This window comes from Pituophis catenifer, unplaced genomic scaffold (genome assembly GCF_029215685.1).
Source record: "Pituophis catenifer annectens isolate HBS135680 unplaced genomic scaffold, rPitCat1.0.hap2 SCAF_1, whole genome shotgun sequence".
In the NCBI taxonomy this organism is placed as follows: Eukaryota; Metazoa; Chordata; class Lepidosauria; order Squamata; family Colubridae; genus Pituophis; species Pituophis catenifer.
Window position 1 is genome coordinate 320,047,233 of NW_027256881.1, and position 144,179 is coordinate 320,191,411.

Consider the following 144,179-nt stretch of genomic DNA (forward strand, 5'->3'; position numbering starts at 1 on the left):
ATCATCTTGGGTGCTTCAACTACTGGGAAGGCAGCATATTCATCAAATCAACTATATTAAAATAAATAAATAGGTGCAGCATGTTCTACGAATGCAGCCACAAAATTATCATCTCCAATTACAAACTTGAATCATGGGTTTTTTTGTTGGGAGGGGGGTGTTGCATGACCTCTTGCATTCTGGTTTTCTTGGTCTTCTTTTTTATCGTGACTGCAGTTGTGGCATTCTCCCTGGTGGTCAATCTCTCATGCAAGCAGAGAAAGGTCAGTCTTTTCAAAAAAAATATATACCACAGAATCTGGCTCCAATGCTTAACCTTCAGATGTCATACTTTCAACCACAATTTCCAGACAATCTTCCTGAAATTTCACTGTCGTTTAAGGGACTGCCCCAAGGCAACTTGTGGTTTGGAGATTACAGTTTTACATCATATCTTTCAAATGACTCTAGTTCAAGTATAGGTGACTAAACCACTCCTCTTTTAACTCTTACTGGACTCTCCTTAGGTTGCCAGGATAGCTTTTTAGTCTTCTGTATATTTTACAACTATATTTAGTAAATTACAGCTCTGCTGAAAATGCCTGCCAATTAACCATTAATTTATACAGGAATGTCAGGAAGTGGAGTCTCTTTCTGAAGAGTCCTACTTCACAAAACAAGCAGGTCAGCTCTGTAAAGTCCTATACTACAGGCTTGTTTCTTAAGCACACAAGTTGAGTGTCTTTTGAAAGAGGGTTAGATTTGTGTTCAAAAAAATAATCTGACTGACAAATCACAGAGGAGGGAGTGTAAGGAGTGATATCAGAGGTGCTTCCTCTCAGTTCACCTAGCATCCCTCTTCTGCGCCTTGTGTCACTGACAGCAATGTGCATGAGTACTTGCAACACTCGGCTTATTCTGCAGTGCACTGTAACTGCGGTTTGCTGCAAATGAATGGCAGTGCTGTCACTGGGTGATCAGTGACTCCAATTCTGACTTTGTGGTTGGCAACAGTTGGACATAGCTTATGGAAATAGCCTATGGGGTATGCAAAATGTCACTGCTGTTCCCCATCCCATTAAAAACAGTCAAACATATGGTATGCAAAATTCATTGTCAACAGAAGCACCGAAAACTGGTATGGTTGAGGATATAGAAAATATTAACTGAATTCATGGATTACAAAGATAGGGAGAACAACAAACTTCCTAGAGGGAAGTCTCAAGATTCATGATGAATCCCCATGACCCTACATTTTGAAACAAAATAAAAAATCAAAGGCCTGGATGTAGGATGGGGGAGCATCTTGTGCATCAATACATGTGAAAAATGTTCTGGAGATCTTGGTGGATCACTGACAGCACAAGAGCCAATAGTGATGAAGTTACCAAAATAAAGGGTGCGGGGAGGAACTGTAATTGTGGGTTACAATAACAAACATCCATGTTCTCTATTCTCTGATCACAGCTAGAATATTTCATTCAATTCTGGAAGTCACGTTTTAGGAAAGATATTGATAAATTAAAATGTGTCCAGAAGAGACCCATAAACATGATAAGGGGCTTGAAAAGAAAATTGTATAAACACTGGTTATAAGCACAGGCTGTGTTTATTTGGAGAAAAGAAAACTTCAGGAGACATAGAAGTACCTAAAAGGCTGTCATGTGGAAGATAGGGCATTCCTTCTCAGATTTTCTCCAGAATACAGGACAAGAGGCAATAGGATTGAACTGAAAGATCCAGATGTCAGTTGAACATCTTAAAAAATAACTCCGTATGGTAAAAGCTGTTCAACCATGGAATTATCTATTCCATGGTTGAACAGCTTTTACCATAAGGCAGTGAGTCAGAGGTCGGTTTCAGCAGGTTCTGACCAGTTCTGGAGAGCCAGTAGTGGAAATTTTGAGTAGTTCGGAGAACCAGTAAATACCACCTCTGACTGGCCCCGCCCCCATCTATTCTCTGCCTCCCGAGTCCCAGTTGATCGGGAGGAAATGGGGATTTTGCAGTAACCTTCTCCTGCCATGCCCACCAAGCCACACCCACAGAACCGATAGTAAAAAAAATTGAAACCCACCACTGCAGTAAGTTAAACAAAGTATGGATGGCCACCTATCATGGTAGATTCCTGCAATGGACAAGTTTGGACTAAAGGATTTCCAAGATCACTTCCAACCTTACATTTTATGATTGTATAAAAATGTATAATGCACTCATTTGGGTGACAACACTCAGATGGTCAAACTCAGTTTTCTTTTAAAACAGCTTTCTGAGCAACCTGGAATAACACTGTCCAGGGGTGGGTTCTAAATTTTTTTACTACCGGTTCTGTGGGCGTGGCTTATTTTGTGGGTGTGGCTTGATGGTCATGTGACAATTCTTTAGGATTTAGCAGAGGTACCACCACTGACACTGTCCTGTTTTTATAAAAAATACAGCTTCCCAGCATTATACCCATGTTTAAAAAACAGGCCAAGTATTGTTTCATCAGAATACTAAATCTGCATATAGAAGAAGCCCATGTAATGCCTAATCTAATCTGTGCTTCCAAAAGTGGTGATCAGTCACTAGCAGGCAGATCCCTCTGGAAAAACCAGGTTTCCAGATTATCCTACAAACCAAGATAGTGCCCAGGGAGCAACAGTGGAGCATGCTCACAACAGTCTAATGTAGCCAGTAGAAACTGGGCAGATCTCATCACTCTGTCATCAAGCACACTGTCAAGGAAGTATGCAAGAGAGTAACCATAGCAAAAAAAAGTATGGGGAGGAAAGTGAAAACAGTACTCTAAAACAGGAATCGTTACATATAAATTTAAGCTGCCTTCACTTTGCCTCACAGAAATGAGACAAAGGTTACACCTTTCATCACGTTATTTAAAAATGATTCATGGGCCATCTTCATATTGTGATTCAAGGGATATGAAGTTGAGCCCCAGCTGTTGCTTCATCTTTCTGAAGGTGTGGAGAGATACGTGGAAGCAAGTTTATTGCTGACTTCATTTATATTTATAAGAACCGTTGTGAAAATTAATCTTAAATAAAATTTATTTCCAAAACTTTATATTCATCATTTATTTCTTATTTTTGACCTTCTTATCTGTAGATTCTAATAATGTGGACTTTCTTTTCTCTAGTCTCCCTAGTAACAGTAAATATGGTTTTACTTTTGGGAAATTAAATTAAAGAGTCAGAAAAATTGCTGAATTGCAAATAAGATTTCTTCATTTTTCTAAATTATTTTCTAATATCTCTGGAGGAGGGTTCTTTTATGGAAGACATAATAGCATTTTGCTATTATGCATAAAAGCAACTTTTTCAGATTTTGAATTTAACTTTTATTATGGACTTTTTATTCAAGAAAGAGTTTTAACTTTTTAATATCTTCTCTTTTGTTTTTGATATTGCCTTTATCAGGACAAGTTTAAACTGAAGACTTATCTAAGTTATTCTGAGAAGTATTTATTTTATTACTTCCAACAGCAAAATAAGTTGATTAATAGTTGATATAATCAGGGGTGGGCTGCTGGGGGTTCACAGGAGTTTGGAAGAACCTCTAGCTAAGATTCTGTGCAGTTTGGAGAACCCCCAAATCCCACTCCTGGCTGGCCCCGCCCACCCTGCCCTGCCCCCAAGAGTTCCCACGCGGCCTGTTTTGGATGCAGGTAAGAGCAGGGCATGCACGGAGGCTCAGGGAGGGTGAAAAACGGGCCTAGTTTGGGAAGCTCCAGAGGGCTTCTGGAGTCTGGGGAGGCCGTTTTCACCCTCCTGGAGGCTCGAGGAAAGCCTCTGGAGCCCAGGGAGGGCAAAAATGCCCCCCCCACTCTGGTGCAGGAAGCTGACTAGGCCACACCCACCATGGCCACGCCCACCCAGAAACTAGGCAGAGAACCCCTTGCTAAAATTTTTGAAGCCCGCCCCTGGTTATAATGCAAATCCCCTGACTTCAATACCAGCAAAATTTATTAGCTTATTGTCTCCTGAATCCTGTCCTACTTTACTTCTTAATTTATTACCTATCCTGATACATATTGATACAATAAGATTTGAAAAAGAAAAATCCAAAGACTGACATTAATATTTTATTGTGTTTTTTTTAATCTAGGTGAAATGTTAATATATATTGCAAGTCCATGTATGATATGCCATATGCTAAATAAATAATTAAAGTGGGGGGAAAGGGCATTTTTGCCATTTTTTATTTTACAGCTGTTATGTCAGCAGCAGAGAAATTTCTGCAATGGGAGGAAAGTTACACCAACTTAAGGAGTTCTGTCCTGTTCTAGATCCAGTAAATGTAGAGGCAAGGATAGGTTCCGTAATCAGATTACTGAAGTATCATATTAGTCCTGGGCAGGGATGTAATCAGGAGATAACCCAAAAATAGAATAGAATAGAATAGAATAGAATAGAATAGAATAGAATAGAATAGAATAGAATAGAATAGAATAGAATAGAATAACAGAGTTGGAAGGGACCTTGGAGGTCTTCTAGTCCAACCCCCTGCTTAGGCAGGAAACCCTACACCACTTCAGACAAATGGTTATCCAACATCTTCTTAAAATTTTCCAGTGTTGGAGCATTCACAACTTTTGCAGGCAAGTTGTTCCACTTATTAATTGTTCTAACTGTCAGGAAATTTCTCCTTAGTTCTAAGTTGCTTCTCTCCTTGATTAGTTTCCACCCATTGCTTCTTGTTCTACCCTCAGGTGCTTTGGAGAATAGCTTGACTCCCTCTTCTTGGTGGCAACCCCTGAGATATTGGAACACTGCTATCATGTCACCCCAAGTCCTTCTTTTCATTAAACTAGACATATCCAGTTCAGTGGTGGGTTCCTCCCGGTTCGGTCCGGTTCGGCCGAGCCGGTAGCGGTGATGATATGATGTCACCGAACCAGTTCTCCCCCCCCCGCCCCCCCGCCCCCTCACGTTATTCTTACCTTTTATTTGGTCCCACCCCCAATCTATTGCTGCCTCCTGAGTCCCAGCTGATGACTAGAGGGAAAAAAACTGTTTAAACTCTTGCCGGGGGGCTTCAAAGGGCTGTCCTACAGCTGATCAGTGTTAAAAGCAAACAAATGAGTCGGGTCATAAATGTGAGGACTGATCGTAAGTGCGAGGACTGATCGTAAGTGCGAGGACCTTCCAGAAATGACTCTGACCAGCTAGCCACGCCCACCTAGTCACATGACCTCCAAGTCACACCCACAAAATAAGCCACGCTCACAGAACCGGTAGTAAAAAAATTTAGAACCCACCCGATCCAGTTCCTGCAACCGTTCTTCATGTTTTAGCCTCCAGTCCCCTAATCATCTTTGTTGCTCTTCTCTGCACTCTTTCTAGAGTCTCAACATCTTTCTTACATTGTGGCAAGCAAAACTGAATGCAATATTCCAAGTGTGGCCTTACCAAGGCATTATAAAGTGGTATTAACACTTCACGTGATCTTGATTCTATCCCTCTGTTTATGCATAATAAGTAACGCAACACTCAAAGCAAATAGACTATGATCACATACACATAGTTTGAATCAGATATAAAGAGGTTCAAGGCAAGGAACCAGATAGCAATAGCACTTAGACTTATATACCACTTTACAGTGCTTTACAGCCCCCTCTAAGCGGTTTACAGAGTCAGCATATATTGCCCCCAACAATCTGGGTCCTCATTTTACCTACCTAGGAAGGATGGATGGCTGAGTCAACCTTGAGCCTGCTGAGATTTGAATGGCCAAATTGCAGGCAGCTGGCAGGCAGCAGAAGTAACCTGCAGTACTGCACTCTAACCACTGCACCACCATGGCTCATGATGAGCAGTATACAATGCAAATGGGATGGAGATGTTGCCCCAATTGCTGGCTTGTGGCCATCCTAAAGACTTTTATATCTCTGTGACTGGATCCTATTGTTCATTAGATTTTCTTCTCAGGAGATCCATTTGTTCCAAAGAATCTCTCCTTTTCTCCCTTTTGGATCTTGAACTCCCTAGGTTCTTGGCTGGGGTCTGAGCCTCTGACACAAATACTGCTACCAGGACCCAGGCATTGAAGAAACCCAGTTTATGGTTCCTTGGGTTCTGCCTCATCTTTGGATCAGAATTTTAACAGGGTGTCACGTCAACATGCAACATCTGAGCAAGAGCACGTAAACTGTTAGTACCGCTTTATAATGCCTTCGTAAGACCACACTTGGAATATTGCATCCAGTTTTGGTCCTGCGATATTAAAAAAAATGTTGAGACTCTACAAAGAGTGCAGAGCAGAGCAACAAAGATGATTAAGAGACTGCAAGCTAAAACATCTGAAGAACAATTGCAGGAATTGGTTATGACTAGTCTAATAAAAAAAGAACTAGGGGTGACTTAATAGCAGTGTTCCAATAGCTAAAGGGCTGCCAGAAAAAAGAGGGAGGTCAACCTATTCTCTAAAGCATCTGAAGGCAAGACAAGAATGCAATGAATTGAAATTAATCAAGGAGAAAACTCACCTAGAAGTAAGGAGAAATTTCTTGACAGTAAAACCAATTTACCAGTGGAACAGTTTGTCTTCAGAATCACTGAAGGTTGCTAAGAATCAAATGTGCAGCCATTTGTCTCAAATGATGTAGGATCTCCTGCTTGAGCAGGGGGTTGGACTAAAAGACCTCCAAGGTCCCTTACAAATCTGTTATTCTATTAATTCTCATGCTAGCAATGAAATAAGAAAAAAAACAACCCTGTCTTTCTGGATACATAGATCCCAATCTTGCCTAGGGTAATGTGTTCTAGAAGTGTTGGATTACAGCTCCCACCAATTTAAAATAACTGGCAATGATGATTCATAATCCAATTCATTTAGAGCAGGGGAGTCAAACTCAAGGCCCAGGGACCGGATCCAGCCCACGGGGTGCTTAGATCTGGCCCACAGGGCCGCCCTGGAAACAGTGAAGGACCAGTGTCAAACTCGATTTCATTGAGGACCGCATCAGGGTTGCATTTGACCTGGGGAGCTGGGATGTGCCTGGTAGGAATGGCCAGCTCGACATCACTCATCGAGGCTCTGTTTTCAGCCGTGACAGCCTCCTGCAACTGTCTGCCAGTGAAAATGGAGCTCGGGAGGGCCGCACTTGGCTCGCCTGGGCTCTGTTCTTATTTTTTATTTTATTAATTTAATTTAATTTATATGCCGCCCTATCTCCAATGGACTCAGGGTGGCTCACCACAATAAAATCCTCAATAACCACAGTACAAAGTTAAAATACCCAATTAATTATCTGGTATAAAAATTAAAAACCCATATAAAACCATTTTGGCCATGATGGCTTCCTGCAGCCCTCTGCCAGCAAAAATGTAGCCTGGGGAAGCCACTCGCAGCCTCCTTAAGCTCCATTTTTGCTGGCAGAGGGATGCAGGAGGCCATTGCAGCTAAAAACAGAGCCTCAATGAGTGATGTTGAGCTGGCCACGTCCATCCTGGAATTGGACCCCCCCCAGGCACACACACCCAGCCCCCCGGGTCAAACACAACCCTGATGAGGCCCTCAATGAAATTGAGTTTGATATCCCTGATTTAGAGAGTGCCAGAGTTGGAAAATTCTGAGCACAGGACTGGATGATTCACAGGCCTGTCTTTCCTGTTTCAGCTAGAGTTCTGGGACCCCTCCTGCCATTAAAGCATGATAATAATGCGTGGAAATATGCAAGGAGCAAGGAAAGAACCCAAAACTTATAAAAGTGATGGGGAATTTAGTTCATAGTGACAAAAAGTGCTAACAGGCATAGTTCTGAGCTTGAAAGATTAAATTCAGGGTATGGTAGATAAATGCACTGCCTGGAACTGAACTTAAAACACTGACTCATTGTTAGCTGCAATGTTTACTCAACTTTTACTGCTCTCAAACCACACAGTGTGCGACATCAGATAATATGCTTGGTGAGAGGAGGTGTTGTAATATTTATGGCAAGATTCAGTAAGAGCTGGTCTGATGACTCTTCTGAGCTTGCAATTTGGAATAAGGGTCACCGAAGTCTCCTTTGAGTTGTATGCTGTTAAGAAAATGGGCAGTTCCTGCTGCCCTTTGGATTGAGCAAGTATTAGCATAGATATAGTGCTTAGGCCAAGTCACGTGAACAAGTATTCCAAAAGCAACAGCCATGAGAGCCCTTGCTTCACAGCTAACAGGAAATTTACTCAATCAGGAGAGAGCAGACCAAGGAAATAAGGAACAGCTTTCAATGCAATAAAAAATAAGATTCTGCCATGCTGCTGTAACCCATATCCTCAGATGGTAGAAATAATATTTGATCATTAATCAAGCAGTAATATATAATGGATGTGTTTAAGGATGTAGCCTGGTGGTACAGTGTTTAGAATGCAATATTGCAGGCTAACTCTGCCCAGAGCCTGGAGTTCAATCCTGATTGACTCAAGGTTGACTCAGCCTTCCAACTTGCTGGGGCAATGTGCTGACATTTGTAAATCACTCAGAGAGTGCTGTAAAGCACTATGGAGCAGTATATAAGTGCTATTGCTATTTAACCATATCGGAAGCTGATCCTGCAAACAAAATATGGATAGCCATAAACTGCCTGAAAAGGAGACGTACCTATGGAGGAATGAATTGAGTTATAGACAAAGTCTGCAGAAGGCAACAGTTTGTTCCAAATGTTCTGGGGTTAAGAGACATAGATGGTTGTTTCATGTTCTGCAGTTACCCAATGCTGCCTAGCTAGTGACAGTGACAAATTGATCCAACAGAACCGGAGGTGGTCCTCGCAAAACCTGGATGTAAGTTGAGAGCCATCATCCAAGTCCCTGTACTCAAAACATACTAGAGAAAGAGTTGTATAGTTTTCTGAGTAAAAGGGAAGTCTTTGCCAAAAATGAAACGAGCATTTTAGTAATGCTACAGCCAAAATGGTCTATACACTTTTTATATGTAGAAGATTGGTAGTAAAAATCCATGGATATTGTGTCTCAGGGCCCAAGAGGGGGAGGGGAGGGTCCTAAATTAAACTGTTTGATTTCATCAGGCCCCCTTGGCCCATCGACAGACATGGCAGTGTGAAACATGGACCTTGACTTCTGCTCTAACCCTTGACCTCCAGACTCTGTCAACACCCATGGCAGTTTCAAACACTTCCTCTTGTCCAGCATTTCTATTGTCATAGCAAAGTTGCAATATTTCTTCCCTTATACAAAGGAGAACATATAAAATGCCATTATGAAACAATTGTCTGTCAGTTATAGAAAAAGGGAACAAATCATTCTGTAAGTTGCCCTGGAGATGGTACCTCTAAGTCCTGACGTGTAGATCCTATTGTTGCAATCTAACCCAGGGGTCTCCAACCGTGGTCACTTTAAGACTTGTGGACTTCAACTCTCAGAGTTTGCTGGCTGAGGAACTCTGGGAGTTGAAGTCCACAAGTCTTAAAGTGACTACGGTTGGAGACCCCTGATCTAACTCCATCCTGCCTTCCTGGCCCCAACTTTTCTGGAAGGTGTATAGTTAGAAGAGAGACAAAGTTGTTCAGGTTCAAGATTATGAAAAAGATGGTTTTTATTCAAGTTTACATGATAGTGCATCTGGTACTGGTAGCTTCCTCTGTGACCCTGGAATATAGGCGATACGAACGACCGAAATGGAAGAAAAATTGCATTGATCTGATCTGACAGGGTGTGAGCACTTGTGCTTTTGGGAAGTACCCTAAATTTTTGAGATCTGTGTGCACTTGAGTACTTACATTGGGTAGATGCTCCTTCCAACAGACATCTCCATTCATGGAATGCTGCTTTTATCTCAAGCAGTTCTCTTAAAAATGCCACAGTTACTTTTACCTGGAATCGGGTATAAAAGCTGGAATAAAATACACAAGGCAAGATATTCTGTCTTCCCTTTGCTGAAACTTGAAGGAGATTAACCCTAAGATAGCCTGAGGCATCTGTTTGCACATCAAAGGGACAAGAGGGATCCAAATGTCTGAGCAGTGGCTTGAGGAGAGAAGATTTATTTTAAAAATCCTGATAAATTGCTTGCTGTTCAGTAGATAATTTAAATTTATGTCCTTTCTTTAGAAGTTGAGAGTGTGGTCTTGTGTATTCAGCAAAATTGGGGCTAATTCTATAGATATCGCAAAGACCAGAAAGATTTGGACACCCTTCACATTTCTAGATGGACCTGGAAAAGATGGACCTTATTTCTGTAGAATCCATTTGTATTCCATCTGTACATATTCAGTAACCCAAATAATCCAATTCGGGAAAATCAACCAATCATGTTTCCAACTTAGTAAAACGTTTGGGAAGATATTTGTGACATGAGTCTCGTGCAAAGATGGGACTTTCGTAGGAAAAAAATCAGTTTGTACTGATCATCAGTACACTTCTACTTATTTGTCCAAAGTACCAGAAAAGATTTAATTCATGAACCTGGAGAAGACTCCAGGACAATTAGTCAATCCAAACTCCATTCCTGTCCATTTGAATTTGCCATATTGGGTGTCAACGTCTGTTAAATATTCATAACAGAGGTGGGTTTCAGCAGGTTCTGACCAGTTCTAGAGAACCGGTAGCAGAAATTTTGAGTAGTTTGGAGAATCGGTAGTAAAAAATTCTGACTGGCCCCACCATCTATTCTCTGCCTCCCAAATCCCAGCTGATCGGGAGCAAATGGGGATATTGCAGTAACCTTCCCCTGGAATGGGATTGGAATGGCGATTTTACAGTATCCTTTTCCTAGAGTGGGATGGGAATGGAGATTTTACAGTATCCTTCCCCTGCCACGCCCAAGGCATGCCCACCAAGCCACACCCACAGAACCGGTAGAAAAATTTTTTGAAACCCACCACTGATTCATAACCCCCTTTCATTTTGATCAAATAATATGTACTTCTCAAGGTTAGTTAACTAAGTATCTATTGAAGGTGGACCATTTCTTTACAATACATTAAGCTGAAGGTTTACTATAATTTCATCTCCTCTCAAAAATGCTAGCTATTGGATTTTCCCCCCGTTAAGCAGGAAGTCTCTACATCCTCCTCCTGTAGCCTGAATTGGTACATTCCAGGAAACAGTCATTTTTGTAAATTAAATCAGCCAAGTGATGGTGGTTAGAGACCTATAATCAGTCAGATATCTGAGGAAATAAGGGAGCCAACAGCTCTCATCTCACCATTTACTTGGAATGTGGTATAAGTTGACCAAATATAATGAATTAACTAAACTTTACACTTTAACTGTAGATTTTCATAAGCTCACCCTTGAGAAATGGCTGCTATAATTGATTTGGGTACAGAGGTCACCAACAACAGATCATTACAGGTGACAATTTATAAAGAAATAACTTACTGAACTGAACATGCAAGACCATTTAAGGAGAGTCCTAATATTAGACAGAATGAAACAATTTCCTCATATTGTTGATTTTGGGTGCTTTCATGCTTCCCATTTCAGTAATGTTCAGGGCAGACATGGGACATGTATTGTGGGAAGTAGAAAGTAATGGGGAATCTCATTGAGAAGACAAAGTATTCTCAATTAAAGTTGGATATAACCCTATATTTTATTCCCCAAGATTGGTCCTTATGATTGGGGGGGGGGGCAGGGATTTCATAATACTCTAAGAGAAATTTTGAATATCTTTAAATATAATCCGATTTGAGGATTTCAGTAGTATCATCTTGCTGCATGCTATATGCTAAGTTACTATATGTTTGCTTTCTGCAGAAATTTGTGAACCCTGTTCTACATTATTTCTTGTATTTTACCCAGCTTCAAACTTCCACTCATCTTTTCAATATTTTGATGAATTCATTGTGATTACTTTACAGTTCAAATTGATTTATGAATAAAGTTGACATCTGGTTTAATTAAAGTTGGATTGATGTGCAGTAATTAAAGTGTGGATCGGAGAGGTATAAAGCAGAATCTGGTAACACCAGGATACTTGGATTATTACATGCTTTGAAAATGGATATAGATCAGAGGTCTCCAACCTTGGCAACTTTAAGACTTCTGGACTTCAACTTCCAGAATTCCTCAGTCCAGCTTTGCTCAGCCAGGTTGGAGACCCCTGATATGGATAGATTAAATTTCCTGACTTGACCATGAGTCTCTTAGCTCCATGTTACTATTGAGGCAAAGACATCACATGTTTACAATATATCAAACATTCTGTGGGTTCTCTTAATTCAGTTTTAGTATATGAATTAAGTTACAAATAGCTTCAGTGCATTGTCCTTCATATATGTGGACAAATAATTTAACCGCTACATTTTTAAATTTCAATGTTTTAGAAAAACGAGCAGCTAAGAGTCAGAAATGCCATCAGTTTGTAAAGGGAATCGAAGTAAAATTGTCTTTGAATAAAAGACAGAATCAGTTGCACTTTGTTCTGCAAAATCCAGGAGAAAAGAATAAAAGTCATAAAAAAGAAGAAACCCCTAAAAACTAAATTAGCCAAAATATACAAAACCTCAGTATTTTACAAATTTGCAGATAATATTTCCCTCATTCTAATGCAGAGGTAGCAGGTGGATTGATTCTCCCATTCCTTCACATGGACACATATCTTTAACATGACAGTGCACTGTGGTGTTTCCCTTTTTACCTGATTGTCAGTATCTGGTGGATAATGATAAAGATAGATGATCCATCCTTCCTTCCTTCCTTCCTTCCTTCCTTCCTTCCTTCCTTCCTTCCTTCCTTCCTTCCCTCCCTCCCTCCCTCCCTCCCCTTTTTCTTTCTTTCCTGTCAATGTGTATAATTACATATATTTGTAAATGGAAGTCCAAAATGTTTCAAACAGATGTGTACTCACTCAGATTTGAGGAAACCTGAACCTATAACTTCTAAGCAAAGTAGTAGCACATGTAACCGTTCCCTAATACAGTTCAAACCAGTCAGCCCTATTCCCTTTTTGCTTCCTTGATTGCAGAAAGTAGTTCAACTGAGTTATTTTGTGGGAAAACAGTACTGCAAAAAGGTAGTTTTGGCTCAGAGTTGATTTTGTCTTTCTAGAAATTCCCCACAGTTACTACAAAGTTACTTTAGTAGCCATTCAGAGCTAACAAGCTCTACCCATTCCTCTTTTGTGCATCATTCATTTACTTGTTCCTGCTGACTCCTCACTTTCATTTTTCTCCTCTTTACTCTGATGCATTGTATAAGTCTGCCTGTTGGATGGTTCAATTGAACAAATGTCTAGGCAATCCCGTATTCCAATCCTTCTTTGTTGCTGAATGGAGTCCAGTCAACATGGAGCTAAGACTCTAATTCTGGATCTGTATAAGAAAAGTTTCTAAATTCCTCTTGGTTGATCATGGATAGTATTCCTTCTTCAATGGGAGTCAAGATTGGCTCTTCCTTTAAAAATTCAGGATCAAAGTTACTCACATCTTCCTTTGATTTCTGGCAAATGAAAATAAAATAAATATTAGATGACACTATTACTTGAAGGATACTGTGTTGGCAGAAGCTAGAAGGACACACAGTTTGAACTATAGATAATAGCTTCTTATCTCCCCACTGGAGTTGGGAAATATGACCCAACACACAAATGTGAAGAGTTCTTATTGCTGACAGTATATTCTATGGAATATGTTCTGAATTGATGAAGTGCCTAAAATATTGGTCTAGGACCAGGGAAATCCAGATGCCTCACCTATAAATTTTGCTGGGACTTTGGGCCTATTACTCTCTCATAGCACAATCTACCTCACAATCTTGCTGTTGCCATAAAAGAAAATTGGAGAAGGAACTGCTCTGTAGGCTGCCTTGAATTTCCGGCAGAAAGGCAAGATATAAATTTAACTCTGAAGAACTGACCTGTCCCTTGACAACTAACAAATAAATAAAATAAATGTTTCCTCATTTGGTTAAATTCTGGTGGTCAGGCAGACCAATGCAAACCTGGTATTTCTCAGATTGGAAGTAGCCAATAAGAGTTCTGAATGTGGGCAGCATCTTAGCAAAAGCACATAAGCACAATTTGGGCAATGTCCATATTCATTAAAAACAGAAAGAAAGAAAGAAAGAAAGAAAGAAAGAAAGAAAGAAAGAAAGAAAGAAAGAAAGAAAGAAAGAAAGAAAGAAAGAAAGAAAGAAAGAAAGAAAGAAAAAGAAATGTCCAAGGAAGTCACCTTAGATCAAGTATGTACTAGTCCATTTCTCTACTATATTAGCTGGACCCAGATTGAACCATTATATATTTTGCATGTAATGCATGTATTCCTTTATTGGATGTGATCTGTCCTTGCATGGATCAATACACACACACCTCACAGTTTTAAACACTTACGATTCGAGGTCGGAAAGGTGGCTCAATCTGGCGCTGGTTTAGCAGATCCCAATCCAGTTCCTTAAAGTATGGATGCAGGAGAATTGCCTTCTCTCCCCCCAAGGCACTACTGCCGAGTCGCATTTTAGGGTTCTTTGTCATGAACTATTAAAAAAGAAGGGGGAAAGGGGAAGAGATTAACTCTCAGCCATGCAATGTCAGTTTAATGACTGTCCTCACAGTCACTCATGCCCTTGCCACCTCACGGTTAGACTATTGCAACATGCTCTACATGGGGCTACCCTTGAAGAGTGTTTGGAGACTACACTTGGTCCAGAATGCAGCTGCGCGAGCTGTTGTGGGTGCACCTAGATACACCCACATTACACCAATTCTCCGCGAGCTGCACTGGCTCCCTATTGGTCTCTGGGCACAATTCAAGATGTTGGTTATTACCTTTAAAGCCCTACATGGCTCAGGGCCAGGCTATCTTTGAGACCACCTTCTACTGCATACCTCCCAGCGACCGGTAAGATCCCACAGAGTTGGTCTCCTCCTGGTCCCGTACGCTAAACAATGCCGGCTGGCAGGCCCACAGGGGAGGGCCTTCTCTGTGGCTGCCCCAGCTCTCTGGAACCAGTTACCTCCTGAGATCCGGACTACCCCCACCCTATTGGCCTTCTGGAAAGCGGTGAAGACCTGGCTTTTCCGGCAGGCCTGGGGCTGTTGATCTCGCTGTTGCAATCTTGCGAGATCCGACCATGAATGGTGTGCATGGGCTTTTGATGTTTTAAACTGTTTTTACAATGTTTTTAAACAATTTTTCTATGTTCGCATTATTTTTGCTGTAAGCCACCCAGAGTTCCTTGGGAGTTGGGCGGCATAGAAATGCGATAAATTAAATTAAATTAAATTAAATTAAATTAAATTAAATTAAATTAAATTAAATTAAATTAAATTAAATTAAATTAAATTAAATTAAATTAAATTAAATTAAATTAAATTAAATTAAATTAAATTAAATTAAATTAAATTAAATTAAATTAAATTTTAAATTAAATTAATTAAATTAAATTAATATTCACCCAATATCTGAATGCAACTGGTCCTCGATTTACAATCACAGTTGAGCCCAACATTTATGTTGTTAAGTGAAACTTTTGTTAAGGGAGTTTTTCCCCATTTTACGATCTTTCTTGCCACTGTTGTTGAGTGAATCACTGCAGCTGATAAATTGTTAATCCGGTTGCTGAGAGCAAATCAGCTGATAGTCAGGAGGCCGATCCAATCAATTTGTGCTAATGAGGCTGTGCTGAAGCTGAAAGGAGCTGTTTTTTCTTGCTGTTTGCTTGCAAGGAGGTAACTGCTGCGAGGCAGAGGCCAAAGGATGAGGGCCAGTGGGCGGGTGGGGCTACATTCAGTGTATAAGTTGCACCTAAATTTTCACTCCCTTTTAGGGGGGAAAAAGGTGTGTCTTATACTCTGAAAAATACGGTATCTACCCATACATAACACACATATACACATGCTACGCATACACACACACACATATACAGTCCATTTTAAATACATAGTGGAAAGAGGAAACTTGAGAGCTCACAAGGTTGATGCTATGTGGAACAAAACTGATTGAATCTGGATGTTCTGCTTTGGATACCATGAAGCCTCCTCCCAGAAGGTAACAAAGAAAACAGGCCATGAAGAGGATGTGTAGCGTCTCAGACAATACGGCAGACCCTGCTCAAGCATCGCTTATATGCTACGTCCTGGATAGTAGGAACTACCAATAATCTTTTCTGCCAACCTCGCTAATCTCTGCACTGCCTTCCTGTCTGAAGCCGTAATGCTTCCAAACCAGACAGTAATGCAATACAACAGGATGCTCTCAATCGTCCCTCTAAGAGGGGTTGGAGGGGGACGGTGGCTCCGGCGGTGGTGCGAACGGCCGTGGGGCGATGCCCCCCCCTCCTCCCCTCCCCCCCACTCAAAGCAACAGAGCCAAAGCGGTGCTGGCGGTGGAGGCCAGTTGGCGGCGCTGGTTGCCCCCCCCCATGCATCTGTTATGGTGCTGGGGTGGGGGGTGACACTGGCTCCGGTGCGACGTCTGCCACAGAATGCTGCAGTGGTAGTTTGCTGAGAGCGGAGAGGAGAAGCTGAAGTGAGGAGGCCTGGACTTATAGATCGGCAGAGGAAGAGATGTTACCCTCCTCTGGGGATATTGTTTCCCCCCCCCCTCCTTCCCCCTGCCTTCCCGCCCCCCCCTTTTTTATGGGGGGAGGGGCTTACGAACTACTACGCTCTGGACATTCTGGACGACCCCCCCCACTATGTTCCACTCATGCCCTCGCTGGTAGGAGAGACTGAACACCATTTGAAAGAACTGAGAGATTTTTGTATCCCAACGGGGAGGATAGAACACTGTTCCCGTTAACCCTTGTAACGGGACCGGCCGTCGTGAGAGGATGGTTGGCTATTAGCCTCTGTTGGAGAAAAAGAACATTGGACCTTCTCCCTGTCGTGAGAGGACAGTGGAGTCCAGTTCTACAAATGGACATTTTGTGATCTGTATGTTCAGTTATCCCTTTGGACTATGATAGACCCCCGGACTGGCCTTTTTCCCATCTCTGGTTCAGTTGATGCTCCAAAAAGCCAACCTTCTTGCGCTGCGAGACTCCCCCCTCTTGCAGGCCTGGCCCTCCACATTATCGAGGGCCTATCTTGATGACGGGCTTTGGAACCCCGAGAGATGGCATGTAGCGAAGAGGGGGTTGAGGGGTTTTTTAGGAAAATTTTTTAAAAAAATTTTAAGGGGACCCGGGAGGGAGGGGGGGTTGTAAAGGCGGACCTGGGGGGTCCAGATAGCGACTGAGCGGGATGATGGGTCGATTAGTTGCAGCAGGAGGGTCGTGAAAGGAAATTTAACCGGGAAGCAGGGGGATGACAGGAAGGGCTGTGAAATTGAAATAATGAGTGGGAGGGGCAGGTATGACGGACGCAGGGGGCCATATCGAGTGTTGGGGGTGCGCATACGCTGTTTACGAGCGATTGCGCACTCCGGCCCCCGATGCGTGACTCATGTCCTGGGTTGTGTAGAGTCTCAGGCCCTGGGTCCGCGGCTGATGTTGTGTAATGCCAGGTCAGTGGTTAATAAAGCCCCCCTCATTTGTGACCTTATTTCGGAGGGGGGTGCGGACCTGGCAGGTATTACGGAGACCTGGTTGGGCCAGGAGGGGGGGTCCCCCTCGTTGAGATGTGCCCGCCAGGTTTCCATGCATTTCATCAGCCAAGGGCCCAGGGGAGGGGTGGGGGAGTGGCGGTGATTGTTAGGGAAAGTCTTTGTCCGAGGGAGACCACTGTTCCTCAGATAGCCGGATGTGAGTCCCTCTGTGTAAAGTGGGGCCGTGGGGTGCAGATGGGTTTGCTGACTACGTACCTGGCTCCCTGCCACGTGGCAGCGACCCTGCCTGAGCTACTCGACGTCATTGCCGGGGTGGCGGTTGATACCCCCAGACTTATCGTCATGGGGGATTTCAACCTTCCATCCGCGAGTGAGGCGTCAGAGGCGGCTCGGGAGTTCATGGCTTCCATGACGGCCATGGACCTGACCCAGTTAGTTCAAGGCCCAACTCACATAGGGGGACACACTCTGGACCTGATTTTTGTCTCTGGTCAGTGGTTGAATGATCTTGGTAGAGGGGACCTAGATATTAAACCCTTGTCATGGACAGATCATTCGCTCCTCCAATTAGACTTTCCTACCGCCGCCCCCCGCCGCAGGGAGACGGAGCCAACTAGATGGTTCCGTCCCAGGCGCCTGATGGAACCCGAAAGGTTCCTGACGGAGCTTGGGCCGTGTCCTGAGACCCTAACACACGACTCGACTGAAGAGCTGGTGGCCGCCTGGGAAAGGGCGGCCGCTGGAGCTTTGGACCGCGTCGTGCCTTTGCGGCCTCTGACCCGATGCCGATCTCAACTGGCTCCTTGGTTTTCTGAGGAGCTGAGAGAGATGAAGCGTCGGAAAAGACGCCTAGAGAGCATTTGGAGGACTAGTCAATCCGATTCCGACCGGACACAGGTGAGATCTTATATCAAGACCTACCTAGTGGCGATAAAAGCGGCAAAGTCTAACCACTTTTCCGCTCTTATCGCATCTGCAGAGAACCGCCCAGCCGCCTTGTTTAGGGTGACCCACTCCCTCCTCCGGGGGGGAGTGCGGGAAGATCCCTTGCAGGGTCGCGCTGAGGATTTTGTGCAATTCCTGCATGATAAAGTCGCTCGGATTCGGGATGGCTTGGACTCCGACTGGATGAGTCCACGGGAGGAGACGAGGGCAGGTCTTGAGAATGTTACCTGGGAGGAGTTTGATCCTGTGACTCCCGAGGATGTGGACAGGGTTCTGGGTAAGATTAGTGCCGCCACGTGTTTATTGGACCCGTGTCCCTCCTGGTTGGTGCTGGCCTCCCGGGAGGTTACACGAGGCTGGCTCCAGGGGATTATAAATGCTTCTCTGAGTGAGGGTGCCTTTCCTGCCGCCTTGAAAGAGGCGGTAGTGAGGCCCCTCCTCAAGAAGCCTTCCCTGGACCCGGCTGAATTAGCCAACTATCGTCCAGTCTCCAACCTTCGTTTTGTGGCGAAGGTTGTTGAGAGCGTGGTGGCACGACAACTTCCCCGGCACCTGGATGAAGCTATCTATCTAGACCCGTACCAGTCGGGCTTCAGGCAGGGGTACAGCACTGAAACGGCATTGGTCGCGTTGGTGGATGATCTCTGGAGGGCTCGGGACAGGGGCTGCTCCTCTGTCCTAGTCCTATTAGACCTCTCGGCGGCTTTTGATACCATCGACCATGGTATCATGCTGCAGCGGTTGAGGGGGTTAGGAATAGGGGGCACCGTTTTGCGGTGGTTCTCCTCCTTCCTCTCCGACCGCTCGCAGTTTGTGTTGGCAGGGGGACAGAGGTCGACCTCGAGGCATCTCGCATGGGGAGTGCCGCAAGGGTCGGTCCTCTCGCCTCTCCTGTTCAACATTTATGTGAAGCCGCTGGGTGAGATCATCCGTGGGTTTGGGGTGAAGTGTCATCTGTACGCTGACGATACTCAGCGTACCACCCCAACGATGCCCTTGATGTGATGTCCCGCTGCCTGGAGGCCGTGCGGGCCTGGATGGGGAGGAACAGGCTCAGACTCAACCCCTCCAAGACCGAGTGGCTGTGGCTTCCGGCGCCCCAATATAGTCAGCAGGTGCCATCGCTGACTATTGGGGGTGAATCTTTGCCCCCCACAGAGAGGGCTCGCAATCTGGGTGTCCTCCTGGACGCACGGCTGTCTTTAGAAGAGCACATGACGGCCGTGGCTAGGGGGGCCTTTTATCAGGTTCGCCTGATTCGCCAGTTGCAGCCCTTTCTGGATCGGGACGCCTTGCGCACGGTCACTCACGCCCTTGTCACCTCCCGGTTGGACTATTGTAATGCTCTCTACATGGGGCTCCCCTTGAAGAGCACTCGGAGGCTCCAACTGGTCCAGAATGCGGCCGCGCGGGTGGTTATGGGTGCAACCCGTTGCGCCCACGTGACACCCCTCCTGCGCGAGCTGCACTGGCTCCCAGTGGTCTTCCGGGTGCGATTCAAGGTGTTGGTTACCACCTTTAAAGCGCTCCATGGCATAGGACCCGGGTACCTTCGAGACCGACTTCTGCCACCAATAGCCTCCCACCGACCAGTCCGCTCCCACAGAGAGGGTCTCCTCCGGGTGCCATCAGCCAAGTTATGTCGGCTGGCGACACCCAGGGGGAGGGCCTTCTCTGTGGGAGCCCCAGCCCTGTGGAATGAACTGCCCCCCGAAATACGAAAGATTTCCGACCTCCGGGTGTTTCGCTGCGCTCTGAAGACCCTGTTGTTCCACCAGGCAGGGCTATTAACATAACGTTTTAAATTGGGGTATTTTAAATTTCTGGGATTTTAATTGGAGCCTAATTATTTAATGATTTTAAATTTTAAATTGTTGTCTTGTTTTTGTGTTTTTAAATAGGCTGTACACCGCCCTGAGTCCTTCGGGAGAAGGGCGGTATAGAAATAAAATTATTATTATTATTATTATTATTATTATTATTATTATTATTATTATTATTATTATTATTATTATTATTGCAGTGGTTCCCAATGTGGGGCCCACGCCCCACAGGAGGGCAATTTGATTTTTAATGGGGACAATTTGAACCTTGTTTAAACCGAGTTAATGGCCTTTTAGGCTTCCTCCGTGTGAGTAGGAGTTCACTTTTTGAGTAAAGTAAGAATCATATGTCACAGGGGGGACATCAGGATTTTAGAGATGCTTAGGTGGGGCATGGCTAAAAAAAAGGTTGGGAACCACTCCTCTATAGAAAGTGGGGAGGAAAGGGGGAGGAAGATCAAAGCTATTATCAAAGCATATTATGATAATAATTTGTTCTGAAAGCTGATTTAAAGATTCCTGGAAAAATATATATATATTTGCATAACACAATTATTAAGGCCCATTAAAGACCCAGGGGTTGCATTTTACAATGCAAAAATCTTGACTAGTTTTAACAATAGTTTGCTTTGTGTTAGCATGCAGTGCAAACTTAGCTAGATTTGTGTTTATGTTTCATGATTCATTGAACACAGGTAGTCCTTAGCTTATGACCACAATTAGAACCAGAACTTCCATTGCTAAATGATATGATCATTCACTGAGTCACGCCCAATTTTACAACATTTTTTGCCATAGTCATTAAGCAAATCGGGCTTCTCCCAAGGACTATGCTCGCTGGAAGCTAGCTGGTCGCAAATGGTGATCACATCACCTCACCTCAGGATACTGTAACCACAGTAAATACATGCCGATTGCCAAGCATCTGAAATTTTTATCACATGACCATGGAGATGCTGCAATGATTGTAAGCACAAAGACTAGTTGTAAGTCACTTTTTTCAGCCCTATCCTAACTTTGTACAGTTGCTAAATAAATGGTGGTAAGTCGAGGACTATTTGTAATAAAAACTCAAGAAATGGCTTAATTCAGTAATCATACTGAGTATATGGTGCAAATGCAGACACAATATTGGCATGTACAATCATTAATATATGCAAAGAACAAAAGTGATAATGATGGTTTAATCTTAAATCCCCTAACACTTTTCTAGTGCTTATTGTAAACACTGGCGCTCTTAATGTGCTTTGTGGTACCTAATTAAGCTCTTTATAGGCAGTGGCCTCTATGTCCAAAATTTTTGAAAGCTCTCCAAAATTTGAAATAAAAAGAAATAATTGGCCTCTAAGCATCATTCATAGTTTGCACTCAAATTGAAAACATCATTCAACAGGATGTTTTGAATAAACAAACCATTACTTTTGAAGGATTTCTCAGTAAAACTATCCGTTTCTAAATCACATCTCTTTTCCTTATCATTGATGTCATTCAATTTAACTGTCTGTGCAGTTTCTACAGAAGAAGAAATTTCCTTTTAGAGCTTACTCATCGGTGAATGGGTTGATTAACCTAGAAGTTATAAATATAAAATAACAGCAAGCATGCAATGGTGGAAAAGTCTGTGCCAGAAGAGTTGGGTGCCTACTGCTTATTGTATGAAATGGGTGCCAACTGTGGCAGTGGTGGGTTGCCCCTGGTTTGGACCAGTTCGTAAGAACCGGTAGTAAAACCTGTGGGAGGCTCCGCCCACCAACCCGGACATCATCAGGAAGCTTCTGTGCATGCGCAGAGGCGTGCACGCATGAGCGAAGCAAGTGCATGTGCACGCTCCCATTGCGAACCGGTAGTAAAGATAAGTAGAACCCACCCCTGAACTGTGGTAGGAAATTTCAGGTCTCTGCTTTTCTTTATTCAGGTGCTTCTTGGGGTTAACATCTGAACAGGACAGAACTTCCAGGAGATTATCACCTACAAAGAGAAGTCCTTCAAATGGCAAAACTGTTCATAATTAAAAAGAAGGACACATGGCCACCTGCTGTCTGCAACGAGGAGAACCTGAAGCAAAACAGTGTCCCAAACCTAATTCTTAAAAAAAGGCTATTTTCCAGATAATCAACCTATTCATCTTTCTGTCCTACTGATTCCAGCATAAAATGTGACTCAGAATGAAATTTGACTATTTCCAAATAGTATATTGCCCATCTTCCTTTTTTCAGAACTCATGCAGTTCAGATCAAGCAAGTCAAGGTCAGCTTGTCCAAAAACTGATCCAAAGTAGTGCTATTCATTCTTTTTTTAATGGCTTCTAAGTTTCAGAAAAAAAAATCTGTGCTGAAAGGAAAGTTCCACATCCACATAAATATTGAGCATACATCAAGGTATTATGTAATTACAACCTCTTGATAATAATAGTTTGATTGCTGAAGGACAACTGGGAGTGCTCCTTTGTCACAGAACTCTCAAAAGCTTCTGGTAATTAGGAGCTCACCACAAGTACTTTTGCCAGCCTACAAGTCCTGTGAATTAAGCCTGTCTTTTAGTCTGCACTACAAGCCTGCTAGGCATTATTGATGACTGCAAGACAAACTTGGTCCAGTGAATACCAGAAAAACCTGCTTCATTTGCTGATTTTGTCTCTTAAGATGAAAGTTTAAACGAGTTCGCTTTTTCTGTCTATTATTCAGTCCTTTCTGCCTTGATGTCTTTCTTGGCTCAATGGTGCAACTGCCTCTGGAGCTGGCTAACCACTTTAACTGTGGTTTGTTTGACCTAGTACAAGACTCTTGTCCCAAGCCAGTTCAGCATTTTAGACGCTTTTTATCTCCCCTAATACTCCAGACCAGAGGTGGGTTTCAGCAGGTTCTGACCAGTTCTGGAGAACTGGTAGCGGAAATTTTGAGTAGTTTTGAGTAGTTCTGGAGAACCAGTAGTAAAAATTCTGACTGGCCCTGCCTCCATCTATTCTCTGCCTCCCAAGTCCCAGCTGATCGGGAGGAAATGGGGATTTTGCAGTAACCTTCCCCTGGATTGGGGATGAAATGGAGATTTTACAGTATCCTTCCCCTGGAGTGGGGTGGGAATGGAGATTTTACAGTACCCTTCTCCTGCCATGCCCACCAAGCCACACCCACCAAGCCATACCACATCCACCAAGCCACACCCACAGAACCAATAGTAAAAATTTTTGAAACCCAACACTGCTCCAGACCCTTGCTGCAGTCAAAAGGAAACTATAACCAACCACCTGTGGATTGTAAGTGCTTCAAAGTGAATGTACTGTACTTTAAAAGATGATCACCAGTTTTGATCACGAATGAAACCAGCTTTGAAAAACAAAGATGTTTTGCAACCTTTGGTTCGCATGCTTATAATCAATACAGTCTAATAGTATATATTTGTACTAAGCAATACTCACACAGAGCCATATGAATACGTGTGATTTAGGTATCCTGGCATCAAGCATATTAATTAATTAATCTTGTTTAATTAAACTCTTCCCGTAATGCCCAGGCACTGAGTCATGTATGCTACCAATGAGACATCTCCCAAAGTTTTCAGAATTCTTAGAAAGGGAGGAAATGAATGTATTTTGAATTGATTAGATAGAAAGAAGTAAAGCTTAATCACAGACTTTTTTCTTCCTGTTTTAATATTTCTGAAAAACAGGCATTTGGTTTTTGGGGTCTTTTTATAAAAGATTTATCCTTTGTATTAAATAGTGCCCCAGAAAAGAAGAGAAATGGTTTGGTTACTATGCCTGCAAGCATAAAACGATTTAATTTATGTTGCTACTTTATTTCACCCAACCCTTCTAGTTACTGTCATACAATTATAGTTCTTACTCATTTGGTATTGCAAACAAACACAATTTTTTATTGTTGGCTGAATAAAGTAAATTGAAACAGAAGAAAAAAAACTCTAGATAACAGAATCTAACCTGAAAAAATATGATATTCAATTTTTTAACCCTATAACAGTCAACACCCTATTACAGTGTTTGTATTTTAGGATAATTTAAAGTATAACTAAAGATCCAACATGAGTCAAGGGAATTTTGAATTGCGTAGACTTTTTGAATTTTACTGCAATAATATTGTTCTTTTATGAAATCTAAAATTGTTCTTGTTCTTAAAACAAATTCTTTAAAAGGAACTTGCCATTACCATGAAATAAATCATACAGACAAATTTAAATAAGGTGGAAATAACATGGGCTTATAGGTTAAAATATCAGTTTTCTGTGAGTAATGGCATGCAATAAACTGCTCAAAACAAAAACATTGATGTAAGGAGTAAGACAAGAAAATTAATTTTTAATCTAATTGTCCTTCTAAATAGACTCACCTTGACAAGATGGGTGGCATAGAAGTCTAATAATAAATTTAAATAAATAAAATAAATAAAAAAGGGATTAAGAATTCAGCCACCTTGTTCATCAAAAAGAGCTAAAGAGAACTAGCGCTAAAAACAAGAACAGAGAATTTTTTCCCAAAACTTTGCTCTAAAAAAAAAGAATAGTTATTTAAACAAAATAATTTGTCCAGATCCAGAACAGATGAATGGTCCCCAGAACAATACATGGATTTGTATATGCAGTATTATAGATTATAGAATCTATAATCTATAGATTATTTTAGCACAGTTGGACTTGATCCAGGACCTGAATCTACAACCAATATGAGACCATAACTGTGTGATTTGGGCTCAGGCCTGCCCTCTCATTCATAAATAACCCCATTTTTTCCTCACAACAATCCAGAAAAGATTAGAAAAAGCCAAGTAGCAGTTTTGCAGATTAACACAATTTAATTGAACAAATTATATACCAAAATTAAAAAAAAATCAAAAAGATTTTTGCTAACAGAGTCCTGATTTGAGACTCTCATAAAACTGACACAGTTCCCTCACAACATCAGCAACTCTGGTTGTAAGTACTGAGGGGGAGAAACTTTCCTTGCGGTCAAGTAGAAATTTGATTACTATGTGCTGTTTCCATCTTTCAGTCTTTTTTTCCATTTTCTAACATATGAACATTGAGGAACTATTTTTCCTTCCTTACAGCTTATTCGGCCACTAGGCAGGGCAACAGTATACAGTATACTGAGAAAAGTGAACTCCTTTCTCAATTTTGAACCAATCAGTGGTTCCATGTCCAGTTCTCACTGTTGCTTCTTGATCCGCATATAGGTTTCTCAAGAGACAAATAAGATGGTCTGGTACTCCCATCTCTTTAAGAACTTGCCACAATTTGTTGTGATGCACACAATCAAAGGCTTTAGCATAGTCAATGAAGCAGAAGTAGATGTTTTTCTGGAACTCCCTAGCTTTCTCTATGATCCAGTGTATGTTGGCAATTTGATCTCTAGTTCCTCTGCCTCTTCGAAATCCTGCCTGTACTTCTGGCAGTTCTCGATCCACATACTGCTGGAGCCTAGCTTGTAGGATTTTAAGCATAACTTTGCTAGCATGTGAAATGAGTGCAATGGTGTGGTAGTTTGAACATTCTTTGGCATTGCTCTTATTTGGAATTGGAATGTAAACTGACCTTTTCCAATCCTGTGGGCATTGTTGAGTTTTTCAAATTTGCTGGCAAATTGAGTGTAGCACTTTTACTGCATTGTCTTTTAAGATTTTGAATACCTCAACTGGAATACTGTCACCTCCTCTAGCTTTGTTGTTGCTCAGATTTCCTAAGGCCCATTTGACTTCACATTCCAGGAAGTTTGGCTCAAGGTCAGTGACCATCCCATCGTGGTTATCAGGGACATTAAGCTCATTCTTGTATAGTTCTTCTGTGTAATTTTGCCACTTCTTCTTAATCTCTTCTGCCTCTGTTAGGTCCCTGCTATTTTGCTCCTTTATCATGCCCATCTTCGCATGAAATGTTCCCTTCATATCTCTAATTTTCTTGAAGAGATCTCTGGTCCTCCCTATTCTATTGTGTTCTTCTATTTCTTTGCACTGTTCATTTAAGAAGGCATTCTTATCTCTTCTAGCTATTCTTTGGAATTCGGCATTCAATTGGGGTATCTCTTTCTCCCTTGTCTTTCTCTTCCCTTCTTTCCTCAGCTATTTGTAAAGCTTCCTCAGACAGCCATTTTGCTTTCTTGCATTTCTTTTTCTTTGGGATAGTTTTAGTTGCTACTTCTTGTACAATGTTGTGAACCTCTGTCCATAGTTCTTCAGGTACTCTGTCTATCAGATCTAATTCCTTAAATCTATTTGTCATCTCTACTGTATATTCATCACGGATATGATTTAGTTCATACCTGAGTGGCCTAGTGCTTTCCCCTACTTTCTTCAATTTAAGCCTAAATTTTGCAATGAGAAGCTCATTCATTCATGGTTACATTTATATTGTGTCCTGCTCCCAGAATCTCAAGGCAGGATTACTCCCTGCCTTGCAGTGTTAAGTCCAAAACAACTACTCTGTAAGACAAGTAATTGCACTAATGTATATTAGATTCGTATCCAGTGGTGGGATTCAAATTGTTTTACTACCGGTTCTGTGGATGTGGCTTGGTAGACGTGATTTGGTGGGGGTCATGTGATTAAGTGGGCATGGCCAACTCGACGTCACTCATGGCAAGGTGCAAGCAGGCGGGTGGGGCGGGCAAGTGGCAACTGGGTGAGTGAGCAGCGACCAGGCGACTGGGTGGGCGGGGGAGGGGCCAGCCAGAGGTGGTATTTGCCGGTTCAACGAACCAATTAAAATTTCCACTCCCAGTTCACCTGAACTGGTCTGAACCAGCTGAATACCATCTCTGTTCGTATCCTATGACTTTCCACCACCACCACCCTCTCTTCAGCAAATGACAGTATACCTGAACATCTTCTTCAACCTGGCGCCATTCAGAGTAGGCGGGAAAGGCACACCAGATAGCATGACTGGTTCTGGGAACTGAAGAACTCATTTTATTAAGGGGTGAGTTGAAGGCCTTCCCCAGTTTCACAACCTCTTTTACAGGCTGCAGAAATGACACAGATGGGAAAATTTCTTTCCATGCCCAGTCTCATTTCATTAAAAATATCAGACAGTACAGCTTTTGGCTCAGCCTTATTATGAAAATAAAAGTATGAACTTTGAAAAAAAAGGTTTTTTTTTTTATTGTCTCACCTGTTGCTATGTCCACAGCTTTATTGCTGGCTGTGGTTGGTGAGGATAGCTTTGAACTATTTTAAATTACTCTGGAAGGTTATTGAAAAGCATAATAAAAATCTTTAATTATCTAGCCAGTTCCTAGTTGTGTTCATTAAAAATTGGTAATTATAGGCACCAGTTACAATCCAAAGAAAATTGCAGTATATAGTCTTCAACTTATGACCACAATTGAGCCCAATGTTTCTATAATAAGTGAGACATTTATTAAGTGAGTTTTGCCCCATTTTATGACCGTTCTTGGCACATTTGTTAAGTAAATCACTGCAGTTGTTAAGTTAGTAACATAGTTGTTAAGTGAATCTGGCTTCCCCATTGACTATCTTGCATAAAATGTTAATAAAAATGAACCGAACAAATGTGAAATACAGACCAAGTGAACATGTTTTGCTCTGATGCATCTTTTCCCATCTTTGAAACAGCAATATGAATCACCTTCTGGGATGAGATCCCAATAGCTGAGGAATTCTGGAAGTTGAAGTCCACAAGTCTTAAAAGTTGCCAAGATTGGAGACCCCAGATTTAGATCATGCTGCTTATGATTGGGCTATCATATCATGAAGTGTGATGGATCAGGGAGAGGGACATTCTTCTGTTGGAATATGGGTAACTGAAGTTGAAGAGATCTAGCACAGCCTTAGAACTAGGCTGAAATGGGAAGTGAAAAAGATCCCTTTTGGTTGGGTGGCTATTGTGAGAGTGCTAGATTCATAATCCTGAAACTGGCAGGCTGAGTTCCTCCAGAAATTTCCTAACTCAAAACAATAAATTTAATAGCAAGAACATTTCCAGAAACAATATATACGTATTGCCCTCTGTGAATCACTGGAAATTCTGATGATGTAAACTGCTGGAGTATTCTCATAAATATATTTCTGTAGAGGAAAATCCTTATTAGTTTCCAAAGGCCATAGTTTTACCTTTCTGGATGGGAATTGCTAATTAGGCTAGAAATGCTGCAAATATTTGTCTGGAAATATAACCTCCACAAGTGTCTGTTCAAAAACAAGCCTCATTGAATTCAATTCAACTTATTCCCAGAAACGTAAATAAAAATTATAGCACAAACGTGTTAAGAAGGGAATAAATGGCAACTTTGAGAAAGCAGGACAAACACATTCCAAAAATGGCTTGGGAAAACAAAACATTAGCATTGCAATGACAGCTGAGGCAGATTTATAATACTAATTTTGTTTTGATTTAATGTTTAATTGATTTACATTATTTCATAACTCAAGTGATTAGAACAAATGAGGACTACTAGGCATTTAAATAAGCTATTAACAAATATTAACAATAATAATTAGTAGGTGCCTTGGGTGAAATTCCAAAACATCTGGAGCATTGCTTGAATACCATCAGCATTGACAATATTACTATCAATCAATTGGAAAGGCAGCTTTACTTGGAGTAGCTTACATTCTACGAGGATATCTTTAATATCGTCGGATAACATCACCTGCCTAACCCAGGTCCTTGGAATGGACTTGATAGGTGGATAAAAATGCCAGATCCAGTCTAAACATCTGGCTGATTGTGTAACCAACCATAATACTACTTTCACAATAGAACAAATGTATACCTCATTTCAGAAAACAATGTAAAGACATTTTGTTCCAGAAAGAAATTTATTTTGTAAATACTAAATTATAATTTAGCAGGATATTGACAAAGATGTGGAATTTGGTAAAATCTGTACCTTGTGCATCTCTTCTGCAAATCAAAAAGACAAATGCTGCTTCAGAATTTTTACAGTACTTTCAAAAGGGAGTTTTGGTAAACATGCAGTCTTAATCGAGGAAACCATAATTTCAAGATTGAAAACAACTTAAAACACATTGTAACTGTTAGGAGGTGAAAGAAAAACCTCCCCCTGTACTTCCCCATTCCTAAAACTTGTAAAGTTGCTCTCCAAATTGAACAATATGGGTCAACTGAGGCTCCAGGACCACATCCTGTCTTAAAGTCCACTTTCTGTGACCCTCAAAGCTCCCTCCACCTAAACTTGCAAGTTGGCTCAATTAAAGGCATTTGTTTCAAAGGGAAGATGTACAAAAATGTATTAGCCCTAAAAGAGGATCCAAATGGCTAAAAAAAAAAGTGGGGGAACAATCTAAAATAACCCTGGCCTTGCCTATGTGTGTGTGATATGGTCCCATCTAGTTTGCATAACTGCCTTACCTGCCAAAGCTCCTAGTTTGGGTAATGAAACATTTGCAAAACAAAAAACAAAACCCCAAGTTCAGAGAACACCAAGGACCTCTCGTTTTCATCCCAGTTGTTATGGGTAGTGTGTGGTATCTAAAGGTTGTCCATCCCTACAATAGAGCATTATTATTAGTCCCCACCCTACCCCAGAACAATGGAGTCAAAAGGTTGTTATGAGGAATGCAAAAATGAATTCAACTTCTTTCAGCCACACCTACCCTACTACATTAGAGCTACAATTTAGTCCCGTAACCAGATGGAACAAATGAAGTCTATTCTTCCATTTATTTTTCCATTTATTTTCTTTAATGAATAAACAGGAGGAGGAAAGCCTCTGAGAACTAAACCTTTCCGATAGGGGTCCTTAATAAAATCCAGCCCCAAGGAAACGGCTTAAAACTAGACTGTGGGAGCCCCAGCCCTGTGGAACGAACTGCCTCCGGAAATTCGTAAGATCTCCGACCTCCGGGTGTTTTGCTGCGCATTGAAAACCCTGTTGTTCCGCCAGGCCGGACTATCAACACAATAGTTTTAAATTGGGGTATTTAAATTTATTGGGGTTTTAAATTTGAGCCACTTTATTTAATTATTTTAAATTTTATATTGTTGTTTTGTCTGTGTTTTTAAATAGGCTGTACACCGCCCTGAGTCCTTCGGGAGAAGGGCGGTATAGAAATAAAATTATTATTATTATTATTATTATTATTATTATTATTATTATTATTATTATTATTATTATTATTATTATTATAGTACTTCAGCAATAGCATTTAGATTTATATACTGCTTCACAGTGCTTTACAACCCTCTCTAAGCATTTTACAGAGTCAGCATATTTCCCCCAACAATTTGGGTCCTCATTTTACCAACTTCAGAAGGATGGAAGGCTGAGTCAACCTTGAGCCTCGTGAGATTTGAACTGCCAAACTGCAGGCAGCCAGCAGTCAGCAGAAGTAGCCTGCAGTACTGCATTCTAACCACTACACCACCGCAGCACAAAATGGTCAAATTTCTGAAGCACAATTTACGGCTTCTTTGGGAGACTGTTTAAAGATGGAAGTGGAAGCCATTTGTCTCCCAGAAGCACTTTGAATTGTGCTTGTCTGGGGCTTGCCAAGCTCGGAGCTAAAACCAATATACACATACATACATACATACATACATACATACATACATACATACATACTTAATTAGAGAATTGGAAGATCATAACATATCATAGGCAAAACTCCAAAAGTAAAAGACTCTTTTATATTTTATAATAGTGGTGTAGGAGGGGGGCATTGCAACTGAGCTTTCATGATCAGAGCTAAGTCCTTCCCACCACAATCAGGTCAGCTTGAGCAATGAGGGGGCAGGAAGAACCTCCGCCTGCTAGTGAAAAGTCCCCAGATTTGGATGAAAAGACTTGCAAATGCCCCTCTCTTTAAAATATAAGCATTTTAAAAATGAATGAGTTGTATTTGGACAATACTTGTTACTGGCTTTCTTATTGCACAGAAGTATTAGTGGCCTCGGAAACCCACTACAAATTTGTTCAATGAATAAATCATTTGGGGGAGGGAGAAACAAAAGAAGAGTTTGTGTAGGTCCAAACAAGCATCTCCTTGTCATCACTATTGTTTTCCTCCTGATTCTTTCCATTCAAAGGATCTGGTACTAAAGAGAAAATTACTATTTTGTCTCAGAGACCACCTCCAAAGAACAAAACTAGGAATTACAGACACCACCTGTCTTGCCCTGTCTTGTTTTTGGTTTAGTTCTTGTTTTTCGTGAGATAATATTCGTGGCACTACATGATTTGCATTGGACTTTTCTAGCTTTAACATAATTTGACCTGCTAGAGCTGTGATGGCGAACCTATGGCACGCATGCCACAGATGGCACATGTAGCCATATTGGTGGGCACACAAGCTCCGCTCCAGTATGCATGTGCACTCCAGTCAGCTGATTTTCGGGCCTTCTGGGCCCACCAGAAGTAGGGAAACAGGCTGTTTCCTGCCTCCGGAGGGCCTCGCGGGGTGGTGGGGAAGGCCTGTTTTTTGCTGTCCCCAGGCTCCAGAGCCTTTCTGGGAATCTGGGGAGGTATAAAACAGCCTCCCCCCCCCCGGAGGCCCTCCGGAGGCTGGAAACAGAGCCTGGTGAGATAGAAAAACGGGCCTACCGGACCATCACATGCCAAGAGCGAGGGGGGGAAGCGAGGGGTCACACGCGCATGCGCAGGGCACATAGAATTATAGTGTGGGCACACACATGCACGACCCCCCCTGGTCCTGGCACGCGATGGCAAAAAGGTTAGCCATCACTGTGCTAGAGTCTAGACATTGTCTTAAAGAAGGCATTGATAGCCACTAAATAAACCCTGGGTACCATTCTTATCAGATTATTGAGATCTCCTAAGAGAATACCAAGATATTTACTTGGTATTCTCTTAGGAGTATACCATATATGGTAAATATATTACCATATATTTACTCATGAAATATATGGTTATATTTCAATGGTTCCATGACATTTTCTTCATTTTATTATGTATATTATTTTCCTTTTGAAGGTTTGCACACAACATTTTTGGAGTACAAGGCTATTTTTAAAGCCACAGCAGCCATAAAGATAAAGAAGGGTAGTAGTGTGGTTCAGTTACACAATTATAATTACAGTAGAGAAATTGTAAATCAAATTCAGCCCAAATCATGCCCCAAATGACTAACTATGCCCATGGAAAAGTTACTCTCTCTTAACAAGATGTATTTCACATTTTGTTAAATAGGGAGAAGCAAGAGAATGACATGATTCTCCAAGTTCATCTCTATAAACATATAACTTAACTCCTCTTGGTAGCACTTTGAGACAACTATTGATAAACTACAATAAGGAGTCACAGAAGAATGGAGGTAGGGGATTATAAACCTATTAGGACAAAAGTTCATCTGGAGAAACCTTTTTAGAAATGACCTGTCATTTCAGGGACATATAGAAGAAGACCTTTATTTGTCTCCATTGCTGCCATCCTACAGAATATATTTCTTCAGAAATGGAAGCTGGTCCCAGCACTCTCTACCTTTGCCCAGCCAATAGTACTTAGCCATGTTGGCTAAATAGGATGGGACCAGTTAAATTTAGGTGGAGATTACCAGGAAATCTCAGGGCTGTGAAATAGACTGGAAAATAAAAAAAACAACAGCAAATTGTTTCCTTATTGTGGCCAACAACCCTATATGGATATTTTATGATGATACTAGGAATTAAGGCCAAGTTGGAGATTTTACCATTACTTTTACTCCTCATCCAGCTTCTCTTTTCTAGAGTTTTAAAGATTTTATTTTTGCATTTCTACCACATTGTTTTTTGCATTTTGCATTTCTACTACATTGTTTTTCTCTTGTATGTGTGTATTGTCTTAAAATCTAAGTTAGCTTCAGGGTTTTCATGTCTGTCTTACAAAGCACATTAAGTAGAGGAAACTACTACAAACAAAAATAAAAATTAGGATATACATACAGCTTTCAAGATTGTCACTGCATCTTCCTGGAGCCATGTTGGGTAGGCAATTTCATCATTGAGGATAGCTTCAAAGAGGTCATCCTCATTTTCAGCTTCAAATGGAGCATGGCCACAAAGCATCTCATAGAGGAGCACCCCCATTGCCCACCAGTCAACATCAGGACCATAAAGCATCTCCTGCAAAATCTGCAATTAAAGAAAAAGGTAGAAATCATTAATGCTATTCTGAGTCTTTATTATTCTTCACCTGATAACTGTTTTGTTACCTTATGACCTGTATGTGTCAATACAATAGATAAACATTTCATATTGACCCGGGGACAATTTTATCCCAAGGTTACAAAACGTATTTTTTTTTTACTGTTGCTTAGCCTTCATTTGATAAATGAAGCATGAAGCAATGAAATATTGTACAAAGGTGTCATCACAACTCTAATTTTCACACGTAGAATTTTTATATCATTTAATTTTCAGGGAAGTCAATTCATGTGACATCAGATATAAGGAAATCAAGAAGTATATGAATGTGTGGGCCAAATGAGAAAGAGACACATTATAAGGATCAGAAAACCAATTCCAAAATCTGAAATCATACTAACCCAGTGTATGATTTGAAATATCCAGGCATAAAAGGGTATTGTATAAGATCAATGTGCTAATATACACATATATATTATATCTAGGGGATTATTACTGTATTTGTCTGTTCCCATACCCAAAGAGATTTACTTCCACTTATAAATGTGAAAAACAATTCCTTTATGATACATCATCATAAGTTGGCCTTGTATGGGCTCTCTACTCAGAAGTACATGAGTACTCCCATGCAGGGGTGAAAGCTTTTGCAGTATCCTTCCCATGGAGTGGGGTAGGAATGGAGATTTTGCAGTATCCTTCCCCTGGAGTGGGGTGGGAATGGAGATTTTGCAGTATCCTTCCCGTGCCACACCCACCAAGCCACAACATGTCCACCAAGCCATGCCACAGAACCGGGAGTAAAAAAAATTGGATTTCACCACTGCTCCCATGGGTACATCATCTCTACTACATACATATAAGAAGACATAAGCGTGGGCATATAGGTCCATGAAAACCTATATCCAAATGCTTTACAGAGCAATTTTAAGCATCAAGTTGATGATAACTGTACAAATTATGCAGCTATTTGCTTATGCTGAATATTTTATTTTACCAACCAGGCCAAGCAGATTTTACAACAAAATTTGTTTGTTTGGATCCCATTAATATGATGTAAATTTGGGTTTTAAAACCCATTTAAAGAAAATGGAAACCTTTCCTGTACCTCTGGAGCAATATAGTCAGGGGTTCCACAGAATGTTGCAGTGGTGATCCCATCATGGATTCCTTCTTTGCACATTCCAAAATCTGCCAGCTTGCAGTGGCCCTCATGATCCAGCAGCACATTATCCAGTTTCAGATCTCTGTAAGAGTTATTGATATTATCACATCAGTTTATCAGTGGTAAACTGAGGTAGAAGCAAACTAAAATGAATCAACAAATCCAAGATCAACACCATCATAGATGATAATCACAGCTGCTTAGCTCATGGAAAGTTTTCAAACATGATGCTACTGTGTATATATTTTCCCATGTGCTGAAGTTACATGAATGTTATGGAAGTTCAACACAAAATGGAAATTACTGCCAATATAGAAAACCAACAATCTCAGCATTCTAAGTGAAAGATCAAACTTGAATCCATTATAGCATAAAGTCGTATAGTTAGAGGGACTTTGTAAACTATCAAAACCATCCAAATCTGAATAACCCATAATCAGAAAGACTAGAAACCCTAATCTACTATCCTAGCATTCACTAGAATTCTTGCTGACTTCTCTCTTCCCTATATTATTCAAACAAAGCTTTTCTCCTGAGCTTCATACAACGTTAGAAAATTAAAAGTAAATAAAGATAACATAATGACAGCAATAGGACATCCTTGCTGATTTCTCTAAATCCTGCAATAGCATTTTGTAAAGAAAACTTTTATCTTAAGCATTTAAAGTAATAATTTTCAAAAAGGAAATATATCAGCATATACAGAAAAATATAAGTAATACTGAGTTGAAATCAAAAGATAAGCAGGAAAGTTCAAAATAAAAAGTGATGTTAAGATAAGAGATTGTTAAAATGGAAACAACATTACAGAAAGGATGTCAGAATAATAAAGGGAAAAAGTTAATATTAAAGTAATAAGAAAAAAGAAATGAACATTTTTGGAGAGAAATAATGAAAAACCAGTTGACCTCAAGGGAAACATAAGATAGGTAAAGGTAAAGGTTCCCCTCGCACATATGTGCTAGTCATTCCCGACTCTAGGGGGTGGTGCTCATCTCCAGTTTCAAAGCTGAAGAGCCAGCGCTGTCCGAAGACATCTCTGTGGTCATGTGGCCGGCACAACTGAATGCTAAAGGTGTACGGAATGCTATTACCTTCCCACCAAAGGTGGTCCCTATTTTTCTACTTGCATTTTTACATGCTCCGAACTGCTAGGTTGGCAGAAGCTGGGACAAATAACAGGAGCTCACCCCATTACGCGGAACTAGGGATTGGAACCGCTGAACTGCCAACCTTTTCATCAACAAGCTCAGCATCTTAGCCACTGAGCCACCATGTCCCTTCCCTAATTTAAGATAGTGAAGTATAAATTTATGCCAGAAGGCTTATAGACATGTTAAAATGACCCTTCATGTTTTCCCCCTTTTTACATAAATGTGAAGTTCTAAATAATTTTTCTTGAGTTATATATCAGAGGGATATCGTTTTATAAAAATTTCTTTCAGGTTGTAATACAGCAGACACATTGGAACTCATCTGTAATCTGGAAGACATTTGATTTCTATAAACCTTCAGTAGTGTGGTTTTTACTTATTCTTGGCTAAAATAGGAATTTATCTGAACTAATGTTTACTTTAGACTCATGTAACATCATGATGGACTGCTAAATCACAAAGAAGCCATATATTTTCATTTGCTCAGCAATTCCATGATGGGCAAAACAATTAAAGAGATCAAGTCTAAGAGCTCTTAGTTCTAAGGACTGTTAACCAAAAGGACACAAGAAATGCTTTGTTGAATTAGACTAGGCCAGAGATGGTGAACCTTTTCGCCACTGAGTGCCAAAAAAGGAGCACTTCACGTGCTCGTCAGGGCCATGACCAGGAAGAGGAGCTTCCCAGGGGGCATGCGCGCACTGGATAAGGTACACACCGGTACACACCGGTTACTGCCGCATATGCGCATGTGCCGATAAGCTGGCTGGTGTGCATGCGCAAGCTGGAAAATGGAAGACTAGCTCTTTCGGTTTCTGGCACTGCCGCACGCGCAAAGGCCAGCTGATCATCACGTGCGCATGTGCTCCAGAAACCCAGAAGAGGAACAAGTGATGCCACACATGCGAGGCAACATGGCTCCATGTGTCGCTTCGGGCACGCATGCCATAGGTTCACCATCATGGGACTAGGCTCATCTTGTCCAATAAACAGTCATAGTTCAGATGCTTCCCAATACAAAGTACACTGTCTCTGTGTATCTAAACCCGGTCTAATTAAGCCCGCTGAGAGCCATTTTAGTAGAGTGGTTATAGCACTGGGCTAGAAACTGGGAAAGGGTGAGTTCCAATCCTACTTTAAAGTCAGCTGAGCAACCTTGGGCCAGTCACTCTCTCTCAGCTCTAGAAAGAAGGAGGTAATAGTAAGCCAAGAAAAACTATTTCAGGCAATCACAAGAAGTCAAAAACTAATGCAAAGAGACAACAAAAAAAAGCTGAATCAAACAACTAAATGTGAACATAACAGAGATGTAACAGAATATGCCTGTTGATCCGGAAATGGATAGAAACAATTATTTGCCTCATGTAATTACTGGAATTCCAAGAATAGCCAAGGAAATTTATGGAAGTTCTAGGTTTCAAGCTCAGTTCTCAAGTTAAGTCTTGGAAATCCAATTCAATCCCTGCCCAACTGAACTCTGGAACACTGCTGTCAATCAAGACTAGGAAGTAGCAGCATGTAAATTGCAAGAAATCAGTTCAGGCCTGTATTATGGGTATTCTTTTTTTCCCTTCATTCATACAATGGCCGGGGGGTGGGGGGATATGAGAGAAAAAAAGTGCGTCTGTAAGCAAAAGTAGCATCAGAGATAACAGGTATCCTGATCCATTTGGGACACTGGATTTGCTACACTTATGGTACAATTCCCAAGAGAATCTGGCCACTGATCCCCAATATAGATAGTGCTGAACTAAACAGGCCAGTGGTCTGTAATGGCTTAAATGGGACAATGTCATAGACATAATTTCTCACTCTTTATAAGTAACAACTAATCTAGAGCCTATAGATTCAGAGACAATATAGTTCTGAAAGCCAGTTGTTGAAGGATGGCTATTCCCTGCTTAAGGACATCCATTGTTTGGCCATGTTTGGAAATATGATAAATTTGAACTCCAATATAGATTTTGCTATTATTCTTTTAATCTGAATTGATTGGAAACTTTTTGGATTCAGATAGTGAGCATCCTATCCAGAATACTACCCTGTTTCCCTGAAAATAAGACATCCCCTGATAATAAGCCCAATCGGGCTTTTTTTTTTTTTTGAACAAATTTTTTTTATTGTTTTTAAAATTCAAACAAATCAAACAAATCACAATTAAACATTTGTGCAACCCCCCCTTCCCTCCCCCCTCCCCCAACTTCCCAGAAGAAAAACAGGGTATAGGTTTTACCAAACATACGCTAAAATATGCTAAATTAATGCAAGACATTAAAACTCCCTAGACCCCTTAATTCCCCTTCTACAGATTATTCATCAACCTCCCTTTAAACACAAAATAACATATAATCCTTTAGCCCTAAGAATTTTTTTTAAAAAAACCAATAACAAACACTAGTAGATAATACATACTTAATCATTTGGCTATTCCTCCTGCTTTTGTTCTCAATATTCAAATATTTTTAACAATAACTAAACCTTAATTAATCATTAATTGAACTCTCAATTCATTTAGTTAATCCTTGTAGTTAATCATTAATACATCAATAATTAGGCCAGAAAAAATTAATCTTCCCTTCTTCCTTTCTTTCTGTACTTTTTCCAATCTTTCTTCCTCCCTCCTTCTTTTATTTTAAGGAGGTTTTGAATTTTAACTTGTCCCTTTCTCAAAACCATTTCCTCTGGTTTAGAGCCCCCATATCGACTCTTCTTGCTTGTATAGACAGTCAGTTCATAGAACAAAGAATTAACTCGATCAGTTTGCAAAGAAAAATCCAGTTGCTGCATTTCAATTAATTGTGTGAAAGCCTCTGCCAAATCCTCCGAGACCTCGTAGAGCTGATCAGTTTCTTCTTCTTTCTGCTCCAAATTATATTTTTGAAAAGTTCTGTCAGTTAATTCCAAAAGGGCAGGAAGAAGGTTTGAAGATTCTTGAGGGTCAGCCAGTTCCAGGTTCTGTGTCTTGATCAAAATGTCTCCTACATTGTCTTTATGAGTTGGGGGCATTATTGTGGAAGATGGGATTTGATTGGGAGCTGCTCAGAAATGGGCAGCTACATGAGCAATTCTCAATCAAATCCCACCTTTTTTAGTTGTATTCAGACCTGAGTTGGGAGGACATTCAGGAGATCTGATTGAATATCATCAAATGTTGGTGATTGTTATTCTAAAAATGCTTGTTGTGTAGCAATTTGAAATCTAGTTTTTTTGGGGAAATGGTACCGTCTGTGAGAATGGGAATGAGACAGAGTTGCAGAATTAGTTGGGAGTATCTTTTTTCCTTGCCTGAAGACATGGTGACCATGAGGCACAACATTTGCTGCATATTTGGAAGCAAAATATTATGCTTGAGTGGAAGAATTGCACAAAGTATTTCCATTGAATTCTAATCCGTGTCCATAATAAAAAATACTTTTAGAACAGATTGTCCTGTGAGTTAGCTTATGTGACCCCTCTTTGGATTCTTAGACAGACTTACATGCTAGGAGGCCAAAATGATTTTTGTTTTCATTGTGTATTGCAATATCACACAGGATAACCAAAACAACCTTTGAACAATTGTATGCCCTAAAGTTGCAGAACTGCTCGTTGAAAGTTGTTCTCTCTAAATGTAGTGGGTTTTGATTTCAGTATTTAATTTATCCAAGGACTCTGTCAATCAAATGGTTCTAAGAGCCATGGTAGCATGGTGGTTAGAATGCAATATTGCAGGCTAATCCTGCTGACTCCCAATTACTGGCAGTTTGGCCGTTCGAATCTCACTGGCTCAAGGGTTCCATCCTTCCAAGATTGGTAAAATGAGGACCTATATTGTTGGGGGCAACGTGCTGACTCTGTAAACTGCTTAGAGAGGGCTGTAAAGCACAGTGAAGTGGTATATAAGTCTAAGTGCTGTTGCTAAATCCATAAGTCAGATGTGCAGATTGAATTGTGTTTGCATAATATAAGTTGACACAGTGTGTACTTCAGCTCTATTTTCTTGCATTCTTCATTCACATTGTTATAGAGCTTGACATTCATTAATTTTGGGCTCAATATTCATCATAAATTGAGGATTATCCTTAGTTTACATAAATAATCATGCTTTTGATGTAGAAAACATAATGAAGGAGAGTGAAGAACCAGTTACACATTTTCATACGGTCAAAATTAATTGAAGGAAAAGGTAATAAGACATGAATAAGGAAAGAGTGTGCCAGCTAAGCTCTTCCTTGGAACTGATTAAATCATCTTTTTTGTTGTAAAAGACAAATGCAATCTCTCTTCTTGGATCCCATACATAACACTTTTGAGAGAGAGTTGCATGTTTACTGGGAACTGTCACTGAGTTCAAGAAAATTTCTGGTAAACTGATTAGTATTGCAACTTGGACACTGTTCTACTGGATATTTTTTTCATGTAATCTTTTATTTAAAACAAATGTGCAACTCTTCACAAAGCTAATAACTACTCTGTTTCCCCGAAAATAAGACATCCCCTGATAATAACCCCAATCGGGCTTTTGAGCGCATGCGCTAAAATAAGCCTCCCACCGAAAATAAGCCCTCCCTGAAAATATTTAAACACAGAGCTGGAAATCAGCAAGAAGAGCCCCATCTTGTCCACGCGCCTCAAAATGATAAGACCTCCCCAAAAATAAGGCCAAGTGCTTATTTTGGGGTTAAAAAAAATATAAGACAGGGTCTTATTTTCAGGGAAGCACAGTAGGATATGAAAGAGAAATCAGTAGTGGTCATCCCTTTTGCACAGCTCTGTTTTTCTCAGGTATCTGGAGTCTGTGTCCTCCATAGCATTGCTAGGACCAGAGGAAAGACTGGCAATCTATCTTCTTTGAAAACCACAGGCACTGAGTGTTTAAATCCACGGAGCTGAATTAAATAGGGTTGGCTTTTCTGGTTCAGTGTCCTATTCTCATCAAGGGGAAGAGGCTTGTTGGTAGGTAATTTGAGGGCTAATTTTGGATACACCAAATATTCTAAATTCCAGGTCACTGGAAAAAATTGCTAAGTGGTCTCAAGGAATCTAGTCAGCCTGAGTCATCTGGAAAAAAAAACTGAAAAAAGTAATACTATTCAGTTTTACTGGACAAAATTCTGGTAATGTAATTTTCCAAGGCAGTTCCATTTATCGGAACAGTAAAGAAAGACGTGTTTGCTGCAAATATTCTGACATAGTGAACAAATTAGGAGTGAATATTCACTTTGTAAATAGTGAATATCCAGGAAGCAAAATTACTTCTATGACAAAGTACAAAGTGGAATGTAAAATTCTTGTAGACCCTCTCCTATGTTCTTCTCAGATTCTATTCAAAAAGATCCACTCTGTAATTAGAGACTAATGAAACTTCATTGCTTTTTCAAATCAAGAATTCTCAAAATCACAAGTTTATCCTAATCCTTTTGTTTAACCAGAGATTCCACATGCATACCTGGTCATAAAGGTAAAGGTTCCACTTGCACATATGTGCTATTCGTTCCCGACTCTAGGGGGTGGTGCTCATCTCCATTTCAAAGCTGAAGAGCCAGAGCTGTCTGAAGATGTCTCGGTGGTCATGTGGCCGGCATGACTAAATGGCAAAGGTGCACGGAATGCTGTTACCTTCTCATCAAAGGTGGTCCCTATTTTTCTACTTGCATTTTCTACATGCTTTCGAACTGCTAGGTTGGCAGAATCTGGGACAAGTAACGGGAGCTCACCCCGTTATGCAGCACTAGGGATTCAAACCACTGAACTGCCAACCTTTCGATCGACAAGCTCAGCATGTTAGCCTCTGAGCCACCCCGTCCCTATTACTTACTGGCCATAGTAAGTGCTAAAAGTAGGTTCTCTCTGCTGCTAAAGTATAGTCCCTAACCAAATATGCATATTAAACTGAAATTCACTGCCTACCTTAAGAGAAATTCTAAAATTGATGTGTTTATACTATATTACAATATTAGATTTATTCCAGGGAAGTCAGTCATCCAAAAGCATCCTGAAAAGATGGACAAGAGCATACCACAGAATAAATCTGATCCTGTGGGCCTCCTGAGGGCCTCCTGTGACACTTTCCAACAAGCAGAGAAACACATTGCATTAAGAGAAAAATAACAAAATGCAAATAAAGAAATACTATTCAATGAAAGGGTCTCTTTGTTTGCTATCAATTTCTTCGACTACAAGGTAAAAAATCTTTCTCCCCCCCCCTCGTAATTTTAATAGGTATAAAATGGGTATTAAACTTGGTTGATTGAAGGGAGAATGATCTGGGTTATATAGATTAACAAGAGGGAGTTAAGTCATTCACCTCCCAACAAGAAAGCCAGGCTGGTCTAACAGTCAAAAATGATTTTACAACCTGCTGTTTGTACTGAGAAACCACAGTTTCCTTACTGCCATTAAAATGACAAGGAAATTGTCAAATTGACATTAGTACAATTGCTGCTTGTTAAAGCCATACAGTCTTGGCTGCCTTTCCAACTAATTTTTCATGATACCAAGGACCCTTCTCACAAGGAAGTGGCCTAAGGTCAATTGCCATTGACCATGAGCAACTGTAGACTGCTTTTAAATGGGGTTTATCAAGGTTTAAATTAATTAATTTTTCAGCCAAGGGGAAGATTGTAGGTGTTAAAATAACTTCTCAAATATTTCTGGAGACATTTTGTTCATGATACAAAGATTCTGTGCTTTTCTTCCAGGTTTTTTTATAACACGTATTGTTATAATCATCAATCTGTCTGTTGTTGTATAATAATGTTCCTTAGCAGGGAGTCCCGTTTTAAAGAAAGAATAATAGTCCTTTCATGCAAAATGGGATACAGGGACATTTCCCAGAACTGCAAGGAAAATACCACTGAATGTATGATGATAATTCCTTCCAGAAAGTTGATGACATGTTGACTGGGTAAATCTCACGATGCTCAAACAACCAAAGGTCTGTAAGTCCAACAGATTCTTTCATTCCCCTGGATGGAGACAGTGGAATTTTCATAACCTACTTAATATCCTGTAACTCATTCATTCCTAACAGCACTGCTATTCATAAGATTTACAGGGGGAGGGGAGGAGTGGAGAAGAGAGAAAGAAAGAAAGAAAACTTTCCTCCTGGAATCATTGATGCAAACGACATTAACTCCGGAGCAAAAAAGACAAATGTCTCCTAAATGTTTGTTGTTTGGGCACAATTATTTTCCTGCACTGAAACTAGTGGAGGAAACTACTGAGCATTTATATCTCCAAATTAAATAAACGCATTTTCTCAGCCAGCTCACAGGACCATGAATAGGCCTCCTCTTATACTAGGAAAATAATTCAGGTATTATGACCTGATGTGCCCTTTCAACAAGGTCAGTAACTTCCTGGTACTTCTGAAATTCAATTCATCTCTCAGCCATAGCATGAATAGTCTTAGGGAATCCTGCAGGGGTGCTATTCAGCAGGTTCTGACAGGTTCTGGAGAACCGGTAGTGGAAATTTTGAGTAGTTCGAAGAACCGGCAAATACCACCACTGGCTGGCCCCAGAGTGGGGTGTGAATGGAGATTTTGCAGTATCCTTTCCCTGGAGTGAGATGAGAATGGAGATTCTGCAGTATCCTTTCCCTGGAATGCAGTGGGAATGGAGATTTTGTAGTATCCTTCCCCTGCCACACCCACCAAGTCACACCCACCAAGCCACACCACACCCACCAAGCCACGCCCACAGAACTGGTAGTAAAAAAATTTGAATTCCACCACTGGAATCCTGATGCATTGTTACAGCTACTTTAGAATGTAACAATTGCCTATATATTACAAAGAGAAGGAACCAATGTAGCATAATTCCCACTCTATTCTAAAATACTGAACAATGGTTACCTCTAAAAGGCTGGTTTAATTATTACCTCTAAATTATTACCTCTAAAAGACTGATTTAATTATTCTATGGTGCATCATCTCCTCTAATGACATTGAAGCATGGCCCCTTTATACAGTTTGGGAAGACAGAATTGTTTTGGACCAATTAAATAACAGCCGAAGTTTGAGAAGATATTTTTTAATTCTGAACAACTATAAGTTAGGACTAGGTCAGGAACTGTTGAATCTACACGCAGCTTCCTCATGTGAAAATGCTGAACTGTGGCTGCTGCCAATGGACTGGTATGAAAAAAGGGATACAAGTATTAGAAATCACTTGAATAAGTCAGTAAGCGTATAACTAAATAACTGGATAACTTAAGGACAAAGAGGGCAAATATAAAAAGTGGAAAGAGGGACACATAACCAAGGCAGAATACCAGCAAATAGCCCGAATCTGCAAAGATGAAGTCAGGAAAGGTTAAGACTCAGAATTAATTAAGACTTGCAACAAATGTCAAAAATAATTTTTAAAAAGTTTCTTTCAACATATAAAAAAACGAGAAAAAAAGTCAAAGAAATGATCACAGAAGATGGTAAGGAAGTGACAGTCTGCAGAGAGAAAGCAGAACTGCTTAATTCATTCTTTGCATCTGTCTTCATGCAAAAGGAGAAAAATAGCCTAACCTACCAAATGCAGAACCATAAAAGAGAGACTAGGAATACAAGTTAAAATAAGCAAGAAAATGGTAAGAGAATATCTGTCTACCCTAGACGAGTTCGAATCACTTGAACCAGATGGATTACATCCCAGAGTTCTGAAGGAGCTGGCAGAGGTGATCTCAGAAGCAATGAACCAGATCTTTCAAAGATCCCGGAGCGACCAGACAACTAGACTGGGAAAGTGGCTCAGTGGCTAAGACACTGAGCTTGTTGATCAGAAAGTTTGGCGCTTCGAATCCCTAGTATAGGTCTCCTGCATGAGCAGGGGGTTGGACTAGATGACCTCCAAGGTCCCTTCCAACTCTGTTACTGTTGTTATAATTCCAGCTTGTCTCCTTCAACTTTGATATTAAATATATATATTTGCATTAAAAAAAAAACCATGCCAAAAATAGGTGACTTTTTTTAAGGCTTGATACCAGCGGTGGATTCTACTTACCTTTACTACCAGTTCGCATCGTGCCCGTGTGCGCTCTTCTGCACATGCGCAGAAGCTTCTGTGCATGCGCAGATCATCTATGATCTGCGCATGTCCGGGTCAGTGGGCGGAGTCAGTGGGCAGAGCCTCCCGCCAGTTTTACTACCGGTTCTTGCAAACCGGTCCGAACCGGGGGCAACCCACCACTGCTTGGTATCTTAGAATAAGGAATGCAGAGCCATATTTGAAGGCCACTACTTTAACTGACTGCAATAGAAATGGTGACCCCCTGCATTTCTCCTCCCACCTCAGGTTTAGATGAATCTGCACTGAGGTTGATATGAGAAACCTGGCACAAAGCTCCATCATATCCAATTGTGCTGATTTCAGCAAAGTCACTAACGGAAGCTCTTTCCTTTGGTTCCTGTTTCTTCTTGCCTCCTGTGCCAATCCAATTATATTGCCTTGATGTGGAAACACATTTAAAGAAAATGGGTGCCCTGTACCACCCTTCAGGAGTGCCAAAAAGTGACTCACTGAAATTACTTGCAGGTGGCCATTCAGCTTACAAAACAATCTGTGGCTGCACAAAAGAAAATGCCATGTCAGCCAAAAAGAAAAAAATATATCTATGCATATTAAATTGCAGAGATTTCTTTAGAAAAGGGGTTTTTTTTACTCTTTTTAAAATCCATTAAAACTGCTTCCAAGGCTTTGGAGAACTCAGTTGCTGGAGACCATCCAGATGTTACTCCTGGGTTTCTTGGAATATAAGGAGGTGGGGAATAAAGATGGGGAAAAATAAACTGTGATTTACTTGGAAAAAGATGTATGACTCTAGCCCTAAAATATAGGCTTCAGCCCTTCAGCTGAGCTACTGTAATACCTATCCTAGGCCCTAATTATAAAGTGTAATTAAAATTATAAATCCTGCTGTCAGCAAAGGCTTGATGTTTAGATATTCAGCAGCCTCCACTGGTATTTAGGAGTCTAGTTTGGTTATCACAATTGTTTTAATTAATGCCTATGGTCTATTACTAGGAGTTCTGCCAGGCCTTACCAAACCTAGCCTTGCCTCTCTGCCTCAAACCTCCTTTTGTCTATTTTAACTGAACATTTAACTCAGCATCTTGAAGGCTCTCAAAAGAGTTGGTTGTTGTGCTTCAGCGCTCCTGGCACACCTGCAGTAGTAGCCATCACCAGCTACTTACCTAATGGTTTATTTATTTGTTATGTTTCCACTCTTGTGGTATATTCCTGTTTATTTGAAAATTAAAAGCAAACAGAGAAACAATATCATGAAAAATAAAAAGACACAAAAATAAGAAAGCTCTGGTGGATCAGGCCAAGCCCATTTTAATCCAGCCTTTTGTTTCTTGCACAGCCCACCAGATACCTCCAGGGATTCTTTTAAGCAGGAAATGCCCTCTCACATCCTTATTTCCTTGCAACTGAAACTGCTCCCTATGCAACTGAAAATATACTATACCGAACTTGGAAGAAACACATTTTACAAGTTTTACAAATCATGAGTAGATCTGACTCCATGACTTTATCCAGTTGCATTTTAGAGGTATTCAAAAGGATGGCCATCATCACCAAGAAGCCATCCTCTCAATGTAATGTCGATTCATGCCATGAAAAAGTGGCTGGAAGAAGAGCAACGTCTCTTCCTGCCACTATTACTATCAATGTGGGAGTAATTTCTGCCTGGTTATGGAAGGCTAATAAATATCCACTTAGGAGTAAAACCAGGAGCATGAAAGACATCTTTCTATTAAATCTTATTATGTGAGCCAGGGTAAAAATCCCTCAGCCATTTTTACAGGAACTGTAAAAGGCCTTGGAGGACAAAAAGCAGAAAATCCTTCCAGTGGAAACTTACATATCTCCCATTCTTTCTTCTAGTTGTTTTTGCCACAGTCATGTTTTCCAGAGTATTTCTTGTAATGCACAGCCTACTATCTGAACTAAGGTAAATTGCTCACCATTGCATTAAAGCTGACTCATGGAAAAAGCAATTTTCTGGAAGGAATAAAAATGCATTTTACTTAAGAGATTCATATCCGACACTCGTTTCTTTAAGAACTGAAATAAAGATGGACAGTTTATAGATTACAGTTTCAGTGGGGTCATTTTGTCTCTGAAGCTGCCTTATGTTTCTATAGTAAAAAAGAAACAAGAGAAAATATTTGCTAGTTTGATTAATTGTTTTCATCCAAACAGCTCTTTGGACTGCTTCATACGCAGCCTAACCATTTTGGTCCATTAAGATTGGAACAAATAAACAATCATTTTTAGATCTGCTTCATCAAGCGAGGACTAGAGGTCTGTAATTAAATCTTTCGGCTATTCCAAACTGCAAAATAAATAGAAGAAAGAATTGGAGGTATATGAATTTCTATTCCAAACTGAATCTTAGAATGGAAGGCAATTTGGAGATCATAAAATCTAATCTCACTCCCCACCTACCCACCCCCAGTGCAGGAGTAGACTACTATAGTGTACTATAGTGTTAGAGCATCTGCATATAAACTAATTGTACAATTTGACTTCCCAAAGTCTTGAAGATAACCATTTTCCCTAGTAAAACCCAACTGAATTTTACTGTTTTATGCAACAGAAGAGGAAAATTCTTAAACAAATGTAATTGCATTAATTATTGTTGAACTACATTTAAATTCTTTCACTCCAATTCTACAGACCTTGTACCAACAATCCACTTAGCTTAATATTAACTTCCTTGACCAGCAGAAACTCTCCAATCTCTTAGGTAGAGTGTCTGCAAACCCATTAGCCTAACTTGAACCCAAGTACATGTGCGTGCCAAGGATTTGGTTAATGGGCTTTCTCAACCCAATTCTCACAAGATGATTATGAAAATAATAAGAATTCTTGATACATTCATAGGATCTGAAGTATGGAGGCAGAAAAGACTAACAGAAAAAGCAATAAAACTATCTTCAAAAGATGGCTATCCAGTTTTTCTTTAAAAAAAAAACCACACACACACACACACACACACACACACAACTTCATGAGATGGAGAAGCCACCATCTCTGTGGGTAGGCTGTTCCACCGTTTGTACAGATCATCTCAACAGGAAATTTCTCCTTATATTTACAGAAAATATTGTAGTTGCAACTTGTATTCATTATTTCTCTGGCAATCAAAATAATTCCTGACCATCTTTTCCATGCCGCCCTTTGATGAACAAGTATGTATTTCCAAAAAGAGCCATTAAAACTTTGTACAGAACCTGCCCAAACAAGGGAGGATGAGCAAATGTTTTTAAAAAGTAAAGTGAACAATACATGGCTTAGAGGAAGCCAAGCCTTCAATAGATGTATGCCAAGAAACATACCAGTATTCTGTCTTTACAGAGAAAAAAGGGAGGGGGAAATACTGAGAGTGACTTTATTTTCAGAGCAGTGAAACATGACAGATTAAAGCTGCGTTATGTGCTTAATAAACTTCTTTGCTGCAGATCTCTAATTTATCAAGAGGTAAGATCCAAAATTGTTGCTGCACTACCAAGTGACAGTTCATGTTTTCTGCATGCCAGCCAAACCATAATGTTACGTGCCTCTTTTACCTACTGGTAAGCCTCTAATTTAGACATGTTCAAGCCTGCGTGTGATATCATCAAGAAACATTAATAGCCAACAACATTAAGACAACTGTAAGAGGAAACTGCCAGCAATACAATAGCCTTTTATACAAAGCAAATTAGTCTGATGCCCGCACCAAACTCTCTTACGTGATCTCTAACATTAGACCTCTCACATACACAGTTGAAGAGAAAGATCAGCATTCTCTGAATGTCGCAGCAATGTTTAGTAAAGACCAGAGTTCAGACTGATTTCAAAGGCAATTTCAACAGCCCTTTATCCTGCGCTGTCTCCCATCATAGAAACTAAACCATCCCACACGATGCATGCATCTTGAGTTTTCAATGTGCCTAGCAAAAGTCCCTTATCTCTTGACAAATCCCATTCTCCACCTCTTAAATCTGTTGATGGTTTCCATGTCAGAACATAATGAAAAGCTAATATGCTACAAATCAATGAGCTAGCTCAGCTATTCTTGTTATTTACTTCTAGCTAGCTGCAGCCCTGTGCTTTTTTTTGGAATTGTGTCAACCTGTCCAGGAAAGGGATGATTAAAGCGGAGGCAGTCAAGAGATTCTTGGGAGACAAGAAGGAGGGACAGAGAGCAAGGGTGGTAGCAGCCTAACATTTTGTGAAAATGTCCATCCTATCACACACTCCTGAAATTCCAGATGGTCTCAAGGGTTCATACAGTCTGGAAATAACAGTGATGCCAATTCCATTAGCAGAGAATATATGTAGCTCAGGACAGAACGGCTGGATTCTGTTCTTCAGCAGAGGTTTCATTATCAGGATAAGTAATGCAACTCCACTCTCCCATACCCTGATGTTGTTACCTAGCCTGGTAATGAAACATCTGCCAGAAAACATCCAAGCTCAGAAAACATCCAGAACCCAAGAATGAGTGAGCATGATTCAAATGCCCATAAATTTATATATTATTTTGAGTATCTTCTGTTTGGTCTTGGAGCAAATAGTTTGACTAGACTAAAAGTATCTTATCTTTGACACCTTTTCTACAACATAAAAAAATGTCACGTAATATGTACCCATTAATTCATTTTCTTTTCTTTTTAATTCCATGCCAGATGAAGATGATTTGGCAGATTGTTTTCACAATGTGTAGCAATTCAGGGCTTGGAGAGGCTCCAGCTTCAATCCATGTCCTTGGCCACTGAACCAGATTTTTGTTTTGTTTTGGAGGACTATTGATATGGGGACGTCTCCCTTGAAAACCTTTGTGTTGTGGTAAGTGGGACATGAGGCTGAGCTCACACAAAGATGTGCCTGTTCTAAGGAGATCCTTAAGCATGTCCACTGTCTAAATAAGTATCAATATCACAAATATTTTCCCTTTAGAAACAATATTCTATCTAAAAACCTTTTTTCCAGAAATTTCATACATTTCATTTTATTGAGTGCAAATTTCTAGAGATCCAGTTTATTAAACTATAAAACTGTCTTTCTGTACATGCTTCCTGGGAATTTGCCTCATTATTACCGTGTTTTCCTGAAAATAAGACTCTTATATTTTTTTTGAACCCTGAAATAAACGCTTGGTCTTATTTTCAGGGAGGTCTTATTATTTTGGGGCTTGTGGAACAAGATGGGGCTCCTCTTGCCGTCTTACCTGATTTCCGGCTCTGCATTTAAATATTTTCAGAAAGGGCTTATTTTCATGGGGAGGCTTATTTTAGCGCATGCGCTCAAAAGCCCGATTGGGGTTATTATCAGGGGATGTCTTATTTTCGGGGAAACAGGGTAGTTATTAGCTTTGTGAAGAGTTGCACATTTGTTTTAAATAAAAGATTACATGAAAAAATATTCAGTAGAACAGTGTCCAAGTTGCAATACTAATCAGCTTACCAGAAATTTTCTTGAACTCAGTGACAGTTCCCAGTAAACATGCAACTCTCTCTCAAAAGTGTTATGTATGGAATCCAAGAAGAGAGATTGCATTTGTCTTTTACAGCAAAAAAGATGATTTAATCAGTTCCAAGGAAGAGCTTAGCTGGCACATTCTTTCCTTATTCATGTCTTATTGAGTACCTTTTCCTTCAATTAATTTTGACCGCATGAAAATGTGTAACTGGTTCTTCACTCTCCTTCATTATGTTTTCTACATCAAAAGCATGATTATTTATGTAAACTAAGGATAATCCTCAATTTATGATGAATATTGAGCCCAAAATTAATGAATGTCAAGCTCTATAACAACGTGAAGGAAGAATGCAAGAAAACAGAGCTGAAGAAATAGACACTGTGTCAATTTATATTACGCAAACACAATTCAATCTGCACATCTGACTTACGGATTTAGCAACAGCACTTAGACTTATATACCACTTCACAGTGCTTTACAGCCCTCTCTAAGCGATTTACAGAGTCAGCACGTTGCCCCCAACAATTTAGGTCCTCATTTTACCAATCTTGGAAGGATGGAACCCTTGAGCCAGTGAGTTTCGAACGGCCAAACTGCCAGTAATTGGGAGTCAGCAGGATTAGCCTGCAATATTGCATTCTAACCACCATGCTACCACGGCTCTTAGAACCATTTGATTGACAGAGTCCTTGGATAAATTAGATACTGAAATCAAAACCCACTACATTTAGAGAGAACAACTTTCAATGAGCAGTTTTGCAACTTTAGGGCATACAATTGTTCAGAGGTTGTTTTGGTTATCCTGTGTGATATTGCAATACACAATGAAAACAAAAATCATCTTGGCCTCCTAGCATGTAAGTCTGTCTAAGAATCCAAAGAGTGGTCACATAAGCTAACTCACAGGACAATCTGTTCTAAAAGTATTTTTTATTATGGACACGGATTAGAATTCAATGGAAATACTTTGTGCAATTCTTCCACTCAAACATAATATTTTGCTTCCAAATATGCAGCAAATGTTGTGCCTCATGGTCACCATGTCCTCAGGCAAGGAAAAAAGATACTCCCAACTAATTCTGCAACTCTGTCTCATTCCCATTCTCACAGACGGTACCATTTCCCCAAAAAAGCTAGATTTCAAATTGCTACACAACAAGTGTTTTTAGAATAACAATCACCAACATTTGATGATATTCAAGCAGATCTCCTGAATGTCCTCCCAACTCAGGTCTGAATACAACTAAAAAAGGTGGGATTTGATTGGGAATTGCTCATGTAGCTGCCCATCTCTGAGCAGCTCCCTATCAAATCACATCTTCCACAATAATGCCCCCAACTCAATTAAATCTGTCAATTTTTCTCTTTCAGTGCAACGAAGCCATCCCATTTATGAACTCTAGCAGGCATATTAATCACCATCAAGAATTCTCTCCAACAAAAAGCAATACTTGATTGAACCTACCAACAAAACAACTAATCACAAATTCTTTTTGCTGACCTGTAAATGATGCCTCTCTCGTGAAGGAACATGAGGGCTGAAATGATTTCTGCAGCATAGAATCGGGCTCGGACTTCATCAAAGCGACGGGATTTCTGGATATGGAACATCAAATCCCCTCCATTCACAAACTCCATAACAAAGAAGAGGCGATCCTGATCAAAGGCAATACCACATACCAGCATCAGTGGAAAGATGTTAATTGTATTTCTTTTTCTCTCCCCACATAGAATTTCTTTTTAAAATCCCTTTGAATTGAAACAGCCGCAAAAAGAGCAAAATATTCAGGATTTTACCCCCATAAACCAAATTACATGGTATTTGACCAACCTAATTCAATCCTGGAATGACCTTTTTGTTCTGGATTGGACATTGGAAATCTGGATTTGCTCTCACTGCAACCCCAGTTCAGAGTGCCTGCTATACATTCAGCATTTATATTGACAGAAAGAGATCAAATGTCCCGTTTTATTGAAAATAACTCTTTATTTGAAAAGCCATTGGAGGTCTGACCTCCATTTGAAACAGAGTTTTATTTGAACGGCTATCAAATGCAAAGAAGGTAGAACAAATGCTGATTCTCATCCTGCTAGTCAACTGGTAGCATTTGGGCGGAAGGCTAAGCAAGCATACCAGTGGTGAGGTAGTCCCAGCGGTGAAATCCAATTACCTTCGCTACCGGTTCGGGATGCACACACATGCCTCTTCTGTGCACATGCAGAACCTTCTGCACATGCACAAATGGTAAAAAAAAATGGGACGTCCCAGCGGGTGGACGGAGCCTCCTACCACCGGCGCTACCGGTTCAGCGAGCCGGATAGAACTGGGGGGCGGGGATTTCACCTCTGGGTAATCCCCTCTGTAAGGTGAATTGGTTTATATTTCTTACATAATTATAACAATGGTGTCTACATAAAAAATAAATGCACTTCCACTTTTTGAGGATGGGTGAGTAGATAAATAATCATACTGGGTTTTGGTAAATGCAAGAAGACAAGATCTCCTTTAACTGTTTCAGTTACGAGTCAATGAGTTTGTCTGGCTATAAGAGTTGCGCAATCAATATGTAGTTATGACTAAGTAGTGGCAAAGGAGCCAGGCGATTTGTTCTTCAGGAAGTTCTATCAGGGAAATGAAGTACTTATACTGAGATCAAGCACAGACTACATACTGTAGATGACAAAGACTTATTTTCTGTTATTCCACAGAGGAGGACAAGAAACAATGAGTTAAAACTATAAAGACAGACATTATGAGGAACCTCTTGACAAAATGAGTTATTAACTAGTGAAACAAGCCAGTTCATGAAATGGTGACTTCTCCTTCACTAGAGATCTTCAAACAGAGCCTACATAGTGATCTGTAAAAGCTGTACTGGAACAGGAAAGAGACTGGATGACCTCTAAGTTCCCTTCTTACTCTATGATTCTATGACACTTTACAAAATCCTCTTAATGAGTTAAATTTATCTCTCATTTGCTATCTGCATGCCTATAACCGTGGTGGCGCAATGATTAGAATGCAGTACTGCAGGCTACTTATGGGGTATTTTAAATTCAGCCAAATTATTTAATTCGTTTTTAATTCATTTTAATTTTTTTGTATTTATGTGTTTTATCTCGTGGCTGTTCACCGCCCTGAGTCCTTCGGGAGAAGGGCGGTATAGAAATTTAATAAAATAAAATAAAATAAATAAATAAATACTTCTGCTGACTGCTGGCTGCCAGCAGTCTGGCAGTTCGATTCCCACTGGCTCAAAGTTGACTCAGTCTTCCATCCTTCCGAGGTCAGGTAAAATGAGGACCCAGATTGTTGGGGGCAATATGCTGACTCTGTTTACAGAGGGCTGTAAAGCACTGTGAAGTGATATATATATATAAGTCTAAGTGCAACTGCTATAGCTATATATTTTGTTTAAAAAAATTACAGAATAACAGAACACATTTGGAAGGGACCTTGGAGGTCTTCTAGTCCAACCCTGCGCTCAGGCAAGGAACCCTATACCATTTCAGACAAATGGTTGTCCAATCTCTTTTTTAAAAATTCCAGTGTTGGGGCATTCACAACTTCTAGAGGCAAGTCATTCCACTGATTAATTGTTCTCACTGTCAGGAAATTTCTCCTTAGTTCTAGGTTGCTTCTATCCTTGATTAGTTTCCATTCATTGCTTCTGGTCCATATTAATATAGATATCTACCTATTTATGGACTTGAGCATGATGAAATAACATAACATTATAACAATGTTGAAACAGTTAAAATGGGTATCCTGGAATCCTTTGTTTTTTTTCTGATAATTGACTCAAAAGCAAGATTAGACAAACAGTTTATGCTGCCAGTTTGCTAGAATTAATGATATCATGCAGCTTTAAATATATATGTATGACAAGGGCAGAGGAGTTAAAAACAAGTTTGGAGGGAGTATCATCATTAGAACACATTGTGCCAATCTCCTAAACTTGGGCGATGGCAGGACACGGACATCATGGTGATAGGAATAATATGTTATGATGGAAAACCAGAGCTGCAAAAGATTTCCTCCCTTTTCTGCAAGAAACCGAAAGCTTTGTGAAGTCAAATTAAGGCGTGGGGCTCAGTCAGTAGTCTCTCTCTTCGGCAGGAACATAAAAAGTAGTGAAACTGAATTAAAGAGCTGCTGCTGGCTCTTTGCAACTACTGTAATCTCTTCCTCAATTAAAAAGGGCAAGCTGCTTTTTCGCTTGCAGCTTCTGCCACCTAGTGGTTACCCTCCCTTAAGCCTCAAAGATTTGAGTGGCAATTTAAAGACAAACAAAAAAGTTCTACATTGCACATGTTTCGTGGATCAGATTCATGGAGTTTAATCTCGAGGAAGGAATATCCTTTATCCATTGCTTTATGGGAAGAGCAAAGGAAAAGGAGAAAACACTAAAAGATGAGAGGGCAGAAAAAAATTCTCTATAAAGTGGCAACCATTAACCACGTAGCAGCTAGATGCAACAGCAGCAAGCTTACATAAACAGGTTAATAACATGTGATAAGAGGCCTTGTTCTGTGCTTAATCCAGGAGATACAGGTAATTGTCACTCAGCAATGGTAATTAGGACTGGGAATTCCATTGTTAAGTGACAGAGTCATAAAGCAGGGCATCATATGATTGCACTGATTTATGACGGCAGTTCTGGCAGTCCCAGTTGCTGTCTGTCAGTTGCAAATTCTGCACGGTCAAAGTGCCATGCAGTCATGTGATCACTATTTGTGACCTTGTGCCAACATCCCCTTGACGTTCCTTGCCAGAAATCAGCAATGAAGGTTGCAAATGGTGACCGTGTGGGACACTGCAACTTCATAAATGCCACAATTGGGCAATTGTGGTTGCCAAGTGCCCAAACTGAGATCAAACGACTGTGAGGACATTGTGCTGACTGCAACTATGAGGACCTGTTGTAAGTCTCCTGGTAAAGCATGGTCATAACTTTGAATGGTCGCTGACCAAGTACTCGTTAAGCAAGAAATACCTCCGTGCAATTAAACAACCTAACAAATTCCAGATCAGTTGTTTAATTATGAAATTAGTCTTTGTAATCCCTTGGTTCAAAGAGAGCAATCTTGAGGGCGTTTGACCTTTGTGTCTCAGGAAATTGAAATGATTCCCACTTGAATATTACCATTTCTGATGTCAGACACGTGTCCATCTTCTATTTCAAAACCTAGCCAACACTAGCTGATATCAAAAAAGCTAAGTAGTTTGGTGCTTGGATGGGAAACCATCAAGATATCCCAGATCTATAGACTAGACTGGGAAGTCAAAAACCATCCTGTGTGCAACAGACAGTTATTGTATTTTTTCTAAGAAAACAGCATGGATATGCTGTCAATAGGAGCTGAACTTGTCTCAACAGAGAAGTTGACATTGTCTGTTGCTGAGTAAGGGCTGATCAGTTTGTTCAGTGTCTGCATATTCCTTATTGGAGGATCAGCAGGTCCTCTGAAAGTATGGATAATATTTTTTGTAATGATGATGTCAGAGTAGATATAGAGCAGCGGTGAAATCCTCTGAAGTCTGCTACTGGTTCTGTGAGTCTGCTACTGAGTGCGCGCCCACACAGCGCTAAAAAAGGAAGCCTTCCGAGTCTGCAAAGGTAAGTAGAACAGTGAGGGGGGGGGATCTGCTGTGCCATGCAATTTAGATTAGCTAGAAAGCAGGAAATCCAACGATTCTAGCTAATATAAATTGCATGTCAACAGCTGATCGTCCCCCAGCTGATCGTCGGAAATACTGGTTCACCTGAACTGGTAGCATTTTTTACTACCAGTTCGGGAGAACCGGTCCGAACCGATAGCATTTCACTCCTGATATAGAGATATCTTTTCATCATCTTTATATTTTGTATAACTCAAGGTGGCATATATAACACTCCCGCTACATGAGCAGTGGAAGGATATGCAGATATAAGCATAAAACACTGAACATATTTGCCCTTCCACTAAAGTGAAGCAACCTCAGCTCAGATCGGTTGGACTACTCGCACTAACAACATTTTGGTTTCAGAGAAGAAACCTTTACCAGAAGGGAAACTGTTAAAGAAAACAAAATTGGAATAGAAGATTTTATTCAAAATCTGTGCATGTCTGACAGAGATATACCAGCTGAACATTTATTTTTTTTTGCAGCAAATAAGAACTAGATGGTCTCTAGGGACTCTTCAATTCTGTAATTCCATTTGATTCCAGAAAAACTGCAGGATCACAAACTCTAATGTAGGTCTTTTCCCAAAAAGTATTTTTATTTTGTGATCATGCTGATTCAATACGGAAAGGAGGGAATGCAGGACTCCCTGTGCAACTCTTCTGCCTCATTCACATCACTGAGAATTCATTGTCCTTCATTTTGTGAGCTTCCTATTTTCTTCGTTCTTCTTTCTACAGAAAACTATGAAGAAGAGTTTTTTTAAAAAATAGAATTGCTGCAACAATTCATAACTGGTAGTGCCAGAAGTCTTTGCCTCCCTCCTAAAGTTGTAAGGAATACTTACAGCGGTCTGAAAACAGCAGAAAAGCTGAGTGAGGAAAGGATGGTTTCTTGCTAAAGTCAGGATCCGTTTCTCTGTTAGGGTACACTCCACGTCATCATCTTGAAGAATGACATCTTTCTTCAGCACTTTGATGGCATAAAGATATCCTGTCTCTTTCGTTTTAGCCAGCATTACCTAATTTGGCACAAAGCAGGATTTTTAATTGAAAGTGAAACAAAACAAATAATTATGGAAGGATCTCAGAAACAGCAAGACATGATCTTTCCTGTTAACAGGTCAAACCTAGGTGTATTTGTTCAGAAATTAAGTAGTCCTCGACGTATGACTGGTTGCTTAGCAACCACTTGAAGTTACGACAGTTCTAACAGTTGGGGACTCCCACAGTAATGTGACTGCATTTCAGGCACATTTATGGCTGCTTGCAAAGCTCCACAGTCACATGACCATGCTTTACAATGGTTTTTGCTGAAAACCAGCATTTAATTCAAACCACACCCATAGCAAACCATTGGTTCATTTAATGGCTGCAGTGATTCACTTAACAACTGCCACACAAAGGTCATAAAAATAGGTCAGTCACATGGGGGACCCAATTTACAACTTTCATGAATTATGAACAGGCTCCATTGTAAGTCCACTGACTTACAGGACTACCTGTAAGTCACATGACATTAGATGGGGCCTCTCTGAATAAAAAAAACACATTGGCTGAATTCACACAGGATGCTGAGTTAGAAACAAGGCTTATGCTACTTTATTTGTTTTAAGGGACACAACACCCTTTAAATGACATGTTAGAAATTGCATATGAAGAGTAATTGAGGCCTCAGACTTTACTGAGAACTTAGTGAAAACAATGTAAAACACAAGAATAAATTTTAAAAACCCTTCATTTTGATTTAAAGTTAATAGCAGAAAGCATCTTCACAATTTAAAGGGACATGATGCAGTGTCTCTTAATGAATGTTATGCCCTTAATGCTATTTCTTATAAAGGTGGGGGAGCTGAGCAGATGTCATGGTTCAAAACAAAAATCCTGACAGGACTGCAATTTTGTACTTCTGTTATAAGAAATAATTTAGAAGCCTCTAGGTTTTAAGACAAAAATCAAACTAAAGTTATAGATTAATGTAATATATGAATGCAACTAAACCTTCCTTTAATGCAAATTCATTTCAAATAACCAAAAGTTACACCAGTATGGAAACTTCAGATCTCCACAGAACCACTTACCTTTCCAAAACTGCCTTTCCCCAGCACTCGGATGAATATGAGATCTTCAATTTTAAGCCTACTGGCTGAGACTTCAACCATCCCACTGCCATCCTTTGTGCTGTCTTTTTTCTGGCGTCTCAACGTTGATCTTGAGACTAACTTCTGTAAATATGAGTCATGAGTTGTTTTTTACAAAACAGCACTCAAATTTTCTCTGTGCCTATGAAGTTCAGAAACTCAATTTTGAAAAGAAAACCGTAACACTTTGAACATGGCATGAACAGGAGGAGGCAAGATGTACCTACCTGAGATTTTGGACATTAAACCTCATAAATAAATTAGCTTGACCTAATGGGAATTATAGTCCAAAATATTTAATTCACCCAGCTCGGCTTTAAAGAGTAGAACTATTCTTTAGAGGAGAGGGGAGGGACAGATATGAATGGAAAATGTATTGTATGTTTGTTGATTAAAGCAAGTGTGCAATAAACTGAATTGACTTGAATTACAAAATGTATTATACAAGTATGGAGTTGAAGATTGATTTCTGAATACAGTAGGAGTGGTATATGACGGAAATAAACCATGCATGAGAATTCACTGAAAGCTCAATGCTTAGCTCAACAATGAATAATGAATAAAGACAAGGGTGTCTGATATCCTCTTGATGGTGTAATGAATTTATGAATAAATGTATAAGGAATGTTTATGGTGACAACTGCTTAAGGACATGAACCTAGGTGGATTTTGTATGTAGATGATGAATTGTTCTTGGCTGAAAAGCTGAATGGTTCCCAGAATTATGGAACAAATGTATGCAACTGGAAATTAAAAACTAAAAGACCAAGGCAGTAATATTTGGCAGATAAATGAAATCAATAATTGCAAATTATATCAACATGTCAAAAACTAAGGCAAGTAAGTAAATGTGTGCCCTGTACCTTGAGAGAATGTTTACTAAAGATGGGAAAAGAAATAAGACATTTTAAGATGTGAAAATGCTGGTAGAAACGTAGCAGGGTGACGTGCAGCCCATTGCAAGGAATGAATGTTTGTTTTAAAAAAGTGAAAATTGTTGGACAGAGAAGCAGTTTTCTCTACTTTGTCACACAGAGGTGAGAATTGGATGTACCAAGAGAAACATAGAAGTAAAGTTGAATGTGATGAAAATGGTATATTTAATAAATGTGTGTAGTAAAACAGGGATGGATGGATGGATGGATGGAGGGAGGGAGGGAGGGAGGGAGGGAGGAAGGAAGGAAGGAAGGAAGGAAGGAAGGAAGGAAGGAAGGAAGGAAGGAAGGAAGGAAGGAAGGACAAATAAATTTGGACTGAGCGCCAAAGTGAATAATTAGTGTAAAACAAATAGACTTAAGTGGTTTGGATATACAAAGAGAATGAATGAAGATCAAATTACAAAACAAATACATGAAGGAAGAGCGAATGGGTGGAGAGGAAAAGGAAGTTCAAGAAAGTCATGATTGAGATGGGAAGTTTAAAGAACAACAGAGAAGGGAAGATGTAAGATTAGTTTCCAAGGATAGAAAGTCAAGGAGCGGAATAGAAAATAATCTTGGTTTAAACTATATTAGTTATGTTTCCTTTTCCTTTCCTTATTACTTTAATCTCTTTGGGCTACTATTTCGTATTCCTTTCTGTTGTTTACCCTGAAAGGGAATAACATGCTGTCTATGCATGAATAGTCATGGTTCTGATCTCATCCTGTAGTGCATAAACTGTAAGCAACATATGTACACAGCTGTTTTTTTAAATCCAATTCACTGTGAAGAAGAAGAGGAGGGAAAACCAAGTTCTTACCCCATTTGGAGAGATATTTCCAGGTTGCAGTCCCATACATGCCAACGTCTTGGCTAGTTCTGCTGCATTCACTCCGCAGTTTGGAGCTACATTGGATTCGCACCGAATGTGTACATTTATTTTACACACTGAAAGTGAAAACAAAAGTTTTCAAACATTATTTCTGCCAGGGGCTGACACCGGAAGAACAAAACGATGCTTCTTTCCTAATGACAGCATGGGAACGCATGAGAGAAATCCAGTCCTTATTCTCTCCATTTGAACCACAGATCAAGGTTTGTTTATTCATTTATTTATTTTATTTATTAATCGTATTTCTATGCCACCCACTCTCCGAGGACTCTGGCGGCTTACAACAATCAACAGTATACTAAATAGCAAATTGCCCCCAACAATCTAGGTCCTCATTTTACTCACCTCAGAAGGATGGAAGGCTGAGTCACCCTTGAGCCGGTGAGATTTGATCTACTGATCTGCTGAACTAACAGTCAGCTGAAGTAGCTGCAGTACTGCACTCTAACCACTGTACCACCTCGGCTCTTCTTTATGCAGAGTGTTCAATCATACCACATGAATCCAAGCAGTTGTGCTTTATTTAACCATTGTTAAACAAAACACAGGATGTATGCTACACACCAGTTTGATGAATATCATTTTACCTTCCCTGTTTAATGCTGAATCTGCAGCACAAGAGTTAAGTGCAATATCCCTCACACAGTGGTGAAATCCAAATTTTTTTACTACCGGTTCTGTGGGCGTGGTTTGGTGGGCATGGTGTGGTTTGGTAGGCATGGCTTGGTGGGCATGGCAGGGGAAGGATACTGCAAAATCTCCATTCCCACCCCACTCCAGGGGAAGGATATTGCAAAATCTCCATTCCCACCCTACTCTGGGGCCAGCCAGAGGTGATATTTGCTGGTTCTCCAAACTGCTCAAAATTTCCGCTACCGGTTCTTCAGAACCCGTCAGAACCTGCTGGATTTCACCCCTGCCCTCACAGATCATCACTCAGCTACTGTTCATTTAGTTCAGTGGTCTCCAAACATGACAACTTTAAGACTTCTGGACTTCAATTGCCAAAAGAAATTCTGGGAGTTGAAGTCCACAAATCTTAAAATTGCCAAGTTTGGAGACTCCTGATCACTTCCCCTGGACTTGTTCCATATCTGAACAGTTCATACTTAACATCTATGGAGATTCTCAGTCATCATACTTATTTACAATACTTTTTGTACATACTTACAAACCCTCAGTTCATATTTAACATGCAAATCAATATGTACCTTAATTGAACACAATATGGAAATAAAGAATATCAAAGTTCCTTTCCTTGCCATGTCTATCCTTTACTCTTATCGAACATGGGTATTTCAGCATTCCCTAGAGCCCCAGGAATTTAGTAGTGAAATTAGGCAGCACATTGCTGGGAAAAAAATGAAATCCAAACAGTGTACAAGTTTTCACTTATACACAACTGGGGAAAAACCTAGCTCTACCTAGATATGCTGATATCCCAGCACTTCCAACTTCAGAAAAACATGGTTGGAAGAGACCTTGGAGATCTTCTGCTCCAACCCCCTGCTCATATCCTATACCATTTCAGACAATGGTTGTCCAAGCTCTTCTTAAAAATCTCCACCCACAACTTCTGGAGCACCCACAACTTCTGGAGGCAAGTTGTCCCATTGATTAATTGTTCTAATTGCCGGGAAATTCGTCCTTAGTTCTAGGTTGGTTCTCTCCTTGATTAGTTTCCAACCATTGCTTCTTGTCCTGCCTTCAATATTGTCACTTTCTGGGTGCTCTGCTAAATAGTGCCCCTGACCACCTCTATTTTAAAAAAGAAAAAAAAAAGCTCTGTTGCCTAATCCTGCTCTAGAATATTAGCAAGCAGATATGATCTATCAGCAATGCAATGCCTGATAATTCAGGCCTATTTTCATTCCTCTCCCTAATCTCCTCCTTATGAAATATACTACATTTATAGCCAAATCTTAGGGATGCCTAACTAGGTAATATAGGTAAAAACTGGTACCATGTTTCCCCCAAAATAAGACAGGGTCTTATATTAATTTTTGCTCCAAAAGATGCATTTTAGCTTATTTTCTGGTTAGGTCTTATTTTGGGGGAAATACAGTACTAAACACCTCTGTCTGGTTGACTATCTTAACGGATGCTTATTTTGGGGGTAAGGCTTATATTACGAGCATCCTGAAAAATCATGCTAGGGCTTATTTTCCAGTTGGGTCTTATTTTTGGGGAAACAGGGTACATGCCAGTGGTGAAATGTAAAATTTATTACTACCAGTTCTGTGGGCTTGGCTTGGTGGGAGGGTAATGTGACTGGGTGGGCGTGGCCAACTTTTTTTTTTGTTTTTTACTTTTAAAATCATTTTTTCTACCTACTCTTCGGCTGAAGAGATTGTTAAAAATGCTTTTAAAAGGCTCTGACGATCCCAGCTGTGTTGCCTGATCATCAGAGGCTTTTTTTCTTTTAAAAGCATTTTTTTTTTTTTGCTTTTAAAAGAAAAAAAAGCCTCTGACGATCAGGCAACTCAGCTGGGATCGTCAGCGCCTTTTAAAAGCATTTTTTCTACCTTCTCTTTGGCTGAAGAGGAGGTAGAAAAAATGCTTTTAAAAGGCGCTGACGATCCCAGCTGAGCCGCGGGATCGTCAGAGGCATTTTTTTTTTTACTTTTAAAAGCATTTTTTCGGCCAAAGAGGTTGTAGAAAAAATGCTTTTAAAAATAAAAAAAAACCCTCCGATTATCGTGTGGCTCAGCTGGGCATGGGAGGGGGCAGGGATTTCTGCTACCGGTTCTCCAAACCACCCACCACCATTACTACTGGATCGGGCGATCCGGTCCGAACCAGGAGCATTTCACCCCTGGTACATGCAAAATTTGTGCAAATGGCGGGGGGGAGTGCAGCCTATTCTAGTGTTGCATCAAGTATGCCCTCCCTACACACATACACACAATTCAGAACAGGAAAACTAAATGAATTCCTCAGAGAAGGACTCTCATCTTTGTGTAGATTTTCAACTTACTTTTGCACTGGAGCCCTTGTCGCAAGATTCCCCAGAGGAGAGAGCCACAGTGATCACAGAAGGTTGGCACTTTGTAATTGTGGATTCTGAACTTGTGTGGGATATTGATTCCAAATCTCTGCTCAGAAAACTGAGGAAGAAAAAGCAGCAAAAGAAGAAAAGTTGGTGATAAGTGATCAAATAATAACGGTTGACCAATCCTTATTTCTCAGCTTGCAGTTCTTGAAGCAAGGCAGACAGAGAATGTTATTCCCCCCCCCCCCCATTTGATAGGTAAGGAAGAAAAGAGAGAGCCAGGGTTTGGGGCTTAAGAGTTTGATTTAATGTTACTAAAACGTAAAGTCGGTGTCATGAGTTTTCTTCTCACAGCAAATAATTTGGACAGAAGGAATGAATATAAGTTAGGACAAGAAGTTAAAGTTCCAGGGTTGAACTGTGAGGTCCTTAGTATTCTTTGAGCTTGTTTGTTTTCTTGCATTACCTTTATCGATGATGTTACCTATTTGGGCAATGAAATGTCTGCAAGAAAACAACCAAGCCCAGAGAGCACCAAGGACTCCCAAGTTAAATCCTTCCCCCATCACCACTCACAACTTGTATTTTTGATTCAGCTGGTCCCAAACATGCCAGCTATGGCTACTTGTTAAAGCAAAAACCAGGATCTACCATCTCTTCTCACAAAAGAAAGCAAATCAAATCACATCTAGCTTGATTTTGAGGCTGAAAAATGGTTTGCCCAAAACTGAGTAAACCCAGATGCTCTTCCCATCCAATCAGTAAAAATCACTATCTGATTAGCTTTTAATTGATGTTAGCACAAATTTCAGATAACTTAACAGCTACTCTAAAATAAGGGCAATTTTATGATGGGCTGTCAATCAGTTCAGAGTCAGTTAAATTACTTCTCATTTGTTACTTTTCTGCAAATATTACAGGCTTAATTAATGCTCTTGTTAGATCTTATATTTTAGGCTGATTTTAACCGTGTTATTGTAATGTAGTTACTGATGAGTCAATATGAAATGTTTGCATCTACCACTGTTAGTCTTTTAACTGTATTGTTTCAATTACTTCTACATCTGAACTCCCCACATTCAGAAAACCAATATTTCAGGGAATTCAGGCTAGATTCTTCCTGATCTAGTTTCTACATGAGGGAATCCTTAACCTGAGAAACATTCAGACATGCTCTTTCTCATCTCTCTTCTCAAATGATACAATGATCAAGAAAATGGCTATATATTTTTCTGAACATGATTCCTGAATTCATCCAGATGGCAAAATAACAATTGTTTCACAAATGCCATGACATAATTCCACATCAGATATAATGCTTCAGCTGAACTCCTATATATTAAAATAAGACAAAAGTTGTAACACATTGGTACAAGCCTGATATCTAACTAAACTGTGAATCTTGAGAACCTGATACAGAACTAAAGTCAAAGTGCATAATATAAGACATAGAAGTAATATGATTAAAAGATAAAATAAATAAAACAAAACAAAACAAAAAAAAGATAAATTGAGCATTTGACAGCATAGGTTATATGTTCTTCGTTCAGACAAACCTCTTTGAATGCCGAGGCTATCGGTACTTAGTACTAAAAGATCATAATAAATATAGGTAGAACAATCATTGGTAATAGTGAACTTGTAGCAGATTTAATTAAGTCAAAGTGTTGTCAATGAATCTTGCTGGCTATTAAACAACAGTTGGTTTTGCTGATCACCTTGATCAGCTAAAGGATAGCTGATCACCTTGACCAGCTAAAGGATAGCTGAGATTTTAAAAAGTCATTATGGTCTGGAGATCAACTTAATGAAAGTGTGATAAATTTGTGCTGTTGATCTTGATACTACTGACAATAAAAATGCATGCGGGATGGCTTCGGTGGCTTCTGATTTACAGTAATAAAGACATTCATTATATGGGTCTTTCTGGAAATTCTGTCTTCCAGAATTTGCAGGGCATTACAATGTGCAAACATGAGAGCTCTTTGAAATTTTGGCATGGTGATCAGATTAAGCTATCTACTAGGCTTATCACTGGTAACCTATTTCCTTAAAAAGGCATTAGGATGAATGAGGCTCTGCTCAGTTTGGTGCTCAAATGTATTCATTGTCTGAGGTTATCCCTGGCCAAGTCATATCCCATTGTTTTTAGTGCATTAGGAGAGCAGCCATAGTGGTACAGTATCCTTAGACCATCTATTTCATTTCATGATGATCACTAGAACATAGTATGCTCACAAAATGTAAAGACTGCTTACTTCTTTGCAAAACAGACATGGCATTTAAAAACTAACAGGGAACTTCTTGGACTTAAGCGAATTTCAAATATAATTCTTCAATTATAACTTAATTAAATTCCATAATTAAATATAGAATAATACTTGAATAATTTCAAATATTCTTCTCATCCTTCCTATTACCTATCTCCTTCTACTCATGACTATAACCTTGTTGCTTGTATCTTTATTATTTATATTGTTTTATTTAGTCTTCTAGTATGATTTTGATTGCTTATTTAGAATCCTATGACTATTACTAAGTGCTTTATCTTATTATTCTTGATTAATGTATTTTTTATGTACACCGAGAGCTTATTCACCGAAGACAAATTCCTTGTGTGTCCAATCACACTTGGCCAATAAAGAATTCTTATTATAAAATCTAAAAACCAATCAAGGTGAATATTTTCTTCTAACAATTTACTTGAATTAACCAATTATGGTAGGGTCTTAAAGTTATAAATAAAACAGAATAGCAGAACATTCTCTTTCTCTGCACTCGGTTACCTTCTTTTAATTGTTGCCATGACTGTACACTGCCCAGTCACATTAAGTTCAATGAATGGCCATATAAATTTGTTAAATAAATAAATACATTTGATGTTATCTTTATTAGCACTGATTGGATGATACCTTTACTCTTTGCATTGCCACATCAATTTTTCACAAACCAACGGAGTTAAGTACCAGGTAAATAGAGGCATGAAGGTACTTCAAACATCAAATAAAGCATAATGTAGATAATGTATTATCTAAGGAATAATACATTATGTCATAATGCTGCAGTTGACAACATATTTAATTAGTCAGATGCTACTGAGTTAGGTTTTGACTCCTGTATGTGTTATCCATCTTGATCTGTCTTTAGTAATTCGTAGCTATTCCAAAACCATTCCCGTAATCACTTTGGTCCTGAATTAACAACATGCAGAACTACAAATGTGTAACTGTGACTTTACCTTCATATCCATCTTCTTTTTATTATTCTGGCACGTGCAAGCTGTAACTATGAGTTGGTGACAACGCTTGTGCACAACACACGTGCAAACTGGAAAAGAAGGCAGAAAAGGGAAACAATGGAAACTATCAGAAACTAATACAGAAAAGTAATATTTGCTCTTAGATGGACTAAATTTTTATTGCCACTGATCCAAACAATCTGGGGTATGTGCAAAGAAGGACAATAAAAAAGGTCAGGACTGGAAATTTACCCTTTAAGGACTGAAAGGCAGAAAAAAGTTTAAAATATTTAGTGAGCCACAAAAAAGTATTCATTCTAATCTCCCATTCACTGCAAGCAGATTGTGTAAAAAGGAGAAAATGATAAATGTGTAGGGCATAATGTAACCCTAACAATAACTTACTGTACCTTGGCACTGGTATCCCTGTTTTCCAAATACTCCCCTGTTGAAGATAAAGCAGAGGCAACATATGACTCAGGATGAGATCAAACACTTAAAAAGTAGGTCAGGTAATCTGACACAAGAACAAAACAAAGATTGAGAGGCAACTGCGAAGTTCAAAATGTATATTGTATCAGCAACATGGGGAGAGGTAAACTCAGCTTAAACTCTAAGAAGACAAAGTTATTTTTCATCCAGAAACATTTAGGCACTCTGGAAACTTTAGTACTAGTGATGGAATCATTCTCCCTTTAACAGAGCAGGTGTGTCACAGGATTCATAGTTAGTGTTGGAAGAGCAAGTGGAAGCTGTGACTCAGGGATACTTTGACCAGCTTTGGCTGATATGCCAAGTATGTCTCCATCTGGAGGTACAAGCCTTGGTGAGGATAAGGCATGCCTTTTCCACCCTATCTTGACTACTGCAATGTACTAGGTGAGGCTGCCTTTGAAAGTAACTCAGAAGCTACAGCTCACACAGAATGCAGTAGCCAAATTGTGGTGGGTGAAAGCTGCTATTTCAGGATAGCACTTATTTTGCAATGCTGCACCCAGTTTAAAGTGTAGGGTATTACTTATGAAGTCCAATATGGCACAACACTGGGTTTCATCAAGAACCGCCTTACCCAAAAGGATTCTGCCTTCCTGTTTTGAACTATGAGGGAGGCTTGCTCAAGGTTATCAGAGCTGAAAGGGATGTGAACTAGAAGGAATCTCTGCAAGACTGCCCCCATAAGGTAGAACATGCTCCTTCATTCTTGGTATTCCAAAAATCTCTAAAGGGCATTTAACTGGTGGACACAACACAACCGTTTTCTTTAGCTAAGTAAAACCAATTAGAAATGGTGAGTTTTCATTTATGGGTTGCTTATTTTGCTTTCATTGTTAAATGACCAGAGTCAATTGATTAAGATAGTATAAACATTTTGTAAATACATTTTAAAATACATAAAATCCAAGTTTAGATGATGAATCTTACTTCCAGTATTAATAAAACTCAGAATGAATTCCAACTAAAATTTATAATCAAAACTGTAAGAGAAAAATTTAAATACAAAATTCAGTGCAAACTCTTAGTAGGATGTAAGCACCACAAATCTCCATGAGATTAATCTCAGGAACATGTGCATCTGTCATAGCCTATCAATCCCATCCTTTCCACAAGAATTGAGATAGAAATCCTGTTAGGTTTGATGTAGCTTACATAGAAATAGATGAGCTTTGGCTAATAGCCACAGTGTTGTTTTATTTTAATGATCAAACTCTATGAACATACTTATGTAAATTGTAATAAATGTCCCTATATTGTACTAACTGGCACCCAAAATGTTTCAGCCCACTCCAACAAACAGTTTGCAATACAAATTTCTTTCTTCAGTTAATGAACAACAAGAAACATATTTATGAAAACATGCACTCATTGCTTTGTGTTTTAAAAGTGAGAGAATTTCACAAAACTGTTCTGAGTGGAACTATTTAGGACATTGCAAATATCATCCAATAAGCAGTCTGCATTTGATGGAAAGATCCATGCAATTGTGTTGACATATACACTGGAGGCATTTTAGGAGCATAACATGGATGGTAAGAGGGCTTTAAAGTTTGACCTGCTCCTCTCCTCTTTTGCTAATCAGATCTAGCCAACTGAACACATAAAAGAGCTTCCATGAGATCCAATGGAAGCTTTTTCACCAATGCAAACAGAGGCAAGGGCTCAATCTAGGCTGAGATTGTCATGGGGAAAAGCGGGGGAGTTAAAGCCCTAAATCTCCATGCCTGAGTCCTAATTCCATACAGTTATTAGTTGTGAAATTAATGGCTTGACTTGTTTGCTCCAACCAAAATTATTTTATACGTATTAGATAATATATAATTAATAGCCAATGATTGTAATAAAACCAGATGATGAGAATTTAGCAGAATAACAGAGTTGGAAGGGACCGTGGAGGTCTTCTAATCCAGTGGTCCCCAACCTTTTTATCGCCGCGGCCCGCTGAGCGCGCGCAGGGGTGGGAGCACGGCCCAGGAGCTTTTGCGCACGGCCCATTGCGCACAGCCCAAGAGCCTTTGCGCTGCAGCGTTCATGTCCCCCGGCCGCTGCGCGGCCCGGTGCCAGGTACTCCACGGCCCGGCACCGGTCCGCGGACCGGGGGTTGGGGACCACTGTCTAATCCACCCACTGCTTAAGCAAGAGACTCTATACCATTTCAGACAAATTGGCTGCCCAGCCTCTTCTTAAAAGCCTCCAGTGATGGAGCTCCACAACTTCTGAAGGCAAGCTGTTCCACTGTATCAACCATTTCAATCAAAGTAATTTGCATGTTTTAAAACGAAAGCTACAACTCTCTGTTGCTGAACCCTAAACTTCAGATCACATTCGACAGTATCTACATTGATTCCACTATCTTCACCAGTACCGGAAAGTACCTCCAACTCTTCCCCTCCAGAATTGATAGTTTGCATAGCTTTGATTAAAGCTGCTTTCAGGGAAAGTATCAGATCTTAAGTCAGTGATTACTCTTGTTCTAAACTCTCTTTTTGATCCGAAGAATAAGTGTTTTGGTAGCCTGCTCTTGACTTGTTTAGGGATTAGGCTGCTCATTCTGAATTCAGCAGGTGGCAGCAGCTGGCTTTAAATATGTGGCCCAGAAATTAAGCAGGGTCAGGACCTGGTTAGTACCTGGAGGGGAGAATTCCAGAGAATGCCAGGGCTGTAAAACAAAGCTGGGGTGTAAACACACATCCTGGAAGGAGGCAATTCTAAATCACTTCTGAACTGTGGCCAGGAAACCACATGGATGTATTTATAAAGTCACAAGGAATTGAGATCAACCCAAAAGGAACTTTATACTTAGTAAAAAGGGCAGCAACTTCCTAGGTGAAAGCTCCCATTCAAGCCTGTTTTCATTTCAAGCATACCAGATAAATTCCCGACAGTGTGAGCAGTACGTTGGTTGCCGTAAGTATGTTGCCATAAACTTGTGTCCGTTGACTTGGTGAACTCTCCTGCGCATGGCCCGTTGGCGTTTCCGCGTGAAGTTTTTAAAGATCCTGTCCCTCTGGAGTGTTCCTGGGAACCCAAAGAGAATGGTTAAACAAGTGAATAAATTGCTGCCTGTCATTCAAATGTCATGACTTCTCCTCTATTGCTGTTTTCCTTTAATTTTCCACCCATGTTTATCCCAAAGCAATTTATCTTTAGCTTCTTCCATTACTTTGCAACATCCTGTTTCCTTTAGTTATCACTTCATTCTCCCTGTTAACCTGTTAGCAAACCCTAAAGCAAGGTTCCTACTAGACTGCGTGGGTTTCTTCTAGCCAATCTTATTTTTAGTATCCTTCTCCTTTGGTTTCCATCTCCTATCTGAAGTCTCACTTTCTCTTTCGTACATCAAAATGCAGAGCTTGATTTAAGTGTAGGCACGTGGCATTATGAAGGCCAGTTTTACTCTTTTGGGTGCTAAAATGCCTTAGATCACAACTGACAAAGTCGTATCCTTTAAGTTTCATCAGGGTATCCTTAATTCAGGAAGTAGCAACTCCAATCTTTATTCCATATGAAGTATTCTGAATATTCAAATATATCACAAAAAGTATGAAGTATTTTGAATATTCAAATATATCACCAAAATCCAAAACATTTTACAGTACCTTATATTTATTAGGAGTTTCCTTGATTTTTTTTTTAAAAAAAACCTTGAATTTATATTAATGTTGTTATTGATTAAATAAACTCAACTACAGTTTTCCTGAACTGAATGATTAGTCTTTTTTCCCTTTAAAATTTTTTTATCATTAATTTCTTCCAGTTCTTCAAATCAGCTATTTTAATATCCACATGGTGCATACTTCCTACTTCTACATGTCACATGGTTTACATGTTGGATATGGTTTCAAGGCCTTCTGTCCAGTAAATTAATTTATAATCCAATTATTTTTAGAAGGAAAGAGAAATGTTATCTCTCTCTCTCCAAATTACATACAACAACCCCACAAAGGAGACAATTCTAGGAACAGTGAGTTGGTGATGAACTTAAACTGGCATTGGGTGCCCCAGAATCTTTCCAAGACATTGAGAGGTTTGGGGGCATATTCACTTGAACCCTCACCACTGCCATCCAATTTGCTCTTGATATATCTTATCTTGATATTTTTTTTGCTCGATTGTCTTTGACCATTGAAAATAACAGCCTAATAAAGGTTGGAAAGTTCAAAGACTAAAACAATTTGCCAGTATAGTTTATCTGATTAATTTTGCTGCCGTGAATGAAAAGTCTGGATTCATCTCATCATTTCCAAATTCTGAACTATACTTCACATAGTCCGCCACCTTGTAAGAGGTCCAGGCCCACTGACCCCATTGCTAGTCTCTATTATATTTTGTAAGATCAAGGCTGGGACTATGAACATGCGAAATTTTCAGCAAGAGCAGAATCTAATTCTGTAACATTCGGTAATTCGGTAACATTGTACTGCAAACTAGGGCATACAAAACCTTTGCCAGACCAATTCTCAAATACAGCTCGTCTGCCTGGAATCCACACTGTATATCGGACATTAATACAATGAGCGGGTTCAGAGGTATTTCACAAGAAGAGTACTCCATTCCTCTGCTCACAATAGAATATCTTATGCCACCAGACTCAAAATTTTGGACTTGGACAACCTGGAACTACGCAACCTATGGTCTGACCTAAGCATAGTACACAAAATTGTCTGCTACAACCTCCTACCTGTCAACAACTACTTCAGCTTCAACCTCAATAATACACGGGCAAACAATCAAGGTAAACTGCTCCAAACTCGATTGCAGAAAATACGACTTCAGCAACAGAGTGATCAATGCCTGGAATGCTCTACCTGGCCCCGTTGTTACATCCTCAAACCCCCACAACTTCAACCTCAAACTGTCTACCGTAGACCTCACCCCATTCCTAAGACGTCCGTAAAGGACGTACATAAGCACACCAGTGTGCCTACCGTCCTTGTCCTACTGTCCCCATTTATTTGTACTCATTTCCTGTGTTCATGTCCATGTTTATACTTATACTTGTTACCTTGTACATGTTTGACAAACAAACAAACAAACAAACAAACAAACAAACAAACAAATAAATAAATAAATAAATAAATAAATAAAGCTGCAGACCATGCTTAGTGAATGACACAAAGAGCAGCCACTGGTCTTATTGATAATAATGTCCTGTAAAGGAATTTGGAGTGGATCTTTGGGAGGGAATAATAAAGCTGTTAAGGGGTGTGGGGAGGAAAGAGTGAACCACTATGAAGGGTTTGGATAAGAAATTACAGGGAAATTACAGTTCAGGGGAAGGATGTATGAAAGAGCAACTCAAAATAGCCCCCCTTTCATTTTCTTTGGTATAAGATGGAAAAGTGAGAAGTTTGGAACAGGCTTTCAAGATTCTGCTCATTTGACCTATAATAATGAAGCAGCATTCTTGGAATTCCTACAATATCTGCTTCTTGATTTGGCCTACCTGGAAGGGCTGACCTGTCCCTTCTTAGGAGATTTGATATACATGGATGTGTTAGGAAACCCTGCAAGAACTTGCACATCTCCATTCTGTATTCACAAATAGCACCCCAAAATAGCCAGCAAGATCCCTGTTGATGGGGGTTGAGGCCAAGCCATCCAGGCTCAGGAAAAAGGACAAAGTTTTGCTTACTGCCGATGTCTCCGGGTTCAGCCTTCAGTTTTCCACACTGAAGTGCTTGGTACGCATTTAGTGTTTCATAGGTGAATTTATAGAGCAAGCAGAAGGAAATAATTAAACTACTAGTTAAAGCATGGCCACATAGATTCAGTTTGATTCTACAGTGGTTACCATCCTGCTTTTAAAGTGTTAGTTCTATATTTGAAAAGCTGACAGGTACAAGTCTGGATTTTGGTGTGGCCCATCTACAGAAGGAAACTGAAGACGACAACCCTGGCTTGCAGTCTTTCCCCTACTAGGGCAAGATGTCTTTATTTCTGTTCCATAATAATAATAATTTCTCATTTGGTACTGATTTCTCATTCGGTACCCATATATAAAATTTGCATAGGAAAATTTCATGCAAACTATATTCCCCCTTTTCTCCTTTTCAGCAATGTGGAAGTGGCCATTCTATTCTGTTCTCTTCATAATCTGGTTTCCCATGTAAAAAATTTCCCACAGTTGCATAAGTGAGCAAACTAGATTTTTCTTCCTCCCAGATCCATGGCAGGTCAAAGGATAATTATGTCTAGCATTCAACATTTCATTACAATACTCCTAACTTTGCAAAATGTACAAGGTGACCAGGACGCCAGTTTGTTTTTCTTTCTTTTAACAGCACCTCCTGTTTTTCCCCCACCCCACCCCCAAAGCAGCACAGCTCTTTCTGCAGAGGCTGCTTCTCCTTTGCAGCACCTTCCTGGAATAACCACACCACCACACATTTTTGCTTCTAAATGAAAGACCAAGAGGCCTGGCCACTTCATGCATTTTCAAATGTGGGTCTGAACTCTCCTCCTCCTGTGTTACTCCTTACACATTTTCTCCTTCCGACATAATCAACTTTACAATTAGCAGCATGTCTTTGCAGGGAGCATATGGAGCTGCAGTTTATGCATCCTTCCTTTGTAACTTGTTTTATTCCAGGTTTCAAGTTCATCCCGGACTTCTGTTGGTTGCAACTGTCTGATACCAAAACCTTGCAGAAGGTTGAGAAGACTCAGCAGCCTTCAGTCCTCAATCTCTTTATACTCCCTTCGATCCTTGTAGAATTGAATTGAATGGCATACACAAAGCTTCGTTTTCAAGCAGCAACACAACAGCTTTCTTCAACAAACACGGTGAAGGGTTGGGCTTATTCTGAATTGAAAACAGCACCGCCTATTCCTGTGTCTTTACAAAAGACACAGGAATAGCTGCTCCCCTCCTGAGTCACTAACTTTCTTCTCCTGCAACATCCTGGATTTGGAACCCAGTGCCAAAGAAAGCCCAACCCAGGCTAATGCAATGGAACGCTGTAGTGAGATTTCTATATGGAAATAAGACTGTAATACAAGTTTCTCTAGTTACACATTGTTACTGTATACTTTCTTTGTCTCCCGCGCTCTCCCACAAGCAGAAGAATGGAAGCAGAAATGCTTTTCTCCAATTTGGATTCATATGGAGAATTCATGGTTTGGGCAAAACCTTTTAACTCAATCCCATCTCTAAATTATAGCAGGGTTTTTTTTTTCTTTTATAGAAACATAGTTCTTTCTTTTTTTTACTAATGACATTCAGGCTGTCCACAATCACATCATCCTGTTTACTTCCTTTCTTTTGTAAAAGTCTGTCCCTTCCTGTTCAGGATCTGCTACAGAAAAATTGGGGGGGAGGGACAGAATAAAAATTATTTTGGAGCTCTCCTTTGAATAATTCTTTCCATAAGAAATGGAGATGTAGAGCAATGTGTACTGAGTGTGTTGGTACATGCATAAATTTCCAAGTTGGTAGAAAGTGAACTGCAGGATATTACAAGGTAGTCTTTAAATTAGAGATTGTGGCTTGCAAAGAATATTGTATGTGTGCTTGAGGAAAACCTGGGCTTTAAGCTAAGACTGGTAACCAAATCTATAGCTTTTCTATCTTACTTAAAGAGTAAGAAAGGAGATGGATGCAAATGGTAGGAGTAAGTAAATAAATGAAATGCATCACGAGAAAGCTTCCATTCATCAAAGCTATGACAGGTGATGGAAATCAATCAATGATCTTTCTAGCAATGGCATATGGAATAGTGAATTAACAAATGAAAGGAAGAAAAAAAAGATATCTCATGTATCTGTGAAATTAAGAGGAAAGCAAAGGGTAAGTCTGAAAGAAAATAGCCTGAACTTTTTGGAGTGGCATTGATGAATACCTGCAAGGAGGTAAGATGTAGGCATAAGTATGAATGAAAAGGCTACAGAGTATGGCAAAAAATACAAACTGACATCATCAAGGATATAAAGCAGGTCCACACTAATTATTGATGATACCAAATCTGTGGTAGAACAATCCATAACAGTTTAAAAAAAATCACCATAACTAAAACTCCCATCAAAGTTCACCCAACCCCTTTTGCAAGATGACCTTCAATCACCAAAGGCCTTCCAGAAGAAGGCTGTCCTCACTGTTTTCTAGATGGCCTGAGCCAAGGGGGTTAGTCAGGGAGACACTTTGGGAGGGTTTCCCTATGGAGAAATGTCAAATAGATCACTAACTAATTGCAATTTCACATTAACCATGATAAATGCAATACAATGTGTTTGTTAACTTGCAGAGAAGGTAGGAGAAAGAAGCACTGAAGAGGGCATAAGACAGTAGGGCAAGCTTATTTTGGCAGTAAAAAAATGTTGCTATGGTTTCAGTCTAGGGTACAATAAAGATTCTAAATTAACCATACCCTGTGGTTTGTCTGGGAAGCTTCAAAAAGCCCAACTAAGAGGGAAACTGACAGCTAGATATGTGAGCAAGTCCCCAGTTCAGATCTTCCTATGAATTACAAATCTACTTAGTAGGGTCTTAGCCAACCACTGTTCCTCAGCTGTCCTATTATGAAGATAAGACTCAGTGTTCTGAACCCAACGTAAGGGTTACTGAAGATGTCCAGTGCAAGTTTTTCTCCATTCCAACAAAGCATGCATAATTTGGCAATTATAACATTCTTCTGTTTATTCAAGTTTTACATCTGTTGCAATTGGAGCTTAATGTCATGCTATGGTGTGTGTGGAAGTATTCGTAGTAACAATTACTAGACTAGAGAGAAAAGGTACGTATACCTCTTACCTTCCGTGAAGCTGCCTGAGAGGGTTATTGCTATAAATACTTTCCCTTCAGGTTCCAGGTCCACCTGCAAGAGAAGAGAAGAGAAAAGGAGAAATTGTCAAATGTGCTTTGGAAATAGAAAGGCCATATTAGATGTAACCCCATTAGTAACAACTTGACAATGACCTGGAACCCCCCGACAGACTATCCAGCATATAGTGAGGGAATGCCCTAACAGAAGATATCCAGGAGATTCTAGGGACTTCCTCTGCATAACAATGGCAGCTACTGACTGAATCCCCAAACTCGACATTAAACTTTGAAATGTTATTTCTGTTTTCCTTTTAGGTTTTCTTACTGTTTTTTTATTGTTTTAATTGTTTTTAACCTGTAAAAACGAAGTGTTTTAATACTGTGTATGACCAGCCATATGCTAAATAAATAAATGACCTGGAAGATAAGACCTAGTGTGGATGCTAAATATTAGATTTGGATCCGAGTTCAGGATTTCACCACAAAAAGTAAAGGCATTTGTCCAATGAGGCAGGTTCATCCGAGCAATGAAACAAATGTTGTAATGTTGCACTATAAGTGCCTCCCTTATCTACATGCATGTCACATCACAATGCGGGTACAAAAGTGGTGAAGACCACATCACATTGCGATCATTTCAGTATATGGTCTCCAAACCCTGTGTATACCCATGCAGAAAATGTCTATGTTAACTGCAATCCCATATATCTGCTGTTGCTGTGGAAAGCATTTGAATTTACCCATGCATAAGCATGGGTAAATGCACAGTTTTCTTTGGAAAATTGTCCCTACTTGTCTGTATGTGCATCCACAATTATTTTGTTTTGTTGGTGATCTCGATAAAAGGGCTGTCTATGCAGTGTCAAAAACATTATGGAAACTTTGAAGGGAGTTTTAATACACCAAATACACTTACATGAACATTTGTGAAGCATATCTTTTGAATAGGTGGCAAAGTCTTTAGCTCTCATACCTGGACCTAAACAATATTTCTGTATTTGATTGGTAGCGACTGTAAGCTACGAAAACTCCTGGAGGTTACCCAATAAATATACTGTACTTATCACAGCAAACATAAATCATGTATAAATTAATCAATAACCATTCCCCCAAACAAACAAACAAAAGTAAACCACAACACCCAGATGTCAATCAATCTACAACTGGGTATATTTGCATTAGAAGTTAGAATATCTTGATTGCCAAACTTCAGATTCACACACAATATTTCAAAGAAAAGATCAGCGTGCACTATTTAAGTCCATACAAATTTACATCTTGAGTCAAGATGTGTCTACTCCTCAAGTGGTTGAGATCTTAAAGCACTCTCTACTCGCTTCGCTCACATGCGTACCACTTCTGCACATGTGCAGATCGTATCTGATGACGTCCAGGCAGGTGGGTGGAACTGGGGCGAACCGGTAGCAACCCACCACTGGTATAGATATAGAGAGATATAGATATAAATACAGATATAAAATTATGGCTCAAATCTCTTTGCCACTGTTTTGAAGTTTAAATAAAAACACAACTCAAAGCAATTATATTTCTGCTAAAGAAAATCAGTACTGTATTTGTTTTCCACAAAAAGGTCATGTTTTTTAACAATTCTTTATTCGAAGATCGCAGAATTGGGAGTTTTGTTTTTCATTCCTTTTATAGCAATTCCAAAAACATCTGCTGAAATTCACGTCACCCCATCACATGCCTTCTATAAAAAGCTCCCTCCTTTTCTTGATTAAAAAAATGTGACTAAATGTAAATATAAATCTAACGCACCACGTGTAACATTTTGCAACAATTAAAATGGTCTGAAAATAGGGTTCTCTGGAAAGGTGACTCAGTGATTTCCAACAGCCATTCCTCGTGGCTGAACTTGCAACCAGACCCAAAATAAACATTCTGTTAAGCCATTGTAAAAGGGGAAGGAGCACTCAACACAATTTGTAAAGTCAGTTTAGTGTGGAGAGAAATGCACAGTAGAACCACTTAGAAATACTCAAGTTTCCAAGTATGGTTTGATGTCAGACTTACGGAAACAATTACCACTACCACCACCCCAGACAAACAGATGAGTAAATTGATGAGCTCTAAATATGCAACCAAAGCAGAGAAAAGTTGACTGGAAAATAATTCAGTAGTAATTAAATTGCTTAGTAAATTCCTATTTTAAACCCTATAAACTTCAAGATAAACCATTACAGAAACTTTTTTCTCAGATGAATGCATTTTTTTTCTTCTTTTTCGTAGAAAGTAATGAGGCAATGTCTCTGATATCACAATCCATGCGAGAAATGAGAGAATGGGGGTTTCCAGTGAGGATTCATGGTGAGCTCGACGTCTCTGAAGCATTGTGACAAGATTCACAGCTAGACAGAAATTTCTGGCTGGCCAAGATAAAGGAGAGATCCCAACACCTGCTCCTTGTGAATAAGCAGGAATGGAGGTGTCTGCAATGGGCTCCTTAAGCCAAGTGCCTTGGAGTCAAGGAATTCCCACCAAGTCCCCAGCTTCAGTGTAGCCTTATGGACACAAAGTTCTGCCAAGACTCATTTCTTAAGCAGTTTTGGATATTGCTTTTTAACTACTTTTCAACTATTAAAAACCTTTCAAACAACAAATCTTACAACATGCACCAGGAGCTTCCTTTAATCCTTAGAAAAAGAAAATTTAAAGATAAGTAAGAATATTTAAAGTCTCTCTCTCTTTTTTTTAGAATAAACAGTAAATAGCATTGATTTTGGAAAGTTATAAATAAACTAAGGGTCCTGATGAATTTGAAATAAGATTTTGAAATTAATAAGAATCCTTCCCATGGGAAAGTGCTCTTGTTTTGGAATTCTTAAAAGAAAACATGATAGAATGATAATTTGAATGTTGGACACTAGAAGGAACCAGAAAATACTGAAAGTTACAATTAAAGGGAAAGTATGCTTAAATTTGATTTATTAACACGGAATGGAGAAAAATACTTTAACATTGGACATACTGTAGCATATTTGTGACATATGGATCCAGAAATTAACTTTAAAGGTGTCTACCATTATAAATGGACTGATTTTAAAAGATGTTTTGGAAGAAGAACAAGTTTTACCAGACAAGACCGAATCTGGTTTGAAAGTGGATTTAAAAACTGACAAGCTACAAGAATGGTATGGGAAAAGATGTTAAACTGGATATACAAATGAAAGTAGCTGATGTCTTAATAATTAAAAAGAATGTACAAATGTCAAACCAAAAAAAGCAACTTGGATAACTTCCAAATATTGGATTTCTAAAAGAGATCTGTTAAAGTTCTGGAGAACTTTATGAGAAGGGATAAAACAGAAATTTTAAAAACTAGCTTTACAATATTATTTGAAGATCAAGGGATTAAAGATCAAGATTATTAAAAATAGAGGAAGACATAAAAAGTGGTTTATTCTATCAAGATTAAAATATTATTTCTGGTAGCCCTTAATGGACTTTTGAGACCAGGACTGAATGACAAGATTTTAAGGATCTGTTTTTATTCAAGATCATATGAAGTGTTAATATCACTTTATAATCCCTTAGTAAAACCACACTTGGAATAATCCAGTTTTGGTCACCGCAATAGAAAAAAGATATTGAGACTCAAGGAAGAGCACAGAGCAGAGGAACAAAGGTGATTAGGGGAGTGGAGGCTAAAACATATGAAAAACGGTTGCAGGAATTAGGTATGTCTAGTTTAATGAAAAGAAGGACCAAGAGTGACTTGATAGTTGTTTTCCAATATCTAAGGGGCTGTCACAAAGAAGAGGAGGTCAAGCTATTCTCCAAAGCAGCTGAAGGCAGGACAAGAAGCAATAGATGGAAAGTAATCAAGGAGAGAATCAAGCTAGAACTAAGGAGACATTTCTTGACAGAACAACTGATCAGTGGAATGAGTTGCCTCCAGAAATTGTGGGTGTTCCAACACTTGAGGTTTTTAAGAAGAGTTTGAACAACTATTTGTTTAAAATATGCGTTACAACTGCCAATGTGTGATACCCACCAGCATGCGATTTATTAAACCTTTCAACCCCCGGTAGGCCAACCATGGATAAATTCAAGAAAAGAAAAGTTTCAGAAGAAAACAGAACATTCAATTCAACTACACATGCTACACATCTGTGGCCTCTCAGGAAATAGTCAGGCATGGGAAAGGTTTTGTGGCTCCCGGTGTTTTTTTTTTTTTTTTCTGTGGGAAATGGGTCCAAATGGCTCTTTGAGAGTTTAAGGTTGCAGACCCCTGGTTTAGACTTTGTGTATTCCTATTCCTCCTATTAAAATGAGCTGCTGTCATAACCTACCATTTGAAATTTATTTCAAACAAACAAGATTAGCCACAGATGATCTGGAATCTGATGGCCAACAAATTATAATCTAAAGAAGAAAGAGCAGCTTCCGAAACCTTCCAATAATAGAAGGGATAAATGACCAAGCCTGATGCTTGCTCCAGATTTTTATTTTCACACTAAAACACTAATTTCCAATTTAGAGTTCCCAGACTACAATTGTCATTGGTCCCAGATGGAAATAACAAAAACTCTCCCTTCATAAAGATGCCAGTTTCTATTTTCTTATGAAGCCTTCATTTTTTGCTTCTTCTTTTGCATCATGATCAGCTATTGCTCTGGTCAATACCTATTTTGCTGAATTCATTTAGAGATTCTTCTATTCTACAACATAGGTGCAAAGCAGGTCCATTGCCATAGGCGACATTCCAATTACAAATTGACTAGCAAACAGTTGACTAATACAGTCTGCTTCAGAAAGTAATACAGCACAGGATGCATTGCATAGTACACAAACACACCAAGCAAAACACTGGGACTTTGGCAGTCTGGAAATAAGAACAACCTTCTGGATCAGGGCTGTCAAACTCCCAGTCCACGGGCCAGATGCGTCACACGCTGGATACACCCATGTCTGGTTTAGCGAAGAGGGGAAAAGTCCTGATACGTCACGTGATGCCGCCATCACAATGTGAGTTTGACACCCCTGCTCTGGATGTAGATAAGGATATTCCAAATATAAGGGGTCATCGTCTCCTTCAATTGCAATGTAAAAGTATGCCTCGATTTAGCACTTAGCAGTAGCATTTACATTTACATACCACTTCACAGTGCTTTGCAGCCCTCTCTAAGCCGTTTGCAGAGTCAGGCTATTGCCTCCAACAATCTGGGTCCTCATTTTATCGGCCTCATTTACGATTTATGACCACAACGGAGCCCAAAATTTCCACTGCTAAGCAAGACTGTTTTTAAGTTTTGCTCCATTTTACACAGTAAAATACAGTTGTTATTTTACACTTGTTAAGTGAATCTGATTCCCCATTGACTTTGCTTGTCAGAAGGTCACAAAAGGTGATCACATGACCCTGGGTCACTGCAACCATCACAAATACATGTCAATTGCCAAGCGTTTTTGATCACATGACCATGGGCACGCTGCGACAGTCATAAATGTGAAAAATGGTAATAAGTCACTTTTTCCAGTGCTGTTGTAATTTCAAATGGTCACTAAATGAATCGTTTGAGGACTACCTATACACAGATAAAGCAGCATGGCGGGTTATCCTACTACCGCAAGGTGCATCATGCAATCTAAAGAGTAGATTTATAAGCAGTAAATTTATTAGCAAAAGGTCTTAATCTTAGACGTGGGAATCCAATATAGCATAGCATAGCATTTAGACTTACATACCGCTTCACAGTGCTTTACAGCCCTCTCTAAGCAGTATACAGAGTCAGCATATTTCCCCCAACAATCTGGATCCTCATTTTACCAACCTCGGAAGGATGGAAGGCTGAGTCAATCCTGAGCCTGCTGAGATTCGAACTGCCAAACTGCAGGCAGCTGGCAGTCAGCAGAAGTAGCCTGCAGTACTGCATTCTAACCACTGTGCCACCGCAGCTCTTGAAATCCAATACATTATCTTGAAATGTGCTCCCAAAATCATATGCAGCCCCACTGGCACACTTGATCCAGAGCCAATACTTGGGTTGCTTGCCCAACAAGGAACATAGGTGTATATGCTTGTGCATAAATTTGATGCAATTCACATTGGCTGCTCTTCTGTTTCTTTTTCTTCTATTAATTTGTCACACAAAAAACAAGGGAGGCAAACCACATGACTTACTAAACAACTACAGATTCTAGTACTTATGTTAGTAGAATCCGAAGTTCATTTTGAATACCAGTTTGGTATAGTAATGAACGTGCTGGCCAACAACCAGGAGATTGTGAGTTCTAGTCCTGCCTGAGGTATGAAAGTCAGCTGTCACTCTCTCTCTCAGCCCAACCCATTTCACCGAGATGTTGTTGTGTAGAAAAATAAAGAGGGAATATATCAGATATGTTCACTGCCTTGAGTTACTTGTAACAAAAGTAATAAAGGCAGGATAAAAATCTAATAAATAAATAACAAAAAATAAATACTTGGCTTCCCAGTGCTATATTCTAGTTACTAGAATCATTTAGTTGCCCAAATTATGGGTTCACACTTGGCTATTATTTGGGCAGGAGGAAATCCCAAGTCTACAGACTAGGTTGGAAGTAAAAAAAACATCTCGGAAAATGCAATAGGAAATCAATTTTGTCATATTGACAAGAAAAAAAATGGTATGTCCATGTAATGACCAGACTTCTGTATTTAATTTAGCAGCCCAGGGATTGTTTATAAATTAGTAAATTTCCTGGTTCATGTGTCACTTCTATTAGGAAGTCAGAATACTGTCTTACTACTGCCCCTAAGCCTCAAATCTCCATCTGCAATATGGGGCTAATAAATACTAATGTAATTATTCAGACTAAATGGATGCAGTCCTCTAAAGTATTCTGTCAAAATAATATCAGCCTGCAGGCAAAGATTCGTCTGAAACACTAGAATGGAAAAGCCAGCATATCATTTTTGCTCATTTCATCCAATATTATCCATTTTGAGAATCAAAGTTAAAGTGACATTTCATTCACTTTTGTATTTGGATGATTGGTTTTTATTTTTACAACACAAAAACATCAACTGATGGGGCAGATAATTATTTGGGTCATTTCTCTCCCATCCCTCTCTGATAGACCCCTGAGGGGAAAAAATCCTTCTCTGAAGCTGGCAGTTGCATCAGGAAGACGTTTTTGTTCTACTAAGTGCTGTAGAGCAGAGGTGTCAAACTCAAGGCTTGTAGGTTGGATCCGGCCCATGGGGTGTTTAAATTTGGCCTGCAAGGCTGCCCTGGAAACAGCAAAGGATCGGCTTGCAGTGCCTCTGCCAGCGAAAATGGAGATCGGGAGAGCTCTGTTTTCACTAGCAGAAGGTTGCAGGAGGCCGTCGCAACCGAAAATGGAGCTCAGGAGCTTGTTTTTGCTGGCAGAGCATTCAGGCTATCACAGTCACCCCCGACACAAGTGATGTCATGCTGGCCACCACCACCACCCAGACACGCCACCCCCACAAGGTCAAACACAACCTTGATGCAGCCCTCAATCAAATTGAGTTTGACACCCCTGGTGTAGAGCCACATGTAATGCCTCATTTCCTATATCTGTGATTGGCAGTGGCTGTCTAGAATTTCACACCAAGAATGGGATAGAAAAACATCTTATATGATTATACAATCAAAGTATGGAATAAAAAAGCCATAATACTCAGTTAAGGCGACTATAATACTGTACTGCAAAACAAGACAATCTTAAGTTTATAGAAAAATGACCATCTCCATGAGTTTGTTTATTGGTCTTAAGTTGCTCCAGTCTTCTTAACCCAATGATGGCAAACCTCTGACATGCCATGCCATTTTCAATGACATGCCAAGCCTCCAGACTCTCTGGAAGTCATACCAGAAGGCCCTCTAAAAAGCATGCAAAACTAGGCTTGCTTTCCCACTCGCTCTGGAGGCTGCAAGACCTCACAAAAGCATTTTCTGGGCCTTGTGCAACCTGGAGCTGCTTCACCTAAGCAGACAGATTATTTTTTTTCAGGTCCTACCACAAATACACCATATTTACCATGGGGGAAATAAATGTGTTTTTTGTTCTCTAAAAGCCGAGTTTCTCAGAAGCTAAATGTTGTGGCTTTTGCCACAATCTCTTAAAAATGCAGCATTTCTCCTCTAGGGTGATCTATATTCTTTAAACTCAGAGTACACATCTACCTAACTTGGGCAAAAAACAGAAGACTGGGGGCGAAAGAATATGTCATTTATTTTTCCTATTTCGTCACTTCTTTCCTAGGTGAGCACAGTGCTTTTACAGTCTAGTTTCTGGAAATATTTTAAGTAAAGCTACCAGGGAGTAAACAAAACATTTTCTGCATGCAAATGCTAAACGTGATACCCTGGAGGCAAGAAGTAGGTGGTAGACAGGCAGGAATAGGTAGTCTAAATGGAGCTCAGTATGCATTTGAAAAATGAACTGTTTAGACAGAGGTGCCAAGCCTGGATTACAGAGCTGATGGAGCTACAATGACTCTTGGTGTCATTGGCAGGCTGGAAATTGTTATACTCTCTCCCTCACAGTGGCATTAAAAGACAGCAGAGGTGATGTCAATGGTTTCCTTTATCCAAAAGTCGCCAATATGAAGTCACTGTTATTGGATTGCTGGAGCTATAGCAAGGTTCAAAGTACCTGAGAAATAAAATATGGGCATATATAGCTCCTTCATACATTGTCTTATGCTCAGTGGTGGGATTCAGATTAACAACTGGTTCTCTGCCATAATGACCAGCTAGGTAGGCGTGGTTCGGTGGTCATGTGACCGTGTGGGCGTGGCCAACTCAACATCACTCATGTTGATGGGTGCTTTGCCTTAGCTGTTACAATGTAATAAGGGTTAACCAGAGAGGCAGTTTCTGTAAGCAGGGCAATAAAGATTAGGCTAGAAACAACACCAGAATGTTTCCTTCCTGCCTTCCTTACAGGATTAGCCCTGTAAAGTGGAAAAAAATAAAATAAGATTTCTTCCAACAACCGGTTCTCCGAACTGCTTAGAAAGTTAACAACTGGTTCTCCCGAATAGGTGCGAACTGGCTGAATCCCACCACTGCTTATGCTACAGCACATTACTGCCCAAGGAGCTGCTGATCCAGTTCTACAGAGGAATTATTGAGTCTGTCATCTGCACCTCTATAACTGTCTGGTTTGGTTCTGCAACCCAACAAGACAGACACAGACTTCAGATAATTAGAACTGCAGAAAAAACAATTGCTACCAACCTGCCTTCCATTGAGGACCTGTATACTGCACAAGTCAAAAAGAGGGCTTTGAAAATATTTACAGACCCCTCACATCCTGGACATAAACTGTTTCAACTCCTACCCTTAAAACGACACTATAGAGCACTGCACACCAGAACAACTAGACACAAGAAAAGTTTTTCCCTGAATGCCATCACTTTGCTAAACAAATAGTTCCCTCAACGCTAAGTCTGCATTACTATTACTATTAATCTTCTCATTGTTCCTATCACCCCTCTCCTCCCACTTATGACTGCATGACTGTAACTTTGTTGCTTGTATCCTTACGATTTATATTGTTTCCTAGTATGATTTGATTGCTTATTTGTACCCTATGACTATCATTAAGTGTTGTACCTTATGATTCTTGATGTATGTATCTTGTCTTTTTATGTACACTGAGAGCATATGCACCAAAGAAAAATTCCTTGTGTGTCCAATCACACTTGGCCAATAAATAATTCTGTTGTGTTGTGTTGTGTTGTGTTCTATTCTATTCTACAGCACATTATTTGTCCATTTGATTCAGTGTGGCTGGCAAGGGCTCTTCAAGGACAAGCAAAGGAGGGGAGCAGAGGGGATCAGCTCAGCATGCAAAATGTCCCAGGTTTAATTATCTCATCATGAATGACAACATGGCAGGTATTTTTAAAAAATCACAGATGATGGAGAACTGAAGTCAATATTCCCAAATTGTTTATCTGCAGTTGAATGCTATTCCATTATCCTCTACCACGATGGTCATTTCATCTGGTGTCCAATACATCTGGAAGGCATCAAATGTTAGTAGGTGAACTCAGAAAATTCTGGGTACATTAATGAAGATGAGTATCCCTTCCAATCACAGGACAAATGTTCCCCATCCATCTGGCTTCAAACGCTGGTTCCTTTTATTTCAATGAAGCTGCCTGTCAGAAAGTGTTTGCCTTAAACACCAACTGCTTAGGCCTTGGCTTAAGTTTGTACTTTTCCTCCCCTAAAAGCTGTCCAGATTTTGAATAAACTCTACTTTTTACATTTCTGCGCTAAGAGAAAAACAGGCAGAAAAAGCCTCCCTAAGCACTGTTTTTCCATGGAACCTTGTATGCATAGGAAAAGAATCATTACCATCATTACACTGATTTTCCCTTGACAGACTTCCCTTTTTTTGTGCCTGCTGTTTTGTGGATCTATAAAGGTTGAGGAGAGGGAAAGGAAGTCAGCTGGAATTCATTTTTATGTTAGGTTGAGATTTAATTACAGACAGGGGTGGGCTTCAAAAATTTTAGAAAAGGGTTCTCTGCCCAGTTGCTGGGTGGGCGTGGCCATGGTGGGCGTGGCCTAGTCAGTCTCCTGCATCACCATTTTTGCCCTCCTTGGGCTCCGGAGACTTGCCTTGAGCCTCCGGGAGGGCTAAAACAGCCTCCCCAAGCTTCGAAGGCCCTCTGGAGGCCGGAAACTGGCCCGTTTCCATTTCTGTTTCTGGCCTTCCCGAACTTCCGGTAGGCCCGTTTTTCTCCCTCCCTGAGCCTCCACACGCACCCTGCACTTATCTGCATCCAAAATGGGCTGCGTGGGGACTCTTGGGAGGGAAGGGGTGGGCGGGGCCAGTCAAGAGTGGGATTTGGGAGTTCTCTGAAGTGCACAGAATCTTAGCTACAGATTCTCCTGAACCCCTGCGAACCCCCAGCAGCCCACCCCTGATTACAGACCAGCAACATTTATATTTCTCTTTACAGATTGCTTTTGTCTGATTGGTAAATTCTGCAGGGTCAGAATGCTTCATCATTCCATCATTAAAGTTCCATCATTAAAACAAAGCTAGTTCACACAGGTCTTCTCTGAGGCTACTCTTGCTTCAGGCCCAGCAGTCCCCTCCCCTCCTCCCCCCAAAGAAAAGTCCAGATGGCCCCAATTCTTGAGAAGACCTGGCTCTTTCAGCACACCATGGGACAGCGGGGAAAAGTGTAACCACACTTTTTCAGACCAATTGCTTGCATTTATGCTGGTTATTTCCCAATAAGCAGGGTGTTAAGCTTAGTACTGAATATTTTCTTTGTTGTTGTTGTTTGTAAAAGGATGCCTAGAACTGCTACAGTGATTGAGGCATCTTATAAATTGATTACATTAAATAAATATGTTTAAGTTAAATTAGATTAATTTAGATTTTAATTTTTTTTAAAAAAAGATATTCAGATGCTGTGATATCTCTCTACCCACAAAGATCAGAGTTATGCAAGGAATGATATTCCCTGTGAGACACTATGGAAGTGAATGCTGGTCTTTGAAGAAGCAACACAGGAAGAGTATTGATGCTTTTGAACACTAGTGTTGGACAAGACTCCTGGGAATGCCATATATTCCATATAATCAACTAGGTCATTTTAAACGTTTCATTACTCAAACTAGGTAACATCATCAGTGCTCCTTGGTGCACCAAGATAGAGGTGGGTTGCTACCGGTTTGGACCAGTTCGGGCGAGCCGGTAGTTCCGACCACCGGCTGGGCCCACCAACCCACTCCGGTGCTATCCTGTCCTACATATCTCACTCTCTGGCTCGCTCACCCCGCCTATGCAGCCCAGTTGATTTCCGTGCCTTGCCCGCTCTAGTCACCGCGGCTGCCTGAGTAGGTGTACACATGAAATCACCGTGTGTCCGAAGCCCCGCGCAAGCTCACATTTTCGGTTCTGCACTAGACGAACGGGGTGTTAAATTATGTAAAGCCCACCTCTGCACCAAGGATCCTTCATGTCAACCCTGAGCTACAAATATTCTCCTTTATTAGGTCTTTATTTAAAATTATACCTCTTTATTTTCAATGGGAGCTTTAATAAATTTGGGTTCCAAAAGCTGAGTGACACTATAAAATAAATAAATAAATAAATATAAATATAAAAAGGATTAATTCCCTGAATACTTCAGATTCTGATAATCATGGTCTCCTATATGACAAATTTCATTAAAAGGTTTTCATGTAATTCATTAAAGTGTATTCTTTTTAATAAAAATTAGTTGGTCAGAAAAAGTGCTACGACACTCCTTCTGACTTCTGGTTCAGATACAAAATAGAAATTAATTAGGCAATTAACTGAGGAGCTGCATAGCAATAACCCACAAACATGAGGTGTACATGGCCCAACCACATTGTCCATTGTGAATGCTGTTTCTCTAGAACTAAAGATGTGACTCTTACATAAACCAAACATCTTATATTATAAGATATTTTCTTTTCTTTCTTTTTTTCTTTTCTTTTCAGGTTAATTGAGGTTTGCCTGTTAGCATTTCATTTGTTCCTCTCAACTCCATCAGTATAAGAATTGTTTTAATGGAAAAATGCCAAGTTTAATTGTCTCACATCAACTGGTTGTACTTGATCTTCCACTTCAGTGGATGCTTTGCACAGATACCAGTATCTGCCCGCTTCTTAGCAAGAAGTGTGCATACCTATGTTTATGTGTCTTGGAAATCCTCTACTGCCGATGACTAATTCAGAGTTTCTATTACGTACATCAAGTGTGTGATTAACAGGTTCTTTCAGTTTGGTCAGACACCTGTTCTTTGGGGGTTAACTGGCTTTTAAGTGGTGTATTTAATCAGTGAAGGAATTACTATTCTGGAAAAAGGCACAAAAGGCCACAGGTTTGGCTTGCAAATGTCAAAGTCAATCTTATCAGACATATCTGCTAATACAAGTGTAATGGTAGTGTCCACAAACAATAATGTGTCCCCAGACACATCCCTTGATACCCCCCAAAGGTCCCTCTCCTAGCTTCCTTTACTAAAAATAAAAATAAAAAAGATGAACAAGTAAATATCTTGCAATGAAAGCAAATATATGTGTTTCAGGATAACATTGCAGGACCCAATCTGAGTCAGTCACCAGGACCAGAAGTTTATTCTTCCAAACTTTCGGACTCATGCTGGAGCCCATCCTCAGGGAACTTCTCTCTCACACACACACACACATATTTTGGAGAGAGAGAAGCTTGGAAGAATAAACCTCTGGTCCCGGTGACTGACTCAGAATGGATCCTGCAAGTAAATATATGTATATTTGGGAAGCTGGGGTACTATCTCCAATGCCAACTCCTTCTCTGGGTATATATTCTCTTCCCAGTCATTCCTAGATACTTCAAAAATGTTTTGTTGTTGTTGTTTCTTGTGCCTTCAGGTCAGTTTTGATTCTCATGATTACATGGACAAGCTCACGCAACTTTCTTGGTAATATTTTCAGTACTGATTTGCCGTTGCATTTTCTCTAAGGCTAAGAGAACCTAAAAAGCCCAAAGTTACCCGGCCAACCTCTGTTAGGATTGGAACTCACGGTCTAGCCTAGCACCTTTTATAACTACAATGAGTTGGCTCCCCACCTCAGGGATAACGGATGACCGAGTCTAAGACACTTTGCATTTGTTAAGGTGCTGTTGGATGGTGCCACATAACAGCAAAAATACTACTTTACTGGAAATACTATTAAAGAGCAGTCCATACAATACAAAAATCAAGACAATGATTCAGGAACACAGCAGAAGAATGATTATTAAGGCATCTTTTGTGACAAAGCTCTTAGTTTGCAGCGTGATGTGGTTGCTAAAAAGACAAATGTAAGATTTGGGATATATCAAGAGTAGCATTGTTTCCAGACAACAGGAAGAAACAGTCCCACTCAAGCTTGGACATGAGCACGTTTTAAGAAGGTCCAGACATCCGGAGTCGGTGTGAGGAACAAGAGCAGGAATGATCAAAGGCCTGGAAATTAAATCCTACATAGAGCAGTTGAGAAAATGTAATGTTCTGAGAATAGATGATTGAGAAGGAAAGCACAGTGTCGCATGGAGGCCCATGACCTCTGTGATCGCTAAGATCCTAAAACACAGGATATGAAACAATAGATTCAAGTAGCAGGAAGACAGATGTTAACTGAATGTTAGAAAAAGCTTGTTAAAAAATCAAAAGAATCAATTATGAAGGGATTTATCATATCCCTTCCCTTCCCTAGATATATTCAAATAGAGGTTGGATATTGTTTTTTTAGAAATGCACTAGATCAGGGAAGTCAAATTCGATTTCATTGAGGGCCGCCTCAGGGTTGTGTCTGACCTTGGGGGGGCAGGGGGGCATGGCCAGCTTGACGTCACTCATGTCAGGGGCACCTTTGGGGACCGTCCCGCAGTGCTCTGTCAGCAAAAAGGGGCTCCCAATCTCCCGAGCTCCATTTTCGCTGGCAGAGGGTTGCAGGAGGCCATCGCAGCCGAAAATGGAGATTGGGAGCCCATTTTCTCTGGCCAGGGCACTGTGGGACGGTCCCTCACTGTTTCCAGGGTGGCCCATAGGCCAGATCTAAGCACCCCATGGGTCAGATCTGACCCGTGGGCCTTGAGTTTGACACCTCTGCACTAGATCCCTCACTAACTAAGCAATCAGTTAGGGCCAATGTTTTAAACTGCCTCTTTCACATTAGCTTTCTATGTTAGATGGTTATATTGTTTCAATACAAAATAAACCAAATAGAAGATAATTTTACAAAAATTAGTTAAGTAGTCAGTCCGCTATCTGAATACCAGTAGCTCAGAAACATGAACATATGAGTGTGCTAAAGTGGGTGCCATTTCCTTAGGAGTCATTTTCAAGGCTTCTAGGCGCACCTGATTGGTCATTGTGGGAACAGAATGATGGACAAGATCCACTATGGTGCTCATATTTTTGTGTACAACGAAGCACACAAGCCTGAAGTATACCTGATTAAACCAAAATATATTATTCTAAATTGGACCTGATATAGTGTCATGTTCAGTGAATCAAATATGTTGTTCCTCAACTTGTACCCTATAGATAGGATGGACTACAACCTACAACCTCCATTATCTTCAAGAAGCATGGCTGTGTAAGCCATCATGAACATGCTGGCTGGTGATGACAGGATATGAAAACTCATGTTGGAAAAGCAGTAATTGGGAAGGCTGATTGATTCATGGAAGTTATCCAAGAGGTATAAAATAAGGGAGGAGAACTTCCTCATCAGTTGTTCTCTAAGAGAGACGGAGATGCCTTTTGATTTTCATTTTCAGGAACAAACATAGATTCCATCTTCCTACAGTATAAATTTTCAATCTGTTTTATGTCAGTGAGCAAAATCAGAACTTCTCAAAGAAGAATTTTGCAAGAGGTGCCAAGACTCATGACTGAACCTAGCCTTCTTTAATGGCACCATATTCCCACAGCTCCAAGGGCTGTGGGAAGAACACAGTTGTGTATGTGTATAGACATATGTAGATACTAAATTAGTACTAAAATCCAAAACCTAGGAAAAAAATCACCAGTTAGTAAGTAGCTAACACAAATGGGAATGTTGCTAAAGTCGTAAAGATAAAGGGAAAAAGCTTTTAATGCTTAAAAAAACCAGATTCAGCTGACATCCAAATCACTTAAAATGCTTCTGTACTTACAATCGGTAATCAAAATTTCTTTTCCAGTCCTGGACATAATGAAGCCATGCACTGCTTTCCCCCTGCCCTCCCCCGCATACTTTGTTTTCTCTGAGACTGTTACTCAAGAAAGTCTGCCCAGCTTTTGTGGAGAGTTTCACCCTACAACAACATCTACAGTATTCACATAAATTGCCTGCGCCACTTGATAAACCTGTTTGATCAGCCCCTTGAAGCCTATTCTAAAGGAGCTCAGAGCAAAATGTTGCAAAGCTTTTTATTAAGGGATCTAATTCAGTAACCACTGAGTTCAGTGATAACACTAGAGGCAAATATAATCTGAATTTCCACACTTCAACCTCTTATATTTTTATATTCTCCCATTGCAATAGCAAGCAGGTTTTAGATATGATAAATAAATAAATGTTCTGTATCTCCATCATCTATAAAGCTAACCATGGTTGTAGCCTATGAATGAACGCTCACCTTCCCTTAAATCCCTACCCACAGAAATTTAGTAAATCGGGAAGAAGAGTTTATACATTAGTTCTCTTTTAAGCAAAAAATAAAATTCTATGCAAATAAAAATATAGTATGTCAGGGTTTAGAGTTTTAGCTAAATGTTCTACACTGTACAAAACTGAACTCCCCTATTAAACTAGGCAGAAAGAAAATTCAAGATGATCTTGGCACAATGAATTTCATCAAGTGAAGAGAGTGCATTTAGTTTGGAAAAATCAGAAATAAAAAGAGAAGATGGAAGACCTTGAACTGACAGCAGCATAAATAAAAAGAATGTGGAAGGGGAAGAGTAGAAAGTAAAGCGAGTTTCATTCACGGTGTAATGCAGTAGTTGAAACTTTAATGCAATTCTACATTAATAGAAGTATCCCTAAATAATAAAGAAAATTCAATTCCGCTTTGGTGAATTCTCTTTGGGAAGACTCACCGATTTCTAGGGACAATACAGTAGTTTGTTATCAATAAAACGGAAAGCTTCAGAGATGGTGTTGAAGATGTTATGAGGCTTGGAGAGTAAGTCCTACAAGGAAACTAGAAAAGAGCTGGATCTGTTGAGCCTTGAGAAGATCAAATGAAAAGGTAAAATGAAATCGCAACTATCCAACCCAGTGTTTCTCAACTTTGGCAACTCTTAAGAATTCCCTTGTCAGCATCTTGGAAATTGAAGTGCACATATCTTAAAGCTGCCAAGGTAGAGAAACACTGGCCTCATGTAGCAAATATATTTTGTTCCACAAAATTTGAAACTGTTGCTACAGAAAAGGGAAGTTTTCTCCTGAAGTGGTCAAGCACAATACAGATTAACTTGGGGTTCCTCAAGTTTTGAGAACTTCAATCACATAGAATGATAAATGAATTTGTGCAATGCCCTCATGAATAAACTAATGGTTTCAGCAGGGTTTGATTGGGCAAGAAATACAAATACACTTCCAATAATATTTTAATCTATATAGCACAGGCTTTCTCCAACCTTACAGTACCTCACTTCCTGCTTCAATTTTGCCCAGTCAAAGCATGAAGCAAAAACAGGTGTGTGTTTTGTGAACTGATGAGAAGGCCTTAATTAACTTCCTCAAATTGAATGTTTGAATGCATCTTCCAAAGTGTCTTTTTCATTTTTTTTTTCATTTTCATTTACTATTAAGCAGTCTTATCATACCTTTCCAAGTATGTTGAACTACAATTCCCATGATTCCTAATCAGCACAGTCAGTATGAATTGCATTCAAATACACAGCTCTATACATACCAGAAGCTACAGACTTAAATCTTTCCCATTTCTACCAAGAGATGCCATGGAGGAAATAGAAAACCTTCAGCATGTTATGCAAATATTTTACCTATGAGCTAGAATCCTTTGGCAATGTAAATCACACTGAGAATACTATGCAGATTAAGAATTAATAGAAGTGAAAAAAATAAATACTGTATGCAAATTAAAAAAAAATTGAAAAACACATGAAAAACAATGGAAGTGCCTTGCACGTTTAGAAGTTTTCTGAGAGTCTGCCTCTTTCTTTTTCACCGGAAAAAAAAAACCCCAGTGTAAAAATGCCTTAATTAGTAGAGTGGAGGCACCCTTCCTTGTAATCATTTCATTGTCCTGTAGCACAATTACACTGTTTCTAAAATGCAGTTCATACCACAACATGACACCTGAGTAATTGTAGGGTGTGTTCACGTTCCTCAGTGCCACATCATACTTCTTGGGCTCTTCTGCTAATAAGTTTAGACCAGCTCAGAAAGAAAAGGAGAAAAATGTACTTGTTCAAAACATAGTTGGAGAGTATCTATAAAGAACGGTTGCTGGAATTGAGTATGTCTAGTTTAATGAAGAGAAGGACAAGGGGAGACATGATAGCAGTGTTCCAATATCTCAGAGGTTGCCACAAAGAAGAGGGAGTCAAGCTGTTCTCCAAAGCACCTGAGGGTAGGACAAGAAGCAATGGATGGAAACTAATCAAGGAGAGAAGCAACATAAAATTAAGGAGAATTTTTCTGAGAGTGAGAACAATTAATCAGTGGAACAACTTGCCTCCAGAAGTTGTGAATGCTCCATCACTTGAAGTTTTTAAGAAGAAATTAGACAACCATTTGTCTGAAATGGTACGTTTTCTGCCTGAGCAGTAGGTTGGACTAGAAGACCTCCAAGGTCCCTTACAACTCTGTTATTCTGTTCTTTTCTTAACCTTAAACTCATCTAGTCCAATTCATGTTTGTTTTGTGTTTTTTGCACAGGGAGAATTAATTACATGCCACTGAGTCAAGCCCAATCCCTAGGAATCCCATGGACAAATATCCAGTATCTTGACCTACACCTATAGCTCTTCCAAGCATGTTTTAGGAATCTCCTTGATCCTGTCTCATCACCCATAACAGCAGCAAGATTATTATATGCACAAGAGGCAAAAGTATTGAAATTTCCACAATGGAGAAACGTACTGTAAAAAATGATCAGAATCAGTGGAAATGGCAAAACAGACATATTTGGTCAGAGAGAAGAGAGTAAGTGTGTCGGGGGGGGGGGGGAGAGAAGGTACCAGGCTAGAAAGCAGGAGACTGAGTTCTAGTCACATCTTAGTCCCATGAAAGCCAGCAGGATGACTTCACACCAGTCCCTCTCTCTCGGCCCACCAACAAGTCAGTTGGACTATTCCTGTTGCAGCCAACAGATTGACACTGGGTTAATCTGAAAAAAAGCAGACCTTGCACTTCAAGAAAATGAGAAGATCATGACGTTTCTTAGAGATCGACTACTATATTCTTCTTGAGCCAAAAGAATAGGGTAGAGATATAGATTAGGTTCCATCCTTTGAAGCTGAGAAGGTACAGATCATAAAATTCATTCTTGATAAGCAGATATTCAGGTGATTTCCTGCCCCTTTTTTGAGATACACATTGACCCTGGACACATCACTGCAATGCCGTTAATGAGAGAAAAAAAGAGGAAATTTTGTATCAAATTGGGCTCCGTTGATTTATAGAGATCTGTTTTTAGCCATAACTTCAGAAAAAAACAATTCCCACTGTGTGAAGAGTGCAAAATTTATTTATTTATTTATTTATTTATTTATTTATTTATTTATTTATTTATTTATTAGTTAGATTTATATGCCACCCTTCTCCGGAGACTCAGGGCGGCTTACAATGCATTAAGCAATAGCCTTCATACTTTTGTATATACCTGCTTAGTAGGGCCCCCCACCCCCCAAGCGGTGTTCTTTTTTATACAAAGTCAGCTTATTGCCCCCACAATCCAGGTCCTCATTTTACCTACCTCAAAAGGATGGAAGGCTGAGTCAACCTTGAGCCAGGTGAGATTTGAACTTGCAATAATTACAGGCAGCTGGCAACTTAAGTGCTACTTTAACAGCACTTAGTCCACTGCGCCACCAGGCTCTACAGGCCTAAATTTTGCAACATCCCTGCATATCTGAGCATTGCAACCTATTACAGATATAGGTATGTTGTCCTCATTATCAAAAATTGCAGCTCTATTTCGTGCAGCCAAAACACAAATCAAAAGAGGTTGTGGGCAAGTGTTATTATATCTTTAACTAGAATATAAGAAATATATAAATTCTCTTCCTGAAACTATTTATAGACATTAGACACAGTAATCCTTCCAATTATAAGATATTGTAAAATCGAGCTTTAAAGTTGTAAAACTACTTTAGTAACACAATATTGTTTTGTATTATCAGTGCAGTATAATATTGCACTGATGATGTTATCTATTGGGTAATGAAATGTCTACAAGCAAACAACTAAGCTCAGAGAACACCAGGGGCTCCATAATACAGTATTCATTTAAGATGATTTTCCATTACAGTTTTTTTTTACGTCTTCCATTATTTTCCCCAAACCATCAATTTATATGCCTCAAATTTGAACAGAACATCAGTATTATTAACAGTTGGCTGTTGGATAATCACAAAAGAGAAGCATTCAATTCATTCTTCTTCATATGTAGCTCCCAGAGTGACCTTAGGCCACTGAATCTTCCTGAGCCTGGCCTAGCTCATAAAATTGTTGTGAGGAGAAGTGGAGAAGAGTACATATGCCGCCATAAGCCATTCAGAAGAAGACCGGGATGTAATCAAATTAAATTTTTTAATTAGTTTCTCAATAACCCAGCAAAATATATTATACATACTTGCCTAAAAGCAATATGGAATTTTTATAGTTCAAGAGAGCAAAATTCTCCATTGTGAAAGCTCTTCTACAAAGACCTTTCTCCAAACTTGCTGGTTATTTATGGTTATTTATTTGAAATTCCAAGCAATGTTTCAACCCTTAATGAAAAGGATGGAGAGTAAGAGCAATTCTGGTTTTCAATGGTTTGAAGCAATGGAACACCTTATGTTGTCTGTTTTTACAGAACTCAATTCAGGTTCTGCAGACATGCTTGAACTGGTTGCTTTTCTCGAGGAGAAAAAGCAGCTGTGTGCCCGGGCCAACCCAAGTATTTGCAACCTGAGGCCAAGGACAAGAGGGCACCTGCTTCCACTGATGCTAGCAGATTAATATCTCTTAATTTTGCTGGGCAACATCTTGTCCCACATCTGAAAATAAAAGGCTAGCTTATAGGTTGCAGGACAATCACGTAACATAAATTGTCTCCTCTAGTACTTTCCTGCTGTATCCCAACATGTGCTATCCTAAGGCAGCCTTTTAACATCTTATACAACTGGGAATTGACTTTTTCTGCCATAAATCAGAATTGTCTTTTCCCCAGGTTCTATCAGGAGTGTACCCTGTGTCAAGGCTACAGGATACCTCTTGCTTCACAACAAAAACATGTTCCTTGTATTAATTCCTTTGATTCCCAAGGATGGTCCCCGCCATCCCCAAGGGTGCTTCCACATCCAGAAGAAAAAAGTTGTGATTGGAATAACACATCATACTAAGTCATGGGTTATTTAACTCTGATTATTTATGTATTTATTTATTAGATTTACTGTATATGGCTGCCCATAACTTTACATAAAACACTAGTGAATGGATTTATGCAACATGCTAAGTCATGAATGGTAGTATATAAATCATAGTGATTGAGTTCATGCAACATTCTAAGCCAACGTCAAACAAAAGACACTATGTGCAGTGTGTGAACTCTGTGTGGGAGGGCTGAGTTTAAAAGGAAGAATGTGAAACTGGTTCATATTACTTAATCCATCACATTCTGTTCAGCCCAGCTTTTTTTCAATAGAATCATACTTATTTCCATTGAACAAGTGTCTGCAAATATACTGAATGTGCATACGGTTAACAGCAAAGAGATTATCTAGATATGCCCCCCTATATTTTGTATGTGCAACAAACATAAAGTAGGAGCAGCACTACACAGAGTTGGAGCAGGTAACATTAACGAGCTAGCAGTTCCCAGTCCCAATTTTAAGTTCACTAAAACAAATAATTTTGCACAAGCTACACAACTTGGACATATCCCTTTCTTCCTTTAAAATAAATAGTTGGAATATCATACAGAGTTATTACAAAGATTCCAAGAATAATATAAATGGAGAATTCTGAGCATTTGAGTCCTGTCAATTAAAAAAGTAGGACCCAGGAAGTGTATCTACTCTGTCCCAATTTCTGCCCTCCCACACTTTTGTTGTTTTCCCAGGCCTTGGAGGCAGGGTGATTATGGACGTCCCTTTCTGTTTTGCATTGCTTTCCTTTATTTTGATTTGATTTCTTCAGGGGGTTTTATATATTTTATTCTTCTGATCTTCTTCTTCTTTTTGTTAAGTTAGTTTTTATTATAAGCTGCCCAAAGTTGTTTGGGAGTTAGGCAGTCCATAATTTTTTTAAAAAAAACCAATACGTTTTTTACATATTTAATATTTTCCAAGGCTACTTCTCCACAGCCTGAATTGAAGGAAATGATAACCAATGTACCACTGTGTAGGCAGGCAATGGTTAAGACAAAGATTGTCAAGGAAGGCTTTACGCTACCTCTGATTCAAGCAATTCCCAGGGTAATGACTTAATTAGAAAACCAGAAAATGAAAAAAAATTGAGAGATGGAAAGAATTCAGAAACTTGTGAGATTCTAAACACCCACACCATACATCTCTACGCTGTGGCTTTATCAGTGAGTGACATGGGTGCTGGGCTGAGTTCCTGTGGAAACAGTTACTGCACAGTTCAAGAAACGAAAGAAACGAAAGGTCTCGGCTTCTGAAGCTACTTAGACTCAACAAACCTCAACAAGTTCCTTTCTTAATTAATTAACTTCAAATTTTATGCCGTGCTTTTCAGTCCCCATGGGGTTTAAGGGCTGGTTATGGTTGTCTTAAAATATTCAAAAAGTTTTCAAACAACATCACCAGTATGGCTTTTGCTTATATTTAACAGAACATAACTTCAAGATAAATACATTCAACATCATTAGCTGAGAGGTGCCCACAGACATGTATGTTGGTATATAAGATCTATATTCCACTTTCCTAGACAACTGATATCTTACAGGGCAGCTTGACAATATCATGTAGGTAGAAAGGGCAATAAAACAAAAAGGCAATACTGAAATAAAATTTAAAGCATTGAGATAAAGGTAAAGGTTCCCCTCATACATATGTGCTAGTTGTTCCTGACTCTAGGGGGCGGTGCTCATTTCCGTTTCAAAGCCAAAGAGCCAGCGCTGTCCGAAGATGTCTCGGTGGTCATGTGGCCGGCATGACTAAATGCCAAAGGCGCACAGAACGCTGTTACCTTCCCACCAAAGGTGGTCCCTATTTTTCTACTTGCATTTTTACGTGCTTTCGAACTGCTAAGTGGCAGAAGCTGGGACAAGTAACGGGAGCTCACCCCATTATGCGGCACTAGGGATTTGAACCGCTGAACTGTCGACCTTTCGATCGACAAGCTCAGCGTCTTAGCCACTGATCCACCGTGTCCCTATTAAAGCATTAAAGTGGCACAGAAAAAAAGAGTGAGCTGTGAAATGCTAAGAATTCCTACAATCTGGTCCCCCCCACCTTTTTTTTTTCAGGCTACAATTCGCATCAGTCAGAGGCAGTACAGCCAATGATCAAAATGATAAGAATTTTGATCTATACTATATAAACAGACATGTCTTAAGATTAATTTTGACTGTGGCTCCTCCAAAAGGGCCAAAAATTGTTTCTATATTAGAAGAGGGAAATGATGAAGCATATGACTTATTATGATGTGGTTTTTATCTAGCTTTAATTAAAATAAAGTAAACCACATCTTTTTGGTTGGCCACATTTACTCTGCCACTGCATTCAAAGGTCAAACATGGCTTTTAGTTCGGAAAACTAGGTGCTCACCCCCAATCCTGCAGTCTAAAGCAGCTCAAGGTTGAAGAAGATAGAACAAATTATTGAACTGCTTCTTCAGTTCTGAAGAAGAAGTTCCTTGGGTGACAAGCAAAACATCTTCAAGGAAAAAAACAAAGTCCAGTTGCCTTTTGGAAAAGCACCTTTGGAACAACCATGACCTGAATGACTGAGAATCTCCATAGAAACCTTCAGGGTAAATGGAAGGGAAATCAACTTCTTGAAGGAAAATGGGAGATAAATATTTTTTTGAATTCTCTTAATCTAAGCATCAGGCTCTTAATGTATCACAGGATCCAATTTGGGTCAGCCACTGCGACCAGTGGTTTAGTTTTCTAAGCTTCCGGACTTATGCTAGAGTCTTAATGTCAGTGGTGAAATCCTGCCGGTTGTGTCTGGCTTGTGCGAACCGGTAGCGCCGGCGGTGTGTGGTTCGGCGAACCAGTAGTGGCGGCAATGCAAGGCTCCGCCCACCTGCCCGGATGTTGTTACTTCCTGGTTTTTAACCCTCTGTGCATGCGCAAAGCCTTCTGTGCATGTGCAGAGGGTAAAAAAATCAGATGTGATGATGGCGTAAGCACGAGCGAAGCGTGCACGCGGGCACGGTGCTCACACTTCCAAACTAGTAGGGAAGGTAAGTAGATTTCATCCCTGCTTAATGTGTCCTTTGAAATCTAGCAATGAGGAAACAAGGCCTAACCATTTATTACTTAAAAGTGTATTTCAATGCTTTGAAGTCTGCAACTTCCAGAATTCTCAGACAATAAGGTCAGATTATTACTACTTGGCATGCCTTGGTGATACCAGATGAAATTTTAGCAAATATGGTTTCAGCCCATCCAGAGGGCATCAGACTAGGAAAAGCCTGATTTAGATCTCGAAAGAATCTCAAGATCATCTACCCCAGAACCTTACCCAATGGAAGCTGCCTAACAAAATATGTAAAAATAATTTCCTAAAAGTGATCAAGGAAAATTACAGGGTAAGGTGATCCTTTAAATATTTCACCCTCAGGCCATCTGATTGTGTGAAGAAATGGAAAAGAAACTAATCTGATCTACTGCAAAGCATGCATATCCCAGCAACTCATTTATTTCAACACAATTTCTTAGGCACAGAAACTATAGGTTTCTACACCATCTGACATTGTCACAAATTGGATAATACTTTATTTGTGCGAATACAGTACCAACAAAAGAAGTAGCAACCTAGGATTACATCCAATCCTCTGCCTAGTTTGAAAACACCATTGCAATTAATTTATCTTATCTTTTAACCTAAGCTAAGCGTTTGGCTGAAGAACCGTTTTGATGTGTTTATTAATCAGATAGAAGAATGCATTTATTCTCAAGATTTCATGCAAATTGGACAGCAGAGAAGTACAAACAAATAAACCAGAGCAAATAAGTTTCTCAGAAGGTTCTGGGCAGATTCTGGTGCCAGAATAAAGTCAAATCAGCTAAAACTTGTAAACAAATAGGAGATTATAGACAGTTTATGGTTGGATCATGCCACTTCAGAGCGCTGGGAAGGTCTGTCTGACTGTTTCTCTAGGCCAGGGCTGCAGGAATTCTCGGGGACAGTCAGAGAGAGCAAGGCTAAGTTAGACCAGAAAGACAGAAGCCAAGACATTGAACTGTATGTTTGTCTGCTTTTTGTCATCACTGAGAAAGAGCACATTAAAAAGCCATTTGCAATTGTAACTTTCAAGAGAGAGCAGACAATTATCAGAGAAGAATTTATAGAAGTTTAGGGTACACAGAGAGAAGACCTTAATATCCATTCCAGTTGAGGTATTTCGTGACCTATTGCTCATCAGTGTTCTTTAGCACAAACACGCACAGCCTAATCAGGAGTGAACTGCTGAGAGTTCATAGGGGTTCAGGAGAACCTCTAGCTAAAATTCTGTGCAGTTAAGAGAACCCCCAAATCCCACTCCTGGCTGGCCCCTCCTACCCCACCCCTCCCAGGAGTCCCCATGCAGCCCATTTTGGATGCAGGTAAGTGCAGGGTGCACACGGAGGCTTGGGGAGGGCGAAAAACGGGCCTACTGGAAGTTCGGGAAGGCCAGAAATGGGCCCATTTCTGTCCCCCAGAGGGCCTCCGGAGCCTGGGAGGCCATTTTCGCCCTCCCGGAGGCTCAAAGAAAGCGTCCAGAGCCCAGGGAGGGCAAAAATGCCCCCCCTGCCATGGTGCAGGAGGCTGACTAGGCCATGCCCACCCAGCAACTGGGCAGAGAACCCCTTGCTAAAATTTTTAAAGCCTACCCCTGAACCTAATGACCCCTGAGCATAAGGTTGGTTGTTGAATACAATAAAAGAATGCATGGAAAGAAATGGAATGCTTAGCAAATTGTTTAACACTAAGCACAGAGTAAGTCAAGGAGATATGATGTCCAGTTGGTTGTTTTAATGTTTTTATGGAAGAATGTAGGCAGAATGCTTCTGGTGACAGGGAAAGTGTGCTGATTCAGAATGTTAGAATACATTAAACTACTTTTATGTGCAATTATATGGATTGAAAATAGAAATGATTTGAACAAAATGCTATCACCCTGGTCCTAGATGGTTATATTTGATATGGAGAATGGAGTCAACCATTGAAAATTATACATAAACAGTAAAAAGAAACAGAATGTTTCTATACCGTGGTAGAATGTTTACTATGTAAAAGCTGGTGGAAAAACTTTATAACATGCAAATGCTGGTGGAAAGATAGTCAGTGATCTGTTGCAAGAAATGAATGCTTGTTGAAAGAAGCCAAAATAACTGTCTGAGAGGTGCTTCCACCCACCTTGTTATATGAAAGTAAGATTTAATATGAAAGTAATGTTTTACAGTATAAAACATTAGGTTTTTTTTAATTTGAGAAGCGTGTGTAGTATAATAAAGAAGAGATAGGATGTGTGATAAAACAAGAAGAGACAGAATTAGTGGATGCTCAATGAATACCAGAGAGACCTGTGTATGAAAGAACTACATCCAGATGGTTTAGTCAAAAAGAAGGAATAAATGAAGACGAAACTGCAAAATAAATATATGAAGGCAAAGTAAGTAGATAGAAAAGAAGAGGAAGACCAAGAATGTCTTAATTGGATGGAGCTGAGAAGATCAAATTTATTTGAGGATCTTCTCAGATTCTCTGCATACCCTCATCTCACAAGTATATAAAATCACTTTTTAATGTAAATATGAGATGCTGTAGAATCTAAAGGATAGAGCTGTGCAATTTACAACATATGGCAGTTCACAAATTGGTTAAATTAAATAAAACTAAATAAAAAATCCAAAAGATGCAAAATGGTAGTGATCTGTTACAATATTCAAAGAATTTCTCAGGGGGAAAAATATGATCTCAAGTGATTTGAAAGAAAGAAATACCTGAACGCACAACCTGCTAAATCATAAAAGGTTGAAGTATACCCAGTCACTGAGTTCCTACAGAAATAATAAAGAATAATGAGTTTGAGCAGAGAGAAAATAAATTACACGTTTGTGCAACTTCTGCCTAAAGCAGGGGTCTCCAACCTTGGCAACTTTAAGACTTGTGGACTTTGCAAAGCTGGCTGAGGAACTGTGGGAGTTGAAGTCCACAAGTCTTAAAGTTGCCAAGGTTGGAGACCCCTGGCCTAAAGCACTTACCAATGATTTAAGAGATAATCTAATCCCAAGCAAAACTCCCATCTTTTCCCTCAATTTTTGACAGTCATTTTAGATGTTTACTAAAGCTATTGAGGAGATGATACATCCACTTCTTTTCCCCATTCAGGTACAGCAATGTCTTCTCTCCCCATGAAGATTTTGCCCTATACAGAAGAGGAAGGGGCTGGGACACCTATCATTGCTTTATATAATAGAAGCCGTCAACTCAATATTGATTCTGCTTGAGATGAAGAAAGGAACATTCCCAATCTGGGAAACCAACTGTCATTCCGGTGTATAGAGTCTGGAATCATAAAATACCACCTTGATGGAAGAAGACAACCACCATCATGATATGAGCTTCCTAAATAATACAACTAGTTTATCCCAGTGCTTGGCTGAATTGGTCTGGTCCATAACGTTCTTCTTGGGTTCTTATGAAATCCATGTGCTCATTATAGTGGCAGCAACTAGACTGAGGAAGCTTAGGTCATTTGGACAATAGCTTCAAATGATGAAAGTATTGAAAGAATTACACAAAATGGTACTTTCATTCATGACTACCCTGTTGGCTGCATATTCAGCAACTAAATGAAGAACCCCTAGACTTACCAGATCTCCATGTAATATGGATTTCTGGGTCAAAGAAGAAGCCCCAGTTACAACTAAAAAAGATCACACTTCATCAAAAATTACCAGAATAAAAATAACACAGTGACATCTAAGAAAGACTACAACTGAACTAATCTGAAGTTTCTTTAGCCCGATCTGAATTTTTAACATACAGTATATGTGTTATCTAAATTATTTGTGAAACATGCTTCAGAACCAACACTGTTATATACTCTGTTCTATTCATGTCACTTCTGCCCATAGAAGATCATTCTTTCTGTGGGTTATGTGTGGGTAACTATATTTCTCAACCTGAAACAAATTTGTTCAAACAAACCCCACCCACTCCCAAACCTAAAAGATGAAGTGAATTAAGCAGCTACACATTTGTTTCATTTTGCTTAATACTACATTGGCAGGAAACCATGGGAGAAAGATGGTTTGTGAACTTTTTCATGTCACTGTAAACCACCTATTTTTCTCCACTCAAAAAGAGATGCAGGAGAGAACCAAACCTTAACCAATCTACCTTGCAACAACTTAGCAGAAGTATTGTCCTTATCTGTCTTATTTGCAGAACTGTGATAAAAGAATCTGTGGTAAAATTTTTAGGTGACATCCCCCCTAGAGCATCTTCTAAAATCATCCAACCATTGTTAAGTGGATGTAATAATAAATGGATGCAATAGCATTTAAAGTTATATACCACTTTACAGGACTTTACAGCCCTCTCTAAGCCGTTTACAGAGTCAGCATATTGCCCCCAACAATTTGGGTCCTCATTTTATCGACCTTGGAAAGATGGAAGGCTGAGTCAACCTTGAGTCTGGTGAGATTTGAACTGCCAAATTGCAAGCAGCCAGCAGTCAGCAGAAGTAGCCTGCAGTACTGCACTCTAACAACTGCACCACAGTGGTCAATAGGTTTTATATCACCTCATATGATGGCTGAGTGATGCAAGATGCAGTAAGTGATCAATAGGAAATGGTCTTATTCAAAAATTGTTTTACCTTTATGCACATGAGTTTATCAATTATAAAAAGCTTATGCAATAATAAATGTATCAGCATTCAAGGTTTTTCAAGAATCTTGAGCTGTGTTCAAGTAACCAGCTTACCCGGATCACTTAAAAACTTAGCAGCATCATGCTGTTATTGCTGTTAGAATTCAACAGGTCACCTTGAACAACTTGCAAAACATTTCCCTAAGGTACTAGTGGACTCAAAATAGCAGCAGAAGGAAACAGCCATGTCCATTGTGTAGCACTACCACTTGGAAATGGCCAGTATAGTTATTGCAACTCATCTGCCCAACCATACCAACTGATTTGTAGAGCCAGCAAAGTTTGGCTCTACAAAGTTCAGCTAAGTTTATAGAACTACAGCTTGAAACTTCCATCTTCCAAGTATGTAATTTGTTAAGTAGGAGAATGACTCTGGAGTACCTTTCTTCACTCTGATTTCTTTTCCTTGGTGTATCATACTTTAAAACTTCATTTTCCCAATAGCTGGAGTTTCATAAAGAGAGACATTGAAACATTTCCAATACTACTTGTTGCTTTCAGTTATTCAGAAATCCAAAGCTCACAGAAATACAGACGTCCAACGTTCATAATTTACCTTCTGATCTAAAAGCTTCACTTACTCTCAGTCAGACACAACCCTACCCTATCCAAGGTCTATCTAAGCAAATTTGATTTGAGAAACCTACTATCCATAGTATCTCTTTCTAGGGGAGAGTTCTGAAGCATTACGCTTACGACTTATGACTTTTGATAAGGCTGGGGTGGCCAACTCTTCTCCTGCCTCTTAGAACTTTTCCATTTGTCTGGCATGGCCTCATGGAGTTCAGTGGCAACCATCTCATGCATTACAAACCATGTTTTGTCATAAGACCCATCTCTTGTTTTCATAACTATTAATTGTTAAGTCCTCTTAGAGATTGCTATTCTGGAATTTTTCACATACTGCCTAAATTGAAATCTTCCAGAACAAATCCTTCTGCCTCTCTGATATACTTTAAATACTCTATTTAGACATACTAATTCACAACTTCATACTAATACATACTAATATACAGTATATGATAACTGCATAGGCACGCTCAGATATTAAGAGCCTGCATTCTGCTTTGGATTGACCTTTCTACCTGCTCTCACAGGACTGAATATTTTTCACAGTGCAAACCCAGTCCTGATCTCTCTGCTTTGCACCAGGAGTGGAGTATGAATGCCTGTAGGATAACCTAACTGAGGGAGCAATAAATGAGCTAGCCTTTTTGCCATCCAGGGTCAGTTGGGTAGCGAGATGGGTGGCATACAACTTAAACAAACAAATAAATTAAGTTTTACCAGCAGATAGATATAACCAACAGGCAACTTGTTGGAGAGAAAACAGAAAAGAAAGACTGGAAAATCTTTCAGATGAGAAAGACAGAAAAGAAAGACTTGTGGAAAACTTGTCCTGGTAGATCTTCATCAAGCTCTTTTTTTTTAATGCATACACAGTGCATATAGTGTGGGATCACTCCCAAAATCTTATTCTTTCATCAGAAAACAAAAGTTGCAATATAATAAATACTTCAAATAAATAACATATACATGAGAACTACTCTGTTTTAATGTCTGGGTCTTTTAAGCATAATTATTGTAATTTGTGTTCAAACATTGTAATTTGTGATTGTCATTTTCCTTAAGAACCTAGCAATATATTTGTATATATGTATGAAGATCAACTTCTCCAGCACCCTACATCTGATGTTTAAGTCTAGCATTTCTGCCTTAGCACACAGACATAAAGGATTCTCCTTAGTTTTTATGACAAATGCTCTTTGATAAATCTTTTCATCTGACAAAACATCTAACCCAGCCTTTTCCAAGTTAGGATTTTATGTAGACATCTCGGATTATAAATTCTTTGACCACAAGTTGGGTAGTTGGAAACAAAGATAATTGTAGACCAAGACATCTATCTTTGGAAATGCATGTAAGATTGCTACTAATCATGGCAAATTGCATATTTTAACTGTGTGCTGTGTGAAAAAGCCCTCCATTTTATACATCCTGAACTGATCAATAATTTTCATATTATTTCCTACCCACCTTGGCATTTACAGCTATAGTTGCAGTATGATTCATTGATCTTATTCATAGCATAGGTGTTAATTTCAACAGTAAAATGTAGAGTCTGTACATTCATCTGAGACTGAATTAAGATTACTTCTGCCAGTGGTGGGGAAATTTGTGTGTCTGTAGATGTATATACGTGGGTAGATGTACCAGAAAAAAGAGAGTCAGAATTAGCACTGAGACTGGAGAAAGGATTCCACAAGAGCATGTCACTCAGAAAAAACCTTTTTCTCCAGTTGTGACAAGCATGAAAGCATTAAAATCAAGTGACAAAGATGATCAGGGGACTGGAGGCTAAAACATATGAAGAACGGTTGCAGGAACTGGGTATGTCTAGTTTAATGAAAAGAAGGGGAGACATGATAGCAGTGTTCCAATATCTCAGGGGCTGCCACAAAGAAGAGAGGGTCAAGCTATTCTCCAAAGCACCTGAGGGTAGGACAAGAAGCAATGGGTGGAAACTAATCAAGGAGAGACGCAACTTTGAACTAAGGAGAAATTTCCTGACCGTTAGAACAATTAATCAGTGGAACAACTTGGCTCCAGAAGTTGTGAATGCTACAACCCTGTAAGTTTTTAAGAAGATATTGGATCACCATTTGTCTGAAGTGGTGTAGGGTTTCCTGCCTAAGCAGGGGTTGGACAAGAAGACCTCCAAGGTCCCTTCCAACTCTGTTATTCTACTCTACTCTACTCTACTACATTACATTACATTACATTACATTACATTACATTACATTACATTACATTACATTACATTACATTACATTACATTACATTAAATGGCAAGGACTCATGAACTGGAATATGAAATTATCTAGGGTGTAGGTAACACAAGGATGCTGAACAGAGGTAATTAACCGTGAAATAATTATTATAGAATGTAGAAGTTGCCAGAGATCTCTTAGGTCATCAAGTTCATTCCCCATTCAATACAGGAATCCCCTAATCCCTAATTGACAGGTGGCCATCCAGATCCTATTCGGAAAAACTCCAACAAGAAGGAATTCACCACAATATGGACAGTTTCACAACTTAACAACTGTTAACTTCATCAAATTCCTCCTAATATTTAGCCTGGATCTTTTTTCTACTAATCATGAAGACAAAAGGGACTTCATGAACAAGTCCAAAAAGTTAGCAATCTAAATGAACCTGATTTACCTTTGTCTTTTAGGACTTTTTCCCCATTCTAGCCCACAGCCCCAGGATTTTCTAATGGTTTCCATCCATGTACTAACTAGTTAGTGGATGTCTAACTTTTGATATCAGCCCAAGTCACCTGGGTACTGCCACCTAGTTGGAACTATGACATAGGAGTAAATAAAAAAACAGATACAATACACATTTACATTCTGATAATCTTATTTCTTTACTTATTAGAATTTACAGACCATCAACTAGCAAGGTTTCCCATAGTCATTATGGTAACCTCTCTAAGGGGGATCTACGATTGATTTCAGAATCTTCCTGTAATATATAGTTCATTCTCAGGCTTAGCTGGCTTCAGCAGCTGCATATTTGAGCAACAGAGCAAAAAAGAGGAGTGCACCCACGATAGGCCTTTCGGCAGTGTGAAATCCATTTTTTTTTACTACCGGTTCTGTGGGCGTGGCTTGGTGGGCGTAGTGTGGTGTGGCTTGGTGGGCGTGGCTTGGTGAGCACGGCAGGGGAAGGATATTGCAAAATCTCTATTCCCACCCCACTCTGGGGCCAGACAGAGGTGGTATTTGCTGGTTCTCCGAACTACTCAAAATTTCCGCTACCGGTTCTCCAGAACCTGTTAGAACCTGCTGGATTTCACCCCTGCCTTTGGGGTCCGCAAAGAGGTTGGCCATTTCTGATTTAGAAATGTTTCTCTTTGAATGGCAGAAGCAAATCCCTCTTGACTAGGCTGTGATCAGATCACAGGGAGCATCTTTATTTAAGGTTGGAGCAGAAGTCTCATTTTGAGGAATCACATTCTCCAATGCCAAAAATGGGCATGGCCCTTGTATAGAATAGAATAGAATAGAATAGAATAGAATAGAATAGAATAGAATAGAATAGAATAGAATAGAATAGAATAGAATAGAATAGAATAGAATAGAATAGAATTCTTTATTGGCCAAGTGTGATTGGACACACAAGGAATTTGTCTTGGGTGTATATGCTCTCAGTGTACATAAGGAGAATAAAATACATTCATCAAGAATAAAAAGATACAGCACGTAGTGATAGACAAGGTTACTAATAAGCTATCAAATCGTACTAGAAAACAAATAAAAATAATATAATTGAAAGATACAAGCAACATGGTTATAGTAATAAGTGGGAAGAGATAGATACTAGTAAGGAAGAGAAGAATAATAGTAATACAGTCTTAGTAAATAACTTGACAGTGTTGTGGGAATTACTTGTTAAGCAGAGTGATGGCATTCGGAGGAAAACTGTCCTTGTGTCTAGTTGTTTTGGTGTGCAGTACCCTATTGCGTCTTTTTGAGGGTAGAAGCTGAAACAATTTATGTCCAGGATGTGAGGGCTGTAGGTTTTCCACTCTGGGGCTTTAAGCCTCATAATGTGACAAAAGGAAAGAAGGACGGAAGAAAAAATTTCTACAGTAGGCTCAGTCCTAGAATCTAGATTGGAAGTGATCTTATTTTATTGGTTTATTATTTGTTTATTTTCCATATTTATTATTTTTATAAACAACTCAAGGTGGAGAACCTATCCTACACAGTTTTCTCCTCTTCTTTTCCCTACAGCAACATCTCTGTGACGTAGATTTGAATGAGAGAGAGTGACTGGCCCAAAGTCATCCTGCTGGGTTTCATGGTTAAATCAAGTTACAGGACATCTAGTCCAACTCCTAGATTTATGAAAAAATCCTCATAGTACCCCAAATTACTGCGTCCAGCAACGAAGGAGGACTTATGATTTCAGGAAGCGGGCTGTTCCACTGCTTAATAGATCTCAATGGCTCCTGCATGACAAATTGTACTATGCTTGGATTTTAAAGAATGGTCCATGAGTGTCTTTTCTCCACAAGATTTTAATTGCTAGAAAACTTCCCAAGGTATGTCTAGCCTCTTTCCTATATTTCCTATTAGTGGGAGAATCAGTAGGCAGTCCTTCCTTCAAAATGTATCAATGCATCTGTAGTTGCAATAAACAAACATACTACCTTGCCTCTTTGATCATGCAAAGTACCGTTTAAAATACTTTGCTTAATGAGGTATGGGGCAGGGGAAAGCATGAAATCTGCTTAGAAGTCAACAATATTGGATTTATTTCATGGTGGATAGTACATTCAAGTTCAAGAGTCTTGAAGAGACTTGACTCCTGTTTCTGAAAAAGTTGAAAAGTTGAAAAGAAAAATACACTATATTTCATATTTCAGCCATACACTGGCCCATGAAGAAACTGAAGAACTGATGCTGTGGGCAAATGCTGAGCAAAAGATTTTCTTCAAGAAATAAGAAGGATTAAGAGAAAGACTAATAAATGTATATCCTTCTTGGAACACATCATTAGCTTATGTAATGTATTGCTATAATTTCCAAATGGCCTTGAAAAATAAGAAACAAACATAACTACCTATAGTGCAATCTTGGAAAAGTTTCTAAACTTATACAGGTAAATATTCAAATTATCAAATTCAAATTATCAAATATTCAAATTGTTTGAGATCGGCAGAATTTGATTCTGTAAAACAATACTTTTACAGAAAAATGTTAATTATCTAACAATTTTTGAAATAAATACATTCTACGAGAGAATTCAGTCATTTTTTGCTCTTGTAATTAGAGTTAGGTTCATATTTTGTACAGTTCCTTTTTACATAACTGTATGCATTTTCATTTATTTTGTCAATAAGAATTAATTAAATTTATATGACCACCCGTATATTGATTCCAGGTGGCAAACAGCATTAAATAAATGGACAACTACATAAACAATAAGTATATCGGCAGTTACTAGCCAGATATATTTTGGAAAATCACATGCCAGATGATAAATAGGAAAGAACTATCTTATTAATCATCCTGTGTTTATGAACTTCTCTAAATCCAGATAAGCACAATCCAGAGATGCACTTCCGGTAACATTCATATTATTAAGAAGAAGAAATAGCATGATAAATCATGGATTCCCAATAATAAAGTTCTAGGATCCCCAAAGACAAGGGTTTGGTATTTCCTCCGGCCTTGCAAAATAACTTTGATTCATCTCCCAAGTCAAACAATCTGCACAGGCAGACCAAGGGGAAACTCACACCCATGTGTGGAGTCCACTACTTACCCATCCTTCAAAGCTGTCAGAAGACCCCGTGCCATGAAGCAGATCGTGAAAGGGCACCGTGCAATTGGCCACAAAGTCATCGTAGCCAATAGGGGTGCCATGGAAGACTGCCAGCTCCAGCTGGCGCCCATCGTTGACAGGGGCAGAAAACTCCTCGTTGTAAGTAGGTCTGTTAGTCTTCTGCTTGGTGCTGGTTTGTCCCACACGGACCTGGTCCACACTCACTGTGATGTAGGGGTCCAGCAGTTGGTATCCCTTTTTGAACAGGGAATGCCGGAGTGACCAGCGGGTGGGCTGGAGCCCCACAGCCTCCCCAATGCGCACCTTCATGTATCCATTAAACTTCATCCCTCCGGACATGGCAGGTCCAAGCTAAGCCAAGACAAGGAGGCTTCCACCCTATCAAATAGGAAACTTCAGTTTGGGGTTTTCCCGACAGTCCCAGCTGCCTTGGGACACGAGAGTCCTCCTCAGGGGTCAGGGCAGCCCAGGGTTCCCGATCTCCGGCCCATGCTGGTGTGTTCACACGCAACACACACACACACACACACACACACACACACACACACACACCAACTCAGTCCCTTGCTGGCTTCAGAGCCGGGAAGGAAATGAGCCAAGCTGCTGAATCACTTCACTCGCGGCTTTCTTCGCCTCCTGTGAGAGCTGCTGGGATCAGGGATCCAGAACACAAAGGAAAGACGCGGGGGGAGGAAGCCATCGTTTCAGAACAGCCCCCCACCCCACAATTGCCGCCAGGCCCCCGAATTCCCTGCCGGCCCTTGAGCAACCGAAGCCTGCCCTGCTCTCCGGCTCTGAGGCTTCGGTTTCCTCCCGCCTCGTTCCTCGCTTCTCCACCAGCCCAGGAAGAAACTGCCTCAAAGAAGCCGGCAGGGTGGCTTTTCCTGTCGGCGCAGCTGCTCCGAAGCGCCGGTTCACCCACACAGCCGCCCGCGGTTCAATCGAATCCTCTGTTCAGCCAGCTTGCTTCCTTGCCTGCCTGCCTGCCTTCGTTCCTGGCTGTTTCAGAGCAGCTTCGGCTGAGGGGGAAAAAAAGGCAAATAGTTATTAAAGGGAGGGAGACACCTGAGGGATGAGCCTGAAGAAGGCAGGGCCAAGAGGCGGGGCTTGTCAGCCGTCCTGCAGGGACTTGTCCCGAGCCGCGGAGACAGCCGTGGGCCGCCGCCGCCCAGCGCTCGGCTTTGAAGGCGCTCCTCAGCCAGGCGCAGTTCCTGAATCCGCAACACACAAACCCTCCGTTTTAAATGTCCCGATAGAAGAGGATATCTGTAGCTCAGGGTTGCAATGAGGGGTCCCTTGGCGCTCCCTGAACTTGGTGGTTTGCTGGCGGACGTTTTATTACTCGACTAGGTAACAAACATCAGACGTTACCCTTGAACAGATTAACAGAGTTGGAAGGGACTTTATAGGTCAGTTTTTCTCAACCTTGGTAGCTTGAAAATGGGTGGACTTCAACTCCCAGAATCCCCCAGCCAGCAGCACTGGCTGGGGGATTCTGGGAGTTGAAGTCCACCCATTTTCAAGCTTCCAAGGTTGAGGAACACTGTTATAGGTCATCTAATCCAAACCCACCGACTCCACCCTCAAGCAGGAGACCCTACACTATTTCTGACAACTGGCAGTCCAATCTTTGCTTGAAAGTCTCAAGAGATGAAGCTCCCACAACTAGTCAGGTAATGAAACATCTTGCAAACAAAGCACCGAACTCGGGCTCCACCGTTTTTCAATGTTTTTCCTGGTCCTCAGATCTTCGCCCATCCACCAAGTTTTACCTTCACGACGAGTTTAACTTTCAGGTTTCCCCCAAAAGGTGTCTCCCAAAGTCACATTTTAATCTCGACAGGCAATTTCCTTCTTTGGACAACCCCAGCTGGAAAATCCACTTCTTACCATCCTCCGTTCCAGCCCAAACAAATTAGTATCTAGTCAGAGGACAGGAGTGGCCACAAAGGCAGGATGATGGGATGTCTCTGATCTATTTTGAAGCTCAACCCACGTGGAGTTGACTTTTTGTTTTTGTTCTGCATTTCAAAGAAAAGTTTTTCCATTGTATCTTCAATTGTTAGTGGATCAAGTTATAAAGATATACATTTGATTCAAGTTACTGAATCAAAACCTGTCTTAAAAGACAATTTTTTGACATTACTGGTATGATTTGGAGGGCAAGCATTTTGGTGTCTTTTGGGATTTTAATTCCAAGCTTGGCCTGCCAGCTTTGATGAGTTACGTAAACTTAGACCTTCGCAAACAGACATTCTTCCTCATCATACAGCTGTTAACCAACTTCCAGATAAGCAGAAACTATCACCAGATATTAGAACAATCACAGAAGAAACAATGCCCCACCCAAAAAGCTAGGAAGAAAAGAAGAATAAAATTACAAGATATGAATCAGTAGCAATCTCCACCACCACTAGCACCCCGCCCCCATGCACTGATGATGCTTCATTGTCTAGTAATGAAATGTCTCTGTGAAAAGAAACAAACTGTTTTTGTTATTACTTGTTAGTGTATTTTGTTATTACTAAGTTAGTGAATAAAAAAGGAAAGTTAACCAAAGTATTTCAGTTCCACAATCTGCGTGTTCTTCTAATATAGAATTGGAAATTTACAGCCATTTGCTTCTGAAATACAGCTCCCAGTGTGCCCAACCAATATATCGAATGAATTACCTAATCTTTTTTTTTTTTTAATTTGATTTATATGCCGCCCTTCTCCGAAGACTCAGGGCGGCTTACAATGTGCTCAGCAAGACTGGATTACTGTAATGCAATGTACATGTACATGACTACCCATGAAGACAGTTCAAAAGTTTTGGCTGGCTCCAAAAGTGAATATCCTTATTGTATGATTTCACATTCCAACACTAAAATATTTTTATTTCTTACCAATTAATCTGGACTGCTTTGTATGAAGCTGTCCCTACATTGACCTTCCACAATTTGATGTCTTCTAAACCTATTAGGCCACAATTCCTATAATGCCAAAAGCAAAGGGAATTATAATATAATATAATACAGATAGAAGATATTCAGTTGATATTATGGTTCCAAATTACTTTTCTGGCTAGACCAGGGGTCAGCAACCCGCGGCTCGGGAGCCACATGTGGCTCTTTCATCCGTCTGCTGCGGCTCCCTGTTGCTGGTCGGTTTCACAACTGATAGGGCTTTCGGTTAGGACAGGTAAAGGAAAAAGGATGCCACGCTAGGAGAAGACTCTATGGTGGGGGAACTGACTTCCAGTCGGCAGAGGAAAAAGGATACCATGCTAGGAGGAGATTCTATGGGTGGGGGAACCGACTTCTAGTCGGCTCCAGAATTGAACGGGGGGTTTCCAATTAGGACCTTTGGGTGTTTAAGGTTGCTGACTGCTGGGCTAGACAATTGGTCCATTGTGACCAATTAGCATATTAGGTATTAATAGCTAATTGTCTGCAGATACTAGGCCCATGAACCATTTGTATCCTTCGCAAGTGCTCATTTATCATGTCTTTTAGCATATGAAGACAATCAACCAAAGTAACACCGGATGTTCTCTATTGGTGGCAATAAATTTTCCATAGAAAGATCCCCAGGCAACCCTTTTTATTGGTTTTACATAGGTAGTGATGATTACAATATTTGACTTTTATGAGCCTTCAGCTGTAATAATTAAGTTTCTTTCTTACTACATGGGTGAAATATCACATTGCAGGAGCAGATTTCCTGCTCACAGGACATTTTCCTCCCCTCTCCTCTACCTTGCAACATCCTCAGGAGCCTCCAGACTTTGCTGTGGGTGGTCTCCCAAAATTTCAGAGCAGATTTTGAGGACAGAGGAAAGGACTGACTCTTGGCCCAGTCCTGCTGCTGGAAGGTGAAAACCATTCTTAGATTCCACCCATTACATACAGGATTTTTTTTTTTATGTTCATAGGCTAAATTCATCGCTTTTAGTAAACAAATTGGGGAAATAAAAATAAAAACTAAATACTCAAGGTAAACAGATCCGTCTTTCATAATTCCTCTATTCAACCAATGTCCTACAGTGCTTCTGAAAAGGATGGAAAGAATTTCACTGCACTGTGAATCTGTTAAAGGAAAGATAACTTTCAGAGCTTGGTTTAAAGTTTTTTTGCAGAACATCACCAAAATCAATTAGGGTGTACTCTTGAAAAAATGGGTGGGGAAAATGAAGATAACAGATTACTGTTAAAATGTACTGTGGGATTTTGTTCTTAAAAATCAAGTTCAGGCACATGCTGCAGCTGATTTAATTCCCATCTTTTCCTGGAAGAACCCATGGTTTGTGAACAAATAAAACTTCCCAGGAAATCATGAGCTCCTAAGAATACAATGATGAGAGAAACAGCTGTAGGAGGAAACAGAAAGCACATGAGACAGACATAAATAGTCAATAGCTACAGTAAAACTCAGTCAAGTTAGTTCCTGTTTTACAGAACTATGGTTTTACAGTACAGTAACTTTATTTTTAATCTTGACTTCAATTTCAAGAAATGTTCAACAGCTGTAGCGGTAGCCCCAGCCAAAGTCTTCTGTTCAACGTTTCAGACAAGCACATATGACCTTTTCTATTCTTTCTTCCCTAAACACTTGTTTTTCATTCTGTCCCCATTCTCAAAAAATTAAGCAGCCGATACTCAGAACATACTCAACTTTCACTGGGATTGTTTTGCAAGAATGTTGCCGTTATTTTTCCTTTCTGTAATCAATCGTTTCCCAAGACACTGGATTACCTGAAGCGGTGCTTTGGGCCTAAGTAATAGACTCAGTCCTGAAGTTTAAATGAAAAGGAACAATAGAGAAAACTGTTCATTTGTTTGTTGGATTTATATCAGGGGTGAATTCCAGCAGGTTCTTACAGGTTCTGCAGAACTGGTAGCGGAAATTTTGAGTAGTTCGGAGAACCGGTAGCAGAAATTTTAAGTAGTTCAGAGAACCAGCAAATGCCACCTCTGGCTGGCCCCAGAGTGGGGTGGGAATGGAGATTTTGCAATATCCTTCCCCCAGGAGTGGGATGGGAATGGAGATTTTACAGTATTCTTCCCCTGCCACACCCACCAAGCCACACCACGCCCACCAAGCCACACCCACAGAACCGGTAGTAAAAAAAATTGGATTTCACCACTGATTTATATAGCTACCCGTGTCATGTGCATGGGATGCTAGGTAGTGTATACAATTAAAACAAGACTAAACAATATATTTTATCCATTAAACAGTTGAAAACAATTAAAAGCAATTGTGCTGAAGGAGTTTCTACATCACCAAAAACAACAGCAGCAGAATTCCTAGGCTTGGGGCTTTCAAACTTCAATTCCCAGAATCCTTCTGTCAACACAGCTACAGTACTCTATAGCCAAATCTATCTCTTCTTGCTGAAGCAGCGTTAAGCAAGTCTCTGCCTGTGGGATTTTGCAGTGTAGACATCACTGAGTCTGTCCTCTCTTCAAAAGAAAAAGAAAAACCTTTCCTACACATATAAAGCCAGCACTTCAAAAGAAATAGATGAGAACTAGCTTTTTACTCCCACAAACACAATGGATTGGAATTCATGGCATATTATTAAATGAGATTTGATAATGTTCAACCTATCATTTCTAGATCAGCAATGAATCTTTCTTCCAGTATTAATCAGTTACATAAATAACAGACAGTCACGTTGTAAAGACTATCATTTGCTTTTTCCTATTAATAAACATGCTAGCTGTTATATCTAATTAACAGTGGTAATTAAATTCAGTTATTTTTAATTTGTTAAAGTTTTTTTCAGAAACAAATGGAGATAACTTCCCTTTTCAATTGGATGAGAGAGAGAGAGAGGGAGGGAGGGAGAATGTATGAGTGTGTGCATATTTTGGAGAGGTAGATATCTAGACATTGGATTCTTAATGTAATGCTCAATAGGCTTTATTGCTCATAGACAGACTGACAGACAGACAGACAGACAGACAGACAGACATTTTATTTTACTGGGCTTTAATTGGGTTTTGATCACATGTTTTATTGTACCCTGTTTTGGAATGTTGAAAATGAAAAGTGACATGGAATTGTTCAATAAATAGCATGCATTTCAGCTCTGAGGACAATAAAGAGGCTTTAATTGGGCCATCTCATTGCAGATCAGTCCTCCCAGTAAACCAGACAGGAAACATGACTAGATGAGCTAAATCAGGGGTGAAATGCTCCTGGTTCAGTCCGGTTTGCTCGAACCAGTAGTAAAAAAGGCTACTGGTTTGCCGAATGGTAGTAAAAAATATTTTTAAAAAAGTTCTGACAATCAGGTGAGCAACGTGCGATCTTCGGAACGATTTTTTAAAACTTTTTAAGCATTTTTTTACTACCGGTTCTCCGGAACCCGTAGTTAAAAAGGCTTTTAAAATTAAAAAAAAAAAATTCCAAAGATCATGCACTTTTTAGGCACTTTTTTACTACCGGTTCTCTGGAACCGGTAGTAAAAATGCTTCTAAAAACTAAAAAATAAGGCTCCGACGATCACAGCTGTGGCATGTGATCGTTGGAGCCTTTTTTTTAACCTTTTAAAAGCATTTTTTTACAACCTATTCGGCTGAATAGGTTGTAAAAAAATGTTTTTAAAAGGTTAAAAAAAGGGACTGAAGATCGTGTGCCACAGCTGATCACACACCCCCGCACACTGTTCTACTTACCCCATGCCTCCTTTTGGCATGCACTGTGCGCGCACATGTGCGCGTGTGGGCACCTCGCATTTGCTGCGTTGTGCACACTGCACATGTGTGCACGGCACACGTTTGGCATGGCGCGCACATACGCAGCCAGCAAACCGGTAGTAAACCGGTTCAGATTTCACCACTGAGCTAAATCTACTTAATTGTAAGGCTATATTAAGAGAACCTTGCAAATCTGAAGTTACAAATATCCTACTGCCCCATTTAACTTCCTGATCTTTTCTAAGTTTCTTCCTCTGACTGTTAAGCCACCGGGACCATTTCCCTGTCTTGTCTGATTGTTTTCTAGACAGCATCTTTTTCCCCCAAGATCATCCACACATTCCATTACAATTATGGCAATGCCCATAATCTAGGTATGATGGTTTCTTTCAGCCCAAAAGCCAGCGTAGCAATTCTTTCCATGTTTGCCAGCTGGTGGAAGCAAGATGGGGAGAGAGGAGGCAAGGGGCAGTGAGGTAGGGTGGTTGGGGCAGATACAGGGGGAGTGGGGAAGAAAATGTCCTCCAGGAAGGAGGAGCACTCAGGCACTTTTGATGATTAGCAGCCAGATATTCTGACATAACATCTTGCTCAGGGCCCCCTCAAATATGGCAGTGTTACTAAGTAGATTTCAAATCCCTCATCCCCATCCAGATGGCTGGGGATTATAGGAGGTGAAACCTAATAGTTTAGCACAACATCAAGTTGAAGACAGCTGGGATGTAAATGATTTCGGTTTAAATCAGTTCTCGGTCAGCTTAAAGAAATGAGATAACTAATTTTTGCCAAATAACAAAGACCAGGGTATATATTGGAGGGTGGAAATATACCTGCTCCATATATTTGCAATGTAGAGAGGATATTACGGATATTCTCAGAAAGTTTTGTTGTTGGAGTCTTGTCCACTCAGAAAATCATTTTGATTTATTTTGATTTGAGGGGTCTTTGGTGCTCTCTGAGCTTGTTTGTTTCTTGCAGAAAACATTTCAACCCTGAGTTACAAATATTCTTCTTTATTATTTTGATTGATACACTACTTTTCTGCTATGGCCACTCCTATCTGGCCAGGCGTATCACAAAATAATTCTTTATAAGCAGGCAAAATATGAAGGCTAAAGAGAAGTAATTTGCCCAAGAACCAAAATATAAGGAAAGCTACTAAATCTGGGGTTTTAAAAAATTTGAACAACCATTAAATAGCAGCAAACTGATACAGAAAATTGCATTTTTTTCGGCCATCTGTAGCAAGATCACAATTATTATGAGTTTGAATAATTTGATATTCAATTTAGTGCAAATTATAAATTGATACCAGGACACATTTAATGAAAACCAAAATTTAGTTAATGCATAGCTAGCATGTATGTATGTTTTTATCATTGAGGTTTTAGAAACTGTTAATATTTGTTTGTGCAAAATGGAGAAGAGGAAGATTCTGTCAGAGGAAAGCTGTAACATGGAAGTGATGGAGTTCACTCTCAAGATATATTTCCAGCTGCAGAAGTCGTGAGGCAAAAGTCATGGATGCTGATGCTAATCTTGATTGAAGTATGCAAATTTGCTGAGATTTGGATAAAGCATTATGCATCCACCAACATATCAATGAAGCTCTGAAGAAAAAGAACACTGTCTAAGATATTTTGAAAGACAATAAAAATGTAGATTTATTTTTGTTTTTTTAATAACTATTCTGAGACTTTGTTAAGAATAAATTTAAATTATAAACATATTATTTTATCCTTTACTGAAATATTTATTAATCTACATAGAAATAATTATGTTTTTTAAAAAATGTTACTTATTTCCGTGGAGCTGGAACCAATTACCATGTTTTCCATAGAAATATCATTTTGAACAGATCATTTAGTAGGAGCCGTTATCCGCACTAATCAAGACATAGCTAGTAATCTGGATATTCGTAGTCCAGGACCTCTACCTCTAACCTTAGTCCTAATATAAGGCAGAGCTGAGACTAACCCTCAAATGCCAAACTAAGTTTAGAGCCACTACAACAGAACCAAAACTGAAGATGCTCAGAAAAATATAGGTAGCATGTACAAACCAGGGATGAAATTCAGCAGGTTCTGACAGGTTCTGGAGAACCAGTAGTGGAAATTTTGAGTAGTTCAGAGAACCGGCAAATACCACCTCTGGCTGGCCCCAGGGTGGGGAGGGAATGGAGATTTTGCAGTATCCTTCCCCTGCCACATCCACCAAGCCCTACCCACCAAGCCACACCACGCCCACCAAGCCACACCCCAGAACCAGTAGTAAAAAAATTTGAATTTCACCAGTGGCACAAACTATACCCTCCTCTTACACACACACACACACACACACACACACACACACACACACACACAGACTGGTCAAACATATACAACCTATACAAATGCATGTAAAACAAGGAAGACACAACTTTATGAGGAAAATAATTAAGGCATACACCTAGAAAACAATACATGTGATGTGAACTGAGAAATGTACAGTACGATGCAGGGGATTAACCCCCTTCTTTCCAAACCTATTTCTCTACTTCCTTCTCCTCTCCTACCCTCCCCACCTCTCCCCTCCCCTCCCCACCTTTTTCTGGACAAATATATTTCTAAGCAATGCTTGGGCAGCAGCTAGCTCCCTGTTTTATTTTTTTTAATTCTTTATGATATTGGAATGATATCATAAATCATTTGATATCATAATGATATCATTTATGATAAAAATGATATTGGAGCTGGAGGTTTGCTTGCTTAAAAGCTCAGATCGGCTGAGAACTCAGAACTGCCTGGCACTAAGAAGGCAATTCATAGACATTTGGAATTAGAAAAAGAATCAGTAGTAAGGGATTGGTTTGAGATTATGGAAAGCAGCCATGATTTTGGGCTGGGTGTTTCTCAAGCTACAAGGAGGCACACAGAATAATTTACTTAAACCAAGGATTAGCCTTCAGGAACAGATTGTGAGGTGTGGTCTTCTTAGAAAGCCAAATATTATCACTCCGTAGAGACAGAGGTTGACAGAGGTTGCTGAAACATTGCAATGCCGTCAATTCCTAACTTTCATGAGACATCAGCAAACCAGTCAATCAAGCCTAATTACACATTCCACAAATATATAATAATAATAAAACAATTCAGTAAGAACAGGAAAATCTGGAGCTTGAAGATTACAAACATGGCTCTGTCACTAAGCAGTCTGGAATCAGTTGTAGGAGTTATATTTGGAACATTGTCTCTCAGAATGGGAATTTGCCACCAGGTGAGCTGTGAGCCTGAAGTTTTGATCTGCACCACAAGATGGGGATGTTGGACTCGTTTTTGAAAAAGATTGAGGCAAATCTTAAGAAAAACCTTTCCTTAATGTAGTGGAGTGGAGAAGAATTCCCAGAATAGACATTTGGACTTTTGAGTATGCAGAAAGCTTCAGCATTAAGAAGGCTGTTTCAAGTAATTCACTTACTTACACAATTTATTTTATTTATCTAACTATTTTGAAGCAACCTTGCCTTCCTTGTTGCACTCTAAATGATGGCTTCTGGGTAGAAAGAGCTGTTGTCTCCCGTAACAGGGAATATACTATATTGGAAAAGACTGAAAGAAATTTCTTTGCTATCAAAGCTTTCATGTTTAAAATTGTGCAGACTTGGCCGAAGACTTGGCCGCCGACTGGGTTAGTTCAGACGAGATGACTGAGGCAGGCCTTGAGAGTATTATCTGGGAGGAGTTCGATCCTGTGGCTCCCGAGGACGTGGACAGGATCTTGGGACGGCTGAACGCAACCACATGTTTATTGGACCCGTGTCCCTCCTGGTTGGTGCTAGCTTCCCGGGAGGTTACACGAGGCTGGCTCCAGGGGATTATTAACCCTTCTTTGAGCGAGGGTGTTCTGCCGGCCGCCTTGAAAGAGGCGGTGGTGAGGCCTCTCCTCAAGAAGCCATCCCTGGATCCGGCTATTTTGGCTAACTATCGTCCAGTCTCCAACCTTCGCTTTATTGCGAAGGTTGTTGAGAGTGTGGTGGCGCGACAGCTTCCCCAGTACCTGGATGAAGCTGTCTATCTGGATCCGCTCCAGTCTGGCTTCAGACCTGGGTACAGCACGGAAACGGCATTGGTCGCGTTGGTGGATGATCTCTGGAGGGCCCGGGATAGGGGTTATTCCTCTATCCTGGTCCTATTAGACCTCTCAGCGGCTTTTGATACCATCGACCATGGTATCATGTTGCGCCGGCTGGAGGGACTGGGAGTGGGGGACACCGTTCTGCGGTGGTTCTCCTCCTATCTCTCCGACCGGTCGCAATCTGTGTTGACAGGGGGGCAGCGGTCGACCCCAAGGCGCCTTGTTTGTGGGGTGCCGCAAGGGTCGGTCCTCTCGCCCCTCCTGTTCAACATTTATGTGAAGCCGCTGGGTGAGATCATCCGTGGTTTTGGGGTGGAGTTCCATCAGTACGCTGATGATACTCAGCTGTACATCTCCACCCCAGACCATCCCAATGATGCCTTGGAAGTGATGTCCCAGTGCCTGGAGGCCGTGCGGGTCTGGATGGGGAGAAACAGGCTTCGACTCAACCCTTCCAAGACCGAGTGGCTGTGGCTGCCGGCATCCCGGTATAGCCAGCTGACGCCATCGCTGGTTATTGGGGGCGAATCATTGGCCCCCACGGAGAGGGCCCGCAACTTGGGTGTCCTCCTGGATGCGCGGCTGTCTTTAGAAGGACATATGACAGCCGTGGCCAGGGGGGCTTTTTGTCAGGTTCGCCGGATACGCCAGTTGCGCCCCTTTCTGGACCGGGACTCCCTACGCACGGTCACTCAAGCACTCGTCATTTCTCGTCTGGACTATTGTAACGCTCTCTACATGGGGCTCCCCTTGGGGTGCACCCGGAGGCTCCAACTGGTGCAGAATGCGGCTGCGCGGGGGATTATGGGAGCGACGGGGCGCTCCCATGTGACTCCTCTCCTGCGCGAGCTGCATTGGCTTCCGGTGGACTTCCGGGTGCGCTTCAAGGTGTTGGTGATCACCTTTAAAGCGCTCCATGGCTTAGGGCCAGGGTACTTACGGGATCGCCTTCTGCCACCAATAGCCTCCCACCGGCCGGTTCGCTCCCACAGAGAGGGCCTCCTCAGGGTGCCGTCGGCCAGACAATGCCGGCTGACGACCCCCAGGAGGAGAGCCTTCTCTGTGGTGGCACCTACCCTATGGAACAATCTACCCCCAGAGATACGAGTGATCTCCGACCTCCGGATTTTTCGTCGGGCCCTAAAAACTTATTTTTTTCAGCTAGCCGGTCTGTCCTGATTTTAGGGTTAGTTTTAAAAATTTTAATATTTATTTTAATTGACAAGTTTTAAATTATGGGCCAAATTTATAAATTATTTTAACTTTATTTTTTAACTGTGATGTTTGTATAGATGTTTTTTATCTGGCTGTTCACCGCCCTGAGTCCGAAAGGAGAAGGGCGGTATAGAAATTCAAATAAATAAATAAATAAATAAATAAATAAATAAATAAATAAATAAATAAATAAATAAATAAATAAATAAATAAATAAATAAATAAATAAATATAGGAAAGCCCAAGATATCATCACCGCCCTGAGTCCGAAAGGAGAAGGGCGGTATAGAAATTCAAATAAATAAATAAATAAATAAATAAATAAATAAATAAATAAATAAATAAATAAATAAATAAATAAATAAATAAATAAATAAATAAATAAATATAGGAAAGCCCAAGATATCATCATCTTGCAATGCAGGAAATTCTCACTTTCATTTAAAAGGTAACTTCTTACTGAAGTGTGGTGTTTTCGGACAGAATACGATGCTTTATTCTGATGTTCAAAGAGTTCCAAATTGTTTTTTATTTTCCCCTGAGGGAATTTCAATTGATTGCAAAATAAAATTTAAAAACAGAGATATATGCTTGATAATAAAATGTCTACTTACTAAAGTAAAAGAAAATCATGAACTCAAATTAGCATATTAAAGAGAAGCTCAATATCTAATAAAGATTAGATATACAAATTATATAGTACACATATTGGGTGTGCATAATTGCACGATTGTATACATACACACATAGGCGTGCCCATGCATAGATGCTTATACTTGATTGGAATTTCTGTAAAATTTCTATAAATCTGGTTCATACTACTGATGGATAAACATTGCATGATTCCTAAATAAATCATAATTGGCTAAATTCACACAATATGCCAACCCATAAATCACAGATTATGAATCACAATGACTGGATGGATTTAACATTGCCAACTAAAACAAACCAGCCCACCTTATGAAAACCAATCATTGAAAATAAACAGAAAAATTGGCATCTTTTTTACAATCATGAGGAATTATATTATTATCATATTGTATTTTATATCCAGGGATAAAATGCTCCTGGTTCAGACCGGATCACCTGATCCAGTAGCGATGGAGGCGGGTGGTTCAGAGAACCAGTAGCAAAAATCCCTTTTTAAAAAGCCTCTGCCAAGGCCAAGGTTGTAGAAAAAATGGTTTTAAAAGTTTTTTTTAAAAAAAATTTTGGCCACGCCCACCCAGTCACATCACACACACACACACACACACACACACACACACACACCAAACCATGTCCACAGAACCGGTAATAACAAATTTTAGATTTGACCACTGCTTATATCGTATCATTATATAGTTCAGTGCACAGTCAGCCAGATCTACAGAGTGGATTTGGCATTTTTATCCATCTATTAAGTTCTTTCCAAAGAGCTGGGATAGGCAGATTTGGATGTTTGATGCTATTAAAGGTTATCATCACAGAACGTCGCCTGTTCTAGATATAGCTGCCTTTTACAATTGACTGATGATGATTTTGTCAATGCCAATGGGGTTCAAGTGGTGCTCCAGTTGTTGTACTATTGGTACCACCTTTGCTTTCCCAAAGGTGCTTTTTTCAAGAAGCAACTGGACTTTCTGGTTTTTCTTTGAAGATGTTTCGCTTCTCATCCAAGAAGTAGAGAATGGAAGGCTTTATACTCCTTGCAGACAGCTAGTCATTTGTATTCTTTTAGAGTCGTTGAGGCCACCTGGAGGTTTATCTGTGTCATCAGGATCACCTAAGTAGTGCAAAAAAAGCACCTTTGGGACAACCATGACCTGGATGACTGAGAATCTCCATAGATACCTTTGCTTTCTTTTGCCACCGTTGTTCTATTTCTATTTGCAGGTCTTTGTATTTTGATATCTTCTCCAGTTCTTTTTCTTCTCTTCTACTGTCTCCAGGTACTGCCACATCCAGTATATAGACTTTTTCTTATCTTTCTTATCGACAGTTGTTAAATCTGGGGTATTACATGGCAGGCACCTATCAGCTGGAACTCTAATGTCCCATTGCACTTTAGCTTCTTCATTTTCTATTATTTCATCTATTTTATGTTCCCACCGGTTCTTGCTTGCAGGCAAATGGTATTTCTTGCAGAACTTATGATGTTATTATTGGTTCATCAATCAGATGTTCAGGACTCAATTTGGCATTTTTATCCACCTATTGAGTCTGTCCCAAGAATTGATATATACAGTCAGTTCTTGCTTAACGATAATAAAGCATGACATTGTGTGGCTGCACCAAATTACAACAGCACTGTGGCACTCCTGATTGTCACTGTTAGGTTGAATCTCATGCAATAGCAACATCCTGTGATCTCCATTTGTGACCTCCTGCCAGCCACCTCATTGACTTTGCTTGTCAAAAGCTGGCCATGAAGATCGCAAATGGTGATCACATGACTATCAGATGCTGCAACGTTAGAATTGTGAGCTGATTGCTAAGCTCCAGAATCATGATCATGAGATCACAATGACAATGCTGTGACAATCACAACTACTGTACAAGGACCAGTTGTAAGTCTTCTCATTCAGTGCCATCGTTACTTCGAACACCTGCTGAACAAATGATTATTAAGGGGGACTACCTGTATACTACCTGTATACTACCTGTATATCCTTTTATTCCCTGAAAATATTGATAGAAGAGAAAGGAGTGGTGCGGTGGCCTAGAGGTGGAGCTCTTGCCTCACAATCAGGAGGCTGTGAGTTCGATCCTAGGTAGATTTCTCTCTCTGGGCACATTGAGAATATATCTGCTGAACAAAATTCCACATTGGTGACAGGAAGGGCATCTGGCTAGCTCCATTCAGTTGCCCAGACTCCACCCCGCAAAGGATTATGGGGTCATTAAAAGATGACGATATTAATAGAGGAGAAAGTTCTCTTTTGATCCAACAAATATGTATAAACTTTCATGACTATTGAAGCCTGAAAGCTTCAGGAACTGCCACGTTAAACAAATCTGGGATGCAGAAACACTGTCTGAACAGAGGCAGGCCAGGGGTCCTTCTTTCCTCATGCCAACATTCCCAACAAGTACACTTAAGTCTCCCATGAAAGGGCTTTTTAAGGTTGACAGTGCCAACCATCTCTTTGGCAGAAGCCACATGTCACATTCTAAGTTCCTTGGCTTAGGGAAAAGGTCTCACATTTCTCCCCGCTGCATATTCATGCCAAGAGAAACTGCACCTGTTGAATTTCTGCGACTTGTGCAGTTGGTTAAAGGCATAAAGGCAGCTCTTGGCAAATGTAAAAGTTACTTTATATGAGCTATCTATTTGGGAAAAGTCTTGTTTTGTGTAATTTTGTTAAGACAGATAAACTGAGAGATTTGTATTCATACTTGGGACTCACCTAGTTAAACTACAATAGGGATGATGAGGGCAGCAGTTTCTGGGAACAAAGAATTTGCTTTTAAACTTGAATGCTTACAAAGAGAAATGATGGATATCTTATGGCTAATGGAGAGCTGCATGAGAAAGATTTATTATTCCTCAAATATCTTTTTACAAGGAATTTATCCTAGCAGGTGGACTCAATCTGTTCAGAAGAAAACTATATACTCACAGTAACCAAGATTGACTTGTCTATATTTGCCTGGATAAAACACACTTTGGTAAAACAAAGTGGGAAAATCTCTGGAAATGGTCACCCTAGCATTTCAGCTGAGAACATCAAAATAGAAAACCTCTCCTACTCAATATAGGTTTTTTTTTTTAAATCTATTTTTTAATTTTTTTGAGCCCCCTTCCTTCTCTGACTTTTCTAACTCTTTTTCTCTTTGGTTTTTAATATTTCATTCTTTGTCAAAATTCAGTAGTTATACAAATGATATACAATTATGGTCAATTATTTCAGGGGTTTTTAGTGGGAGCCTCCTAGATTAGCCCTTGTAGCTGAGTTCATATATTAAACAAAACCATACTTAGCTCAGTAAACCACAATTGTCTGGGTTCACATTTCTTGTCAAGTCATAAATCATGCTTAGAGACGTCAGGGATGGAGCTGACAAAATGCATTAAGCCAAAAACAAACCAGCCACATGACATACTAACTCTCTATATTGATGTGCATAAGATTAGCTTGTGTTGTATGTTATTATATTACACATACAGTATTAGTATATGGTTATTATATTACACATTATATTACACATACAGTATTAGTATATGGTAACATGAGGGTTAATTTGGAAGCTCAGTTGGTGCCAATATTTGCAAGCCGTTTTCTGGAAGGGAAGAGTTGAGAGCATGACACGAAAGCAATGTTCTACCACCAGCATTCTGGCTTCCCATAATATGCATGATGTAATGTGGAATGGAAACCTCAGCAAGTTCAAGTAAAATACAGTGACTCTTTCAACATTTTGGTCTGGTTCAACACCTTATTAAGCTGGAGTATGGCTTGCTTGATTTAGGCTTATTGTGGAAGATCAACCAACAGTGGTTTATTTAATAGTCATGGTTATACAAGCAAAGGCTTAGAGTGATATGCACCTCCTGCCTCAATGTCCAGAAAGTTCAGATAGAATGATAGCATAGAGCATTGGATTTACTGCAGTGCAATCTATATTTAGGACGTTTTTAGTCCTTCTTCTTGCAAAAAGACTTGCTCCTGAGAAGACTTGAATTAAATAAAGTGTGTGTGTGTGTGTGTGTGTGTGTGTGTGTGTGTGTGTGCACACGTGCGCAGGCATACACACATATTCATGTCTGCATCTTCAAAACAGTTTTTACTCCTAGCAAGTAGAACTCATGGTTTCTCTAAGTAAAAGATTCCTACACACCGACTCCGCTTCTTTAATTTATTTAAAGAAATAACACTCTAAGTTGTTCCACTATTAAATAAAATATTATAAGTCTGCAGGAAAGACTCTCAAATCAGACTTTATACCTGGTGAGCATATAGTTTTCTTGCCAATAATACAGAAGTAATTTTGCTTTGTCAGCTGCCTTATGTTATCAAAAGTTGCCTACCAAAATCTGAATGGCCTCTAGGTGACAGCAAAGAGGGAAAGAAAACTCAAGGTTTTGGGCAGGAGTCTCCAACCTTGGCAACTTTAAGCCTGGCGGACTTCAACTCCCAGAATTCCCCACCCAGCTGGCTGGGGAATTCTGGGAGTTATAGTCCACCAGGCTTAAAGTTGCCAAGGTTGGAGACCCCTGATGTAGAGATAATCCAGATTTTCCAGCCTAGATCTGGTAGCCTAGGACTTCCCAGTCTAGTGTACAGTCTTGGGACTCCTGGAGGTCTTCTGTTTTGAGATCAGCCAAAGTCATCCTGACTTAAATTAGCTTCCATGCCCCCATGTCCTTGTCAGCTAACACATATACACACTTCAGTTGTCTTGTGCTCTAAGTCCTCATCACTGTTCCATGCCTTCAGACCAATAGATTGTACTAAGGCCTGGAATGACATCCAGAAAAAAAATCAGACAATGTGGCAGAATTCCTGGACCTAGATTGTCACACTTTACTCATCATCATCGTCATTGTCATCATCATTGGAAGGAAGGAACTTTGGAGGTCTTCTAGTCCAACGCCCTACTCAAGCAGGAGACCCTGTACCATTTCAGATAAATGGCTGTCCAGTCCCTTTTAAAAACCTCCAATGATGGAGCATCCACAACTTCTGAAAGCAAGAGGCTCCACTGGTTTATTGTTCTCACTGTCAGGAAATGTCTCCTTCGTTCTAGGTTGCTTCTCTCCTTGGTTAGTTTCCATCCATTGCTTCTTGTATTGCCTTCTGGTGCTTTGGAAAATAGGCTGACCTCTTCTTTGTGGCAGACCCTCAAATATTGGAACACTGCTATCCCGTCACCCCTACTCCTTTTCACTAGACTAGACATACCCAATTCCTGCAACCGTTTTTCATATTCCTACTCTGAATGTGAAAGCTAGAATTGTCACAGTTTCAAGGTTTTCCTCTGAAGGAAACCATCCCATCGCATAGTAAAGAAGTGGGCCAGGAAAGTGTCTGGAATACAATGTTCCTCACTGATTTGTAGTTTTTGAAACGGAGGGAGTTGTTTGTCATTAAATATGGGGAAGAATTCAGTCCTGGGATTCTGCAGCTGCTACTGTCTGATGCAGGAAGATCCATGAAGGACTGTCACGTGTCATCACTTGCAGTCTGTAAGGACTCTCTGTAAAGTCTCTGACATTATTGCTGAGAAGGTTTGGTAAGAAAAGCACTGAAGTTTCTCACATGCTGGCAAACACAGAGTCACTTCAACAACACTAGACAAAGAACGTAGGTGCTAAATTACTAACGTTTATTTTAGAACCTTGGGAACTCTTGAGGGAGAAGGTATGTATGTGTGACCATAAATGTTATTTTATAAAGGGCACAATTTATAGTTACTTACGTTCAGAGGGGTTATTTCCCAGCATGCTTAAAAAGCTATGAATGAATTACATTGAGTCCTGATCTGTCACAGAAGGGCTATAAAGTTTGAGGTCATTCATAATAAAACAAAGAATGTTCCTTCTGAGTGTCAAAATTGTTGAAAAATTATGGTGGGTAATTTTTGGCATGGTCTGCACCTAGCACATTCACAATCAACTCTATATTCACATCAGAGCAAGCATGCATGTCACTCAGTCGAGCTAGCAAAAATACAGATTACTTATTAAACATCAACAGATATATAAAAACGTTAACCTGCAAAAATGAGATAAAAGGCAGGCAAAAGTAAAGAAATGTGAACAATAGGCAAGAGAGTTTAGTAAGAATAATCTATGGTATCAATACATCTATAAATCAGAGCCACTGAAATGGGTAATGCAGTGGGTAATTAGCATGGCCTTGGTTATTCCTTTTATGTATGTAATTAATTAATCATTTTATATACATAACAGTAGCAGAATAGAGATGGAAAGTAGGATATCAGATTTTTCCTTTTCTATTCTGCACCATAAAAAAAACCCAGTTAAACTGATGAGGATGATATGCCAACAATTATGTCAGAAACTTTTTTAAAAAAAGAAGGGAAAATGACTTCTTTCTCTTTACTGGTCTTTTTCTTTATATCTGTTATGGTATGTTCTTTTTTATCTCATAAATCATTCTAACCTGAAATTACTATAAATTTATACAAAAACACTAAGGAAGCTTAGAAAGCTGTATGGGACAGACTACAGTGCTCTGCACTGGTTTGATGAGATACACATTATGATAAAATATGCAAACAAAGTTTTGTTTCAATTGAGTTTTTTGGGTTAAAAGTCAGTTTAATATCTTACGTTATCAGCCAGCCAAAAGAGCTTATGCAGTCCTAGGTAGTATTAACAGAGGGATAGTTTCAGGATCATGTGAAGTGATAGTACTGTTTTTCTGCATACTACACTGGTGAGATTATACTGTGTCCACTTCTGGTCACCATGATACAAAAAAGATGTTGAGACCCTAGAAAGAGCACAGAGAAGAGCAATAATGGTGATTAGGGGACTGGAGGCTAAAAAATATGATGAATGACTAAGGGAATTCGGTATGTCTCCTTCAATGAAAATAAGGACTGGGGCAGTGGTGAAATTCAATTTTTTTTACTACCGGTTCTGTGGGCGTGGCTTGGTGGGCATGGTGTGGCTTGGTGGGCGTGGCTTGGTGGGCATGGCAGGGGAAGGATACTGCAAAATCCCCATTCCCTCCCTATTCCTGGGGGAAGGATCTTGCAAAATCTCCATTCCCACCCCACTCTGGGGCCAGCCAGAGATGGTATTTGCTGGTTCTCCGAACTACTCAAAATTTCCGCTACCGGTTCTCCAGAACTTGTCAGAACCTGCTGAATTTCATTCCTGGACTGGGGTGATATGATGTTTTCCAATACCTGAAGGGCTGTCACAGAGAAGAAGAGGTTGATCTATTCTCCAAAACACCTGAGGGCAGGACAAGAAGTAATGGGTAGAAGAGGATCAAAGAGAGATCCAACCTAGAACAAAGGAGATATTTTCTGACAATGGGAACAATTAATAAGTGGAAGGCTTATCTCTGGAAGATGTGGATGCTCCTTCACTGGAGGTTTTCAAAAAGAGAAGAGAGTGAGCAACCATTTGCCCATAATGGTATAGAGTTTCTTACTTGAGTAGGGAACTGGACTAGAAGACCTCCAAGGTCCCTTCCAAATCTATTATTCTATGTTCTATATTTATATTTTTAACATACTCACGTGCAACAATATTTCAGCAGCTGTCTTCGGAATGCTCTGTCTCTTCAATTTGATCTTGTAGTACATTTCAGAGAGATGCGGTTGTCACTAGAGCAGAGTAATGGCTGGAGCAGTTGGCTTCTCCCAAGTAGCTTGGCATGGGATCCAAGAGATGCCCACTTTGATTTTATTTTCAGTGTTGCAAATGATGGTAAAAGGAGCCAGAGCCACTAGTTATTGCCCATCCTCTCCTAAAGTCCACTCCTCTTGGACTACATGTTGGCTTAAAGATCTCACACAGAAGAAGCCTCACAATTGCTTTTCAAAGCACCCATCACTCTCACACTGGGATGATGCAGACAACTAAAGGCTTTTTCAGTTTTTGGAGATACAAAGTCCAGTAAAAAGGTTAAAACCCTTTCTTTCTTTTCCAAGATACACAGGTCCTTTTGCCAATGACAAAAGGCCAGCTTTCACATTGACACAGAAATATTTTACAGTACACAGATCTTCTGATTTTTAACCATTCTAGACCAACTCTGTAATTACCAACAACTGCCTTACTAAGTCCACCAATGAAATCTTGAAGGCCCGATACAGTCACATGGGTCAGCTGCTCAACTTCTATTGTCAAAACAGATGGAGATTGTTTATTGAAGTCTCCTGTGGCTTCTTAAAGTCATGCCTCAGCCACTCGGAGCTTCTGGCATGCTAAGGGCTCACTTACAGAGCAGAGAGACCTGCCTGGGACATATTGCATGCATTCTACATGCTGGAATGCAAGTCAGAGTTTTTGGCACAGGAGTGGCATTCATTCTGCTCTCCAACCAAATTTTTCCAAGTGTTATGGCGATGATGATGATGATGATGATGATGGGGGATCATGCCCTTTTAGTCCAGTCTTTCCTAATTTGGTTCTGGTGCCTTGAATTCTTAGGAGTGACATTCACAAAAGATCTGAAGGGCACCAAGTTAAGGAAGACTGCCTGCTGTTGTTTCTCAAACATGAGTCAGCATTCAGGTGATATTTTCCAAAGCTCTTGGTAAGAACAGAAATGCACCTAATGGCTAATTGTCGCCTCTGAGAAATTTCTCACCATCTATTACGATGCAATGCTGAAGTTAGTTTCCACTTTCTTATGCATCTGAAGAGCCACACATAGTACGAATTGTCACCTGTCTATGGGTTATTTTGTTTTGTGCAAATGATTTTTTTTATTAGAAATATAATCTGCCTTCTGGAGTAAAGGAATAATGTGATATGGCTGGTTAATGACTGGTTTAATTTTGAAATTTGGTATAAATAAAAATAGCCAATATTGCTTTCATAATTGTGTCTTTCTAGAGACAGAGTTCAAAATTTACACATTGGCATAAACGTGATAAAATATTTTCTGTTTACTATTTGTGGATTTTCTGAACCTTAGGCATGCCATTTAAATTATGAATAAATGAGTCACGCCCTAACAAAAATCTCAATGCCAACTACTATTAAATGGATTTTGAAACAGACCTTGAGAAAGGTAGTCTCTATATTAGAGATCCAGAGATAGAATGGAGTCAACATGCTTGTGAGAAAGCTAGGTTGTGATTGCACTTGTGACCCACTGACCAAATTAAGCTAAACTTTACTACAACCCACAGAATAAAGCATGTGGCATAGATACAACTGCTGCTGGTAAATTTGTATCTCTGTCTGCTTCTCATACAATATCAGCAATAACCAATCAAACTAACAATCCCTACTCACGGTCACTCATGTCCTAGTCTTGATTATTGCAGCATGCTGTACATGGGGCTGCTCTTGAAGAGCATCCGGAAGCTCCAACTGGTGCAAAATGCATGGTTTTGTGCAGAACTTAGCATGCACATGTATCAGGTCTCCTGCGGGAGCTGCATTGGTTGCTGATTGGCTTCTGGGTACAATTCAAGGTGCTGGTTGTCACCTTTAAAGCCCTTCATGGCTTGGGACCAAGTTATTTGAGGGACCGATCACGTCTACCCAACTCACCAGAGCAGGGGGGGGAGCAAGGAATTTTGCAGGTCCCAACCCCTAGGGAGATACACCTGGTGGGACCCAGAAGAAGGGCCTTCTCCATGGTGGCTCCCTCTCTCTGGAACACCATTCTCCCAGAGATTAGAATGGCCCCCACTTTAACATTTTTCTGGAAGGTGTTGAAGACCTGGTTCTGCCAGCGGGCCTGGGGAACCCAGAGCAGGATGGAGCCCATTAAATGGCTCGTATGATGTGTTGTCACTGGGCCAGGAGGGGGGGGGTTATTTTATTATATATGATTCTCTCTTTTATTAGTTTTATTGTTTTTTATATGATGTTTTTATATTCTTGTAAACTGCATTGAGTCACCATGTGTGAAAAGGCAGCAATATAAATCTCCTAAATAAATCAATCAATAAATATCTGTTGCCTATAGTGTGATGACCATGGGTGAAATGCTCCCAGTTCGGACCAGATCAGGCGATCCAGTAGCGATTGTTGCCAGTGGCTCGGAGAACCGGTAGCAATGGTGGCACGAGGCTCTGCCCACCCACCCGGGTATCGTTACTTCCTGGTTTTAACCAGGAAGTAATGTGTTTTTTACCCTCTGTGCATGTGCAAAAGGTTTTGCAGATGCGCAGAGGGTCTGTGCACGTATGTGATGCCTGGCACATGCCCTTCCAAACCGGTAAGGAAGGTAAGTAGATTTCACCCCTGGTGATGATTGTAGCATATAGAGGAAAGTGGATTAAAATGTCAAAGGAATAAATGGTGAAAAGCATGAATTAACGAATAAAATGAAAGTGAGACCAAATTGGTAGGTTGTGTGCCTGTAAACCTATGAGAAAGGAGAAGAACGAAGACTTCTAGACAAGAAGAACTCATTACTTTGTGTACAGCCTGTTCCATTGGTTGATAGTTTGTGCCGACAAAAAGTTCTTTTGATGTCTAGCCTGAACTGCTTCCTGTATATTTTTGGCTCAGTGATCTGGACCTGGTCTCAGCATAAGCATAATAAAGAATAAGACCGCTACTGTGTGAAAACTTTTCAAACATTTGAAGGTTGCTGTCAGATCTTCCTTCAATCATATTTTTTGTAGGCTAAATGCATCCAGGAATTAACCATTCCTCCCAGACTTTGGTTTCCAGACCTCTCATTATCTTGGCAGCCATCCTTTGAACGTGCTCCAGTCTGTCACTATCCTTTTCCAACTTCGTCATAGTATTCCAAATGGGCTCTAAACCAGGAGAGAGTGGAATAATAATGTCTTGTAATCTGGATGCTACAGTCCTGTTAATGCATCCCAATGCCATTTGTAGATATTAGGAGTTTCTTTATGGTGATGGCTCATGTTTAACTTGGGTTCAACCAGGACATTCAACCCTTTCTTATGTTCTATTGAGCATGGTGGCACAGTGGTTAGAAGGCAGTACTGGAGGCTACTTCTGCTGCCGGCCGGCTGCCTGCAATTTGGCAGTTCAAATCTCACCAGCTCAAGGTTGACTCAGCTTTCCATTCTTCCGAGGTGGTTAAAATGAGAACCCAGATTGTTGGGGGCGATATGCCAACTCTGTAAACTGCATAGAGAGGGCTGTAAAAAGCACTGCGAAATGGTATATAAGTCTAAGTACTATTGCTATTGCCATCCTATATTTGTGCCTTATGTTTTTTCTACCCAGATGCAAAGTTGTACAACAAAATTTCATGTTGTTAAATTCCATCCTATCCATCTACAGCATCTAGATTCCATCCTCCCAGTTATGTATCCTCTGCAAACTCTAAAGCATCTTTTTTGTCTCCATCCAAGTAATTGATAATAATGTTGAACAGCCCAGGACTTATAGCATTCCACACGATGCTTCCCTTCAAGCTGAAGAGGAGCCATTAATGAGCACTCTTTGGGTACAGTCATTCAGCCAACTATGAGCTCATCTAACAGTAGTTTTATTTAGCGCACACTTACCATTTTATGAGGGAGAATTATTATAAGGCACCCAGTCAAATGCTTTGCTCAGATCCAGATAGTCTATATGACATCCAAAGGAAATAAACATAGTTTTGCACAACTGGTTTGTGGTAAAGCTTCTGTTAATAATAGCATGCTGCTTTATAATCTGCTCAGAGATCTTACCCAGTATTTATATATCTAGCACGAGCAGGTGTATAGTTTCCTGGGTCATCCTCATTCTCTTTTTTGAATATGAGGATAACATTTTTAAATAGATTTTTTCTTTTTTCTTTTCTGCACTTTCTGTTCGTTTTTTTCCCTATCTTCTCTTCTTCGTTTTGATTTTAGTTTGTATTATCTTTTACTGATGTAAAAATCTTTAATAAAAATATTGCAAAAAATAATTTTGTTTGGATATTGGTCATTGAAAGTCTTGTTTACACTGATAAATCTTGGAAGTACCATGTTTCCCCAAAAATAAGACCAGGTCATATATTAATTTTTCCTCCAAAAGACACATTAGGGCTTATTTACTGGTTAGGTCTTATTTATGGGGAAATTCGGTACTAAATGCATCCATCTGGCTGACAATCTTAATTGGGGCTTATTTTGGGGGTAGGGTTTATATTACGAGCATCCTAAAAAATCATGCTAGGACTTATTTTCCAGTTGGGTCTTATTTTCAGGGAAACAGGGTATCCTTTACCTATGTAATTTTTCATGTCGTGCCAATTGAAGAATGATCAGCATTATCCTGTGTTAATCAGTGATATTTTAAACAACATAGAAATTTTATTGAAGGAAAAAAAATACTACAGGTAGTCCATGCTTTACAACACTTAGTGACCATTCAAAGTTATAATGGCACTGAAAAAAGTGACTTATGACCCTTTTTCGCAGTTACAACCTTTACAGCGTCCCTATGGTTGCGTGATCAAAATTCAGATGCTTGACAACTAGTTCATCCTTATGACCATTGCAGTGTCCTGGGGTCATGTGATCACTTTTTGCAAACTTCTGACAAGCAAAGTCAATGGGGAAACCAGATGATTCACTTAACAGTCAGGATACTAATTTATCAACTGCAGTGATTCACTTAACAATTGTGGCAAGAAATGTCGTAAAATGGAGCAAAACTCATTTAACAAATTCTCACTTAACAACATAATTTTTGGGCTCAATTGTGGTCATAAGTTGAGGACTACCTTTATTTTCTATTGATCTGGCTAAGGAGTTCAGTTCTTCTTGTTGTTATGAGTTGTGTCTTTAATGCAGAATCGTTGCTTTTTAATTGCCTTCCATTATCCAATAAGCAGAAGGAGCCGATCTCTTCCCTCCCTGCCAAAGCTTTTACATCTGGTTTTCATACAGCTTAGCCACCCATGGTGTCTTCAACCAACCCCATGGCTACCAGTTTATTACCTTTATTACGTTTATTACGTTTTTCTGACCCTGCCTTTTAAAGAAGATGAAAGTTCCTAAAACTTCATGTGTACATGGAATTGGTTTAATGAATTTTTTTCAATGTAGAAGAAGTAGATGGGGGACAGAAAGTGGGAGTCCAGCTAAGAAATGCATTGTTTGGAGTAAGTACATCTCCCTGTTGCAGATTAGTTTGGTTATTATTTTAATAAAAGTCCCCAAATAATAAATCCAGTTTACTACCATGTTTCCCTAAAAATAAGACCCTGTCTTTTATTTTTTTGAACCTCCGAAATAAGTGCTTGGCCTTATTTTTGGGGATGTCTTATTATTTTGGGGTGCGTGGAGCAAGACGGGGCTCCTCTTGCCATCTTACCTGATTTCCAGCTCTGTCTCCCTAACCCTAACCAGAGCAAATGGCTGAGGAATGGCTGCGCATGAGTTTAAATATTTTCGGGGAGGGCTTATTTTCAGGGGGGCTTATTTTAGGGGAAACATGGTAATAACATCTCCATTTAGGCCAACTTTAATTTCAGCTTGTTTTTCTTTATTCAGCCTATCAAACTTAAGCATTGTATAAAGATGCTGATTGCTCCTTCGAGATTGAAGGTAAAGAACAGTAGACAGTTACCTTACTCCAAAAATTTGCTATGATCTTTCAGAGACGTTTTATGAATAGCATAAAAAGAAAATGGAAACCCATGGAACACCATAGGTTAATCCCTTGGGTAATGGAAAGTGGTGCTTTAGCACCACCTTCTGGATCTGCCTCAAAGAAAGGACTGAAACAACTGTAGAACAATTCCTCTAGAATCCAATTCTCCCAGATAATCCAGAAGACAATCATCATACAGTAGCCAATGGTAGTGAATGATGCCAAGAAATCCAGCAGCAGTATGACTATACTATCTCTATTCAGTTGCCTTCACAGATCATCTACAAAAGCAAGCATAGCCCAATAGAAATGAGTTTGGCTCACAGGTGAAATTCAGCAGGTTCTGACAGATTCTGGAGAACCGGTAGCGGAAATTTTGAGCAGTTCGGAGAACCAGCAAATAACAGTTCTGGTTGGCCCCAGAGTGGGGTGGGAATGGAGATTTTGCAGTATCCTTCCCCTGCCATGCCCACCAAGCAGAACCAGTAGTAAAACAGAAACAGAACCAGTAGTAAAAATTTTTGGATTTCCTCACTGGTTTGGCTAATCAAAATCATCCAGTTGCATCTGAATTTGTGAGTCCATCATATTCTTGACAACTTATCTGAATGCTTCAGATTTGCTAACTATTAGAAAGATCTCTTGAATTAACAGAAGGTTTGTTCAACAGAGAACATGCCTTCCTTAGACAGTGGGAATGCATCCTCACTCACTCACCTTCCTTAACCCAGAACTAGAAGCAAGATATTGTAATACTTATATCTCCACATAGTTATATGCATAACATTGTGAAGATGAAAAGATAAAATTCATAGAAGGGATAGTTATTAACATTATATTCCTATGAACTATCCGATACTGGAGTCCTGGTCAAGAATGCAAGTTTCACAATGAGCCACTGGCTATTCTGTAACCTTCCTTATCACCAATAAGCTATCACACATGAAAAAACCCCACCTGTGTATTTTGCACAGGTCCAATGGTGATTAAATACTCTTTACTGCTTTCATTGATGTGGATCAGGTCTCCAAGCAGTCTTCAGTCTCTGCTTGATTTCATCCCTTTTCAATGGGTAAAATTTGGGCTCCAGCTGCCCTTTCAGCTTCATCACTTTCATCTTGCAACTAAATCAAGGGGCTGAATAAGCTCTGCGAAAGACAAGCAGTAAGAGTGTAGCTAGGAACAATAGTGTCAACCTCCCTGGCTATCTCTATATTTCAAAGATACTCGGGACTATATCAATATTATTGATAAATAAGAGGGAAAAGTCCTTGAATGTATTCAGAAAAAATTAGATCCAATTATTAGGTCCCTGGGTCAGATTGTTTTAATTGTGCCGCCATCTCAGCAAAAGTATAAATTGCTCAAAAACTGACCAGGGTGTGATCTATCCATGACAAGGGAGTCACAGAGAATTTTCCACCTTCCAATCACTTGCTTGGTTCTAAGAGGATACCAAATCAGGTGTTTGCCCTTGCATATGTAGGGATCAAAAAGCTTGTTCAGATACTTCTTTCTTTGTTATGGCATGACAATTTAAGTAGATACAAGGCAGTGGTGCTATTCAGATGGTTCTATCCGGTTTGAGTGAATCGGTAGCGGCTGTTGCAGGAGGCTCTGCCCACCCACTGGACATCATCACATCCCATTTTTGACACAATGTGCATCTGCAGAAGGCTGTGCGCATGCACAGAGATGGCGGGCACGAACGAAGCGAGCGCGCATGTGAGCATGCTCACATTTGCGCCTGGTAGCGAAGGTAAATGAATACATCACTGATACAAGGCTGTTGCAAAAGTCATGCTCAAGGAGAGCTCACCTGTAGTTCCTTATCAAAGAAGGGCAAGGTATCAACTAGGGTCCTTACAATTTTATAACCTCTTGGATATTATTAGTGACTTGGATTAAAAGATGGTTGGAATGTTTTTCAAACAGACAAATACAATTCCAGAGAAATATACTTCTGGAATTATTGATATCTACCAGGTAAGTAAAAAAATGTCCAAAATTAAGCAGGTATGGGAGGTGGATGTGTTACGTGTATTCTATATACATCTGTCTATGACTGTATTGTGCATTGATTACAATAGGGTGGGCAACTTGGGTTGTAGACGCTTTCCAAAACTCCCTCAAAGTGAAGATGTAGCTTCTCATCCTGTTTTGGTAGTAAGTAAAAAAAAAAATGCAATTATATGCTATTGAATAGGTTTAACATGTGAAAGGAGAAGGGAAAAATCCTTCTCCCCCAAGCCATCAATCCCAGTGTTTCCATTTGCATTATATCATTTCTTCCTTGTGCACTCATGCTAGTCAATGGCTGCCCAAAAGATTGAAGCTGGTAAAGTCTTGTGAGTAATCCTTGGGAAAGCGATAACTGAATGTAGCCAGGGAAAAAAAATCATGGTGGGATTCAAATGTGCATCCGAACAATCTCAGGGGTTTTTTTTTTTCTTAAAACCCTAATATATGTAGAAGGCAGAACAAAGCAGAATGTTGTCTTGGCTAGGAAAGCGAAGGATCAATGAAAAAAAGGGAAAGCTTTAAAGAAGGGGAAGAACTGAAACATTATCTCACAGTGCAACCATCTTTCCAGGAAGCTCTCTCTTGATTTACTCTAAATAGCTCAATAGCATTAAAGCAACTTTTTTATTAGCGTTAGTATTATTTTCTCGGTGTGTGCTGCTTCAAAGAACAATGTTGTGGACTCATAAAAATGCAAAGGACAAATCGGGGGCCCTCAGCCCCATATATATGCCGTGCCCACTGTGCAGCGAGACACATATAATCTGTAAAATGTCAGCTTCAAAGTTCTGCAGAGATTGGTGTTACCCCTGACCTTTGACCTGACGACTCTAGCTGGGCCTTCATGCTCTTTCGCCCAGCTGTTTTAAATAAACGTGGTCCGTTTTTAAAAGTGCTTGTTCTCCAGCGTTTGACACAAATAGCAGTAATAATATTAACTCTTATTGGAGACAGCAGGGGTGGGGGCAACCTCCACTTTTCGGGAACTCTTTACTGAAAGCCAATCAAAGCCTTGCCTCATGGAGTGAGTGGCGGGTTAATAAATATGTCATTGTGCTAGAAAATATTTGAACAGGGCTAAAAGAAAAGAGCAAGATATACAATAAAAGGAAAACATATTACTGAGGCTTCCTGTCAAAATACACAGGGGAAGTACTTCAGTTTGACCGTTTTCTTCATAAAGAAGCACGGCAGGCCAAGACAAACAAAGCAGAAGATTCTGGTTTGGCCCACTGCTGGAAACTGGAGTCTCTTGACTTCGATGAAGTAAAGCTAAGAGGCCAAACCAGGTTTTCTACAATAGACCTATTAAGACAAGCCAGCAGATAAATTAGCCCACTCCTGGTCTTGGATGAAATTGTCTATCTGCATTGTTATCTATGTCTGTCTTCCTCCAAATGGCTCTGCATCAGGGATGAAATCCAGCAGGTTCTGGAGAACCGGTAGCGGAAATTTTGAGTAGTTCGGAGAACCGGCAAATGCCACCTCTAGCTGGCCCAGAGTGGAGTGGGAATGGAGATTTTGCAGTATCCTTCTCCCAGGAGTGGAGAGGGAATGGGGATTTTGCAATATCCTTCCCCTGCCACACACACCAAGCCATACCATGCGCACCAAGCCACGCCCACAGAACCAGTAGTAAAAAAAATTGAATTTCACCACTGCTCTGCATGATCTATAATGAAAGATCATTTTCACTGGAGAGTGAAAATCGAGCTAAGCAAAGACTCAACTTTCAGGGCCCAGTGCCACATGAAGAAAATACACAAGGGGAACAAGGTAGAACTGCAGTTGCATAAAGAAAGTAAAGGGAAAGAGTCCTTGGAAGAACTCTTGGGCAGGCTCAGGGTAGGATGAGGTGCCATCCTTTCCCATTCCCTGAATGAAACAGTTCTGGTGGTTAAATCTTTCTATTTTGGGCAGTGATGTATAAGAGAAAGTGTAGGGTAGATTGTCGATAAGAAAAATCAGTGGTTTGACTTCTTAGTGCCGCGTAACGGGGTGAGCTCCTGTAACTTGCCCCAACTTCTGCCAACCTAGCAGTTTGAAAGCACGTAAAAAATGCAAGTAGAAGAATAGGGACCACCTTAGTGGGAAGGTAACAGTGCGCCTTTGGCGTTCAGTCATGCTGGCCACATGACCACAGAATTGTCATCAGAATTGTCATCTTTGGCTTAGAAACAGAGATGAGCACCGCCCCCTAGAGTCAGGAACGACTAGCACGTATATGCAAGGGGAACCTTTACCATTACCTTTACCTATTAGGGTAGCAGTGAAGGCACCAGGCTAGAAAGCAGGTGAGCTTGGGCTAAAAAGAAGACGGCAATGACAAATCATTTTTGAAACATTGCCAGAAAAACTGCAGGGACTTGTTTAGACCGTCTCCATATATATATATTTGTGCCTTCAAATCAATTTTATATCACTGTCTACCACACCTGAAGGCACAAGCTAAAAAAAAAAGAGACACAAAAAAAAGTCTGCCTCCTGTAACCTCTTGCTGTCTAGCCTGACTTTAACCAGAACCTCTACAAAACCGGCAAGTGAAGAAGTTACATGGCACACTACTCAAGGAATTTCTGGAGAAAACTGGAGGCTCCAAGGTACACATTTAAAAGATTTTTCACTTTTGACCATTGATGCGAATTCTGGAAATTGAAACATTCACAGAAATATACTCAGGTTGAGAAAGGTTGAAACAGAATGTTATATCTTTATGATTCCCTAAAGCAGAAAGTTTGAATAAGAATAGCATGCTATTTGCAAATTGTTGGAAGAAATATCCATCTGGTTCAGTTCCAAGCCAGGAGAAAGGCACTGAAGACAAAATGGAGGCTGGCGGTTGATTGGAAAGTGGGTCCATTTATTGATGAACAGGACCATATGTTTGTGGTTCTGGTACAGCTGACCACATGAAGTTGAGAGTGAGGGGTGTGTATATCTTCTCTTGGGCTTTGGACTCCTGTGCAAGAACATGTATTCTATTGGCTGTTGTAGGGGTCATAGCTGGCTCTATAGGTTGTCTGAGGTAAGTTTGGTTGAAATTTGCTGGGGGTGGTACAACCGAGATGATGCAATGAAGGAGTTTGTGTTCTGAAAGGGTGTTGGCAATTCCTATTATGACTGAGGGCTAATCGTACCTTTGTTCACACCTTCCTGCAGGGAGTATTGGATTATGAAATCTGCATTTCTAAAAGCTGGCCTCAGCATAGTATCTGCTTGGGGCAGGTAGCTGGAGCTCTGACTTTCTGTCTCCCTTAGGATTTTTATTTCTCTTCTAGGGGAAATATTTTATCCTGCCTTTTTAATATTTCTCAAAATATTTCATTCCTCTAGGAGAGGGATGGGTACTAACGTTCTACAATATAAATTAAGAATGCCTAGGTTTTGAGTAGGCAATTCTTCAGTGGCTAGGAACACCTTTTCAAAATTAAGTTTGAGGGCAGAAAGTTAGAATGGGTGGAATTGTAGTACAGTGACATCATAGCAAATTGATATATAAATTAAACTTATTTAAATAGTTGCATACATTTCCTTTGTTTTTGTTTGGGAAATCAACTGAAAAATCAGACTTTTGCTACTTGACCTTTTGCAAGTGAATTTACATGGTATAATTTTCATTATCTCTTGGTCAGAAAAAAATTGGTCACCATTACCCCATTTCCCCTAAAATAAGACATCCCCTGATAATAAGTCCAATCGGGCTTTTGAGCGCATGCACTAAAATAAGCGCCCCTCCGAAAATAAGGCCTTCCAAAAAATATTTAAACGCATGCACAGCCGGTCCCCGCCATTTCCTCTGGTTTCCTCCACACACCCCAAAATAATTAGACCTCCCCGAAAATAAGACCAAGCGCTTATTTTGGGGTTGCAAAAAATATAAGGCGGGGTCTTATTTTTGGGGAAACACAATAACAGTCTGAGGGCAGTGGGTTGTGCCCCCCAGTCTAAGATGTCCATCCGTACAAAGCCATATCAGTACTGAAATGGATACATCTCAAACTGAGGCTCTGGGGGAATAAATATAAAAATGTTCTTCCTAGATTAAGTGGGAGGTTTATTCCAGCATTCAGTTCCCACAATGATCAAGTAGATGTCACTGGGACATGAAGATTGTAACAATTTCCCATTCATGTTCCCCACCAGCCAGTTTACAGAGAGTGCTTCCAGATGAGGCTTTTATTATGGAAGCAGCATGCCAAAGAAAGTTGCTGGGAACCATATGACACTGTCTCCCATACTTTATGGATCTTCCCATCATATCATTCACTTTTTCTGTTATTGAAACTCATCTGTGAGGGAGAAAAAAATGGGGTCTCTGAACGACAAATGTTGGTTGTGAGATGGACGCAGAGACTTACTACCTCTGATCCTGAAAAAAGGTGTTTGGCATGCTGTGTATCGTAAATAAAATGACATTTTATGGATTGTTTTAATCCTCCCTTTAAAGAAATACAAATATAGATGTCATTGTTGTAGAGCACATGACAAAGGAGAGATAATGGGCTAGTAGTAGAGCTTCCCAGCTGGTTTCCCACTGTCATTCTGCAGAGGTCAGCATTGTCCATAGCATTTTCCTAGTTGATTCATGAAACTGCAAAGCCTATAAATATCTTTTGCTGTAATAGAAAAGAAGGCATTTCAGCAGAAGACTTTCCTCCTTTCACCCACAGATCCTGAAAACATAATTATTTTGACAGAAACCACCTATTATTTGTGTTTTCCTGGTATGTTCTGTCTTACTTCTAGTCCTCCTAAACTTATCCAACTGTATACTTATTGCAATGCCATAACCAGCTAAAATCTTATATTATGTTCTGAATTATTAGATATTATCCTGCATATTTTTATGGGTACTTATTCCATTTGAACTTTCTTTGGAAACTAGTTCATAAAAGAAGAGATTCTGGGGTGAAATGTTCATGGCTAGATGTGGTCTTTTTATGCTGATTTTCTTACAAAATAGCCAGGGCAAGAATGTCCTCTTTTCATTCTATGATCATCCCTTAGCTAATAGCAACTCTGACTTCTCCTCCTACCACTAAACCCTAAGGAAAGACAGGGGCGGGGGATGACTCTCATGGTACTTTCTTCTTAGTAGTGTTACTGGAGCCACTATGGGGGGAGACTTCCCGTACTTAAAAAAGGGTTGAGAATTTCTCCTTCTCAATTCAGAGAAATCGCGTATCCAATCTGTGCTCAGAAATTAAACAGAAACTGTTGAAAGGCCGCCTGGGTTTTTCAAACATCACAACTACTGTATATCTATGTGCTTCATCAATTTCCTCTTGTACGCCTGTGCACCTGTATGATGACCTTGTTGTAAAAATTTCCTTTGCTATAGATTTTAAGATACATCAGCACAGCTAAATCAATGGAAATGGAATGTTAGCAAACATTTTTAAAAAAGAGTCCATTGACCAAGTCAAAAGGTTTGACTGAACTCCAAACAGGTCCAGTTCACACTTCGGTTCCAAGCATGTGCCATGGAAACTGCTAAGTGTGGGATTAACGCAGTGGCTCAGTGGCTAAAGACACTGAGCTTGTTGAACAGAAAGGTTGGCAGTTCAGTGGTTTGAATCCCTAGTGCTGCATAACAGAGTGAGCTCCCGTTACTTGTCCCAGCTTCTGCCAACCTAGCAGTTCGAAAGCACGTAAAAAATGCAAGT

At 40.0% G+C, this 144,179-nt stretch overlaps 1 protein-coding gene across 1 annotated transcript; it reads right to left on the reverse strand.

The window, feature by feature from the left end:
- Positions 1-13,059: 13,059 nt before the first annotated feature.
- PRKCH (protein kinase C eta) lies at positions 13,060-110,694 on the reverse strand. Its single transcript, XM_070931615.1, has 14 exons — positions 110,248-110,694; positions 75,105-75,168; positions 69,223-69,373; positions 66,271-66,305; positions 65,861-65,949; positions 62,608-62,737; positions 59,559-59,686; positions 57,759-57,902; positions 56,526-56,699; positions 51,512-51,666; positions 34,349-34,487; positions 33,043-33,231; positions 14,251-14,394; positions 13,060-13,361 (listed from the first exon to the last, which is right to left on the reverse strand). Exons 1-14 carry the CDS (start codon positions 110,605-110,607, stop codon positions 13,215-13,217), a joined length of 2,049 nt encoding a protein of 682 aa, XP_070787716.1. The 5' UTR covers positions 110,608-110,694; the 3' UTR covers positions 13,060-13,214.
- Between the last annotated feature and the right edge of the window lie 33,485 nt (positions 110,695-144,179).

Excerpts from the sequence above, each read along its gene's own strand:
- PRKCH (XM_070931615.1), bottom strand. The coding sequence starts at position 110,607 with ATGTCCGGAGGGATGAAGTTTAATGGATACATGAAGGTGCGCATTGGG. Across the intron at positions 57,903-59,558 it reads GAAATATCTCTCCAAATGGG|AAGTTAGTCTCAAGATCAAC; the intron begins GTAAGAACTTGG and ends TCATATTTACAG. Across the intron at positions 13,362-14,250 it reads CACCTTTCCGACCTCGAATC|AAATCAAAGGAAGATGTGAG; the intron begins GTAAGTGTTTAA and ends TTCATTTGCCAG.